The sequence below is a fragment of the Chlamydotis macqueenii genome, chromosome 6 (assembly GCF_036417535.1).
Source record: "Chlamydotis macqueenii isolate bChlMac1 chromosome 6, bChlMac1.mat, whole genome shotgun sequence".
In the NCBI taxonomy this organism is placed as follows: domain Eukaryota; kingdom Metazoa; phylum Chordata; class Aves; order Otidiformes; family Otididae; genus Chlamydotis; species Chlamydotis macqueenii.
In genome coordinates, this window is record NC_141561.1 from 16,228,554 (window position 1) to 16,368,745 (window position 140,192).

The 140,192-nt window shown below is 50.0% G+C and overlaps 3 protein-coding genes and 1 long non-coding RNA gene across 4 annotated transcripts; 3 read left to right on the top strand and 1 right to left on the bottom strand.

Moving 5' to 3' along the window:
- Window positions 1–2,664: 2,664 nt before the first annotated feature.
- Window positions 2,665–5,993, top strand: RPL37A (ribosomal protein L37a). Its single transcript, XM_086751499.1, has 4 exons — window positions 2,665–2,774; window positions 3,403–3,531; window positions 4,688–4,770; window positions 5,845–5,993. The coding sequence occupies exons 1-4, from the start codon at window positions 2,772–2,774 to the stop codon at window positions 5,906–5,908; spliced, it is 279 nt and encodes a 92-aa protein (XP_086607625.1). The 5' UTR covers window positions 2,665–2,771; the 3' UTR covers window positions 5,909–5,993.
- A 32,482-nt stretch (window positions 5,994–38,475) lies between these two features.
- On the top strand, window positions 38,476–99,840 carry IGFBP2 (insulin like growth factor binding protein 2). Its single transcript, XM_086751425.1, has 4 exons — window positions 38,476–38,916; window positions 93,319–93,542; window positions 95,015–95,155; window positions 97,441–99,840. The coding sequence occupies exons 1-4, from the start codon at window positions 38,514–38,516 to the stop codon at window positions 97,606–97,608; spliced, it is 936 nt and encodes a 311-aa protein (XP_086607551.1). The 5' UTR covers window positions 38,476–38,513; the 3' UTR covers window positions 97,609–99,840.
- A 3,220-nt stretch (window positions 99,841–103,060) lies between these two features.
- Window positions 103,061–126,810, bottom strand: IGFBP5 (insulin like growth factor binding protein 5). The gene is made up of 4 exons (XM_010122716.2): window positions 125,929–126,810; window positions 108,173–108,399; window positions 107,876–107,995; window positions 103,061–107,466 (listed from the first exon to the last, which is right to left on the bottom strand). The coding sequence occupies exons 1-4, from the start codon at window positions 126,257–126,259 to the stop codon at window positions 107,335–107,337; spliced, it is 810 nt and encodes a 269-aa protein (XP_010121018.2). The 5' UTR covers window positions 126,260–126,810; the 3' UTR covers window positions 103,061–107,334.
- LOC147600188 (uncharacterized) lies at window positions 125,965–127,285 on the top strand. The gene is made up of 2 exons (XR_015258948.1): window positions 125,965–126,092; window positions 126,881–127,285. It is a non-coding gene; the product is annotated as an uncharacterized LOC147600188 (long non-coding RNA).
- The last annotated feature ends 12,907 nt before the right edge of the window (window positions 127,286–140,192 follow it).

Consider the following 140,192-nt stretch of genomic DNA (forward strand, 5'->3'; position numbering starts at 1 on the left):
CAGCCCTGTTAGAGGAATGCTAGGTATACTCTTTCTTTGTTAGGGCCCATAAAATCTCAGCTGGCTTGCTGCAGAGTTACAAAGGCTTTTCAAGTCCACTTGAGACTCACTTTATCCTTACTAGATGAAAAAAGGGGAGAAGAATCTTGCAGGAAAGTGCTTTTAGGCATTACATCAAGGGATTGGAAAGACTGTGCAGGCCTTAGCCCAATTATTAATTACACCATTAGTCTGTCATTAATATGATGAGGAGGTGGTTGGGCCGCTGCCAGCAGGCTCGGACAGGATCTCCAAGGCTTGCTGATGAGAACTTGTACAAGATGGTGTGCAGGTTGCCAGTGAGACCCGCATGCAGTGCTCTTGGGAACACTCACACATGCCCAGCGAAGATGGCATAACTAACTTTTTGGCATTATCTAAAGCCCAGTAAAGGGAAGGACCCATCTGACTGGATCTTGGAGCATCTTACTGTGAGTGGATGCCTGCTTGTACACCTGTATCTGTGCTGTCGCCCATGTTAGAGACAGGCATGTTTGCAGGAAGGATGCCAAAGCAGAAACAACAGGTAATACCTGAACAGTAAAACGGAGCAGTTCAAACTACGTCTTCAGCACACAAAGCTGGCCAGCCTGGAGCATGCGGAAGAGTTGAAGGTGGTGGACTGTCGAGGCAAGGCTTTTGAAGCTGTGCTGGCCTGTCTGCATCCACCCATCAGCTCAGTCACCTGGAAACGTGCATTTATTTTGGCAGTGCTGGGAATGGCTGCCGTCTGAGGGGGCTGCGTTTGGTTGCTGGCAGAGCTGTTGAATACTGTTAGATGAAGGGTATGACCATACGCTGCACTGTCACAGTGAACTTTAACTCTGTAGATACAGACTGGAGAATAGCAGTAGATCCTCTGTCCTAGATGTGTTGGTTGACAGTTTTGTTGGGTTTTATTTCACCAAATAGTCACAAAACAGCAAAAGGAACTTTTTATTTTCTTTTTTTTTCCCCTCCTTTTAATATTTTGGTATTGAAGATGTCTCCTGTGAGTCATCATTATGATGACTGGATCTTCAGATGAGGATCTGAAAAGGGCAAATATATTCCTAGGATGTATTGAGTGAGATCTTGATTCAACAGAGGGAGATATAAATCATAGAATAGAATAATAGTATCATATTTAAGATCATCAAGTCCAATCGCAAACCTAACACTGCTAAGTCCAGCACTAAGCCATGTCCCTAAGCATGACATCTGCACATCTTTTAAATACCTCCAGGGATGGTGACTCAACCACCTTCCTTTGCAGCCTGTTCCAGCGCTTGACAATGCTTTTGATGAGTAATTTTTTTTCCTAATATCCAATCTAAACCTCCCCTGGTGCAACTTGAGGGCATTTCCTCTCATCCTGTCACCTGTTAATTAGGAGAAGAGACCAACACCCACCTTGCTACAACCTCCTTTCAGGCAGTTGTAGAGAGCAATAAGGTCTCCCTTCAGCCTCCTTTTCTCCTGGCTGAACAACCCGTTTCCTCAGCTGCTCCTCATAAGACTTGTGCTCCAGACCCTTTTCCAGCTTTGTTGCCCTTCTCTGGATGTGCTCCAGCACCTCAATGTCTTTCTTGTAGTGAGGGGCCCAAAACTGAATACAGTTTTCAAGACCTAAAGCCCTGCTAAGCCCTCATCTGGAACAGCGCTCTGGCCCAGCAGCTTCCCAGGAGAACTCACTTGGATGAGGGGAGAGCTTGCGGGGATGATCGGGGAACAGGGAACCTAGCACGACAGAGTGGATTAAAAATGTGAGTGTTCAAACTCTCAGGGGAAGAGCCAAGAGGGGATGCAGCTCCCACCCGTAAGCATCTCTGAAAGTACAGACCCCTGTCAGAGAAAGACTAATGTAGTGGCAGGATATGCTCCAGTCATTAATTCCCCACTAATTAAATAGACTGCAGATGAGGAGGAGGGCTGTCATGGGGCAAGGCAGCCAGGGTGGGTATGGGGCTGTCACGGGAGGAGAAGCACCTGCAAGAAGTACCCAGGGATGGTTTCTCCAGGTGGGGGCTGGAGGGGATGAGCTGGAGCTGGCTCTGCGCGTTAGAAATCTCTGGGGCTAAGCGGATCCCGTTGAATGGCGGTTAACGGGATGCGAATGCCGTTAGCAGCACTGCAGCGCGGCAGCGTTGGCGCACGTTTCGCTCACCCGCGCCAGGTCCGAGCGGCACGGGAGCCCTGCTGGGCCCTGGCCCCGCGCGCCTCCGGGGTTGGGCTGGCGTGGTTTACAATTAGAGCTCATCCTCATCAATCCACCTATATTTTTAAAATTCTTATTATTTTTAATCCCTTCTGCCGCTCCGATCTGGTTTGCTGTTGTTTTTTTTTTTTTTTTTTTTTAATTCTGACATCTACCTTCTACGTATTTTGACAGAAGACGAGGTGAGTGAATGCCACCGCTTCTCCCGTCCTGGCGCGGCCCCGGCTGGCAGCCCCGGGGCCTGCGCTCCACCATCCTGCGCCTCCGGGGCTGCCGCACCGCCCGGGTTTCAGAAGAGCGGCGGCACCTTCCCGCACGGCGCTGCAGGCGCTAGGTAACGCCGCTGTCACGGCAGAAACGCGCCCAATTTAAAGCGCGACCACCCAGCTGCGCACCGCCGCGCTGCAGCCCCTCCCGCCGCCGGCCCCGTCCGCTCCGCGCGCCGTCGCCTCTCCCGTCACTTCCGGCGGCGACGGCTCATCCTGCGCCTGCGCAGGTGGGGTTTCCTCTCTCCGCGTCGGCGCCGGGCAGGAAGATGGTGAGTGGGGCTGGGGGGCCGGGGCTGATCCGCCGCCATCCGCCCCGGCGCCGCCGCGCTGGGACCGCGGGGCACGGCAGAGGGTAGCGCGGAGCCCGCTGAGAGTAGAGAATGGGACGGGGCGTGGACCGGGAGGGCCTGCGGGCCGGAGCCCTGTGTGGGCTCTGCCCCTGACCAGGCCCCGTCCCCGCGCTGGGCTGCGGGAGGGGGTCGCTCCCGCCTGGGTGGCCCGTGGGAGGTGGCCCGAGCGAGGGGAGTGTCAGGCCGGGCGAGGGTGGCGGGGAGACGCTGGAAGATCGAATAGAAGAGCTGGAAGAGGGCCAGGCCCGGGTTCAGAGCAGACTGCGGAGTGCACGGGTCTGCTGGCCGCTGCATTTCATGTGCGAGCGGCCTGGCCCTGAGGAAGGACGTGGCTTTGCTGGTGCTTGGCTGTCAGATCGTGGCCCTCCGCCCCAGCTGCGGGAGCCTCCCGCCGTGTCGTAACTAACGCTCTATTTGCAGCGTTGGTTGGCTGCAGCGCCGATTTTGAGTGCTGAATGCTTTGCTGTTGCGTGGCAGGAGAGGGAAGCTGCCAAGGAGATGGAGATCTCAGTAAAGTTGAAGCTTATTCTGGTTTGCCTCCCAACAGGCTAAGCGCACCAAGAAGGTTGGGATTGTGGGTAAATATGGTACCCGTTATGGTGCGTCTCTTAGGAAGATGGTGAAGAAGATTGAAATTAGCCAGCATGCCAAGTATACCTGCTCCTTCTGTGGCAAGGTGAGAGACCTCCTTCCCTAAAACAGCCTTTAAAAGTAAATTTGTTATTGATACTAGAAATGCAGTTTGATGGTTTGATTGTTTTTCCGCTGAAGAGATAAACTTGAGTAGTTTTGAGATAGTAATTAGTTTGTTGTGAGCTTTGAAACAACACGCTTATTATCCTAGTAATTAAGGCATGACTTGGGTGCTTTTTTTTTTTTTTTCTTCTTCACTAAGTTTTACAGCTTACTTGGGGGAGGAAGAGAGTTTGCTTTTCTCACAGCTTTTGGTTGCAGATGCTTACTTAGATTTATGTGCTGTATAACTCTGGATGAGGAAGAATTAGTGGTAAGAAGGTAGTCTTACCCGCTCATGTACGTAATCAACATTCACTCTTAAATCTGCTTTTTGACAGTTTGAGAGGCCCGTCAGCTTGTGCTTTGCCCAGAAAATTTTTATTGATACCTGTAAAGTCAGTATCTTTCACTGTTGGGAAATCTTTAGATTTCCATCTTCTCTCTTTTTGTTTGTTTTTTTTTTTTTTTTTTCCTCAGACTTAGTGTCTTTCTCATGTGATGTGAGAGTGTTGATAACCCATTTGTATGGCTGCCTGAATCCAGTATAGGTCTAGGCAAACCCATTGTCATCTTTCTGAGATGATGGAGACTTGCACAGGTGAAAGGAGCTCGGTACCCACCACTCGCTCTTCAGATACTATTCAAAGGGTTCTGTAGTTGTTTTTTTTTGTTTGTTTGTTTGTTTTTTTAAAAAGTTTAGAGCAATCTCAGGACATCCGGGGAGCACTAACAGCAGCAGTGTTACATTGGGTATCAAACCAGATGAGTATCTGTTACTCTGAGCAACCTAACTCCTTACTATTTTTGTCCTTTTAAAAGAGCTGAATTTTTGATGCTGTGCTTAAAAATGACCCACTTTGTATCTGAATTAAAAACCATTTCAGAAGGACTTTCCTTGTTCTGAAGAATCTGAATAAACATAGTAACACTCTCTAATCCTTGCCTGTCTCAACTAGGGTTATAGGTAATGCTGTGGTGTGATGCTGGAGCCCTTGCCTGAAGCTTGTTGTTTGGACAATAGTACAAGTTCTCTTGATTGTCTCAGCTGATGGAGAGTGCAATTTTTTATTTTTTATTTTTTAACCTCTTAATTACAGACCAAAATGAAGAGGAAGGCTGTGGGTATCTGGCACTGTGGATCCTGCATGAAGACAGTTGCTGGTGGTGCCTGGACTTACAAGTAAGAAAATGAAGAAGCTTCTGTCAACATTTATTTGGATTTGGTTGCTATTCTTTCCAGTATCTGTTGTGCAGTTTCTGAGAATACTGCATTTTATCCATCATATTACTGCTGCTGATTTTGGTTGTCCCTCCAAAATTTCTTTTTGGGCTTTATCAGAGCAGTTGTTCTATTCTTTAAAAATGCAAGCTCCAGATCTTTTCCCAAACCAAATAAAGAGATTTAAACATCTGCAAATACTGAAAGAAATATTTTTATCTAAGTAGTTTCTAGTTTGGCTGTAGTGGCATTTCTTACTTGAGATGTAAGCTACAGTTATTGCTTGTACGAGGTATTGCGCTTGGGCCAGTTTTTTGGTGATGTTGGCAGAAAAGGAGCAGAGAGGATGGCTGGTTCATCCAGTCATCTCAGAGTGGAATCATCTGTATGGACAACATGTGACAGACGATTCTTTGACCTATTCTAAAAGGAGCTTCAACAGCTTCTAATAAATTATGCCTCTGACATGGGGATTATTTTTCCTTCCTTGATTCTTTTGACTGTATAAAAATCGTAATTTTGTAAAGGAACTCTTACCTCTTCTTTCAAAGCCTAAACAGCATTTTTTCTGTAGTTACTACCCTAGCCTTTTTAGTTCAGAAGCACAGATACAGTAGGCTCCAAGGAAAGTGATTTCCATGTTTTGCTTTTGTTTTAAAAGCATCAAATCTTTATAATCCTTACTGTGATGGTGCCCTTGGTTACTCCCTTCTTTACTCTCCTTCCCCTCTGAATTCTGGTAGAAGACAATATTGCCCTACGCATAACAGTGCCAGGAGTCTGAGCCCACACGCTTGTGCATGTAGTTGATGCGTGACTGGATAATTTGGGTTGAGATGTAGCTGGTGAAGTTGCACGTGCTTCTGTAGACAAAGGCCTACGCTTTGTTGTCATGAGAATCAAAGTGGAATTAGCCCCCTGTTGACTATACAATCAGGCGATAACTGTTTGAAATGATTAGTGCTGTCTCAAAAAAATAGCATTGGCATGGGTTGTTCTGCTGCCACATGCAAATGACTCTGCTTCTTCTTCCAGTACCACCTCTGCAGTGACAGTCAAATCTGCCATCAGAAGATTGAAGGAATTGAAAGACCAGTAGAAGCTACATCCTGTACTCCTTGTGAAACATCCTTTCTTTCCACTGTCAAGATCTGTCCTTTTAACAATAAAAAGGTGATAATGGAGTGGAATCATGTTTGTCTTTCTGCAAAAAGTCCTGTTTGTCTCGCGGTACTGTATTTAAAACTATGGAGATGTTAGTAGTGCTATCCAGTAGTTGTGTGGCTCTTGTTACTGGTGAAGCCATTAAAAACCACTTTTCCTTTCCAGTTAATTGCATATTTTGTCGCTTGAATGTGCTGAAGTGAATCTGAGGAAAACTTAAAATAGTTTGAAGAAGCCTCACTCAGCTTGATATATCCTTCATGTCTGGGCCTTGAGGGATAGCGTAGAGCTCCGTGACTGGAGGAATGGACAGATATAAGGAGGGAGAAACATCGCTCTGTTTCTTCCTGTTTGCCTTTGAGCAGAGCTGAGGGGAGCAGGGTGCGTGCTGCAAGATGGAGAGAAAGAGAGCATCGTGACTGGCTTAGGGGCAGAGATGGAAATGGGAAAAGAGCAGCTATCATCTTCTGTTGCTGACTGTTGCTGCTTTATTTTCTGATGCCAGCTACAGACGATAGCTTACTACAGCCCGTAGAGTGTTCTCTTGTCTGCAGATCTTGAGGTTAGTCCACCTGAACATGCTCTATGGCTTGCGCTTCCTAGGTCTGAGAGCAGGCTCCTGGGTCTGTGTGTTCAAGTTCCCTAATCCATACTGAGTTCAATAGCTTTTCATGTTGAGCCAACTTCTGGGACATTCAGTCTTGGAGGAAAAGCTGCTATTTGTGTTAATAATTGCCTCCAAATCATCCCTTTAGACTGTCAAGCTTAAGATGCTGGAACATTTTTTATGATCTGTTTGTCAGGTCAGTTTCAATTTGGTTTGAGATTTGTTTTTGTCTGGGTTTTTCAGTGACTGCAGCACCTCTCCCGTCCTTAACAATACAGGTCAGAAAACACGAGTCTGCCTAATAACCTTGATAGCTGCTGCAGGGAAAACAATAAGCAGGTAACAGTGGTTGCTTGCTCTTGTTCCAGCTTGAGCTTTAAATGGATCTGGGTGGTGATGAGCTATGGCAGTCATGTTATTAATGAGCCTGACATCTTTAACAGACAGCTTCAGAACTGGACCTAAGTAGGAACCTTTTCCCAAGCTGCAAAAAGTCTGTGGCTCAGAAGGTTGACTGCAGTGCCCCTGAACTTTTTGCCTACTTTTTTTTTTTTTTTTAATTCAGTGCTCTAAACTTCCCTTACTAAAGTAAATCCATGTATTTGGGTATCCAGTTCTGTTCCTACCAACCTGTATATCCTTCATCTCACCTCCCAACAGTGGTGAGGGTCATTCCCTGGGACTCGGGACGGCCGACTTTCTGGGAGAGAGATCACTGCACGTTTCTCTGTTGACAGACGCCCTGCCTGTAGTGCAGGGTGGAAGTTGTGTGACAGGCTTGAAGTGGAGGTGGCAGAGGGTGATGACTTTTAGAAGCAGTGGCTCATTTTTGTACATCTAGATGAACACCATCATGGCCTGCACGTGTGTCTTGTGTTACGTCACAGTTACGAAGGAAAGCTGTGGGTGCAAGAGACTCTTTAGCTGTCTCATATTTGCTGCTGCTTTTCTTACATGACCTGCCAACAGCAGTGTTTGCTAGGTTCTTTGTCAGACCTCCCAGCTTTGTCCTGGCTGCTGCTGTTGCCGATCCTGATTGGTGCTACCTAGTTTCTTGGGATGCCATCTCCAAGCTGCCTTGAACTTCATTTTCTGTTAAGATGCTTCCAGTCTCTTGCAGGGGTGGCTATCCACTGGTGTGTGGGCAGCTGAAATAGCTCAAGGAGTCAGTTTTTCTCCTGCTGACTGCTGCTCCCGCTGAGGATGGGGTACATGGTGTGTGAGGGTGGGTTACGCTGCTGTGAGAATGTCGCTGCTGTCTGAAAAACAGCTGCTGGCCTGCCAGAGTGAGTTCATAAAGAGGTGCTGCCCCTAACTTTGGGTTCCTTTCCTACACAGGCTTATCAAGTTCTGTGGTCCAGGAGCTGCTTTGCAAGTAGCTGAGCCATCCTTTAGGTAAACTCGGTGAGAAGAAAGGGTTGGGTATTTTGCACAAGGGGTGATGTCCAGAAACAGCTCTGTGTCCTGCTTGCACCTCCAGGAAAAGGGGTGAAGTGGATGGGGAGAGCCGTTTCAGTTGCCAGCTCATGTGGAGATGAGTGAGCTTGGGAGGTACTGGCCACACATCTACATCACCTTGGGAGAGGGCTTTCGAGAAGGTTTCTGGGCAAGGACAATGTTTCTTAAACAGCATTAAAATTAAGACAGCTTCCATTATGCTGAAGATGTCTTCATTTAAAATGTGAGCCCTTTTTTTTGGGAAATTGTGATGACACCACATGAGCACTGATGACTTTGCTCTTTCATCATGTCAAAGTCTGTTGGCAAAACACTTGATGTGCTTTGGGGGAGGTTCTTCGGGTGCTGTGGCTGTACAGCTCTGCCTCTAGAAAGTGCTATGAGGGGCTTGGGTTGCTCTGTGGAGCTCCGTGTTTCTGCAGGGAGGCCCTCTGTGGCCCATCAGGGCAGGAGAGGCTGACAGCTTGGAAACAGCAGCCCAGCTTCCAGTAGCGGGCTTGAGGATGGGAGGCAGAAATGCTGTTTTCAGTGAAGCTGCAGAAAAGGTCCAAAACTCCAGCAGCACCTGCATGAGGTGTTCCCACTGGAGCAAAACTTCACAGGGATCTGCACTGATACAAGAGCCGTGGATGTGGCTCACCTGCCACTGCTACACCCCAGTGATTGCCAAATGTACTGCTCAGTCCTTGGAACAGCTGCAGATGTCCCCTGCTTAAATACATCCTGCTGTCTTCTGGAGTTCCTGAACTGCTAACATCAGATGTAAATGGCAAGCTGGTGAGTGTGCTTCTGGCAAATTTGGATTTACCTGCTGCCTTGAAGGCTTGTAGCTGGCTGTGACAGCTGCTGCGTGGAGGCGTGTGTTACCAGCGCTCACTGCTCAGGAAATGAGGTGTCTTTACAAGCAGGATAGCATTTGTCTGTGTTTTGGTTTTTGTTCTTGACTCAGTGCTTGGGTCACATTTCCACATCCCTCTCCCCTCCCAGTTCTGCGTGCTCAGATATAGAACTGCACACCTCTGTGCTTTCTTCATTGATGCAGAGGTTGTAATTAAAGTACAAGTTTCTGATTAAAGCTCACTCAGCTGCTATGAAGTAGCCATTTGTGAACAGGTGCAGAGGATATGTTTTGTTATGCTGATATCCTACGGTGACTGCACAGATAATCTTATCCAAGGTGGCTTCTATTCTTGCTGAGGAAGCTATTAATTCCCTTTGGGATTAGTATTTGCAGAGGGTAGAAGCTGGGCAGGGTGGAAATCGAAAGAGAGGATGATGTGGGATGATTTTTTTTTTTTTCAATCTGGACTACATGGTCCTACTTGCATCCATCTTTGGGCTGCACCTACAGAGCTCCTGGACTTCTTGTTTTCTTCCAAGGGCGCAATGGTACCCTGGTCTGCTCCTGAGCAGGGGCATTTTGTGGTGGTGAACCTTCAGGGCGGCCCACTTAGCACGTTTCCTCGAAGTGAGATCAGGGAGGAAGGTGGACAGGGCAGGGAAGAGGAAGGATGCTGCGGTCAGAGCGCTGTCAGCTGGCAATGCTGCGAGCGGCCAGCGGGCGACACTGCCGCTCTGCTGCTCAGTGGTGCAAAGCTGCTGCTTGACTGCATCTTCTCGGCTCCCCTTCCCATCCAGGGGAAAGGCTCTGCTCACCTGTACGCCTGCTGTAGCTTCTTAGCTCAGCGTTTCATGCTTTCCCGCTAAAACAGACTGTGACGGTGATTTCAGACTGAAACAGGGGTCTCTGCCAAAAGAGATCAGGAGGTAGAAATTGGAGTGGAGGTGTTGGAGACAGGGGCTTGTGGTCACTTGTGGCCTCTAACGGAGCTGAATTTGTGTGGTTGCGCTCTCCAAACCCTGTAGATATCCTAGAAGAACCTGTTGTATCAATGACTATGTGATCTGGACAGATGATCCTCAAAATTTGTTGTTTCCTCTAGGAATCTAGTGTGAAAACAGGGATTCTTAGCAATTTTACCGCTTTCAGTATACTTGTTGATAAGCCTTAGCTGGGAACTTGGATAGAGTTGTCTTAGATGCTGTAGAAGCAGAAGGCAAAGTGGTGGCACCTGTCTTGGAGGATGTAAGCTTACGGCAGTGTCTGACCCATCCGGGTTGCTACAGCTATGGGAATTGGAGGAGGGTTTGGTGGAAGCGGAGACTTTGAATCTGACCGAATGTTCTGTAGATGTGGCTGAGCAGGTTGGTCGATCTTGGTTGTTTTTGAAAAGCAGGTGAGAAGGAGGCATTGGTTGTCCCTTCCGTGCATCCTGACTTAAAGGCAATGTGAACTCAGCCCATGTGGGGGTACTCGCTTTTGGCTTTGTGTCCTTCTTAGGGGTCTGACTATAATACAGCCTGACAATTATAAGCGATGGGCACCATTTTTTAAGGAGCATAACTCAGTGTGATTTCTAACTTCCATGAACAGCAAATGTCTTGGCCTTACTGTATGGTGAGCTGCACAATCCTTGTGCACAATCAAGGGCTGCCTGTTGCCTTCCCGAGCTCCTTCATGCCTCTTCCTCCATGCTGCATCCCAGGGTGATTCCCAATGGCACTTCAGAAACAAAAGTGACTGATGCAGATGAGTGAACTTCCTGGGACAATTTTCTAAGTCTCTTATTAGAAAGAAAGGAGCTTTAGTGATGAAGTCTATTGGTGGCTTTGCAGCTCAGAGTGTTGGACAACAAGCGAATCAGCCAGAGTTGGGGCATGATGCGAGCACCACTTTCACAGGCTGCAAGGCACCATCTGATTTTAAATATTGTCCTCACTTCCACCTGCTGCTCATCATGTTCAGCAGTTCTGCTTGGGGAAACAGCATCACAGAGCTGGTGGTCCAGCTCCCATGAAAGTAGTGGGCAGGCAACACCTCTCTGCTTCCCATCTATGCAGCGTGGCTCATAGCTTTTCTTGGATAAATGATTCCTAAAAGGATGCTACAAAGTGATGTGCAGTGGCATAAGACTGTATTTCCAGTGGCTCAGTGTGACAAGGAATCGCCTGCTTGAAACTGGCCCCAGTGCTCTGGAAGTGGGCAGTTGCCATCGGTAACATATCCTTTCTTCGAGTATTTGATCCTTAGCGGATGTCTTTTGTGGCATGGAGTGTGGCGGAGTTGTGGATATGCCTCAGGTGCCCTTATTAGATGCCTGGATGCATTTTGAAAATGGCTGCTTAGAAAATGTCTAATTGCTATTCCACATATTCAAAGTGTTTTTTTTTTTTTCTCTTGACAAGACTTTGGCATGCATTGGATTGCTAAATATACTTGCCTCTTGCAAATTCTTGGCAGGAATCTGTGTAAGGAATCACGCCAAGCAGTCTCTTCAAATGTTAACAAGCTCATCGGTGTGGCTTTCCCAGTGCAGGTTTTGTGCTTTTTTTTTTTTTTTTTCTTTCCACCTCCCTTCCCAAAAAACCCCAAACCTTCTCCTTTCTGTACACTGTTGCTCTAAGCATATGAACTATGGAAGCTCTGCAATAAAGGGTTTTTCTACCCAGAGCTGAAAAAAGTGCTCGTTTGGTGTTCAGCAGTTTGCTGTCACTGCCCCACTCAGCCTCCTGGGGCTCCTGTTGAGTTGGAAGTGTGGGTTTTGGGGTGCTTCTGGAAAACCTAATCCATTTCCTCTCCTCCCTTGCCCTGTCTTGCTTTTTCCTCTGTTTTTAGCAAGTTGGACCTTATCCTTGCAGGGCAATCATAGATTTGATTATCTTTCAGTAGCCTATTAGTAAGTGAATGAGGCCGTTGTGCTCCCTTTCTGTTTCCCCAACAGTGCTTATACTGGTGTAGAAGCATCCCTGGAGCTGATGCCTACAGCCAGGCAGGGAGGGACCCCCAGACCAGAGCTTCAGGCCTGGGCTGCTTCTCTCCCTCTGCCCCAAGCAAAGGGCAGCACTGCTTTGGCATCCGAAACTGCCCAAGCAAAGAAAGGTGAGAGAAGCTAGTGCAGCATTGATGAAACCCCAATGTCTGCCTAAAAGAAACCTTCTCCTGGGACTCTGGCTTCCATCAATACGTCAGGCTACAAACCTCCCTTGAGCTCCACCAGAGCCAATCTTGCATAAGCATTTGGAGAGCCCAAGGACTGGCTTTCCCTCGACCTTTGCCCACCTCTTGTTTCTTCTCTTGTCCTCTCTTACTCACCTCCTGACCCAGAGCGTGAGCGGTGTCACGGTGGGAAGCTGTCCGAGCTGCCCGGTGCGCAGCCAGGGGAAGAGCACGGTCAGCCCTGTGGGGCCGCACGTCTGGGGCTTTGCTGGCAGCACTCCTCCACCTGGTTTCTCAGGAGGGAAAATGGGTTGGAGTTGCCCTCACCAGCTCTGAGGGCATGGTCACGGCTGCCCCTTGCCCCTTTGGCAGCAGAAGGAGAGCTGGCCAGGGTTTCTTATTTTTGTGCAATTACAAGAACAATATTGCTAGGTTACACCAGCTGAGGCTGTGCTTTTAAAATGTGAATTCTGTAAAAGATTCCCTGGGCTTTGTTCTGCCTCTCACCTACTCTCCTGGCCTCAGTCATCTGACGGACACACCTTGGGAGCATGCGTTTGTGTTCAGGTTGGGGATGTTAGATCCCCTCCCTCGTGCTCAGAGTCCTACCAGCTCTTTGTGGAAAGAGCTCAGCAGGGGATGCAGGGAAGCTGCTGCAGAGGAAATTCTGTTGTGGGGCTACAGAGCCTGTGTTCACCATGCTTCAGACTGGGATGAGTGGAGGACTGGAAAGTCAAGGGCAGACCTTGGCACAGAAGAGGCCATACTTGAGATGGAAGGGTAGTCCAGGCCATGTGATAACTCCCCACTTTTCCACTAAGATGCTTCTTGTTCACACTCTCTCCGCTCAAAACGCGGTGACTTTGGCCCACTCGTGTGAAATGGGCCCATTAACCTGGAGAGTGGAGAACTACTCCTTATCGATCTTGTAGCTCTCCTGTTAGTGACAACTTCTTTTTTTTTTTTTTTGTATTTTGTTCACCAAAATGGAATATTTTCAGCCTTGATTCAGTGGGCTTTTCTAAGGGGACCTCTGTCCACACCGGGGAATATTTATTTATAACTCATGAGTTTGGTCTCAGGAGATTGCTCTGTGACCCCTCTCCTTTTCTTTGCTTAAATCTCATGTTGTAAAAGGAACATTTTATTCTGCAGCCTTTTCCCACCCTGAAACAAATGTCCTGCAAGTCACTGCTTTGCTTTCGCCTTCAGGCAGTTCTGGAATGTCTCCAGGTCTTTGAAAGTGTGGAGAAGAGGACGTGATTCCTCCAAATAAATATTACTCCATGGGAGGTGCTAAGTGGTGGACCAAGATGGCACTTGCTTTTTTCACTGACTATAGTTCTTCCATGTCACCACGTACTACTGGGCCTCAACTTGGAAGGGAGAAGATTTGAGGCAGAATAAGATTGTCTCCAATATCCCAGCTGCGAGGCCAAATTGATTGTTTGAAGATTGAATCTTGGTCTCTATCAATCATGTCTGTTTCCATTCAAGCTGTTGGATTTGAAACTCTTTTTACTGTAGTTGATTAGATTTGAGATGAAAAGGCAAATCCGTAAATGCAACATTTGAGAAACCCTTAAATGTAGAGTAGACCCAAGTCATGCAAGGGAAGAAGGGGAACAAGTAAATAATCCAGGCATTAAACAACTAATTTTTAACCTTAGTCAGCTGAAGATGTGTTCTTCTTTGTGCATGAAGAATAAGAAAGAATTATTCCAAAGTTAGATCCACCTCTGACAAAAATGTGTATGCTGTGACAGTCCTTATGGACCTGAGATGAAGACTATGCTGGTACCTATCAAAGTGAAGAAGAAAACGGTCAAAGGAAAAGACAGAAGATGAGAATAAATCAGACAGGTATGGAAGCCTAAAGAAACTGGTTTGCATACAGAAATATGAATTGTTACAGGTGGTAGAGAGAGAGGACAACCAAGCCTGAGATGAGCAGGCTGCAGCTGAGGTCTGCCTTCAAATGACATTCCTGAGCAAACCGGCAGCCTGGCCATTGCCAAGAGCTTTGGTGATGATTATTATTATCAAATCAGTGTTTAGCAGGTTAAGACAGTGATGGTTTTTACAACATGGACCTTAAGCACTGATAGGTCATTTCACATAGCTCAGTTGGAGAATCCAAGGAATTAGATGTGGCAGTAGAGCTGCCGGTTGCGTTACTTCTTTTGTTTCCAAAAGGTGGAGATCAGTGCTCAGAGTGGTTGTACGTGGGGATCAGGCTACTTCATATGGCCAATGTGCTGTCCTCCCTTTTGCTACTATTTCCTTTTTTTTTTTTTGGTGTGTTCTGATGTTACATGCACCTTCTTGGAGGATGTGAGGTCCTCAAGGCATGGAGTATCTTCTGGTTTTGCCCATCTGTGGAGACTTGAGCACAGAGGACCCTGCCTGCTGCCTTTTACCTCTGTTGTTCATCTGTAGGATGGAGATCACCCAAGCCTTTGAGAATACATTTCAGGAGCATTCCCTGCCCGCGCTGCAGGAAGATGGTACCTTTGTCAAAGAGAGAACTTGCCATCACTTGCAGAAAAAGGGGTTGCATGGAAATGAGTGAGACTATGGCTTGTGGTCTTGCTCTAAATCAGCTGCATTTTTAACATTCAGAAGCCAACAAAGATGAAAGACTTCTGGTCAACCTCTCTACTCCCTTGGAAAAAAAAATACAAAGACTTGATAAATATTTTGCATTAATAAATTCCATTTGTCTTATAAAACAAAGTTTGCCAACTACCAAAGCAGGGAAAATATTTTACATAACTCTGAGTGCGACGTCTAAAAGGTTGCTATGAGCCTAGTTTGAACAACTCTTTCCACAGCCCAGAATGTGAAGGAATGCTAAGGTTCACCCAGGCTAGGACCAAGCTTACCGTGTGTGCTTATGTGTGCTTTTCTGCTGGCTGGTTGGTTTTATTGCAGTGGATGTATCACTCTGGCTAACTTCTGGTGAGTGGAGTCCAGCCAGGTAAGAGGTAGGCCACAGAAAAAGAGATGAAGGCATAAATGTGGCCCAAAAGCTGTTTGTGAACCCAAAACAATGTCCCTCACTGTGGTGTGGGAACGTTGCTATAAAAGGCAGGAAAAGCACAACTGCTTACTATTACTGTTTTGTTATTAGATTTAAGGGTGATGGTGATTAACCAGTGGACCAGATTCCCCAGGGATGTTTCTCAGTTTGGACTACTGAGACTTTCTGATTTGCAAGGCCAGGACTGAGCACTGGCTGTTCCTGCTGACCCTGACAGGGTCTATGTGATGATTTGCATCATCTCACTCTGGTTTCGCATCAGGCTGCAGAGCGGTGGCAATCAGCCACAGCATCTAGGGGAGCTGCAGAAGGTTTTTCTTGCCACTTGCACCCTTGATCTTGGTTAGCACTTCCTGGCATGCAGAAACATGAATTGTTACAGGTGGTAGAGGGAGAGGACAATCAAGCCTGAGAGGAGCAGGGTGCAGCTGAGGTCTGTCTTCAAATGACATTCCCAAGACCACTCAGGATTTGGCACTTGGAGAACTCCAAGCCAAGCGTGCTCTTCTGGCTTTGAAGGATGCACCAACCTCCCTCCACCCTTCTTGTCAGGCCTCTGCCAACCTTCTCCTAGGGTATTATCTTGGTTTTCAGGAGCTGGCGTTGTTTCTCTACTCAGTTTAATTCCATCTCCTGGTCATCTCTGCCTACCCCCTTGAAGATGAGCTGGCTGCAGCTTTTTACATGCTTACACTTGTCCTTTGCCCTCTGCCACCAGCCAACCTCTCCTGGAGGAGAAGAGGCAACCAAAGGCTCCCAAGTCTCTGTCAGTGCCAAGGCCAGGCAATGTTATGAGTTAAGACAAGCAGAAAGTGAGGGATGCAGCAACTCTGGGTGCAGAAGCACAACTTGGAGCTCAGCTCCTACAAGCATTGAAGCCCCCCCCCCCCCCATCCTGCTGCCTAGGATATGCATGTCAGGAAGATGTGCCATGGCTAGAGCCACGTGGGAAGTGTCTGCTCCCTCTTGGGGAAAGCATCCGAAGCAGTCGAATAAGGATTTATCCTGAATTGGGGTGAAAATTTATTTGTGAATCCCAAACAATGTCTCTTGTGGAGCTGTGGGAATGTTGCTATAAAAGGCACGGAAGGCCCAGCTGTCTACAATTATTGTTTTGTTGTTAATTTTTAACAATGATGGTAATTACTCACTGGAACAGATCCCCCCTGGGATGTTTGTTGGTCTTGAGTATTTAAACTATGAGGTCCTCTGAGCAGAGACGTGTCTAGGGCAAAGTGTACGTACAGCACCGCAAACCGCAGCGCCTTCAGCCACGGCTTGTGCAAACCTACTTTCAGTTGGGCTGCAGCAGTCTGGGAGGACGCGTGTGGCCAGACACGCTGTCTCACCAGAGGGGTGTCAGCTCCCGCTGGGGTGGCAGTCAGTCTTAGGAAAACCTGGAGAGCTGGGTAGCTCAGAGTGCCTGACGTCTTTCTCAGTTTCATCAGATTGGTATTTTACAGCAGAACATCTTCAGTCAGGCTATTTCTAGCCAGCCCCTAGCTAAGAACAATTAGTGTTTGTTTGAGGCTCTTGGGAAAGAGTTTCAACAGCTAAAGAATCAGCCCTTGGTCACCAAGGGTGGGGTGTTTTTTTTTTTTTTTTTTTTTTCTCTCTCCCTCTCAACAGACAGTGCTAGCACCTTCTCTTTTAGGAATCGGTTCTGGAGCAAATGGAGACTCGCCACTAAATTACATCTCTGGGCAGAAACGCAATGCCAAGCTGGTCCGTTGGTTTTGTAATGTAGGACACAGCTCCCCTTGCCCTGCGTGCAGTCAGGCACAGACTCCCTGGCATCTAATTAATAATTTTCAGTTAAGCAGCAGCTACTTCCTTGCATCATTTCAATGTGACTGCCAAGTGGAAAATTGAAAAGCAAGAGAGAGCCAAAGAAACGACGACAACAACAACAACAACAAAGGTTTAAAGTTCTAGGAAATTTCACTATGTGAGGTCAAAATTCCTTGCGTGCTGAGGGGCTGGGCTGTTGGCTGACAAGCGTCTCCAGTTAACATGGCACGGTTCTTTCTCTTCCAAGCCCTGCTCTCCTAAAGCACCTCCTGTTTGACTGGAGTTTTGCAGCCCTAAAATGCACGTCTGTTTGGGGAGGGGGAGGATATGGGGAGAATGTGGGACAAGGACAAGTTGAAGAAAAGTCAAACGAAGGTTTTTCTTGTGGTTGGGGAGGTGACAAATGCTCTGGGGGATGGGGGTAAGCAGGGAAGGGTGGTGAAGCTGAGCTCTGAGGACAGGGCTAGGAAGAGGATGGGGTGATGCAGCTGAGGGATTTGCAGAGCAGAGGACACCCAAGAGTGGGCTTACAGCCAAGGGAGACATCCTTCTAGCTTTTCTGGATCTTGAAGAGCACAACTTACCGTAAGCCTCTCCTCCTAGTCTGCTGGTCAGCAGTTGGACTGTGTTTGGCGTGTTCATGGCACAAAAGGTCTTTCCTATGGGTGAAAGGGTTTGTTTTTTTTTGCATGGCCCTGTTAGAAAACAATAACAGTAACGTCTCGTGAGTTAGATTTTCTACGCTTCTAAGCTGCTAGCCCTGAGGAAGAGCTGGATTGTGCAGCATTGTTGGCACAGCAGAAAGTACCACAGCTATCAACAGCTAAACTGAGCACTTGGGGATTTTATGCATCTTCATGCTTGAGGTTGTCAGAGACGTGAGGAGAACAGGCCCAAGGGAAGGCTGCTGTTCAGAGCATCTCATGAGCTGTTACTGCTTTGCCTGCTTTTTTTCCATCTTTTCCTCTCCATGGAAGAAGCCTATGGAGGCACGTGCTTCTAACTCTTCCCATTTACAGACACAGTAGTCTTCACTACTCCAGGATCTGTGTGGCTGGAGACTAGCCACTGTCTGTGGGAGGCAGGCATAAAAGATCAGCAGTCTCAAAAACACGACCTATGAGGAAAGGCTCTGCAGAAGGAAAGGCTTTTTGAAAAGAGTTTTTTAAATACACAAAAGATTTTGCTGTAGGGTAGAAGGATCTTATCAGTTCTCTATATCCATAGCAGACCTGACAAGAAGTGATGGTTGAAACTGCAGCAAGAGAGATACACCTTAGGTGTTGGTTGGACAACACCTGGCCGAGTAGATCTGGTTGGCCTTACTTTGAGTTGGAGCTGGAGCAGTGACCTCCAGAGCTCCTCTCCAGCTACAGAATTCCACAATTCTATGATAGGAACAACTTCCCTGCAATAAGGATGGCCACACAGTGATGAAGTGAGGTGGTAGTAATGTCATCTCTGGAAGTTACAAGTTGGAGATCAGGCAAACATTTGTCAGAAGTGGCTCGGGTAGAGCCGTTTCAAGGAGTGAAAGCAGACCGTCCTCGTGATGTCCTTTCTGTCTTTGGCTTTAAAAATCAGCAGGCCTGCCTTTCAAGCACTGATATCTGAGGGCATCAGGCTATGCATCTTCCATTTCTGCTTGAAGGAGCTTGATGCTTAGAGATACCTCACATGAGAAAAGATAAGGGAACCTGGGAAGTTGAATAGTTTCATCAAGAAAAATGCTGTTTCCCCATGTTCACCCTCCTGGGTTGGGGGTTTTCTAGAGAGGAAAGCTACCAATGGTGTGGATGACTCACAGCCTGTTTCCAAAAGACCAAATAATGTTGGGTTGAATCACTGAGCAAACATGGGCAGAGCCGCAAACAATACCCAGAAGTCTTGGCCTCCTTCCTCTGCTCCCATTTCATGATTTTTTATTACTAAATCTAAACCTGGGGCTCGCAGTCCTTTCCAGGGAGGTATGTTTAACAGTGCGCACGTATCGTCAGCCAGATCTCTTCCTCTTTGCCCTGAGCCTTTGTACATGGAGCAATGATGGCGGGGTGGGGGGCTTGTAGCTTCTTGCAGTTTCTTGCTTCTGTGGGATTCCCATGGGCTGAGCGTGACTGAATGACTGAGATCCTGTGGATGAGAAATGCCTCACACCCTGCTGACATCGAAAAAGGATTAGTGTTCCTCAGCTTAATGCGTTTGTTTAATGCCCATTCCATGAGACTGTTTCTCAGGCTGTTTTCCTTGCAGCATCTGTTTCTGTGTGTGCAATTAGCCAAGAGACATTAGCTTAATGACTTGTGCGTGTCTAAATTACGGCTGGCCCCATCTCGGATCGCTGCCTTTTCCCTCACCTTTCTCCTGTCTGGAGACTTCTAATTCTCTGCAGCACAAACTGCTCTGTCATGCTCATCCCGGGGGTTGGATGCAGACAGTGTCTCTTGCTGATCCTCAGCCAAAGAAACCCTGCTATCACATAATTAGCTCCTTGACTCATCATGACTTTTATTGCCCCCCTTCCCTTTTTTTTTTTTTTTGTTTTATAAGTTTGATCTGCTCTTTCGAAGCTATTGTTCCCAGCCCTGTATTCCCACTGGCTCTGGAGGACTGCAGAGTATTCACGCAGGAATTACTGGGGCAGGCTCTGCGGTCTGTTTTGTGCAAGAGTTCAGACTGAATGATCATTTTGGTCTCTTCTGGCTGGTTTCTGAGCTGATGGGTTACAGGGAGAGAAATATCTGGCCAGCAGGCTGCATTGTTCAGGAGCCTGGTGCTAAAGCAGAGTCCCCTTCACTGCAATGTAGGTCATCAATTCGTTTGGATGAACTGATTGTCTTGGTCATCTCAAGTGATCCACAACAGGCAGCTGAGCAGTGGCTCAGGTAAGATGAAGGGGACACTAATCATCTGGTCTCCTGAATAGTCCTAGAAGTTTTCAGGACTGCAAGAGCAGATCTTGTAGGGAAATGTGCACCTGCTGTTCTTAACAGTCAGTGATAGACAAGCCATCACAGCTGTCAATGAGTTGTACCAGTGGGCTTTTCCTTCTACCAAGCTTATTTCTAGGCTGAATTTGGCCACTTTTGCTCCTATACCGTGGATGGCTTTATGCTTCTGTCTGCAAGGCTGAAGAGTCCCTGTCGTATCAGTTCTCTTCTCCATGTGCAGAATTATTGCCTCAACCAAGTCCCCCTGGGGTTGTGTCATTCACAGGCTGAATGGTTCCTGTCACACTTTCAGATTTGAAGTTACATCTCTGAACCTGTCCTCCCCCTCCATCTTTTGTTCTCACTCATTTTCTTTCCTGTACACTTCAGCCTCAGCTCCAAAATTCAGCCCAAGGAATGTGTCTGTAGAGGGCACTGGTAAAAGACAGGCTCCTCTTTCTCTGTTCCGGGCTGGACTGAAGCTTGTGCTGGCTCAGCTGGCCAGCTTCTCCTCTGGGCACAAATGGATGAAGTTTCCAGAGCCACCAGTGTGGAACTGTTTGCAGTGACCAGACCTGCACAACAACGTTTATGGAAAGAAAACCAAGCAGATCTGGGTATCTTGTGGGCTTGCTGATAGCTAAAAGCATGATCAGATAGTTCATTTGAACGAGCAGTAAGTCATTTCATCTGCATTTCTCGCCTTGTGAAAGGTTTCGTTTGGCCAGTAGAAGCCTTAATATCCATTCCAGTTCCTCCTTTCCTCGCTCTCCTACCCATAGGTAAGGTCCTTGAAGTCATCATCTGCAGCTCACACTGAGGAGAGACCTGTACTCACTCCCTTGAAGGTAGCTGAGGAAAAAAAGGGATGTTTGGGTGGGCCATGGTGGAAGGCTTTCTTCAAGGATTTCTCTTTGGGGAGGATGTGTGTGCCATGGAGACAGCTGTTTGGAGAAGGTGGTTTGAGATCCAGTCTGGAGCAACAGGAAAGTAAGTGACAAGTTCATATTTTTCATTGCTTTTCCTCACCAATTTGTACTTCTAAAGTAGATTTGGCAAGTCATCGTCTTCAGACTTGGCACCAGGAGGAACAATTTGAATTAATTTACCTTATCCTTCCTTTAAAAACTCCAAGATCTACCAATTTATTGTTATCCTGGAAAGCACTGTGACATTTCTCTTATTGTTGAATACATTGTTCCTATTAAAAAGCGTCACTCACAATGGTTTTTGATGTAAATGGATATAAATCAAATGCATTCCTTTCCTTGATGCAATTAATGAGCAGAATGCATGGGGAAATTGATAAGTTGTTGAATACTGCAAATTAAGGCCTTCAAGAACAACAACAAATCCCTGTCTATAATGAAAAGAGCGAAGATGTGTCAGTCTTGTTGAGTTACCTGGTTACAGGATGCAGGTTCCTTTACTGACAGGTTCAGAAAGAGTGTGATAGGGTAAGAATATAAGAGTACCAGATCACAGAATCACAGAATAGTTTGGGTTGGAAGGGACCTTTAAACATCATCTGGTCCAACCCCCCTGCAAGGAGCAGGGACATCTCCAACCAGATCAGGTTGCTCAGAGCCCCATCCAGCCTGACCTTGAATGTTTCCAGGGATGAGGCATCCACCACCTCTCTGAGCAAACTCTGCCAGTGTTTCACCACTCAAATTGTAAAAAATTTCTTCCTTATATCCAGTCTGAATCTACCCTCTTTTAGTTGGACAGCTTGTCCAGTAGCTCCTATTGCACCAAACCTGTATGAACTATCTCATCAGATATGTTTCTAATTTTCTTACAGGTATTGTTTATCTACAATGAAAACCAGTCCTTTCTGTGAAGCTGAGCAACACAGTTTCAACAGGGCACGTCTCTTTGAGGATTTTTTCCTAGATTTTTTTTTCATGGGAAACTGACCAAATAACCCCAGCTCTGAGGCTATTTTCTTTTAAAACAAATTTATGAGCCTTTGCTGAAAGCTTTGGAGGTTTTGTTTCTCCATCCTATACCTGAGAAACATGTTAAAAAGAGGTCAAGGATAATGACATTTTTCAGCAGGGAAAAAGCAATATTTTAACAACCTTTCCTCCTGACCAGCTTGGCTAATTGTTCATTAAACCACTGTTAAAAGCTTAGAGAGGAACAAAACCTCCATGCCTAGGTGGCAGCAAAGCCAGCTGCCTGGAAGGTCCCTCTCAAACAGCCTGGTGACCATGCCACAACCTTGCCGGTCCAGTGCCACAAGCTGACCAGCCTGACTCATTTAGTTGCTAACTCCCATGACCCAAGCCTTGGGGTTTTGGCCCCAGTGGGATTCACTTGCACAGAGGTGAGAAACCCCAGCTTGTGCGTGAGCTCTAGTTTTTCCACACCTTCAAAGGAAAAGAAGTGAAGAGGGCTCTACTGGGAGATGGGCAGGGAACCTATCAGGAGTGCATGGAGCAGGGACTGGACTCTGGTCCTCATCTGCTCTGTGCATCTTCCTCCTGCAGAAGGCATTGAAGGTCATCGCTGTGCCCACCTCTCAGGGCTTGGTTTTCATTGAGCACATGGGCTTGGGTTTGCTATCTCTGGCTTGGCTTGCAGGCTTTCCCTGACCCCTGGACCAAACTATTTTTAGAAAGAAAAATCCAGACAAAGCCCCTGAAAAGAACTCTTATGTCTTGCCCCTTTTCAGATCTTGATTGAAGACAAAGCTCCGTTTGTGCTTGTGGCCATCTTTAAATAATTAGAGTTGTGTCAAAAGCTGGGTTTATCCCTTCATTTATTGGACAAAACAGCCTGAGCTCTCTGCCTTTCAGGTCTTGCAGTAAAGCTTTGCAAGTATCGGACATGGCTGGCTGAGCCAGCATTGTGCCTGGCTTCACTGCTGCCATGATGCCTTCCATTATCGGTGAAGAAGTGAGAACATCAGATATACACCAATGTTCCCGTGCACAGGTAATTCCCTCTCCCGCAAACACCACGGGCCAGGTCACCCTGCTGCTGCCAGGTTCTCTCCATCAGGCTCAGAGGGATGGAAAGGGTGCCCGGGCTGCAGAGAGCCAGGGATGGAGGCCAGCCATCCCATGCACAGGCCTCCAGGGCTTTAACCTCCAGACCACAGTGCTCAGCTCCTTCTGAAAAAGGACAAATCTGTTCAGCAAAACTGTGGAACTCGGAGCCTTGTGGGCTGAAATGAGTCCAAAAGACATATTAACAGGCATGAGAGGCCTGTGATGAAATAGCTAAGGTATTAATGCAGCCAGAGGCTGGTAATGGATACAAGAAATGCCCACGTTTACCCAAGAGGTCCCAGAGGTCTCTTGGCCAGAACATTGTGATCCTTAAAGGAATCTTAAGAAAGTTAAACCACAGGGTTAGGGCTCCAGGAACAAAATGTTGGGTAGTGTGGTCTCTCAGCTGCTCTGACCTCTTGGCTGACAAGACCCTATTTACAAGCTTTGTGCTTTTTAAAGAGCATGGATGTTATCCTCTGGGGCTTGTCACCCAGAACCCTGTCAGATGCGGGTGCTCCCTTGCCCCTATGGATGCTTTGAGTCACCCACTGTGCCCTGTGGCTGTGATGGAGGCAACAAAGCTTAATTCTGGTTTTTCAGATGAGGCTCTGTCACCCAGTGGCAGGGGGAGTTCTGAACGCTCAGGTATTACCTGATGATGTACAAAATGCCCTGCTAGTACTTCACTGTCTCTTCCCATCTCTCAGCTCCTGGAGGAAACCTATGGGGTGCAGAGCATAGGCCAGTGCAGGCTAAACTGCCATCATCACAATGTGGCCTTCGCTTCTCCTTGTTGGCTTGTCCCATTACTTCTTTAATGCACGGAGGGCTTGGAGATGGTCCATCGGTGCTGAGCAGAGCTGGGCTGCAAGAAGGTAGGAGCTGGAGGCTGACAAAATCAGACAGTTGTTGGGGTCTGAGCATCTCTGGTACTGGGTATGATGCAAACACCATGGCAACGAGGAAATGAAAGCAGGTTTGATGCATCTTCCTCTGAAGTTAACTCCAAATCAGTGCTCATCTGGCCTGGTTTCTAGGGGGCCCAACTTGGCTTTTAGGAGTCTTTCACTACAGTTGTGCATCTTTTTGACCTATACAAGAGAGACAGTCCCACCATTGGTGTGGGCAGGTCCTGCCTGTCCCCAGGGCTGTACCTGCCTTGGAGTGTCCTTCAGCCTCTCTATCCCTGCAATTTTTTTTCTTTTTTTGTGTGTGTGTACTTTTTCCCATTCAGGATGCTCCAATGAGGAAGGGCTGGTGAGTGAAGGGCATGTTGCACAGTACCGGGACCCTTGGCATGAAAACACCATGCTGTTGTTATTTTGTGCACCTGATGGGATAGTCCTTGCAGCCATTCTGTGCTTCAACCATTTACAAGCCCTGATTTTAGTCCAAAACAAGCTTCCTTGAAATAAAATAGTAATTTTCCAGTCTTCCTGTAGAAGCCAAAAGTATTTTAAGTTGGATTGGACTGGCCTAAACACAGGGTGGGGAGGGAGTTGGTAGGTTGGGGACATTTTAATAATGAAAAGAAGAATGTGAAAGGAAGGATTAAACCTGGTGTTTTATGTGTATTTATTGAGTCAATTTATAAGGTGCCTTTGCAAAATATCTTGAGTGCTGCATGAAAAACCACAAAGCAAAATATTTGAAAAATTTGGACATGAAGCCAGCATGTCCCAGTGTACAGCCAGGGAGCGGAGGAGAACCTGGCACTGGGAGCAGCTCTCTAATCACTAGGCACCGGCAGAAGAAGATCTGTGTCTGTAGGGCAAGGTGAGCCACCAAGGGAAGGATCTCTTCCCTGCGCGCCAGCCAGCCACTGGTGGGCCTCTATGGGCAGCCTGGAGGATGGGGTGGCTCAGGCCATCAGGTCTTCTCCAACTGGAGAGTCCTGGGCTGAAGGACCTTGTCAGAGATGCGGTGACCCTGGCTGAGCTAGCAGGCCTGGAGGTGACCCGTTGCAAGTCTGGCTGGTGAACACACAGTCCCCAGGAGCAAGGCTGCCCAGACGGGGAGCACACTGGGGAATGCAACCACCGCTCCCCGTGTACTGCACAATGCCCAGCACTGCTGCCCCGGACCAGTTTCAGGGAGAGGCCAATTAGCAGTGCGTTACAGTAGTTCCACCTGGCCACGACGAGAGCACAGATGTCTGTGTCACGGTCTCTGTTACGGGATTTTCTTGCTTGCAGTTGAAGGTCAGCACAAGTATTGACTCTGGCATGCTGCTGCGCTAACGGCTTGTTCCCATGTGACATCCAGAGCCTTCCCTCCTGCTGTGGGGCTCTGCTCAGCCCTGCTGAGGGACTGCCACGTGTCGCCCCAGGGTGGCTGCCTCCCCAAAACCTGTGGGAAGTGTGTGGTACACCTCTGCGGTGAGGAGCACTATAAAGAAAGTGGTTAACGATAGCGCTTTGCTGTCACCGGTAGCAGGGTAAGCTCTTGAGTGGTGGACTGCTTTCAGACAGACATGTGAAAAACATGCCGTTGAGGATTTAGCTGAATTAAAGAGCAGCTAAAGACCTCAGGACAAAATTACAGGACTTCTATTATGCACCTTCCTCAATCTTTTTTAAGGGTTGCAAGGAACTGAAAACGAGTAGAGTAGAAAAATGACCATCCTGATTACTTTGAGCCATACAAGATAAATTTTTTAGCATCTGTAGCGTAGTTAATTTCCTGATGCAGTGTTTTTCTTGAAAACAGTTTACTATAACAAAATTGAAGGAACAACATGCCCAGGGGACAGTGATTAATTTGCTGTACACAAGGACATTTCTTCAGGGGATAAAGCACACCTACAAGAGGAGGTTTCATTGCAGGAAATACAGCTCACCAAAATGCCAAACGAAATGTATTTGAAGAGATAGCTTTGTCTTAGAAATCTAACTTGTGCAGTACTTGCTGTGGCTCAGGCTAGGAGAGACGAGTGAAATCACAAAAACATTGTGAGTGGAGTGGGCTTCATCACTTCCTTCCCTACAGTCAATCATTTGCCTCTCTTCCAATGAGAAGGAGGATAAAAAACCCAAGAAAACCAGCTCATAAAACTACATCTGTGGGCAGTGAAGGTCTTACTTTTGTCAAATGACTACAGCTCAATTCACAAAGTAGCTCTTTCGTTGGTTGTTTAGGACAACTGCTGCAAATAAAAACGTTTCGGGTAATCTCTGTTGAGGAGAGGTGGTTTGAATAGGTGTTCCTTGAAAGTGGTCCAGGTTCTTTTGAGCTGGTGTCCCAGTGGGAAGGAGACCATGGCAAAGAGTTAGAGGTGCTTTAAATGTGACCCATTTCAGTGGTGTATATCAGCTTCTCCGCCTGTCCATCCATCTGATCCAGTCTTGGCCGAGAGGTCATAACAGGAATTACAAAGTCCAAAGTTTCTGTTGGGATCGTGAATGAGAAGCATGGGCTGATGCACCCACATCTTGGTGTGAGAAAGACAGCATCGCCCGGCTTTCAGTCACATGGCTTTCAGGTATTATTTGGAGACTCTCCTTGCCTTTATGACTTTACCAGCTACACGTAGACCTGATTTACAGTCATTTTTTTCAGAAATACATGTGTGCCCAAAGCAGAGAAGACTTGTGTGGAAGACGTTAGAATAGGGGCTGATACTTGGCACTGCTGCAAAGCATTGCTGGAGGAGCTGGTTTGCATGCAGGAGGATTTGACCTTGAACTTTCTCCTGCAGTTCAAGCCAACATCCTCTACCCCCTAGGCCTGAAAAATGTTCCTCCCCCTTGTTTTAAAAATACATTTGTTATGTCTAATGTTTCTGGCCAGAGCAACACTACAGACTTTTACCCGCAGAGCTATGCGGGTCAGGGGTGGGGGGATGATGTGATTTGTGAGTGGCTTTAGCTGGGCTCACTGAGGTCCCCAGTGCAGCTACACTAGCAAAGCCATTCCTTTCTGGGAACAGTTTATTGCCGTCCCAGGGTGTCGTACAGCCCTGCTAGACTTTCTGGGCTCACACTAGACTGTGGCAGCCACAAGCTAGCTGTGACACCCATGCTGCCAGCCCAAGAGTAGGTTTGAAAGCAGATACCCAGAGCTCTGACCTGCTCATGCTCAAAGGACCTGCCAAAGGGTCCAGCCTCTGTCCAGGACTGGAGCAGCGTCTCCAATACACCTCAAGCACGTGAACCATGTGCGAGTAATGTGGCTAGCAGATGAGTCCCATTGTGGGGACAAGCTCAGGTACAGTAGCCATCTCCCCTGTGATCCCGTGAACAGGGCACGGACAGAAGCGGTGACGGAGCAGATTCATCTGCCTGTGCTCTCTGAGCTGGGCGCAGAGGCTGCAGCCAGGCTGCCTGGTCCCAGCCGCAGCATCTCGGCACCCAGGCCCAGCTGCAGGCCAGCTCTCCCCGGGATCGCGCGCACAACCTCCTTCACCCCAGCTGCCAGGTTTCACGGGGGAGAGTGGAGGCTGCTGCCACGCTGCCAGGTGCCTGGGGTGAGTCACAGAACGCAACCCCCCCCATCTCAAGTCAGTCTAGACGCAGGGGAAGTCCAACTGCCTGCAAAACGCCCCATCTCAGCGGCTTCCCAGCCAAGCTGCGCTGTCCGGGCTGGCTTGGGTAATTTGGAAGGACTCCAGCGGAGGATTTGGCAGGCTGATTTCTTGCAGCTCTTCCCAGTTCAAGACCAATGTGGTAAACTGGTTTACCGAGCTCTTCATACCGTTTGCTGCGCTTTTGCCCTTCTTTGAGGGATGACTGTGCTTATTGGCAAAATGGCAACGTGCATGCAGTGACGCCCTTTGTCCTTGTGTGAGAGGTTACCGCCATGCTGGAGTGGGAGCACCTACTTGCTTTTGCAGGAGAAAAGTGGATGTAGAGGCAACCGTGGTGATTTTGCCAGCACCGGTGTTGGGTATAGTAGGCTACATGGTTGTGTCCCATCTCTGCCACACCAGTGAATTTCCCGTGGGGGATCTGTAAGGTGTCCTGAGAAAGACTCTACCTGTCTGAGAGGATGCAGACGAAAGAGCAGATGTCATGGCGCCATGAGGATCATGCTGAGCTTGCTATCAAACCTCTCCAGGTGCTTACTGCTGCTGTAGATTTTTTTTTTTAATGTGAATAGTTTGTCTAGAGCTGACGTTTTCCCACAGACCATGATTTAAACCTCGTGGGATTCGTCTGCAGGCTGCTGGTGGTGCGTCTATACAGGAATCCTGGCTGGCTCCCATGCAGTTCCATGCCCTGACCTGTCCCATGAAATTAAGAGATGTAGAAGCTATTTCCTAGGACAACTTTCGCATTTATGCTCTGCTCAGTTGGGCTGGCCCACAAAAGCTGTTGGGCTGGGGGTTGTTTCCACAGTGGCTAAGTGGCTGGAGGAGTCTGAAAGGTGCACATCTTCCCTTAGCACCAGCCATACCCTTATCTTCTCTCCATGGGCCAGGGCAGTGCTGCACGGACAGATGGATGGTAGTGCGCTCCTGACATCCACCTCTTTGGTCTTCTCAGTATCTTAACGCAACACTTTTAGAAAACAGTGTTAATCTCCTTCAGGAAAACAGACACCCAAATCTCGAGATCCGTGGCTAGAAAAAGCTCATTTCATTGAGACATTGGGCAGTTCAGAGAAGTACAAGCCGCAAGAGGAAGATGTTATTTTTTGTAACTCACCCTCCATCACTTTCCATACCCACTGCAGCTTCTAGCTCTGCCATACCTTGTGTTCAGCTTTTCCCTACCCCCTCCCCTTGCAGCTCCCAGTGCACACAGCCCTGCAGTACTGCAGCACTAGACTGTGAAAGACCTGACTTTGGCCCTGGTGCTCTGGGTATCGATCTGGGCTGGGGGAGCTCCCGGCACCCAGCAGAGGAGCAAGTGAGCCCCAGGAGCGATCCTGTCCCTGACATCCCCCTGGCACTGCTCGCCTCTGGCCCTCTGTGGGCCCAGAGCACCACATCCAGCAAATTGCTCAGGAAAGATCCTTTTGGATTGTTTGGGGCTCTCAGCAGACCAGAATCACATTATCCAAGCCATTTTTTTTCTCTGTTCACCTGGCTGTATCTTGCCATTTCTCCTGTCCAGTAACACCGTATTTTATTCTGTGCTTACATTGGTATCCTGATTGGTACTGGCATGATCTTATATCAAAACTTTTTAGCCATTTTCCAGCTTCATTAACGTGGCCAGATAAAAGAAGCTTTTTTTTTTTTTTTTTGTATGGTTTTTGTTTCCTGTGTCTGTTTCCTGCTGCTTTGGAAGACATCTTCCTCTCTTTCTCGGTCCACTTTGGAGCATAAGCCCTGGGGTCCTGAAAGCCGATTCCCCGGAACAGCTGCTCTTTCCCCAGCCTGCCTGCTACAAGCAAGGAGCAGTTCTGCCCCAGGTGTGCATAAATGTTGCTCAAATTGTGCCTGCTGCTCCTTTACAGCTATAGTGCATCCGTACATTCACATTTTTAACTTTTACTGCTCCAGCTGGAAGGTATACAGTCCCACGTGCTGCAGGACAGGAGAGTTTTCCTAATCAGGTCCCCTTCTTTCTGGGGATGTACACTGTTCACCCTTAGACTTGGCTGAGGTTTAAGATTTAACCAGCAAATTAAAAAAAGAAAAAAAGAAAAAAAGCAAGTTTGAAGTGAAACAGATATTTCTGCCTTTTGTTTGGGGATGCTCTCTCTTTGTTCTCAGGACAAATTAGTGTGTGTGCATCATCAAAGTGATTTAAAGTGCGGTTCAACTCTCAAAAGACCCTGTGGAAAGCCAGCACCATTTGTTGTGCATTTGCTTCCTGGAAAGGGTCAGAATTGGGCTGTACTGGCTGCAGCCTGGGAGGGTCAAAAATGCTGGAGGAAATAAGGAACTCATTTGCCTTTAAATGCCTGTAGTGGACAGGCTCCTGGTTCTCTTAGGCTTCTCTGAAAAATCCCAGCAATCAAGGTAAGTAGGCTTTATTCCAGCTCACAGCTGTTCTGATAGGTGAAAAAGTGAGTAACTCATTTACTGCCTGAGGTAAAGGGCTGTGCCTGCTCTTGACGGCTCCCCTGCAGCCAGACCAGCAGCGCCTGCAGGGACAGTGATCCATGGGAGAGGTGAATGCTGGAGGAGAAGGATGGATCCAGCACAGAGCAAGCAAATGGATTAGCAGGTTCAGGTTGGGTAGATATCCCAAAAGTCAGGGGGACTGCCATAGTGTCTGAGGAGGTAGGTTTGGACCCTTTGTTTTAGAGCTGGTGGGTGAGGGAGGAGAACCTGCATTTGCAGAAGGCTCATTAGAAAACAGCTCTTTTTAGGAGGACGGGTTTCATCTGGAGTCTGTGAGAGACAATAAACAGAAAGTCCCACAATGACATTTTTATAGAGCTGCTTTGCAGAGAGGGGCTATGCTTAAAATCCAAATTTAGTTTATTTGAGTGGGAGCATCCTTGGCTTTAATGACTGCTTGCCTTCAAAGCAACGTGATAGAGCTAGGCTCATGCAGCTCTGATGTCCAGGCAAACCCATGATCTGAATCCCTCCTGTTACCTTCCTCAAAGCCCTTTCATCTGGCTACGTTGGTGCTCGTGCTTAGCTGTAGTGTCTTTGTGAAGGGTTAATTAGCAAGCTGTATTCTGCAGCAGAGATGACTTCATTTTAAGGTTTAAGTAGCTTTGTACATTACACCAGTAAAATATTCTTGGAAATAGACACAGAGCTATAAACCTAAAATCACGCTTTAGTGCTGAGACATCAGAATCGTTAATAAAAGGTCTGGTTAATAACCAGCATGTGACAGCAAGTGATGACAAGGGGCTGCGGGCTGGGTTTGTTCAACCTGGTGAAGAGAGGGCAAGAGCTGATCATTGTATTTGACCCTCCAAATGGAAGGTTCAGAAAGGATGGAGCAGATGTCTTCTCAGAGGAGTGCCACGAAAGGATGAGAAGCAACAGGCACAAGTTGCTGTGAGGGAAGTTCTGACTCAAAAAAAAAAAAAAAAGAAAGGAAAAAAGTTCACAGGGCGAGTGGTTTAGCTCAGAGAGGCTGTGGGATCTCCATTCCTGGAGATATTGAAAATTGGACTGGACAAGGCCCTGAACAACCTTTTCCAGCTCTGAAGGGGACTTAAGGAGTTCTCTGGCCCAACTCTCTGCTATGGATAGCATCTGTTTGCTTGTGATGTGGGGCCCCAGGAGGTACTGGTTTGTGGGGTCACCAGGGTATATTTTCTTGGGGTGGAAGGAATATACAGCCTTGGGAAGTGGTGGCCCGTCCTTGTTACTTTTGTCATGTATTTTCTTTGGTAAAGTGTTCATGTCAGCAAGGAGAGGAAGAGCTTGTTAGTCCAGCTCCTTTTGTGTAACAGCAATCAGTGAGGGTCCAGAGGGGCAAGCCAGAAATGAGCAGTGATGCTGGGACAGAAGGTCCTGGAAGTGGAAGCCATACAAGTGGTATCTGCCTTTACCACTGAGCATGGACAGAGGTAGAACAGTTTGTCTGAGGCCAGGTGAGCTGGGGCGTGAGGATCTGTATCTGCAAGGTGCTCTATCCCCTCAGCTCTTGGCTCCATCTCCCTCTGCATCGGCCACATCTCAGGAATGAGTGAAACCCAAGAACGGTGCAGACACAGGACCAGGGAAACAGGACTGGGAAAATTCTTAGTTTAGGACTTGGTGGGGAGTCAAAGGCAGCACAGCCCTGCATGTTCCCGAGTCCCGGAGTAGCTCCTGTTTTCCACAGCCGGGAGATTGCAGGGGTCTGGGGTTTCCTTTACATTAGGGGTAAATACTGGTACACCTTGAAATACTTCTCTTGCCCTAGGAGAGCTCTGTGCTCTGGGTTAAGATCTAAACGGTCTGTCTTGTCCCCTGCCAACACAAGACTGTTCCCTATATTTTTTCCAGTACTTGTTTTATTTGTCCCTCGAGACGAATAAAGTTACTTCCCCAAGGAGGCTTTGACACAGGCAGCTAGAGACCAGCAGCTGGAGTCTTTTCTTGATATGTAGTCGCACCACACTTTCCTTTCCTTCACCCTGCTCCGTCCAAGCACTTTCCGTGAGCTCGTGTAAGCAAGCCCTGCTCCTCCTGGGCCTGCAGCCCCTTTCCACTCCGTTCCTGCATGCAATGTTGTTACTCAAAGCAGTATCACAGCGTGGTGCCTGGGAAAGAGCTGTTTTCTCTCCTGAGTAGGTTCTCCAAAGCTGTTATTGCTTTTCCAACAGCAAATACAAAGCAAGTGGAAACGTTGGCTGATGCTGCTAATAAAATTCTTAAGCACCTACGTGTGCTTTGAAATGCTTTCATCCCACTGCCCTGCTCAAGGGGTACCAGACACCGAGGGAAAGCCAAATGTCACAGGGATCTTTGGGTTCTCATGTTTGTCAGAAAGATCCCGCCTGTTTCCTATTCCCACCGTGTCACAGGGCTGGGAGGCTGTTCCAGCCCGCTCCAAGGAGCTGGACCCTCTAGCATCTGGGCTCACTGAGACAGGGGGATTTTGAATCTAGCTTTTATCTGGGGAGCTAAATCCCCATGGAAACCAAGGAGCACATTGGAAGATTCAGTAGGTGTAAGCAATGTCGTGGCTCTTACGCCCAGGCCCATGAGTTTATGGGAGCGCTCCTACTACTGAAAGGAAATCAGGGCTGAGTGGCCTGGAGAGGGAAGGTCTCTGGTAAGAGAGGTCCTGAGCAGGTCCTCGGGTGAGGAGCTAGGGCTGTTAGCCACCAAACGCAGAGAATATTAACACCCATTCTCTGTAGGCTAGGGCTGTGATTTTGTGATGTCTGAAGAGGTACTGATGTTTTAAGGTCTTTGCAAAGAGGTCACCTTCTGCTGATATCCTGAGGACTGCAACAGGGAAACAAATACAGAAGCTGTGGGTAGTACTATGTTCTTCAGCCACCCAAAGCCCACTTCAAACAGAGATTTGTTTGAAGTAGGAATATCTCTGCAATTATGCGCTGCTACCTTGGACTGAGATAAAGACTCTTCCTTCCCCTTCCTCAGCTACATCTCCTTCATCCTCACTGGGTCCTCTTCCAGCAACAATTAACCCTGGTACCTGCTGAAGTAAAGGACCGTCTCCACAGAAATCCTCTCTGCTCTTGTTTTATCATCCCTGTAAGCCAAGTCACTGTGTCTGACCAGCCTAGGTCAATATTTAACCCTTTTTGTACCACCACTTCCCGGTCAGCTGCTTGGTTTCAAACTGCTTTGTACACCTGAGACTAATGAAGGCATCTCTGAGAGATGGCTAGGGATGAGTGAGGAGCTGGACTACTGGGGCATCGAAATCCACAAGCCTCTGCTATGTATGGCAACTGCAGATCAGACAAACTCATGGCACCCTGCACTCTCACCAGAGAGTGGCCGTGCCTGGAAGATGGGCAGGCACGAAGCACGGGGCCCCTGAGCCTGAAAGCCACCGCTGCTTCATGCCTTCCAGCTAATGGGTGGTTTAGGCTCTGCTAATCTCTAATCAGTGCTGGAGAAACCTAAACAAACTAGCCTGGACCACTCCAAGGCATTCATAATTACTGGATCAGGCTCACAGATAATGCATTTAGGGCTGCTCTAAAAACATCCCAGATAGGGCAAATGTAAAGAAAGTGGCCTATAATTGACCCTTCTGCTGACATCTGAACTCTGGCTGGGCTGATGCACCTGGGGAAAACAATTTGAGGAAGGAGAGGGGGGACCTGGGTTGTCAGGCAGGTTCAGAGCTACCCAGGAGCGTGACCTGTGGAGCAGCAGAGCCAAGGGTGCGGATCAGAGCCGCAGGAGCTGGTGGGGTACCCGTGCTCCTCACGCCGCAGCCAGCTCAGCTCCAGAGAGCAAGTGCCGAGGGAGGCAGGAAATGTGCTGGATGAGTTTTGGTGGGGGAGAAGGACAAGAGGCTGAGGTGTAACCACAGGGCAAACAAAAGCGTGTCACCGCCAGGAGGGAAGGCTGGAGATGTGCAAAAACCCAGGTGGTGCAGCTCTGTCCCTGCCTCGCGTGGGAGCAGGGGGAGCGCTCGGAGCCCGCTGATTCTTCCAAGTAAGAAAACATGAGCTTTGTTTTGGATGAGACCCATTCCTGCTTCCATGTTCAACCGCTTCTGCTGACTGACCCTGGTGGGTGGGCAAAATCTGGTCTTGTACCACTTGAAACTTTGCTCCCTCCTCCGTGCCCTGGCAGTGCCAGGTAAGGTTTGCCGCAAACCTCTGGGCACCAAACGCTCAGGAGGAAGAAAAGGTGATGCTGGCATGGTGCCAACAGAAACAACAGCTTATTTCTGGGCTGCTATTCTACTTCCCTGAAAGCCTGCCATTTTCAGCGTGATTGCCTTGGGGAGCAGCTAGCGCTGCGGGCAGGCTGGCTCTAGCAGTGCCTCCCTGCAGTGCCCTGCTCAGCTCACTGCCACCACCTGGATCCAATGGGCGATGCTGCTGAACTGGAATGTCTGGGGACAGGTTAAGTTCCACCCTGGCAGCTCCTGTGGCTGAGGCAGGCATGGCGGTATGGGGGTGGAGCATCGGGGACTTACGGGAGCATGTCGGGAGGGGACAGGGAGCCATTCCCCAAGTGCCAGTGTAGGCAAGGGGAGGTGGACTTGTGGGTGAGGAGGGATTTCCCTCCAAGAGTGTGTGCAGTGGGGATTTGGCCCCCAAAGCTCCAGCAGCATGCTTGACCTGCTGCTGAGGGGAAAAACCTGCTGACCAGCAAGGGCAGGGCATCACCAGAGACTATGAATGCATACGCGTCCTATGAAGAGATTTGGCATCTCTAATTGGATTTTAAGGCTACTTTGTGCCCTTTGAGGAGGAGATGGGGTCCCCCCTGCAGAGGACAGAGATCGGGGCAGAGCTCCTTTTGTCCCCACTACCCACTCACCCTGACCTTGAGCATGTTCCCCTGCCACCCTCTGGGGAAGGACAGGGGTGAGGGAGGGCAGACCCCTCACTGTCCCACCCTGATGCGCTTTGCTGTGAGTCTGTGGCAATTCCCAGGTCTCGGCCTCTCAGCAAACCTTCTGAAGTTTGCTGAATCTCCAGAAAGAGAGATGGATGGTGGCCACCAAAAACTCACCTCAGGCCCAGCGCGCCTCCTCACAGCCTTCCCCTCCTCATCACCTGCCCCTCACCATGCCAGCTCTGGGACACGGAAGGCTTTCTTCAGCACTGGCCATAAAGCACTTTGTGTCAGTTCATTGAAAAGGAGGCCTTTAAAAATAATAAGATTGTTTTATTCTTCTTTCCTCTTTTTTTTTTTCTTTCTTCCCATCCCCCCATTACCCACTGAGCTAAAAATGAGGGAAAGAAAACCAGAGGAAAACGCATTGTTTTCTGCCCCTCCCCAACCCGGAGCTGTAAAACACTTCTTAATCATTGGGACCAAGAGGATCTCCATGCTGGGCCTCCACTTTTTGTTTGTGAGTTTATTTTTCCTAATTCATCCTTGACAAAGGACAGAGCCATAAAAGAATCGACCAGCACGTCTGTGGGAAAAAACTGCCCTGAAAAGGGTCGGAGGAATACTGTAGCATTTCCAAACAATTCCAAGGGTTCAAGCCTCTCTGAGATGCAGCTTCAGCTGTAACTTCCCTTTCTAGGAACAAACCTACATCTGTTTGGCAATGCCATATTTTGTAGGGTAAAATAAACCCTTGAGAACAAACAGGCCAGCTTATCCAGAGGGGTAAATGCCTGGGAACAGAGCTCACTTGTTAATCCTAAAACTGTCAGCAAAGACCCACTGGAGAAATTATAGCTGGCCATGGGCACTCAAGCTGTTTCCCCTCTGCCTCCCCGCCTCCCCCCATCCCCACAACAGCTGTAAAATCTTCTTTATTGTTCTGCTCGAGGAGCTGGAGAGCGGCATGGAGAGGTGTCCCAGCCGAGGGCTGCGGCAGCCGAGGCAGGGGGAACATCTGATCCGTTGTATCCGCACCACCGTTATTGCTGCGGTGGCGGACAAAGAAAACGATGGCGATAAAAAGGAGAACGGCCCGAGCACCTACTAAAGAGGCATATGAACAGGAAATCCTGGCTCATTCCCACATCTGAGCTGCGTAGGGTTTCTTTCTCCCCAGGATCATTATGTTTAATGTCCTCCTGCAATTCAGGCAGCAGAGATGATGGAGCCCCTTCCCTCCCCCTCCTCTCTCCCTTCCCTTCTCTCACTAGATTTTGAGCCCTCCCTGTGGATTTGTGCACAAGCAGCCTACACAACAGCTCTCGTAAGGAATTTGCCCCCACCAGGAGTTACTAATGGCACCCCAGTAAATGCCCCCAGCAAAACAGGCCGCTGCAAGCATCAAGTGTGTGTTGAAAAATCGGGTTTAAATCGCCCCTCGGGGAATGACCTATTGGCCACCTAAAAAAATGCGGGATTGGTTTGCCGTATAATTAAGTTCAGGCCATCTCTCGTGCTTACACTCGCAGAAACCCAGATGTCAGCTTGGTACGAGTTGAAGTGCTGGGCTGCTTTTAAAGCACCAGAAGACAGACCGTGGGGGCATAACATTTGCCACTGGAAGAAAACCTACTCTGAATGCTTGGAATATTTAACTGACTGCAACAGATAATTAGCCAAACCCTCTTGTGCTGCCAAATATAGATTCATTAGTCATATGAAAATATCTCATTGGAACCAAATGTGAGTCATTAGTGAAGTCAACGGCAGATCATAAAAAAGGTACCGAGAGCCTCCTTCCCCCCCATCCCTGAGAAGTCGTGAGTGTGCAGTGAAAATAATTCGCTCCATTTTCCATTGAACATCTGCTGGCAAATCTGTTTTAAAGGGAGGCTTTTGAGGGGCTGCTTGTGTGCAGGGCTGCGCATCCCGTTTTCCCACTTTGCAATTTGTGGGAGTAACGAATGCAAAGTCTGTGCTGGGCTTTTTTCTATTTCTATTTATCTTTTTTTTTTTTTTTTTTTGTCTTCTTGAAGAGGCTTCCTTGAGTCATTTAGGCTAAAATTCAGGTTCGGTAATACAAAAAGGGATTTCGTATTGTGAAGTAGAATAAAAATATCCTCATTATTTGCTTCAAATTTCAGGGGAACATTTTTGTTGGCTTGGAGTTTCGCAGTCCCCTACACCCGGAGCAATGAGTGCTGCAAGCAGCAACGAGCGCTACTGCCACAGGGACCCCAGAACTTACTGGATTCCTCCAGAAGTGAAGTGGGGATGGTTAAAATCACCGCCTAGCTTGAGCAAGGTGCAAACAAGCAGTGGTACGTTTTAAAAAGTAAAGCAAACGGGCAGCTCTTCCACGACGAGGTATCCACAGCATGATGGGCAGCCAGAGAGAGGGACCGTGCTTGGTTAAACTCTTCTAAAACCCAAGTTACTGCATGGAAAACCCAGGGACCGGGATGGGACCGCATGCTTGGTCCCAGGACGTAGCACAGGGATTTCACGGAGCGCGCTGAACTCTGCAGACTGTCGTCCCACCCTGCGCTCGTCGATCCCACAAACAAACATGTTGTTGTATAACGCCAGGGCCATGAGTAATCCTGTGCCGAAAGTTGTGCCGCACGAGTCATCAACAGCAGCATTTTGCATTTTTTCTTAATTTGAAAATAACAAACCCAAAACAACAAAAAAACTACGGCAACAAATGTTAACTTTAAATGCCCCAAAGCTGACATTCCCGCAGTGGAGGGAGGTCAGGCTGCCTCCACAACGATATTAACCGAGTTTTCCAGCTCCATTAGCTGCCTTCCCTTGGCTGTGTTGTTACCATCTTTTATCAGTGAAAAAAGCCACCTCTGTGTAATACTCCTTGTAGTTAAAACCCTCCGTGCAGCCTGTGACAGTTGGGCAGCACGGAGTGTGAGAGGGTTGGAAACGGGTATTTCACACCACAACCCCAAAGCCCGGAGAGCTCTGCCTCTGCACTCCCGGTTGTACCCCGGCTTTTGGGCACCTTGCAGGGGAGGCGCTGAGCCTGAGGTGGCTTCAGTCTGGGGCTGTGAACGCCCTGTGGGGAGCCAGGCTGGGGATGCAGGTGGCCCTGTGGGCATGCAGCCCTGCATCTCCAAGGGGGCTCACTCGGCCTCGGGGTCCTCCTCCCACGCAGCCACCCCATGCAAGGTGGCTCCCAGGCCCAGCGTTTGGTGGAGGCTGGATGGCAGGACTGTCCCTGAGCCTAAGTTTTGCCTCACGTCCCCATGGTTGGGACCTGGCCTGAAATGCGGCGGCTGGTGCTCAGCCTGGAACCTCTGGGGCAGTGGGGTGAGAGTGCGCCCCCGCCTGCCCTCCGGCCCCCTTCTTGGCTCTCTCTGGGGGTGTGGAGACCACCCAGTTCGCCCCCCAGCACTGGGTACCCCTGTGGTGGGGGGAAGGATCTCCATCCCTCCCTGTACTGGGTGCCTCTGTGGGGGCAGACCCCAATCCCCCCTGTGGGGGCAGGCCTCGATTCCCTCTGGGTTTGGCCCACTTTCCCCAGCAGGATGGACCCCATCCCTGGTGCGCCAGACCCGACTCCCATCGCTGCACGCCCACGCGCTGTGTTGGTGAGACCCCTCCCATCTTTGGGGCACCCCCACCCTCCTCTGGGGTAGCCCCGACCCTCACGAGGAGGGGTGTGTGTGTGGGGGGCGGGCGCGGGGGAGGCTCTAGGACCCGGCGGCGCCGCGGCGCGCCCGGCCCCGCTCCGCTCCGTTCCGTTCCGTTCCGCGCCGCGCCGCTCGGCTCCGCTCCGTTCCGCGCCCTGCCGCGCCGCCGGGGGGCCGAGCGCGCGTCCACCTGCCGGCCCCGCCGCCCGTCAGTCCCGCCATGGCGCTCGGCGGGGTCGGTCGCGGCGGCGCGGCGCGGGCCGCCTGGCCGCGGCTGCTGGTGGCGGCGGCGGCGGCGGCGCTGGCGCTGGCGGGGCCGGCGCTGCCCGAGGTGCTGTTCCGCTGCCCGCCCTGCACGGCGGAGCGCCTGGCCGCCTGTCCCCCGGCCGCCCGGCCGCCCTGCCCGGAGCTGGTGCGGGAGCCGGGCTGCGGTTGCTGCCCGGTGTGCGCCCGCCTGGAGGCCGAGGCGTGCGGCGTCTACACGCCGCGCTGCGCCGCCGGTTTGCGCTGCTACCCCGACCCCGGCGCCGAGCTGCCCCTGCAAGCCCTGGTGCAGGGGCAGGGCACCTGCGCCCGCCGCCGCGACACGGCTGAGTACGGCGCCAGCGCCGAGCGCCCCGCAGGTGAGCAGCGCCCGGCACCGGGGACGGCGGGTCAGGCCAGGGCGCGCCGAGATCCGCGCGCACCGAGTGCCCTGCGCGGCGCGCTGCCTGCTCGGGACCGGGCACCGCGCACCCGGGCACCGCGCACCCGGGCACCGCGCACCCGGCACCGCACACCTGGCACGGCGCGCTGGGTACCGGGCAGCGGCGGGGCAGAGGGGCGCGGGCGCCTCCAGGGGACAAAGGGATCCTCAATGGGGACCCCTCGGGAGGGCAGGGAAGGGGAGATCCCTGCGGCGGAGGGAGAGTCCAGTGAGGGACAAAGGGGGCAGGAATGAGAGGAGCGCTGGAGGGGAGGGGGGTAAGGAGCGGGAGTGCATCCCTGGGGTGTGGGGAAAATTAAGTATTTGGGGTGCAGCTACCCCGGGGGAGAGAGAGGGGGGTTTCCTTGGCGCGGGGCAGGAACCTGAGGGTCGGGGTATAACGAGGTGAGGAGGAGGGGAAATGCAGGGATCGCCCCGGGGAGCAGGGTGGATGTTGGGGTCTTCTGGAGAAGGAAACCCATGGGGACAGAGAAGGGTGAAGTTTGGGGAGATGCAGCTGGCGGGAGGGAGTCCTTTGGGGCGTAGAGGGAGGTGAAGGTTCAGGTTTGGGTTTGGTCGGGGAGTAAAAGGACCCTGGAAGGTGGCTGGGCGCCTGGCGGGGGCCCTGCTGTGTGGGGAGCCCCTTCCCTACAGCCACCTTCCCAGCAAAGCCCACCTTGGAGCTGGGGTGGCCACTGCCGGCTCCCGTGAGGGTCCTGGCCCCCTCTGCCTGCCCTGGTCCGGGCACTGGGTGCTGGGGGAAGCAAAGCGTCCCTCAAGGACACAGCCCACGGGATGGGGATGCCAGCAGGCTCCTGACCTGTTGCTGCGATCACTGTGGGAGGGAGCGCTCCTGGGGATGCCGATGCGGCAGAACTTGGCTTTATTAATGCCTCCTCTCCCTCGCGATCGGCCGCAAGCTCTTTCCCTCACCATGGGATGTTGCAAATTGCCGAATCGGCTCTGGGAGTAGAAAACAGCACTTTTCTCCTTTGAAATAGCCCTTCGTTGACTTCTGCCTCCTTGCTGGTTTTGTTCTCCTGGCTACGACTGGGGCTGTGACCCTGTTTTCATAACTAGTTTAGCAGCACGACTTTGAATTCCCTCCCTTCCCTCTTGGAGAGGCTTTATTTAAAAGTGCTCTGACTCGGGCTGTTCCTCTTGGCTTTGTTCCCGGGGAGGATGGGAGTGCGGCCGGGTACCTGCGCATGCCGTTCGGGGTACCTGCGCATGCTGCTCCGCTCGAGGGGGAGAGATGGAGGGAGATGGGAGTGAAGACAAACCAGCATCAGAGAAAACTTTTGTACGTTGCAAGCTGCTGCTTCCCTGCACCCAGTCTGCGACTGCTGCGGTCCCTGCTCCTGTCCCCGCTCCTGTCCCTCCACTCCTGTCCCTCCACTCCTGTCCCCACTCCTGTTCCCACTCCTATCCCCACTCCTATCCCCCCTCCTTTGCCAGGCTGCGAAGGGCTGTTGAGAGCCAGGAGTCTGGAGAACACGTCGATGTGAAACCTTGCTTGACTACAGCGTATGGGCGTCAAGGGAGTGAATTTTACACTCTCCAGAAGAAGCCAAGGGCATTTAGATTTAAGGAATCTGGCGCTGACTTCCAGGCTTATGTTTTTACAAGAAGTTGGGGGGGAGGCGGAGAGCATTGCAGTGATGGGTTGAGAGGTGATTTTCTGAGTTAATGCTGCTTTTTTTTTGCTTTTATGGACTTTATTTCAGAATTACGTTACTGCACTGGGTATTTTGCTTGGTTTTATTATCTTTATTCCTTCACAATGGATGTGAATTATTTGACCGTATCTCTGTGTGTAATACACACACACATAAATAGCACAGTTTAAAAACACTTTAATGTATGCGGTGCTCTGCGATGTCCATAGGGGGTGAATCATAAAAATACTGGCACATCCTTAACCAGCGTGATGTGAAACATGCAGCTGGAATATTCACAGTCGAGCATGTCTTGGCAAAGGAGCCTGGACATCCAGAAAAGGGTTTGCTCTCTTCAGATTACAAAACTTTTAACAGGTTGTTGTAGCCATTAGGGAAAAAAAAAAATCCCCAAAACAACCAAACCCACAAGAAAAACATTACCCGAATCTGCCAGCTCCACTTGATGCTCTTCTGTTCAGACTCACATCGTGCTTCCATCTGCACTGTGCCTGCAAAACAGACACAGGGAGAGTTTGCTTTTTGTGTAAGGCGGTGACAGGGAAAGCAGTCTGGCACCCGAAAGAGCAGGGACTGGAACTCCCTTTCAAATGCTGATGTCAAGCTAGTTTCAAGAGTGCCCCGAGAGCAGGTTTTTGCCTGCAAAAGGCAGGTGTTGAGGTTTTTTTTTTTTTTTTCAAATGTGCTTAAAGGTATTTGCCCTTTTTTCCCTTTCCAGCTTGAAAAGGCTCCTTTGGCTGATTCAGGACTGGAATGCGGAGCTCGTGCTATTCCTAAATTAAGAGGTTGGCAAGTTTTTTTGTCCCTGATGAGAGGCAGAAGGATTGCCCAGATGAAACAAGGAATAAAACTCTGCAAATTCTCCTGCTGTGGCTCCAGCATTGTTTAGTCTTCCACTTAGGTCTGCAAAGCCAATCCTGAAATGGTTGTAGGCGGAAAGTAACATAAACCACCACGCAGCTAGGAAGCAGGGGATGTTGCTCATTGCACAAGAGGCTTTGGGTATTTTGAAGATGTTGGGAATGTTGGAACTGAATAGCCTCAGTCTGTGGAAATCAGGCTGAGAACTTCTCCCCACCCCAGGGAGGCGAGTGCACAAATTCCCACCGATGGTGGGAGTGGGACGGAGGCTCAGCACCTCCAGGGATCAGGGCCTCTGAAATAGTTTCGATGCCACGGGACGACACTCTTACAGTTTATTTCAGGTCATCGCGTAACAAACTTTACGTAGTGCTGACTGGAACCGCCTGGGCTGGGGACAGAGGGTTGTTATTGTGCGCGTGAAGCTCGTGGAGTTCATGCCAGTCTCTTGAGTGTGTTTATTCTTTCAGCACCTCAGCGACGTCGGCATGCTGTTTTGCAGATGGGCTCGACGCTGTGCTGGAGGGCCGGCAGGACACAGGGAGCAGAGTGAGGGCTGTCTGTACGCCGTGTTAGCAGTTTGTGTCCCGGCAGGTGACGTCCCATAGCCATCTTCTCTCCACACAGGTCTAGGGTGGCTCAGGACTGAATGGGTCCTGCAGACACAACGTGCTTTGAGAGGTGTGTCAGGTATCGTGGTGGTCTCTCAACCTCTCCAATCTCAGACGGAGGATGAGGATGTTGCCTTCTGCTTTGGCCATTGTGAACTGGAATCAGGGGCTTGTGTGGTCTTGTCCAGCTCTCAGCTGCAGTGTCCTTCTCCCCTCCTTCTGCTGGGTTTAGCTCTCACCTTGTGTCAGAGTAGGCTGGTTCAGCAGCTGGTCCTGTGGAAAGCCAGTGCCAGGAAACAAATCAATGGTTTTCAGTCAGATCAATGACCTGAACTGGCTCAAGGAGCAGTAGGGTGCCAGTGCTGCTCCGAGGGGGGAACTTGTGCTAGGAGGTGGAGCAGGGCAGATCTTTTCAATGTCGGCAAATGTCCCTAATTGTCTTGCCCAAGTTATGAGAATAGCTGAAGAATATCTGTTTGCTCCTAATGGAGACAAGATCCTAGGAATAAAACTTGTTCATTCTGAAAAAGGGGTTCTTGAGACACTGTTCAAAGCTGACTGGTTATGGGATTTTTTTTTTCTCATTGGCAGTGCAGTTCAGTTGGGTTTGTAGTATTGTTTTATTTTGTTGCTGGGATATTTGTACTAGTTCAGTGGGATTTGCCTCAGAGCCCTTGCTGGCTATTGAGTGCCGCTTTGGAATCTCACTTCTTCCTTAAAACAAATGTGGTTTTTTTTTAGTCCATGCTGGTGCAAAGTAACCTTTCCAAATGGGAAGAGAGCTGTGCAAAGAATGCAGCCCCAGGCAAACTTGAACCTGCAGGGCTGGGGTTGCCTCATTCACCTGGTCAGGGAACTTTGAACTCCCATGGTACAAAAGCAGTGTCAAAACAGTTAACTGTTAAAAACACAGCTTGTTGTAGCATCCAGCTAAAATCCTTATTTGGGTAGCCCCAAATGCCACACATCCTTCCTTATGGGTCAAGTGTCAAAACCTCCATTTCCCCTTGGCAGGCAGCTGCTAGAAGACAGTTTAATGTATTGCTCCAAAACACAGAAGATTCTGAGGTTGGAGGTAGCATAATGTAAGTGGAATTTTAACGGCAACTTGAAAACCATGCCAGTGATGCTACGAGTGCATTTTTCACATCCACTGAATTGCCAGGAAGACTTCTGCTTTTCTCCTGCTTTTATAAGGAAATGAAGCATCCATCATGATCTGCGTGTGCATGCGTGTATCTGTCCTTCTGCCCCCACCACTTCTGACCCCATTGGTCAAGCTGGCCAGGTCTAATGCAGCAGTGGACGTCCTGAAGGCACTGTGTTGCTAAAAAGTGGGCGAGGGGTAGAGGAGAGCCAGGCTCCGAGTGTCCCCTCATCCTGTGCTAGACGCCTCTTGAGGCAGCAGCACACGAGCAAGAGGGAGGTTAGTTACAAATGCTGCAACTGGGTGTTCAGCCTGGCCTACGTGAGCTTGGACATTACTAGACACCAGAAAAGCTAACTGCAAGAACCAGATCCACAGGAGTGTGGTAACAGGTCCACAGCTGCTACAGTGGCTCTGTCCGGGTTAAACCCAACATCTGCAGAGCTCCTTGCCTTGGAGGAAATTATTAAAAGTGAAATGCAATTAATAACAGCTCTAAGGATGATATGTGAATGAAGGAACCACACAGCTCATCTGTCCTCACTGCCTCTGGGACTTTGCCAGGTGGTGGACCAGGTCTCCAAGCTCCTTCACAGCAGCTGTGTCTTGTCAAGAGCTAACCTGGTTGGGCACTGGCCTGGCTGTCATCTTTAAGTATTAAGACAATAAATAACACCTGGTGGAGCAGCTTCTTGAAAATAATGCTACCCCCTGCCCCAGTCCCACTAGAGTTTGTTGTGGTGAGGGTGATGGTGGTGTGAAAATGGTGGCTTGGAGGGAGGGGCAGCCTGGGAAGATTTCGCGGCTCTGGCCCAAAGGAGAAATGTGTTTTCATGCTGTCCCTTGGCAAATGATCCGTTTCCTTCTTGCCCTTTGCAGTTGTTTCCTTTCCTCTAGGTTTCAGGCTCATACTCGCTGAGCGTGGTATTTGTCAAGGGAACAGCGAGAAGCTCCGTCTGTGAGAAAGTCCATGTCGTTTGTTTTATCCACATCCAGGAATTGAGCCGAGATAAACAGTTTGGGAGGCAAAACAGTGAAAACTGGAATGCGAGAGGTGCGTTTGTGTATGGCTCTGCTCTAGACCTGGCTGCAGTGTTTGCTGGGGCTGACTTCTCAGCCCGAGGGGCAGCGGTCGCTGTTACCCACAAACACGACTGGATTTGTGATGGCAGCATTCCTGTACCTGCTTTTCCTGGTTGCATGTTCAACACTAAGGAGCTAGGAGGAACAGCCATTTCCCTGGAAGATTTTTTTGTGTTTTCTGCTTGAATTGGGCAGTTCCAGCTTTCTGAGCATGGTCACATCTGCTTTCTCTGCTAGGGCTGTGGTTCCTTCAGGTAGGATCTTTTGCTCCAGGCAGAGTAAGAGGAAGGCCAAGGTAAAATGTAAAGATGCTTTTAAAGCATTTCTGTTATGGGCTTGGTGGTGTACTGAGTTTCCAGATGTAAGAATCCCCGGTTCCTTTCCTTGAATCAGGGTGAAATATGTAACTTCCATCCCGTGGCTGCTTAGCAGACCCCTTCCGTGCCAGGGGGATACAAAGCCATTGCCATTGCAGACGCTTCCACCATCGCTTCCACCCTGTCTCTTCCTTGGGGATGTGCAGCCTGAATCAGTGCCTGTGTGACCGCTTTTGAGGGTGTCCTTTAGCTCCGTCATACAGGTCTTGGTCTTTGTCTGGACCCCAGGTGAGCCATGATAGGGAGTTAACCCAGCTGAATCTTCACTTTTCTGGAATGGTGAGGTTTTGTGCCGGTTTAGCAAATTGCGAATCCAGTCGTCTCGTTATTTCTACAAACTACCTTCAACAGGCTGAGTCTGATGGGAACATCTTTGCCTACCTTCAGCTGCTGGCAAGCTGGAGGTATTTCTCATTCACGAGCTGGCCAAGCGTGACCTCGTTAAGTGCGCGGGTTGCCATCTAATTACATGTGAATGTGAGGTGGTGGCTGTCCTAGGGAAAGGCTTAAGAGAAAGGGGTTGGCGCGCAGTTACCGGAGCTGTGCTGCAGCCCAGCATTTGTCTGCTTCTTGTAAGCGCGGTGTTGATTGTCTTCTGTTTGGTGTTTTGCCCCACACGTAATTTAGCTTGGTAACAGTGGGAAGATAAAGTCTCTTGCTGCATCAGCTTATGGCAGAAATAAATTGGTTTAGAAAGGAAAGGGTCAGTAATAATGTGCCTTTCTTACAGACCAAAACGTCAGGTCACTTTTATAAGCCTGAAACCATCCTTTGAGATTGCAGCTTTTGTTCTGAAGAAAGCTGCACTGTGCCTCTTGGCTGGTGAGGGAACAAGTTCACTGCCTGGTGCTCTCTTAGTCAAAGATCCCATTAATTCTGCCGGCAGCAAGGAACGATTTCTTGGTATTTCATTCTGGACTGTAATTGAGAGTGACACAAAGCACTGGTGGGAATTGGACCGTGTTGAAATCCCTGCGTTTCCTTACAGTTTTCTGCAGATAAAACAGTTCAGGTGGGATGAGGGGATTTCTTATGCTCTGCCCTTGAAATTCGTAACTTCTCCAACACCTTGCTTGCTGGAGGCAATTTCAGAGGGGAGTTTTTGTGCCTCCTTGCAGATTGTCCTTGTAGCCAAGTGATGCAGGATACCTACAACACCGACACGCTGTTGCTGTCACTTGCATGGTGTTGTCCATGGGAGACTCCCATAGTCCTGCAATGTAGGGAAAATGCATTAAGCCTTGCCCAGTACTTCTACTTGAGACCACAGCAAGATTTCCCTGTAAGATCTTGCTTTTCAGACTTCAGCCAGGGCAGTCTGTTCTCAGCTCTTCTGACGAGTTGTAGAAGACCCAGTCCATGCTAATGGACTTCTCCTGGCTTGGTGAGGAGGTGTCTGACAACTTTACGATGAGAGTTATAGAACACTGGAACAGGTTGCCCAGAAAGGTGGTTGAGGCCCCATCCCTGGAAACGTTCAAGGCCAGGCTGGATGAGGCTCTGAGCAACCTGATCTAGTTAGGGATGTCCCTGTTCCTTGCAGGGGGGTTGGACTAGATGACCTTTGAAGGTCCCTTCCAACCCTAACCATTCTATCATTCTATGATTCTATGATTCCTGTATTTTCCTCTTGCTGTTTGAAAATTAGAGAAGGGTGGGCACCCGATGTCCACGTCCCAAGAGTGCTTGCTGTTCAGTCTGGGGGACTGGTGGGTGCAGTGAGTTGTTGAAGATGTTTCTGTGGTTTTGGGTGCCCGTCAAGACCTTTTTGGTACCTCCAAAGATCAGGTGTGTTTCTCCCAGTGTGACCCGTCTGCTGTAGGGTAGGGAGTACCCTGTGTTTTAGAAGTCCCAAATTTTGCTCTCGAGGGGAGCAGGACAGATCCTGAGGAGCCTCAGTGAAGGCAGAAGAGCAGAAGCAGTGAAACTAGCCAGAATCTGACCTTTTTTTTTGCATCTGGGAAGTTGTTTGGGGGTCATTTTCTATTTGAATCCAGGAGATCTTGTCTGCGGTGCTCAGCGTGCCGTTTGACTGCAAGGTGAGCTGGAGGGAGACGCTGGATTTGCGACCAGCGCGATGGCAGCCCTCCCACACGGCCCATGTGGAAATGCTCGTCTCCCGTTGCTTTCTCTGGGCGAGTGGCTCGCCTCCATCTGGTGCTGTTTCATCTGGCACTTCAAAAGCGAGCAGAAACGGGGAAAGGAACGCAGGTTTAGCAGAGAGGAATGGCACGAGGAGGAAGAGTGGGAGGGGTGGCCAGTGTGGGTCTCCATCTTCCCGCAGCATTAGAGCCCAGGGCTGGTGCTGGGGCTCTGCTCCATAGCCCCAGGAAGGATGTGGAGCTTCTGAGGCTGTAGATAATCTGGGGTGCCTGGCTTGGGGACTCCCCAAGGGTGCCTGGTTTGTGTCCTCTGGGTCCTGGCCAGCGGGAGAGTTTGGTGCAGGGGTCAGAATGGCTGGCCACTGTGGTGTTTCTGTTAGCAGTGAGGCTGACCCAACAGCCCCACGGCTTTCTGTGGCTGTTTTCTGTTCCTCCTCATCCTCCTTGCTCACCCTGCAGTGCCTTTGCTAAAGACAAATGCCAGTTGCAGTGGTGAATTATGTCTTGCTTCTTCAGGACACTTGTCAGAGGTGCTGCAATCCACGCTCCACCTAGTTGCTTTGCTCTTCTAAGTTTGCAGCTGTACCACTGCAAGGAAAGTGCTTTCTGAATGTTGGAAGAACTGCTCCAGGCTCCATCCCAGGCTCTAGCAAGGCATCTCTTAGCCCAGCTGGTAAAGGACAATGTTCCTGCGGTGGAACATGCTCCCTGTCGACACTACTGGGTTCCAACAGCTGTTCTTTTTCTAGCATAGTACCCATCACTAACCAAGGGCCGGGAGCTTGATACGATCCCTGACGTGTAGAGGGCCCTTTCCTTTCTTCTGAACATTGTATGAACTGTATTGGCGTAATGGCAGGGAAATCACTGCTGCACCATCTTGATTTGACTGTGCTGTGAATGGACAGGTAAATCCACCATCAGCCATGGTGGAAAGTGGGATGAGGAGGCCAAAGGCAATGGTTGGGCATGGTGGGGGACCTCTTTGGCCATAGTAAACAGTGCTGCCTCCACAGCTTGTGCAGAGGTGCTTTTGGGGGGATTTTTGTTTAGACTGTTAGAAATCCAGCTTGTTACAGATAGTCCATTACATGAGACATTTGGGGCAGAAGGTCTGAATTTCTAGTGGTGTTCAAGGGCATATGTCTATTCCTGGGACTGGGTGGTGGAACAGCACTAGAGGTGCTAGTTAGAGATTAACCTTCTAGCCCATCACTGAATTTAAAGAGCAGTCCAGAACTGGGAGAGAAAAACAAGACTGTGGCAAAATGGTGCCTTCTTACACAACGGGTCAGCTCCCTGTGGGTATTCTAAGTCATTTTGTTGTTGTTGATATTAGTGACTAAAATAAGTTTATTCCATGCTTTTTCTCCCTGCCAGACCCCACAGATCCTGTCACCCCCAGCTTGCAGGGAGTGAGACAGATTCCATTAATTCTTGTGCATTATTGAGGGATTTCGGTCGATGAGATTCTTGCCTGGAATCTCTCTGTGGAGGAGCCCAGCTTCCTTGCTGGGAGATGGGACCAAAAAGCTGGGCCTCCTAGCACACCCAGCTGGGTGGTGGGAATACAACTTCTGATGTCTCCAGGACAAATTCGGTACCCTGCTCCCTTCAGGGTGCCGGTCACTGAGAGCATCGCCAAGGCTGGGCAGGTGGAAACGGCTGGTCTGCAGAGCTTTGGATAACGCTGAACGGCCTGATTTAGGCTGATGTTGGAGGTCTAGACCTCTGTGCACATGACTGGGGAGTGCTTGGTCTGGGGGCACTGGGAGGAATTTGGCATGGAGCCCTCTGAGGCAACTGTCTTGTTTAGTAAAACTTGGGCTGTGGGAGTTGGTGTGAGGAAATAACAACATCCACTTTGGTTTCTGCAGCCTCTGTCCCGGGGGCCGGCCGGGTGTTGCAGGAGGCCACAGGAATCCTGCTTGTGACCACAGCCAGATTAATGGCCATTTTGGCAGCTTTTCAGGAGTGAGGAATTTGGCCACTTTCACAATAATGGCTTGAAATTCCACATGAATTAATTAGTTTTATTACAGGACATGTCCTTCCTGCTCCTCCAGGGCTGCCTGAAACGCTGAGCTCATTACATGCAGAAATGAAAATAGTACTAAAAATAAGAACTGGTATCCCAAGCCTTTGTGAGGAAACACGCAGAGCATACCGACATCCTTGACAAGACGTGCTTCCCAAGCTGTGGCTTTTGGCCAGATGAGATCTAAACCCGCGTTTTAGATGAATTGCAGCCACTAAAACACTCCAGCCTGCTCCACAAGGGTCTTCTCTCAGCCTCTTGGCCTCTGCTCAGCCTAAGCCATCCATCTCGGTTTCTTAATTACTCTGGCAGTTTCCATTTCATGCAGCATTCAGGTCTGACCCTTGGATGTTGCACAGTGGAGACTGCACACCTTCAGCCTCCTCTCCCCCATAGCACTGTTCCTACCTGGCAAGGACACTGTTTGCTTCTATGGGAGTAAAGTGCCTGGAAATACCCTTGGGAGAGGGTGCTCTGCGTCTGAGTTTTGGTCAAGGGTATGCCATAAAAATGATAGCGTGGGACTTTGGAAAGGTCTACTTGAGAGCAGCCAGAACAGCATTAGGCTGAGTAAATATTTTGGGAGCCCAGAGCTGATAACTTTCACTTGCTTACCTTTGTGGGGAGTCAGCCTGTAGAAATGTATCGCCTCTCATGTGGCTTTTTAAACAAAGATTGTCCATGGACTCAGTGTGTTTTTATTTTAATCCCTTTTTAGAAGCGCTGACGTTGTCTTGAGGTTTGCCTGCTTGTAAGGGGCAGGTGTGCAAAATATGTCCTGCTCCCCGGTCCTTACAGTGTTTGCTTTAGGAATATTGCTTCAGATAGTTGTGTTTGGACAGGGGGTTCTCCTTTTGAATCTAACCCCACCTTTCTGCTCAGCCCCACCTTTGTGAGCCAGGGCTTGACTTGTTTGCTTTTTTTTAACCTCTGTTTTGGATGAAGTGAGTTCAGCTTGGCAAAGCTTACCAGGGAGGTGGTAAAGTTCCTGCAGGTCCCACTGCCCAGAGCATGGTTTGTTTGGTGCTCAGCCCTCTTGAGACCCGTGACTCTCGTCCCGCAGGGACTAACGCCAGCTGAGCTGACAAAGAGCTGAAACATAAAATTTTCAGCATTAACAAAATGTGTCCGGTGAAAAAGAGTAAAAAATGATAACAGATCTTCTAATCTCAGACAGCTGAAAAGCTTCTGTCTTTCTAGTAATGTTTATTATTGATTTCCGTCATTGCTTTCCTCCATTTTTCTGTTTATTCTTTTTATCAGGCTGGTTTCAAGGATTTGTTACCTTAACCCCTAGCCATTAGTCTGGTCCTGCGCATGCTGGAACCAACCTTTGCAAATTCAGACCATGCTGAAAGCGCTTAGGCAGTGCAGATGTGACCGGGCAGCAGACCAGTGTGGGCAAAGGTCCATCACGCCCATAAGGCTGCCTTAGGTGGTAGCCAGCAGTGCACAAATTGGGAATTTATGAAAAGAGTATAGAGTGAGACTTGCAAGGTGGGAACAGCACTACGGACACTCATCATGCCGCCGACACTGCTCAGCCTGTGATTTCAGGGATTTCCAAAGCACAGCCCTGTCTGCCAGCTGCTGAGAGATCCCTTCTTCGTTACGTGAGCTGCCCTTCTGACTTGTAGCAGCGGGGCTCCAAGCGCTGGGGGAGGCAAGCAAACCTTTGGCTGTGTGCATCACTGTGGTGTCTTGAGGCTTCGGGATGGGAAGATCTCTATCTACAAGACCAATTTGAGGTTGCTGTTACAAATATGGTTTGTTACCTGTTCCCATCTTGTTGAGGCACCTTGTGCATCCAGGAGCCGCGGCGAGAAGGGAGGTCCCATCACTTAGGCTGTGCCCAGTGGAAGTACAACCCAGCCCAGGTCTGGTTTTTCCCTGAGTTAAGAGCTAGGAGAGTTCAGTCTCTGCGTTGTGGTTTTCAGCAGTGTCCTGTCCCCTGGAATTCATCTGCCCTGGTAGAGCTGCCATGTCCCAGCTGACCTAAAAGACTGCTTGTGATTGAAATGCAGTGGCCCCCCATAAATATTTAACTGAGTCTGTGCTTGGTTGTTTGTTTTTTTTTTCCAGTTCTTCTATTACCCCTGCCTATGTGGGGAGAGTGAACTGAAGGCATATCCCCTCTGTGGCATGCTGTGATGAAGCTGCAATTTTTGGCAGTTAAATTATACATCCTGCATGTGTCCCATCATCATTAGCCATGTTCAAGACTGACACTGAGCTCAGTATTAAGTGTGTGAATGCTGCTGTGGGAGAGTTTGCAACCCACTGCGGGCTGCCCACTGCCATATAAATTACATCCTGGTAAACTCTGCAGGGTCTGCAGTAAGTTTTTGCAGCTTTTCTCTTGAAGCCGTGGACTCCCATCAGATCTACAAAAATTTTTAATGGGGGAGATTCCAAAAATTTTGTCCAAGAAAGAGCTGTGAATGGGTGGGACTTCAGGCTGTGTGGCAGAAAGTGTCTGCGATGCAAGACTGCAATTAGTGTGGTAACACAACGAAGGCGGCAGACCGGGCTGTGCTTTGGGAATCCCTGGATTTGGAAGTTGTGGGCTGAACTGTGTCAGCAGCGTGACCTGAGCTGAGCTGACTGCCTGACGCCAGTACCTGGGGCTGGTTGTGCAAGGTGTGCGGTCTGCCCTGTACTGGAGTAACCCCAGGATGGGTTGCGCTCTTCTCTCTCCAACTGTGGAAGCACGCACGGTGCCTGGCGGGCACGCAGCACCGCCTGGCAGGGACTGGGACCTGGGGGATCAGATACTGGCCCCGAGATGGAGCTGGGAGTTCGGCTAGGGCTGCTAGCTTTATTCAGGAGCAATGCCGTGAGGTAGGGTCACTCACCACTGCAGCTCAACGTGGAGCAAATGCAATTTCCCCATTGTGACGGTGGTGAACGGCTGCATTCCAGAGCCGGAGACACGGCGTTGGTTCCCCTCCGCTCCGAACTCGGCCCCACGCAGCGCCGGGGCTGGTGCAGTGACGTGCTGCCGTCGTGTCCTGGCTTGCACGTCGTGGGGAGAGCGGGGCTTTGCTGTTTTCAGCTGGTGAGTCAGACTCTGAGCGGCCTTAAGCCAGGGTTGCAGGTTTGCTCTGTTTCCAGCTAGACACATGCATCTGTTCTAAGGCAGCCGAGGCGCAGAGCAAGCAAGACTGAACCTCCCTGAGCACCCCACAGCTCCCCGAGGAGCCGGTGCGGGGACCTCTGAGTGGGTTTAGACACCAAAGTTCGGGCAAACACATGTTCCAATGCTGCCTGGAGAGACTTCTGTCCAGGGGCTTTCCTGTAGAGAGACATATCCGGGAAGCAGAAATAGCAAGTGACTAAACGTCATGGTTACATTCCTGCCATCTGAAAAGAACTCCCTATTTTCTTTTGGCTGTGAAAATTAACTTCCCTTTTCTCCTCCCCGAGCGGGCGAGCTGGCTGCCGGTGGCCGTGCCCTCACGGTGGATACACGGGACGGTCCAGGTCAGGCTGAAAGGAAAACTCTCCTACTGGGGGCTTTTCACTGCTGTGTTCCTTTCTAAAGAAAATGTGCAGGACTTTTCCTGGCCCTCGTGGTCCGTAGCTGGAATAGGGTAAGACTGGCCTCATTTGGGAACTTGTCTGGGTTTTGAGTTGCTCGCTTCCCTCCCACATCCCCTGTGCTGCCAGCTGAGCTGCGTGGGGTGGGGGCTAGCATCCAGCTTTTTGGTATTTATTTGTGTAATCAATCTTGTCCCTCCCCGACTGTGGGTCTGCAGCCCCCAGGCACAGACTGGCCATAGGCACCGGTGTTTGGCCTCTGCTGCACCCTGGGAAGCCCCACATGGAAGTCAAGGAAGCTGAAGCAGGTACTGCTGAGTGTGTTGTTCTTGGGGATATGTATCCTTTGGTCCTGGAAGACCCGGTGGTGGGATTATATCTCAGGAGAGTCAGTTTCTTAGGCTGAAAAACCTGCTTATTGCTCCAGTGATGAACCCTAGAGAAACCACGATAGTGCCACATGTTGTCTAGTTTGAAGATGCCAGGGTGAGGAAAACACTGAAAAGGGTCCAATGCAAAATCTCCTGGGATTTTTTTGAGTTTATTTTAATACTCTTTCCAATAGCAGAAGCCTGGACTTTTGTGGGATGAGAGCCTGATGGATAAGGCATGATCCAGCAGCTGCTGAACCCAGAACTGAAGAGCTTGGTCCTGATTTGCAAAAGGTTTTTGTGGGCCCTCCGCGATCTCCTTGGTGAGGAGAAGAAAATATGCACCGTTATACCCTTGCTGACCATGTGCATTCAGGCCAGGGTGTTCATCCCAGACCCTCTTGCCTCCCTCCTTTGCTACTGTTTTTTTCCTAGAGCTCTGTACATTTTTCCTATTGCCTTTTTTTTTTTTTTTTGTTAGCAGGTTTATTTTTTTGCCTGCTATGAAGTATAATGCTCTCTTTCCTCCCCTTGTATTATCTTGCTGCATTTCTGCCAGCCTCACCTTCTCTTCCCTCTCAGATTTACTTTGCACACATTCCGCGGGGTGCTAACAGGCTCATTTTGACCCGTCTCGCTCGGTGAAGACCTGCTGAAACCTGCCCTTGCTCCAGAGACAGCTGCCGTCCGGGGCCATCCTGGGAGGGTCAGGTGCAGAGCTCTGTGGGAGCACGTCTGGGAGCTGTGGAGGTGACACGCTCAGGGTTTGGGGTACGATGGAGTCCACGTGTTGGTTCCTGCTTGGGGCTGATCATTTTGGTTTGGCTGCCAAACCGTTAAAAACAAAACCAAACCAACCCCCCTTTGAAATATTGGCATTTCTTCTTGGGAGCACAAAGTAATCTCAAAACAAGCTTGCAAAGATGTTGAGGGAGACTAGCAGCAAAAAAGTTTACCATTTGAGCATCTTTAAAGAAAGCAAAGGGAATGAGCAGCCTTACTCTCAAAAGTGGCCCCAAAGAGCATGCCAACAGTTTACCTGGTGACCCAGGATGTGTGAGAATTGGCCCCAGACTGTTCCTTTGCCAAGACATGAACACAAGCTGTCTGGGCCCCTGCACTCTAACACTTGGGTCTCGGGAAACGATGACATTTCAGTTGACGTAAGCAGCTGGTGGTGTTTGGGGCAGAGCCTGGAGGAGCACAGCAATCCTGCTTGGCTTGCTGAGCCTCCTGAGCAGCAGCTGCAGGAGCCCCCGGATCTCTGCTTCAGTGGGTGTGGAAGAGTTCAGTCCCAAATGGCCAGGCTCTTGGTGGCTTGTGTTTTCATTGCTCTTCCAGTTCTTGCTGAAATTGTGCCATAAGCGTACCTCCTTGGTGGAGTTGCTGGTACACAGGCTCCCCTCTGCCCAGCTGGCCCCAGTACTGACCGCAATCTTCGATTTCTTTTCCTTCTAAAAGGACCAAAAGGAAGCCTTGGCCTTGACCATAAGCAGACCTTTTTGACTTGGTTGCTGTTGTTATGATTCAACCCAAACAAAACCAAAACCTGGAACATTTTCTGTATGTCCTGTTGTATTTCCTTTTTTCCAGGTCATTAGCCAAACCAAAGGCCCCAAGCATACCCCAGGTGTTTGCACAGTGCAGATGCACAGTTGCTTTATAAAAATGTGAACATGACTTTGAACTACTTTGGGGTTTTCCTACTCATTCTCTTTCTCAAGGACATTTGGAGAGAGCTTCTCTTCTCTGTTGCAGCTGTGCTGAGGTGTTTTAGACCTGGCTCAAGAAGCCATCAAGAAGCTATGGAGAGCGCAGCGTGACTGTGAAGCAAAGTGGCCCTTGGAGGGAATGGAGCAAAGCCCTACAATGAGGTTTTCCTGGTGGTGTCATTGTCTTTCTGGATGGGTTAAATGTCTGCATCTGTATTCACCCCTTTTCCTCCCTCCTGCAAACTGAATGGGGCTTTCCTGGAAGCCCATCCCAAAGCTGGGGCTGATGGCTAGCTGTCACGTAGAGCGATGCAGATCCAGCGCCTGGACTGCACGTGGACCAGTGCCTGTCCAGTTTCCAGAGGGTGGGGGGACAACTGCGCAAAGAAAGTTTTCTCAGGTTTCGGCGAGTCGAGTGGCCATCAGGACATATGGGCTGACACGTATACAGACCTTCATCTCTTGGCTCTTTTTTTCCGGTTACCTGAGGCACTATCTGTCTCCTCAGCATGCAAATTCCTCTCTGCTTTGCATCGCTCGTAATTCAAGCCGGTGCAAATTGCTTTCGTCCGCTGCTGATATCCGTTTTCTGACTTAGAGTTTCTGCTGTCGTTGAGTTTTGGCCTTCACCCTTTGGGGGCTGGCACCCACTGAACCCAGCTGAATATGTGGCTCTTTGTGCCGGAGCTGCTTGCGGGAGCCGGGGAGCTTTGCCTTCCCCGCTGCGAGCCTTTTTGGCTGGCGAACGAGTGCCCTTTTCTGGTGGGGAGGGATTTAGGGGTGAGGGGGAGGTGAGAGCGCTCCTTGTGCTGGAAGAAAAATGATGAATGACTCTCTTGTGCTTCTGAACAAAACCAGGAAATCGGGGGGGGGGAAAGAAAGCAAAAAAGGAGGAAATGAGAAACAGTAAAGAGGCCTCCCCCGCCTTCATATAAGCAATCACTCCACAGCATCTGGAGCCCAGTAAAAGGGCCGTTCCCAGGAGATCTTGCACTCGCCAGCCACACAGATCTCCTTTATTGCAAACTCCCGGGGCTTGCACCCTAACCTCCCCTGCGCTGGCTCAGAGGGCAGCCCCGCACCCAAAAATGGCTTAATGGGGGCAAACCGAAGCTTGGTTCCCGTAGCTGCCGGCACTGGAGATGCGTGTATCCAGCTCAGCTGCCAGGCCATGGTCTGAATCCGACCTGAGGACATGGTTGCGTTGCTGTTGAACCAGCTGGAGCACCCGACGCGGTGTTTGTGCTGGCGCACTGCCTTGCAGCGGCAGGGCTGATGGTACCTTGTCAGCGTCACGTTTCAGTGGCCCAGGCGATGCGATACTCTATCCGGCATGAAATCTGCTGGAGCAGAGTCGCCCCTCCTGCCCACTCCCCTGAAATTGTTTTGGACGCATTAGATGCAGTAGGGATCAATGTGGAGTGGGTCACTGGCCGTTGTGGTTTGAGTCTGATTTTAAGGACCCTCAGGATGGAGTTAGCACCTTGAGAAACCCTGACATAAGCTAGTTATTTAAAATGATGTGGGGCTGGAGGTGATGGCACTCCAGCACAAGCCATGGCGGATGAGATCTCCACGCAGAGAGCAGTCCATCAAAGCTCTGCTGCGGTTTGTTCTGGTGTAGCCACGTCCATCTCTGTCCCTGTGAGGCGTCCAAAGCATGCTGCGGTTTGGTGGCTCAGTTTGAAGAAGGGCCTTTGCTGTTTGTCAAAAAACGTAAGGGACCTTAACAGGCCAAACTCAAACACCTCACTGGTGTTACTGGTTTACTTGTTGTGGAATGGGCTTGTTGGCAGTGGGAAAGCTGTTCCTGAGCATAGCTTTAAAACCATAATGCTGGTTTCAGAAATAGAGACCCTGCGAGGGGAGCAGCTCTCACCCATTTCCAGCTGGAGATAATCACAGCTGAAGTGGTTGAGCAACCTCATCATCCCAGCCCAAGCACCATTTGTTGGTAGCTCTTATCTCTTCCTTGCCTCCATCAAGTCCCACCTGAATTTAAATGTTAGGTGGGGGTAGGCAGGAGGGGCTGGCTGTTTGTTTCTCCTTCCTAGGCTCAGAGGAGTTCTTCCCCTTTATGGAAGTCTGGTAGGTGTGGTTTTACCAGTTGTTGCCCACACTGGTGAGTGCTCCTGACTTGGCATTTGGGTTCAGCTTGGGGGTTTTCAGTGTTCAAGGCTCTTCAGGAGAATTGTTAGTAACAGCAGGAATGTAGATACTGTGGGTCCTCTGTGCTGATGGATGCTTTTATTTTTTATATCCAGAGATTATATTTTCCACCAGGATTCAGCACGATGCTTGCTCACCTGCTTGTCTGACCCTGCTTTCATTCTTAGAAATCTAGAGGATGTGGTGTGTGTCTGAAAAACACAGCCGCTGTCCTGTGCAGGCATGGGGAGAGAAAGTTTCCTCTTGTGAAAAGGTCAGTCTAAACCATGGCCTTGGGTATTGGCAGCTGCTTTTGAAGTCACCTCTTACCACCTTGTGAGCAGAAGGGGATCCTACAAATGAAGTGTTCTCAGTAGCTCTGCTTGGTATGTTCCCAAAGGAGCTTCCCCTTGAGGGGCTGGAGAGAGGGACAGCTGGGCTGCTGGAAGGGATTGTGAGTGCTCACATAGAGAAAAGACAGAAACACCCTAATTGCAGACATTCTGCTGTTGTTGGGAAGGACTGTGAATGAAATCAGGTTGCATCCTTGCAAAGTAGTATCTTCGGGTTTTCCCTGACTAGTTAACAGTGGGGTTGGAGGTGATGCTAGGGGTTTGGGCTATTGAGCTGGGCTCAAGAGGAAAAGCAACGTTACTTTTGAGTTTAGAGCAGCTCCCAGCGTTGCTCAGTCTCTGGAGGTGGCGTGCTAAGAGGGACGGTATTGGGAAAACGCTCAGCTCTTCTGCCTGCAACCCACAGAGCAGTGCCTTCCCAGACTTACTCTATCCTTCCCCCTGCATCCTTGGCTCTGTGTGCTCGAGGAGGGTTGTGGGGAGCCAGGCAGTGCCTCCCCTCTTTCCCCTTCCTGTGTCAACCCCCAGGTCAGCTTCAGAGTGACCCCTGAATTGCAGAAATTCGGGGGCAGTGATCAGAAGAGGCACTCTGTGCCCTGTGTGTAAGGTCTGCGCTGTGCTGCTGACGCTCTCTTAGCTGGAGAGCAATGGTGTTGCGTGACAGGTGGCGAGGCTGAGTTTTGTGTTTCATTTGGTCTGGGACTGGGCTGGGAGCTGGGTATTTTTTTACAGCAGTTATATTGGAATGGATGGGGAAAATGTCAGTCTTTCTCCTTGCGCCAGCAGTACCCATAGGAATATGGTGAGGAGTTCGGGTCCCTAAAGGAGGGCAGCTCGTGCCCCTTTTTGTGTTTATACCCTGCTTTAAAAGCATCACCGGTCCTTGGGTGGCCAGGGAGGGGTTGTGCTGAGTCAGCACTCATTGCTGCCGCTGCGTCAGACCCTAGGCAGGGGTGGGCAGTTTCAGGGAAGCTCTGGAGCATCTCATCCGGCTCTGCTGGCTGCCCCTGTGTGAAGGGAACCTTGCGCTCTCATTAGCGCTGGCACAAACCAGCAGTGTTTGAGCCTGATGAGTTTGCTTTCTCTGGAAGTCATTTGATCGGAAACCCTGGGCTGGTTGGCTGGGTGACTGCTGTATTTTGGTCCTGAGCCTTTCAAATTAGCTGGGCCCACTCAAAGGGAGAGAAATCTCTGAGCTCGTCTTCCCTGGGAAAAGCTCCCAAGGGAAGTCTGACTCCTCTGTGGTTTCCATAACACCACACTGAGGTGTCTGCGCGTCCTGCTGTCTTACTAATTTGCCAGTGATGATTTTTTTTGAAGTTATTTTTAACAGAAGCATTGTGCAACTAATGGGCTTTTTATTGGTGGTAAACAAGCCGAGCTAGGCAGGAATGGTGCCGAAGCTGGACCGGCAGACTGGCCTCTCAGTGCTGTAGAAATAACTTATTCATCTTTTTTCCCTTTTTTTAAAAAAGAGGGAAAATCTGTGGCTGTCCTGCAGCCTGACTTTACTGCATCCCCACCATCCTCCCCCACGCAAGTGGCAGCAGAGCAGCTGAGGTACATGTGCTGTACCTCGGGGCCTGATTTTTGAGTGTAAAACTACACTCTTGTCTTGTTTAAAGGGCTGTAACCACTAGCAGGGGAGTAATAGCTTTGCCCACCATAGCTGGATGGGGGCCGTGGAAACCCCTATGTCTCTTATTCGTGCTTCTGTCTTGATAAGCTCAAAACTGGCTGCAGACACGTAGCATTTCAAAACCCCCCTGGTTTGGGAATGAGGTTGTACTGGAAGCGCGGGTACTGCTGTGAAGTATCTGGCTGTTGCCTCAAGTGTGCCTGGTGATGCTGGGTGTGCGAGCCCCGACCCATCACCGCGGGGCACGGGGGCTCGCACCGAGCTTGGAGCTGCCTGTGGACTCAGCCTCTGTCCCTGCAGCCCGTGTGCCACCACCGTCCAGGCCAGCCTCAAGTGAAAAGGATCAAACTTCAGTGGCCAAGAAAAGAGTGCTGACCTATTTTGGACACTTATTTATATTCAAGTTGCTTCTCTCTGTCTCTGTGAAAAAGCTCTTGTGACTCCAATACTTTTAAAAAGTTTTTCCCCTCCCATAGCTTTTGTTTTTAACAGGATGTAATCGTAAGACTAACATCTGTATTTTCCAGTAGTTGGAATAAATGTCTTTTTATCTTTTTCTTTTAGTTTTCTTGCTGAAACAACACTGTTACAGCGGAAAGCCAGCTCTGTAATACAGCTAAGCCTCTGGTTACATAGTGTCTCAATTTTTACAGGTTTTCTTTTTATTTTAAGTCTTTGCTACAGTAATTCTAAGTTTTCAGACCAAAATGGATAAAAAGGTGAAAATATGTCACTGCTGTCTGTGATGATGAGCCACAACAAAAAGTTATCTAATGTAAGGTAACAAAAATTATGGAAAGCTGTTGTTTTTAGTTTTTGGGGTTTTTTTTAAGTACACTTACTGGCTGTATCACTTTGCTGAAATCTTGATCTTCTCCTGAAAGCTCTAATTGGTGAAAAAAGTTTTGATTTCTTTTGTCTTGTTTTGACAACTAGCTATTCTCTAGCTTTATATGCTGCAGTTCACAGTTAATTTCTGATGGCTTTTAAATTGAAACTGTAGTGTCTATGACAAAATGGTATCATTGGGATAATCATAAAATTTGAACAGCTCAGTCAGGGCAGGTGTGTGCACCTAGCTAGTGTGTGTGCACCTAGCAGGTGTGTGCACCTAGTATCCTAGCTGGATACTTGTCATCTTGCATATTTCAGGATTTATTGCGTTTATTACTGTCAGCAGTGGGAATGTAAGTTAGATGCTTAACCAGGAAGAAAAACAAAGGCAAATGCTACGGACGTCATCCATGTGAATGAGTGACGGTTGTTCCAGTGCATTGTACTCTATGATTTTTTTCCTACTTTAATGTAAGAGTTCTTGTGTGTATCTGCTTTCTCTTCTCTTTTTTATCTTTAAGACTTGAAACAGCAAGAGTGGCTTGATTTATGGAAATTGCAGACCCTTTGGCTTCACTGGCCAAGCTTGCAAATTCACTGAACGTACCTAACTTAGGTTTAACTAGCTGTGCCCTGCGTGCCTGCATCTACATGAAGATCATAACCAGCTCTCAGGAGGTCAGTGGGAGCCTTTCCATCATGTTTGCCTGCAGCTGGACTTCAGTCCTTTGTACTTTTGCTTAGTTGTCTTCATGGTGCTGGTAGTGTTGTGCACACGTGTTGGCTCCACGCCTTACACACCAGAATGTCAACAGGATAAATGTTTTATAAAGTTACCGGGGAAAACTTCTGATGTTCTGGAATGTCAGTTTCTTGGAGAGGTTTGGATCCAAATCTGAGGCTTGAGTGTTCTTTCCCTGTATTGCTGCCACCGTATTTGTCTCTGAGCAGGACGACTGATTAAATTACAGTGCACCTCTGTTAACGTGCAAGTATGGCAGCTCCCTCAAGTTTCATATTAGTTTTATTTTTCGTGTGGTGAGTAATCATGCTCACACATCCAGAGGGTTGAGGAAAGAGCAGTGCACAGCAATTGCTGGATATGCGTTTCAAAATTCCCTGTGGAAGACTGTCTAATTAGATTTAATGAGCTGGCTGGTGAGCATGCACGTGCGTGTGTGCTTTCACCACCTCTCTCTGGCTAACAGGATCAGAAGTGCTCGTGTGTGTCCAAGGTAAATCGGATGAGTACGTGGAAGAGATGTTTTTGCACTTGTGGAGTGCAGGTTTGAAGCAGACTTTTACCTGCATTTCTCATGTCTGTGCTGTAAGGAGAGATGTCCATCATGGAGGTGAAGCAGGTGGTAAATTGGAAGAGAGGTTTGTGGTGGCTGCAGCTGCTTAGGTGAGGAGGGATGGGAGCATCTTTTATAGCTGATATCCTAAACTCTGTCATGCGCTCCCAAGAGCCGTTGGTGCAGGGGGGTAGCAGAGTTGCAGCAGGTCACAGGACGCATGCCACCCAGCTACCAGGGCAAGGCTTTCATTTAACTGGAGACAAACAGTCAGTGAGGCTGGGATTTCACTGGGTGAGCTGGGTAACAACCGTTGGGTTTGCACCTTGCTGCGTCTCGGGTCTGGTCCCCTGGCTGGTTTCCCACCCCTCCGTTGCCAAAGATGGCCCTGCGTTGGCTATGTGTAATTTGACTTTTTTGCAGGGGTCACAGCCATGGGTCAGTGCTCTGTTTCCAGGAGGGACCAGTGTGGGTAGAGAGCCATGCTGAGAGGGTGGCCATTTTTATGAGGAGGTTCTCTTTGTGCTTTTTCTTTTTTTTTTTAATTAATTAACCTTTGTTTTCTGTCAAGAAAGCTGTCCTGAGGCATGACTTACTGAGATGAACATGCCTGGACAAAGGGAGCATTAAGCCTGCACAGAGGGAGGGGAGAGGGTTACACCTCTAATTACTTTGTGTGCATGTAATTTTTTTTTTTTTCCCCCTCTGGTGACTGATGGGTCTTGAAAGGACTTGCCGGGGTTGGTGCGTGATTCACTGGGGCAGAGCGTGTTCTGGGCTGAAGCTGCGAGCTGTCTGGGCCCCGGGTGCCAAGGGCAGGCAGTGCCCTCGTGCCGGTGTTGCTCATGCCTGAGTCAGCGCTTGTGCGGCACGGCTGCTCCCAGGCTGGGGGTGAGGCGGTGGGTTTCGCTGCGTGTACCCCAGCCACGCTGGACGGGAGGATGGAGAGGCTCGGTTCTGCCACGTGAGCGCTGTCTTCAGTGGGGTGGTTTGGGAATGTGTGGAGTGGTATCTCCTGGTAGCAATGTACCTTCTGCAACAATGAGCTGCAAAACCGCTTCTGCCAACAAAGCGGTAAGAGGAGACAGTCCTGAACTTCTTTCCTGTATCTCTAACCCCCAAAAAGGCACACAAGCAGGGGAAAAAGGGGTTAGTGCTCTCCCACCCTCCCCGTGAGCAGCAGCCTCCACACCACCCATCCTGTCCCTTTCGCTGGTCTTCATGCCTGGCCCTGGAGCTTGCAATAGACACCCCAGGCTCTCCTGAACAAAATGGGACCTGGGTTTGGCTGGGAGGGGAGTTAGGGCTCATGATGTTCATGTGGGAAGAAAGAGAGAGGAAGGGGAACTACCGTGGAGGTGGAAAATGGTGAGTAAGCAGCTGTGGGGCTGGTGTTCAGGGAAGAGGAGGAGAAGCTGGGGCTACCCAGGAGAGGGGAGGAGGAGCTTTCAGAGTGGGCTGCAGGCCTGGCCTTGAAGCCGATGGGTTAGGAGGGCTTGGCAGGGAGTTGCGGACCTGGTATTCAGCAGACAGTGTAAACTAAGATGTGGAATTCAAGGAGGGAGCTCCAAAGCCAGGACTTGGCTCCTAAAGATCCCACTGGAGGGAATGCATTTTAGCATCCCTTTCCCACTAGTTTTTGGATCCATTGACCAGCTCCCTGCTGGTGGGGTGGTGCAGAGGTCTGACGGATGATTTCCTTCCAGAAAGTTTGGTGACAATTACTGGCCAGATAGAAGAGGGAAGGCCCTGCTAGTGCCTGCTTGGAGAGGAAGTAGTGTAGGTTCACCTACCATGTTAGACATCAGGGCATCTATGTGGGTGCTAGTGCCCTGAGGTATGCTCGTGGCTAGCACTGCTCCTGAGATGGCTGGCTTTCCGCTTGGGAAACAATGTAGTGTCTGCACCAAAATTATAGAATCTTTTAGGTTGGAAAAGACCCTTGAGATCATAGAGTCCAACTGTTAGCCTAGCCCTGCCAAGTCCACTACTAAACCATGTCCCTAAGCACCACATCTACATATCTTTTAAATACCTCCAGGGATGGTGACTGAGCCACCTCCCTGCGCAGGCTGTTCCAGCGCTTGACAAACCTTTTGGTGAAGAAATTTTTCCTAATATCCAATCTTAACCTCCCCTGGAGCAACTTCAGGGAGAAGAGACGAACACCAACCTTGCTACAACCTCCTTTCAGGTAGTTGTAGAGAGCGATAAGGTCTCCTCTCAGTTCAGGAATGGCCTCTACTCACTTCTTCTACCTCCCAATTTCCTATTCTTACCGGGTGAAATGCTTTGGACACCCCTTCCTCCCCTCTTGGGAGTGCTGCCTTTGAGGAAGGGTCATTTTGTCCATTGCTGAGAGGATACTGTCAGCCCCAGGGGTTTGGGGTGGCTGTTGGTCCTGCAGAGTATGGACACCCTGAGGTGCTTCTCAGTCTGCCCTGATAGGAGACAGGATGCAGAGCAAAAATGGGCCTTCGGTTGGGTGAGTTTGGCTGCTTTTAGAATTGTATGGATATACAGTGAGACCAGTATCTCTTAGGGGTGATGTGGCCAGAAGAGATTCTTGTAGGGTTAGATTTTTCATATGGAAAAAGTCTAACCCTGCTGTGGCAGCTGGGAGGCGCAGGAGAGGAGGCCTTTCCTTGTGCTGGGTGGTTCCAGGTTTGCATCCTATAGCTTGGGAGATGGGGCTTCCTCACTTCTGGGCATGCTGCTCAATAACTTGAGTGGATCTTACTGTTGGAGCATTTTTTTTTTTTTTTTTTTTTTTTTTTCCCCCCCTGCCTTTCCAGCCTTCCCTTCTTCATTTCATCAATTCCTCTTTCCTGCTGGGAGGCGATCCCATGCTGTAATAAATCTCAGTGTTTTAGAGAAAATACTTGTCAGCAGAGTTCCCCCTCCATTAATATCTCTTACATTGGTTTCATTAATGAATAACCATCTCCAGCAAAAGGGAATGTGCGTCTTTGCCATCTCAAGCAAATTTCTAATCCAGCCAAGGTGGGGAAATCTGTCTCCAGTGTCGCTTGTTTGGTTCTCCCAGCTCTTCTCTGCCGTTGGAAGATCAGTTGTGTCTTACAGTTTACAACAGGGTTATAAGCATTTTTGTTTTCTGGTGGCGGGGGGAACAACAAGCATTCAACTGTCTGGGGGTTCTTTCATTAAGAAACTACCTCTTTTGCAGGAATCCCTTTTGGCTTGAAAGGAATAATTGACGCAGTAACACAATCCATGTTGAATTTTCAATTTGTCACAGTTTTCCCCTGCCCCCTCTCTTTTGTTCACCAGCCCAGCGAGGCTCCTGCTGAGTCTCTTCATTGACTGACATGCTTTAGGAGTCCTAACGTGTAGGTGCTGTCCTGACCCGGCAGCCCTCCATGCTCTGAGATCTCCGCTTGGAGCAAGCGGCTGTGGAGCAGAATGTGAGTCTAGAGTCTCTCCTCGTTCAAGGTTACCCCCGCTGGGAGGGAAAGCCATAATTTTTCATCACAAATTCTTTTCTGAGAGGCTGCGGTTGCCTGGTGTCTCTGCTTCCCTCCCTACATCCGTGTGGGAAAGCTGCTAGTGTTTCCAAGTGGTTCACATTCCTTGCAGGAAGAAATCTCAGAAGCGGAGGACTGTGTGATCCTCTGCAGCTGTAATCTGAACGTGGTCCTGGTGCAAAGGTATTGGGAGAAGCTCAGGAGCCTTCACTTCAGTAATGTTGGCTCAGGTGGACGGTGGCTGAGCGCAGTGTTTTATTTTGCTCAAACAAATGCATGTGCACCCTGATGTGATGGCGAGGATGCCTCCTCCTGCACCCTTCCTCTTGCTGCAGGGCCCAGTGGTTGCAGTGTAGCTGCAAAAGGAATATGGGGATGGGGTGGTCCTGAGAAAATGGTGATCACCTTTCCTTCCACATGTTTCCCTGCCCTGGGGGAGAGGGGGTCTGAGCTGTGGGGTGAAGGGGCCATGCAGTGGGCGATGCCTGGGCAGCACCCACACACGCGTTGGCTCTGGTTCACAACGGTGGTGCAGATGTCTGTGGGATGTGGGCTGGAGCTGAACTGCTGTGAGATGGGGTAATGTAGATTTTTTTTTTTTTTAATTTACTTTGCAAGAATCAGTGGAAGGGACTACAGATAACAAAGCTAGCTGGTGCCATTCACAGAAGTGCTTTCTTTTGACTCCCTGAAGCTCCAGCAGAGAAAATAATAAAAATTCACTTGCTGTGCTTGTTCCAGGGTGTTCATGCCTTGGAGATGCACTGAGATGGTGGAACAGGAAGATCTAAGGGAGGGTGTGCATCTCCTGGAGCTGTGGTCAGGAGCCTGAAGAGCTGTTTTAAAAAAAATATATATATATAAACCAAAGCAGAGCAAAGCCAATCAACCCTCCCCTAAAGACCACTTTTGCTGCTCTCCCTTGGTGCAGCACAGGCCTTGAACTGGACACCCCTGTCATTCCCTGTGCTGATTTCTGTTACTAATTTCTCTTGCTGCAACAAGTGTTAAAATCCCAACTGCTAAGCAGCAGGTCTGGGCTGTGTTTCAACCCCCCCGGCCCCCCCTTTCGCAGGGCCTGTCGACGTGCCTGTGCTTGCGTCCTTTGTGCTGTGTCCTCCATCCTGACACAGCTTTTTCTTTTCTCGCTCCTCTCCCTCTGCCTCTCTCATTTTTGAAGGGTTCAGGCTGGGGATGTGATGTGTGGCGGGGTTTTTTAGGGGTATGTCAGCTGTGACAATGTTCCTTTAAAACTGTCCCAGCCTGAGGAGAGCAGAAAACTTGTGAAAATATTTTAATTGATGACCAGATTGATGGGTGATGCAGCAAACACTGCTCCTTGCAGACGCTGGAGTTGGTAGGTCTCTTGCCTGCAGAAGGTGCCCCTGAATTCCTCAGTTGCAGTGTGGCTGGCCCAGCCAGCTGGCAGAGCCCCCCTGACCTGCTGCATTTTGCTTGGGTCCTAAAGTTGCTTTGAGTGAATTAAAACTTAATTCCTCCTGCTTGATCCAGCCCTGTCCCTGGGTTTCCTCTGCACAGGCTGTGCTGGAGTCACAGAGACGTGGGAACACCTCCAGGCCTGGATGGTATTTGGGGTAAAACATCCCATTCCTCCATGTGGGGCTGCCCATCTCTGCCCCTTCCCTGGAGTGCTGCCCCGCTGGCATCGTGCGCATGGGGACCACGTCTCCTCGCCACGGCAGCTGGGGCCGGCGGTGAGCAAGCCTTGCCCGCAGGCTTTGCGAGGTGAGCAACTGGCTTTCTGCTTCCCCGCGGGCTGCTCTGTAACATGTCTGTCCCTGCCCGTTCGTGCCACCGCCTGAGCCCCAGGGATGGGGAGGGCAGGCAGGATCCCCTGTGCTGCTCTGGGGACTGACACTGAAGCGCTTGACATCTTCACTTGGTGCAGGCAAGTGCGTACATGTGTTTTGTGAGGCTGGGTTCGCTGTGCCTATTCTTTGCCTCTCTCCTACCCTTTAAAATTCCCAAATCTTACATTTTTGATTCCACTCATGTGCATGCACACTTCATGTATCCAGAGCACTCTAAGCATCCACAGTCGAAGCGCAGATCCCCATTAGCATCTCTGCGGTGTGCCATGCCATATTAACTCTTGTTGGGAGGGCATCTGGGAGATACAGTGCAAACATGGTCCTTGTTTAGCTCTTGCACTTGGTAAAGACTTCTCTTTCTTGTTTCAAAGCGACGTACTGGCTGTCCCATTTTGAGCCTGGCTTTCTTCCAAACCAGCCTTGTGTGTAGGCACGTGTGGATTATCTTTGTCTCTATGGCTACCCTCAAAACTTTTGAGCCAGAAAATTCATGGGAGGGATTGAGCTCTAAGATACTGGTTTCCTACAGCTCTTACAAAAGTGGTTGCTGGGTGGTGAGGCTGTACATTGTTCATGTTTCCTGACGGGTTGTAGCAAAAACTCAGCCAGTATTAGACATTAGAGAACCAACAACCAAGCTCTCAAGTACAGTCTCAGGAAAGAGCTACATAAAAAAAAAAAACCCTTAAAAATCAAGCTTTGTTAGTTCTATAACCCCAGTGTATTAATATTAATTAGGTCATTTTACTAATTACTTGTTCATCTGTATGTTAGGGGCAATTGATAGCTTGCTGATAGGTCCCAGCTGGAAACTGTAGAGCATGAGAAACAGACCTTGAGAGTCACGTGTGGGCAAGAGGGGGTTGATTATCACCTCCAAGAGCTGCTCTTTGCTAAGGTTTTAAATCATTTTGGCAATCCCTAAGGTTGCATGTGGGATGGAGAAGAGCTCTCTCTGATGAGGGTTAAACATGTGCTTTTTAAGAGAGAATTAGTGCATGTAAGCTATTCACTGGTGTGTGCTTGCTAAGAGCTGCTGTCAACATTTTGAGAAGATAACAAGTAACAGCAGTTGCAAATATCATCATCATCTTCATTATTATTATGTTTTGGCTTTTTTCAGGCATCTCCCCAGTTGGGGATTTAAAGATGTTTCTAATTAGTCAGTGTTTCTGTCTCTGGGAGATGACTTGCTGAGACTCCAGCTCGCAGAGAGGTCTATCTTCTGGGCTTCTCTGGAGCTTATCCTGGGGTGTGCATCGTCTCTGCTCCCCTTGTGAAGGGCGCACACTCCGCAGCATGAGGAGCGAAAGCAGCAGACTGGAAGGGGAACCTCGCAGACCACCTTGTATTGTCACATTTCCGTCTAGTGTTAGGCCTCTTAAATGGGAGACATTCATTGGAGACTCATTGGCTTATCTTGAACCATCAGCTGGGTGTGCCATGTCCTTTTTCTTTCTCTGCCTTGTCCAGCCACAGTGGCACACAGCTACTGTCTGTCATCAGGAGTTTTTCCAGCTGCACTTTGACTCTGGGTGCTTTCATGCTTGGCTGGACTTTGGGGGTGGGCAGTGCTCAGGGAGGAAAGATTTGGTAGTAAGCAAACTTTGTAGTCTCTTCTCTTTCTAGACTGACTACAGGAGTCGGGTCCTATGGGTGACTTTTCAGCCTGTTTTTAAACAAACATAAGTGGTGACATTCCCTATGTTTCAGTTGTTCCATTGCATGCCCAGTGTAATCATCTTTGAAGCCACTTAAGCTATTTGTTTTTCATTTTGTGAAAATTGGCAGAGATGAGACCCTTTTAATACTTTGAATTTGACGTCAGAGCACTGCATGGAAACATTCATCCATGCCGGTCCCCTGGACAGCCGGCCTCCTTGGCTCTACTCCCTGGAGGACCCACCAGTTCATTGTCATTTTGGGCAGAAGAGATGCTGAAACTGGCCTCATCCTCTCACAGCCCAAGAGTATTCTGGTAGAAATTTGGCCATTTTAAGGCAATTGTTCCTTTCTGGCTTGTCAAACTTTTTCTTTTTTCTTTTTTTTTTTTTACTTTCCCCCCTGCATTCTCCTGAGAGCTGCTGCTGCTTCCACCCCTGCTGATGGCAGGTTGACACCTATCAGACCTTCCTGGTTCCTCCTTCAGCTCCTTGAGCCCAATTCCCTTTTTCCAAGTGTTTCTTGATCCTGCAGCACAGCACATCACTCAAGTTCAGTATAAGATGCTACAGAAATTACTGTAGTTCCCAGAGGTTTGCGCAGATGGGAGTCCTCACTATGAAATGGGCTTGAACCAGTGCTTATTTGGCATTGGAGCAGAAGGAAGGTCAGGGTCACAAACTGGTGTTGCTCTCAGAAAAAAGACAGTGAAGGCTTGGTCCGAGGTGGAAAGATGGAGGGGAAGCAGAAGAGGGAAGAGTGTCCTTCCCTGAAACAAGGGCTGTTATTGCTCAAAGCACGGAGTGAAATAACATTAGATATAATTGATGTTGTGGCATAAGTGGTAGAGACCAGGCAACAGAAACATGGAGGTAGCTGCCTCTGGACATCTATATGTGAATGAACAGCTGTCTCAGGAATAAATTCATTTGCCCTGGGAAGAAATTACTCTGGATGGGAACTGGTTAGGGCAGGCTTACTTCAGCACAAGGTTGCATCATGCAGCCTTTTTTTCCTCCCCTTAGGCCATCTGGAGATTTCCTGGCCCATCCTATTCATGCTGCTTTCTCTGGGTGCTTGAGATATCTTGGTGCTCATGAACAGCTGTAGTGGAAGGGAATAGAGCTGGTGTAGCTCATTAAGGGAAGATAGGTTCAGAGCAGCTAAGGTGATTTGGGGTCAGTAGAAGACAAGAGTTGGGTTTTTTCTTTTCATTGCAGTAGCCTACTGAAGGCACGGTGGGATCTGATGAGATAGGTAAATGGCTGCTCCATTCATGGAAGCAGTGAAATAAGATTCTCCACTGCCCTTGGCAAGGGTCCTTTGCCCCGCTGTGAAGTTTCAGCAAGGCACTCTCATCTTCCAGTCATTAGTCACCCTCTTGTTATTTCATTTCGTGGAAGAGATTATAACCAGCTGAGGACATAGGATGACATGAGAGACCAGGCTGCTGTTTTACACCATTGTATTGTTCCTTTGTCTTTGCCTTGTCCTCCTTCCAAGCCCATAGCCATTGAGACCATACAATGGAGAGCAGGCAAGAGCGTTCTTTATGGTGGTAGGAGCAACCAGTCCAGACTTGCGCAAGTCAAGTTGCCTAACCCTGGAATTACGCTATCCATTGTGGAAAAAACAAGGGCTGGATTCTGGTGCCTGGGACTCTGTTCCCAATTCTGCCACTGATGCCTGCATGATCTTGAGCAGGTGACCTTCAGTTGCTCCAGCTTGCTTGTCTGCTCTGTGTAAGCATTGCAAGATAATGTAATGCAAGAGAACTTTTAAACCTCAATGCATTCAGGGAGAGTAAAGGGCTGGAAGATTTCTCCATAATGTGGCTGGTTACTGCAGTCTTTGAGTCAGCCAGGCCCCAGGAGGTTCAGCAGGAGCATGTAGATTTGAGGGAGCTCAGCTTTGGGACCTGAATGTTAAGATCTGTATTAGCTAATCCAGTCACGAAGCAATGAGATTAGAGATGCTCAGCTCTTGCCATAAAGCCTAACTGTTTTTCTTTGAAGAAGTCTTTAGGAGACAAGATTATCTCTAAATGGTTTGTTCAGCAAATTGTATGCTGGGACTCTGTTGTCCTGAAGGGACCTCTGGCCAACATGTTCATCCTAAGTGATAACAGTAACATTTGATGAAGTGGCTCAGGTGTAGAATTAGATTTATCACTTCTAGGAGGCAAAGACTGACCTTTGCTCTGAGGGTCTTATGGTTCTTTTGGGACCAAACCTTAGCCCCTCTGAAGATGTTCACTGACAGGGTGCAACTTTCTTTCTATGAGCAAACAGCTCATTAGTGCCTGACTTTTCTCAAGGGCAAGTTGGAGACTACTGTTGTCTCTTACATGCCTAGGTTCACATGTGTTTTGGCACGTACACCTCTTTGATATGAAAAATGACTAGGTTGAGAAAATGCAAATCACTTCTGCAAAATTGCTGATTCTTGTTTTGCGGGGGGCGGGGAGAGAAGACGCACTCACATCTTTCCTGAAAGTCCTGAGTTTGAGGAGAGTCCACCCTCTGCCACACTTGGTGATCACAGTTTCCGGTGCCAAGCAAGTGTAAGTTTGGGTTTTTTGGTGGTTTGGTTTGGTTTTTTTTTTAATTTTTTTTTTTTTTCCCCAGCAGGTAACAAGGTGATATGGTTAGGTGGATTGTGTTTGGTGTTGTGGGGAAACAGCTGCGTTTCCCCCGCCCTGCTGGGTAGTTTGGGGTGCAAGCCATGTCAGGGTAAGCATCCAGAGGCAGCTGTCTCTCCTGGGTTTCTGCATGGGTCAGCTTTGATTAATCTGCATAGCCTGAGATAAAAAGCAAGTCAGATGCACAGCTCAGGGTTAATGCCTGGGGTTTTCTTGGTTTGGGCAGCTGCAGTGCATGAGGTTTTTTTTTGTGAAGAGGCAATCTTTCGAGTGAGGCAGGTGAGGTAATTGAGGTAATTACCACAATCCTTTTCCTCTCAGATTTCACTAAACAGCTCCAGCCTTTGCAGGACTGAAGAGAGAAGCATGACTACTATTTTTTTTTTTTTTTTTCTTTCCCCCCTTTTCACTTTAACCTGTATGTGCAGAGATAATAGCGTGCCAAAATAAAGTGGCATTATTTATGTGGCACTAAAAGCACAGTCAGTGTCAGAGCAAAGGGCTTACACCTCCATAACTATTCAGGGTGGCTGCATGGCTGTCCTTGCCATAGTTACAAGGACTTCCTTCTCTCTGCTGGCTTGATCCTAATAGTCATTCTGTCAAGGATGGAATTTTTATGATCCCTTTTTAATAGATATATACTGCTGGATAGAGAGACAAAATTACTTCCTCAAGGTCTCTTAAGGAGAGGGGAGTAGGGTAGGAGGGCTTGAATCCAATTCTCTTGAACCTCAGTTCATGAACTTGGCCCTGAGACTGTTTATGGGACCTTCCTGGTGTCAGGATTGACTTCCCTGAAGTCAGCTATATTGCACCAGCGTAAACTGTCTTAAGCAGATTATGGCCAGGGCCACATTAGTTGCTTTCAAGGACTTTGCTGGGATACACAGTGCACAAAAATTGGAGTGGGAGCAGGAACAAAGACAGTACTGAAAGCAAAGGTCTTTGGCTTCACGCTCAGTAACAGAATGGGCACTGGGACATTCTTAGTCTACCAGAATCCATTTTTGTCTTAGTCTAATTCATCCTACTTCATTTGCATTTCCCCTTTTTTGAATAACGTTGGTATTGATGAAGAAACATGTCAGAGCCTGTGACTTCGATGACAAGTCCATTCACCGTTTCTCACATTGAGACAACGCTCCTGACTCCATCTCAAACAGACCAACGATGAGGACACCAGTAGCAAAGACTTACATGATCTTCAGTGAAGGGTTTTCGTGGTGGTATTTTTGTGTAGTAGTGTGTTTTGTGTTCTTTAATAGTCTCCTCAGAAAGGAGGATGGTCTGGGTGGCTGTGATCAGAGGTCAAGGGCCCCAGAGCTGGTGACACGACAAGCACTAGCATGTAGACTCTGTGGACTGGTAGTGGTCTTATCCCATCTATAGTAGCCTAAAAACATAGGCAAGGTGTGTGGGGAATGTGTATTAGGCTGATGGCCAAGCTTTTACACGAGTTGAAATCTGGAACAGACACAACAACCTTCAAAGCTACTGTTTGAGAGCAAATACTCCAAGCTTAATGAGGTAGGTTGATCAGGTAGGTTGTTGGAGAGAAAGGTAATTCATACCTGCGTATAAGAGGAGTGTTAGCAAAAAAAAAAGTGCAAATTAAGTGCGATTAAAAAAGTGTAATTAAGGAAATTGTCTTCTGTGGGGAAGGGAGAGAGAACTCACCATCTGTTGAATGTGGGATTAGCTGGGAGGATGCGGGACAGAACTACAGCAGGCAATAAAGCCCATCTTCCTGTTGAAACCAGGATTTCTAGTATCTAGCAGAGTTTATACGTGCTTGTTTCCAAGCTCACCTTTTGAAGGTGTTTTAGGGGTCTCTCTTGAGGACCACGGCTGAGAGGTCAGAGGCTCCCTGAATAAAGAGATGTGCCTTTTCATAGCATCAGTAGCTGTGTTGTGGGACTACTTTCCAGAGGATGCTGTGAATGCTCGAAATTTCCGAGTGCTCGAGAGGAGACTGGGGAAGTTAATGGGGGTTAAAATCACCTCAGACAGTCTTTGATCTCCACCCACTTTTGTCTACTGTAGGAGATGCGGCTATGTGGACCTGTGGTCTGAGCTGGTACAGTTGTTCCTGTGATGGGCTGGTTGTTTTGAGACATCCTGGTGATAGGACCACTTGAAGGTATTAACAAAATACTTTAGGAGACTGCAGTTCATCTTAGTACCTTGGGAAATAGCCATGGGAGGATAGATAGAGCTGCAGATTGTGACATGAGGGGTGGTAGGGGTTGTGTGGATAGATCTCTCTGTAATGTTATTAGAAAGATAAATGTTACCAAAATAATAATACTGAGGGAATTTAGGAATGTATCTTAATATCTAGGAATACACATTGGCAAGCACATTGTATTAATAAGGTAAAACATAGATATTCCTGGATGTGATATCCCAGATTTTTTTTCATTAAATAGTAACAGCACCAGCAAATGGAGGTGCTATTTTAGGTTTTGTTTTGGTAACTAGTGTTGATGTTACAGGAGGGCCTGGTTGTACAGAGGAATCTTGGACTTAGTGCTCATAAAACGGATTCCTTTTAAATTAAATGGAAGCCTAAACAAAAGTAGGCCTGGAACTAGGATACTTGTCTTTGAAAGGGCAAACTTTGAAAAATGAAAAAACCTGGTGGGTGAAGTCATCTGGGCAGAGAAGCATGAGAACTTGAATGCAGAGCCTCTCGCTAATTCAGAGGCACAGAAACTATCTGTACTAGGGATCCCAAGCAAAGAGGGAAAACACTGCAGGAAAGGGCTCCAGGCTGAAGCTGGTGAACAGCCACCTTAAGAAGGATAGTTGGGATTAAACAGAGTCTGTAAGGAATGGAAAAAAAAGACTAATTGGCAAAAAAGCAATGTCTTAGAAGTCAGGAGGGATAGGGATAAAATGAGAATTGCCAAAAGTCAAGCTGCGTTAGGCCTGGCAAAGGAAATTAAAACAAACAGCAACAGGTCTCTCAGCTATATAAATAAAAAGAGACTTGAAGCTGCTGTGCAGTGAGGGTTGACTGGAGATTAAAGATGATCTAGGTATGGCTCCAATATTAACCGAACTTTGCTTCAGTGTTTGGTACAGTTGGAGGGGATGAGGCTGTGGAAACCTTAAACTGAGGGGAAAAAGCAAAAGTCAAATAAACAAATTGATTGAAATTGTTTGGAGAGCAGAGGCCTGGAAGACCAGCCGCACTTTCTGAAGGGACCAGGACAGAAGACAAAAAAAAAAAATTACTGTCATGTATATAGATTTCTAGGTCATGGTGGTATATAGGAGACAAAGACTCACTATTTCAGATCACCAAAGGTGGGAGAGTGATTCAAACAAATACTGATCCATTAATCCAACCCCAGCTGTGGATGACACTGGCAGATCTGGAGGACTGAGTAATAATAAAGGACTTGAAGGTACAAGCAGATTAAGCAAAGGTGGATCATGCCGGGCTGAGACGATACTTATGTCTGATACACTGCACGTTTTCTGAAAAATCAGTTACCTGGTCTGTGTGGTCTCCCGTGGAGCAGTAGATACAAATGCACGTGAGAAAATACTCCTCATAACAGGGACAAGGTGAATCCATTTGAGAAGTGGTGAGGGAGTGACAGAGGGTTGTGCAGGGGTGGTGGGATTTGGCTGCAGAGGACCCTAGGGGTGAGAAGTGAGGTATACCTGGCTGTGGGCTTGCAGTGGTGGTCCTGGTGGAAACCATAGGTGTTGAAGATTTGCAATTGCACTGAGTTAGGTTCATTGTCATGGAGAAAGTTGATGAAAACTCTTTCGAATAAGTGATGTGGAGGGGTCAGGAATGGGATAAAACTGAACAGCACAGAGTGCTGGGATGGGCAGGGTTGAAGACTTTGAATGGGACTACTTCTAGCAAAATCTGTAAGTGGACAACTAGGACGTGTATGTTTTAATCAATCCCAGGGTGAGGGTGGACTGCCCCTCAGATCCTGCTTTGCAAAATCCACCCAGGCTCACCCTATATCCAGAGGGAAGTGTCCCACAGTGGGGAGGGAAGTGTTAACCCCTCTGACAGCAGCTGGCAAGCCCTTGGCCGAAGTCATGAGCTTGAAAAAATGGATGTGGGCAGGCGCAGGTGCAGGGACGAGCTCCAGGGGAGCGGGAGCATGTGCCACGGGGAGGGCTTGGCAGGGGAGGACTTGGCTGCTCCCTCGGGATATGAGAGGGAAACAAAGACCGGGAGGGGAAAGAGCGCTGTGAGCTAGAGAAGAGTGTTGGCATGAGAACAGCATACCATAACTCGGCCCTAATAATATCCCGTCTAGAAAACACGGCATCTTCTGCTGGCTGCAGCACTGTCCTTCTAGGACATCTTCTCCAGGTGAAACCTCGAGGTCAGGGCAGATGCTTTGCTGTTCCCAAGGAGGGTGGTGCGATGTGGCTGATGGCAAGTCCTGCATCCAGTGGCTCAGGAGGCCCTTGCACTAGTCCCAGGGAGGATTTTGTTTTTCCCTTAAACAAGATATTGTTTTAATTATTTTTGAGTTTTTTTTAGTTCTGTTTGTGAGACCAGCAGGTTTTGTCAGTGCACAGTGAAACACAGGGCCGACCTTGCCATAACAATGTTTCTTTGGCTTGACAAAAGGGAAGTTTTGTCATGGGAGAGTGGTTGTTAAAGATCAGTATTTCTCAACCAAATTCAAAATAAAATTGTGCTCTCAGAATTTGAAGTCTGGTTCAAGGTGTAGTTGGATCTAGGCTAAAGCAGCGTTCCTCTCTCACAATGAGTTACTGTACTGAATTTTCAAAGGGAATGGAGGCATAGAGATTTTTTTTTGCTGTCTTTATTAGTACTGTTTTCTAGGTGCAGGACCCCAGTCTGCCTGTCTGTTTTCTTTTTTAAAATAGATTTTAATTGTAGCAAACTGAGCAGCATGACGTACTCTGACCTGAGGTGAGTTTCCATGTATTTATTTACTGAGATTTTATTGCTCAGCATTTCAGGGTAACAGGAGTGTCCTATGTGTTTGTTTTCTGTAGGCTTTAGAGTTTGCCCTGCAGCCAAGCCAAATTACTCCAGCTTTGGGGGGAACTGAAATGAGGAAATTTGTACTTTGTGACCTTAAACTTTCAATGAAAGGGAATATGGGGAATGGAGAAATGGCAAGTGCTCCGAAAGTGAGTATTTGCAATGGGGAAATGGGGGAAGATTTTAAAACAAAGCCCTTGTACAATGCCAATAACTAGATAATGTGGTAAAATCAGGAAGTCCCTGATGGAGAATCAGTTGCTCAAGAGGTAGTATTGGTCCCTGCTCCTTGCAGGGGGGTTGGACTAGATGACCCTTGAAGGTCCCTTCCACCCCTAACCATTCTATGATTCTATTAGGTATGGAAACAGGGAAAAGGATAGCTGGCATCTCTGATATTTTAATTGCAAATTGAAACAGAAGCTGCTAGGAGAGAAACTGAGAAGTGTCACATGCCTTTAAGGTCTCCAGAAAGCTCTTCCCCAGCTTCCAGTGGTCCTTTGTAGGTTGCTGTAGAGTGATTTATTCCTGTGACTCAGTGAGGGTTGGATTTTAGGCTTCACCTCACCTTCAAGCTCCCCCAGCGTGGCCGTGCTCTCTTTGGGGCAAAGGAGCAAGATGCGCTTCAGACTATTTATGGCTCGTTATACAGTTTCATTCTGGGAACATCCCAGGGAGGCTGATGGCTGTTTCAGCGCCAAATATCCATCAGCCTTCTGCTATTTTCCAGTTAATTTGTCTGGATGACTTCTCCAATGACTTATCACATTTTCCACCACCTGATGCTCCATTAAGAGTTTGTTCCTTTGTCTGTCTCCGGGGCTGTTTCATTTGTATTGACGCTGTCTCATTTCCTGTCTGATTTAGGGATTTATGCTAACCTCATCAGTTGTGGCAACTGATCAAGGTTGCTTTTGTAAGGAATCATAATCTGGAGACCTCCATCTCACGCTCACCAGCTCCGCAGTAGCAGGTCTGATCTGAGCACTGCCCTTTTCTTTAGCACAGATGCTCCGTTTAGGGGTCAGCCCATGAGATGTCAGGGCTTCTCCTGGGTGCATCTATCTCTGGTACTTTTGGGTTAATTTTTGACAGCTTTAAGACCATAATGAGGGTGTCTCATCCTTAAGTCTGACTCTTAGTCCAGCTTGGACCACAGACTTTTGCTGCGTGAATTGCTATTTTGACTGGAGCGTTATAAGAGGCATTCAATTTTGAGTTCAAAATCACCCACAACAGGAGATGCCATCACAACCCTTTTGTAAACTGTGCCAGTGACTAATTAGTTGGATCGTCCATGTCTGTCTCATCCTGTGAAGTCTTCATCTCAGTAACAGTTGACTCCTTGCAAGTGTCATTAATTCCTTTCTGATCTTCATATGCTTAACTATAGGTGAAGTTAAATTTTCCCTCATTGCTCTTTTTCCTTTTTACTATCTTATCTGACTAATTCATCCTGCTTTTGTCTGCGGTGCTCCATTACAGATGTGTTTTAGGAATGAATAAGAAGCTTATGGGGAATTTTCTCTGGAGGTTTTATTCACTTTTGCTTTTCATTATTGATTAGACATTTCCATTCTCCTCTTCTCTTACACTCCCTTAATAATAAATATTTGTGCTGCCCCATCAGTTGACATAGTATTCTGCAGACATCAAAAGAGGCAGAATCCTGCCCCACAGATCTCTGGTCTTTCCATGCATCTTCTGTGCTGCTGTGGGGACATTAGGAGCAGAGATGATACAGCTTTGCTGGGGAGGACCCAAATACTGGAGGTGCTGAGTGCATTTTGGAGGTCCCTGGAAACAGAAGATCTTCCTGCTCCTTCAAGGAGAGGGGAGATGGTATTTCAAGGAGAGGTGTGGTATTATTTCATGCAGAGTGTGGAAGTACTTTGATAATTCACTTGACGTGCCTAAAAGAGGTGGTCCATGTGGTGTGTTATGCTGTCTGGTCTGTGTATGGAAATGGCAATTGCTGTTAAAAACCCACTGATCTTTTGTTCTCTGCCTTTTGGGCTGTTGCATGATGACCCCCACTGACAAACTCTCAGTCCGCTCCCCGGGGGTCCTCCTTCGCTGAGGCAGAGGAGCAGCCTGCTTCCAGTGACACTGGACCTGCCAACGCTGCTATCTTGGCTGCTGTAACAAATCCTGTGGTGGAATGCTCTCTCCCTGCAGAATTTGCATTGCCGCTCCTGTTAAATGCCACCAGGAACTCTTCACTGCTGACTACAAACCCTTCCCTCCAGGGTTACCTGTTTGCTGCTCCTCCAGGCACACTTTCTAAGTGATATAGGAGAGCGAGATGGTGAAACAAGTCTAACTTGGCTATTGCAGCTTTAGGGATGTCTCTGGTGTGGAAGAACTTGATGATGAACAGATCTGTGGCTGTGTAGGGACCAACCCAGTGAAGCCAGTAGAAATGAGAATAGCCCAAGGATTTTCTTACTCTGGTATTCAATAGGAAGAGTCAAATGCAAACATGATGATTGCAAGCGCATGTGGCTGTCCATCTTGAGGCCTGTTCACTGAAAACCAGGTTTATCTGTTTGCCAAGAGCAACATACTTTTTTCCCTTTAACCCTCAGCAAGCCTTCCAGCTTTAGCCCAGCTGACACCATCACAGTTTATTTAGCATGGCAAAGCATGACGAGGCTGAGGGAGTGGTATGAGAGGGGCCATGGCTGGGCTTAGAGAAAAACAGGGATGGGGCAAGGGAGAAAACAATTAGGAAAAAGCAAGTGTTTTGGTGCAGAGTTTTAAAGTGGGACTTCTGATGTTTGGTGGTAAATAGCCAGTTAATCAATGCCAGATTGTCTGTTGGATGTCCTCTTAATTACTTCAGCCTGTGCCAGACACTGATATCCTTGAAACCTGAAAAATCCCATTAGAAGGTGCTTTCATTGGGGCCCAGCCAACATGCTTTGCAGGCTTTTGAGAAAGAGCAGCCTGCGACGAAAGTGAGTGCCGATGGGCTGGGGCCGTCGGGGCAGCAGCGGGGGTGGCACTGGAGCGGTCTCTCCCAGTGTCAGGGTGCCATGTGCAGCTTGTCAGGAGCTAGTGATGAATCCCTCGTTCTGGGGTGGTGTCCCAGCTCTCCGGTTAAACAGGCAGCAGTAAGAACTGCTGCTGCTGCTGTTTTCCATGTGCTTTGGCTTTGTTCCTGTGCCCTTGGCTTGTGCCAAGACCTTCTGTATTTGTGAAAAGGCCGGGCATTTTTCCTTTCTCTTTAAAGAAGAGGTATCCTGGCTCCCAGCCCCACGTGAGGGCTGTGGTTGATTTTGGAGGCATGATGGAGGTGTGTGTGGCACACAGCAGGTGCACATTGCTTTCTGAAGGCCACTGCTTGATTAAGGGGTCTTCAAAACCGGTCTCAACAGAGTATGAAGACCTGCACTTTGGTGGTTAGGTCTTTCCGGTGTCTTGTTCCTGTGGGCTGAGATGGAGAGCTATGAGATTGTGAATAGGGGGTGGAATGAGATGATCACTGTTTTTCAGTTTCATTTGACATCCCATGAAAAGATCAAGCAGCATATCCTGGGGAGCAGGGCACACAATTAAACCATGGAAGTCATTGCTATAGGAAGCTGGAAATGTCCTTGATATAAATGGCTTCTAAAAGGAAGTACAGAAATTCATAGAGGGGTGGCTGGCTATGAAATACAAAGATTCATGTGCAGCCTCTGGCTCAGAAAGTCCCTACGCCATTGGTTTCTAGAAGCAGAGGAAAAAATTGGTCCTTGCACTCCTCCTGACAGCTGTAACTGCTGGTGGATCGCGGAGATCGCAGCCTGGAGCTGGGAGAGCACTCTGGTGCCTTGGCACGGAGACACAAAGAAGAGTCATCTGCTGGGGCCTCAAACAAGCTGCGTGCAGCTGGATGGGTCTGCTCTGCTCCTCCCTGAGCCTCTGCGTGGATAAGCATCTGCATCAAGGTCAGCTTATGTTTTGGACTCCTGACAGGTTTGGTTTCCGCACAAGGAACCACCACAGCCTGCTCCCTTTCTCACTGGCGAGCATTGCTGCAGATGTCCTCTGCTGTCCCCTCTCCATGGCTCTCAGCTGAAGGAGGGTTAACATGGGTTGCACATAAGCCATACTCAGCTCATGGGGCACGTGGACCTTGAGCAGAGAACACGCAGTCAAAGACTCTGGTTTGCTTTTTATGTACTTCAGTACCTAAATTCTCTGCTTTCCCCAACTTCAGAAGATGGGGTGTCCTTGTGAGGATGACTTGGATTGGTCTTGCCATGGATAGAGCCCAGCTGCTGGAAGCCTAAAGAGGGGATTTTTGATAGGGAAGATGTCTCTGCTTTGGGCATATGAGCCTTGCTGAAGGAAGGGAAAAGGACAGGGAGAGGTTTAGAAATTGTAATTTGCTTACTGCCTTCCTCCCAAGGAATCCAGAAGAGCTTGTCTGTTTTTCCTCTCCACTGAAACGAGTGCCTGAGTAACCCTCAAACCCACAGAAACACCCACTAACAGCTTGGGATAGGAAGTGCAGATCTTAATTACATTTTCACTCCTATTCACTTCACTATTTAGATGTTTCTTCTCCTGGGCTTGAAGTCTTGTTGGAGTGAGGCAGGAAGGACCAGGGGAGCTCATTCAGCTGCTGCTAGTACGCCTTGCTTTTTGCTCACTTCAGAGGTGGCTTTTGTGTTTAGACATCTGAGAAAAGATACCCAGCAGCAGGGATAAAAGATGGTTGGCTTCAGCTGCTGCAGCATGAAATTAAACTGAACACGGCATTGGGAAAGCTGACAGTACTTTGAATATCTTACTCTCGTAGGAAAGGGGACAGGCGGGACATCGACACTTGCTTCCACTGGAAGAGTTGAAAGCCAGAGCTTACAAGGTGGCTGAACAGGACTCCCTTGTGGGTGGGGGGCAGGAGAACAAGTAGCTGATGGTCAAGGCAGCACATTTGGGGAGAAGACTGGTGGGGGTGAGGAACGTACCTGAAGGGCACGAAAAGCAAGTGATGTCACTGAGGAGCTCGCTTCTGAGTGTCCGAAGCAGATTGTGGGGATCGCTTTGTACAGCCATGATGTGTGGTGGTGTGATGAGGCATCACTTTTCATCTAGCCACTTACCCTGAGGCTGCAATAGTCCCAGTTTCAGCAGGTTGTCCTGCTTTTAGCAGGTACAAGGTTCCTGGGCCACATGTGTGGGTTGCGTCCTGTGTTAATAGCAACAAGTGTAATGGATCTGCTGTGCATTTGGTGCTCGGTGAAAGCCAGGCTGCCCACTGAGTGGCCCCAGCCTCAGGCTGCAGCAAGAAATACTATCTGGGGCAGTGTCTTAAAGCCAGGCTTCAGAGACGCTGCTAGTACCTGCCCATGCCAGATCATGGCCTGAAAGCTGTGGAAAGATGCTGGGCGTGGGTGCCCGGGAGGATGCTGCAGCCCAGCGATGCTGCCCCAACTCCTTCCTGCAGGCTGGACCAGTCCTGTTGTTCTCCCAGTGGCTGGGAAGCACTTGGGGTGGCTTAGTAGGAAAACAGCCAACTTTGCAGCCAGTACTCCTCTCAGTTCCCAGCTACGGCGTGCCTGGCTTCTCCTTTCACAGGGAAACACAAGCATCTTCCAGCGTAGGAACTGGCCAAGAGGCTTGCGGGTAACCTTTCCTCTGTCTGGGGGCACGAAGGACCTCTGCGCTTCCTGGAAGGCATTTCAAGCGCCCCATGCATCGGATGCAGGCTTCCTGAGCTGGGCTTTTCTGTTGTTCAGGCCACCTGGAAGGATGTGGCAGAGGAGGCTCGCAGGGTGATTGTTTATGAGCGGTAGCTGGCACTGGCGCAGCCTGTGCTGGGTGGATGGAGGGGGACGTGGGAGCTGTGTTTTGATTCTGCTTTTCCTGTTTGTTGTAACTTGGCAGAGGCAAAGTTTCAGAGACTGCAGGGGCAGCAAGATCCTTTTTCTTTCCTTTCTTTTCTCCCTGGCATGTACTGTGACACCTTCCATCAGTAACTCTGATTTTTTTTCCAGGGGGGACAGAGGGAGAGTGGGGGAGGAGGATTGGTATGTCATGGTTTTGGAGCTTTGGAGAGTGTAAACCAGAACCTTGAGGACGGAATTCCTTGTCCAGAGGGGAGACTTTCCTAAAAGCAGCCCCCAGTGCATGAACAACTGTCAGAGGGGCTTTTGTTCCTGCTTCAGGTGGGATTTCAGTGGAAAAAAAAAACTTAAAAGGAAGAAGGAAAAAAGAAACCAAACACAAAATGCACAAAACCCTCTTCCCAAGGCCTGTTCAGAAAATGGAGATAAAGCAGCAATAAAGTCAAGTGCTCAATTAAGCCAGATGTATGTGCTTTAAAGCACGAACAGATGTGGCGACAGTGGCTCTAATCAAGTGGAGTTTTATGGACCGAGTGCGATGGAGGCGGGTGCGTGTGCCCGATAGGGAATGGTGCAGCAGTGCTTTTGTTCTGGGGGCTGATGAAGGCTCTCAGAGGGTCTATGGGTGCTTGAGGCTGATGTTTCCCAGTGGCCTCTCAGCTCCTGAGTCCTTGTCCCCGGGATGGCTGAGGTTATGGCACTTTTCGATTGCTGTGGTCTGCCTGAGAGCAGTGAGGGTAGGTTAATCATAGCACTCCAGGGCAATTTATCTAGTGACAGCTTGCCACCTTAGTGCTCCCAGGAGGCTGCAGTGACCCCCTTGATGTGCTCCTTCTCCAGACCCTATGCCTGGGGAATTACATGCCCTTAAATGACTGCCACATTTTGTTTTGCAAATTTGGGGGTTCAGAAATGCAGCAGAAGGCTATGAGGTGCTTTCAGCTGTAAGAAGATTGATAAAGGCCAGGTGAAAGCTGTTATTCACATGCTGTGCAACACCTGCGATGTACAGGGTGAGTGATACCTGCTGCAGAGGAGCTGGTTGGGTTTTGGCTGGGGAGGCTCACCTGGGCGATGCTTAGACCATGTGCAGGGTTAGTTTGGAGAGGAACTTAAACTTACCAGTATGCCACAAGCCAGCTGAAACTGTCCAGTGTTTTGTGGTGAACTCCGTGTAAACACCTATCCTTCTTGAAGCCAGGGGATTTCCTGGCATTTTCTTGCAGAAGCTCAGTGTTTTAACTATTTGGCTTGTTAACACAAGCATGGGTGGTTTGCTGTAATTTGGGGACCACCCCACCACCACATACCAGCAGTTCCCTCCCTTAAAGGGCTCTTTGCCACAAGCCTGGGTATCTTCCAAGCCTTTAGGTGGTAGCCAGATCTTCCCACCGGGAAAGGGGTGCTGTGTAGATCAGGTGCACAGCAGGCACACCAGAGTCCAGCATGCTGGCTGGATGTAGAAGAAATGCTTTCTGGAGCTGTGTGAGCGGAAAGCTGACTGTTGCACATCCGAGCTTCCCTTCCAGTGGTTCAGCTGGCTTATCACATCTGTCTCCATCACTCTGTTTTGTGGTGGTTTGTTTTTTTTGTTTTTTTTGTTAAGCTTTGTAATGCCTCCCTCCTCCTTGGGAATGCAGCTGACTGATCTTCCCCTTTCTTTTCTTCCTTCCTCTACCACAGTTTTATTACTCTCTCTTCCTGCCTTTTGCTCAGTGGGAGTCTGTGTACTCCTGAGGTTGGAGCTTGGGCAGCTTCATGGGTGGCCCAAAAATACAGAGTCTTTTGGAAACAAAGTGAGATCCAGCCCCTTTTTCTCTGAAGGCAAGAGACCAAAGCAATGACACAGCAGCGTGAAGCAGCAGGCTGCCTTGCACTGCTTCCCTCCCACCTGTGTGGGACGAAACTTCCCCTTGCAAAGGCCAAGAGACATTGATCCGGCCATGCTGTAGGCTCTGGGGGTTGAAAGTCACTGAAGGACCATAAAGGTAACTTGCATTGCTTGCATGCGCATGGCTGTTATATGCCACAAACAGTTGTTACAGATCAGCCCATCTGCAGTAAATTGCAGCCTTCTGGTAGCCTGTCTATGAGTCTGAGCCCTTTGTGGCGTTACTGCATGTGTATGTCTGTCGCTCAGCAGTGGGACAAATCTGCAGATCTTCATTTAGGCAAAACTCTGGTTTATTTCAGTAGCAATGTTGTATCAATAAAGACTTCATGCCTAGAGAGTGACAGTTGCCTTATTTCCAATAAATGCACATAGTAAGAGAAATACTAAATGTGCATAATAAATGCACATGCAAGACTGGGTTCGGTCCCTTCTCATGGTGCACTCTAACATGAGGGTTCAAATTCAGCTCTGCCCCTGCCTGGCAGAAGGATAAAGTGAGAGTTAAGAAATCGAGGAAAGTGACTGCAAAACTGAGTGAAATATTTCCCTAAGAGCAGCTGAATAGAGTGTTTTGACATAACCTGAAAAAATTGGTTTGGCAACTCCCTGGTAGCCCCTGTGAGGAGGGAAGGACAATGCCTGTGAGTGCTGGAGGCACCTGGGAGATGCTGGTGGGCAGAAGAGACTCACAACTTAATTACAGCAGAAAACCACCTCTTTCCACCTACAATTCAGTGCTCTGATTTTATTTGGAGGCACTTGTGCTTTGTCCCTGGGGAATGCAGATTCCTAGGGAAAAATTGGACATGGGGTTGGCTTTGAGGGCTGGTGCTTGGCTATGAAGCTGCACGGGGACCGCAGGTCCAGCAGACCTCGAGGCGACACTGGTGGTAATTGCAGTTGGGATCTGGCAGGGTTTCTGAGGAGAAGGTAGAAAGGAATTACTGTGATAATAGCACATGTTTAAAAGGCAGACTTGGAGGAAATGCGCAGCGATATTTGGGTGGGTGGTGAGGGGAGCCCTGGACTGAGCTGCTGTCTGGAAAATCGACTGTGGAAAAGTGAGATGTTATTTAAAAACTGGTAATACAAATGGCTGAAGTTCATTCCATTTGCATGCAATAGTCATAATAACTGGAGAAGCCAATGTGGCTGAGAAGGGAGTGGAGCAATAGCGGAGATAGGTGAGAGATGGCTCTCGCAGGCAGGGTGGGGCACTGCTCTGACCTTTTGGAGATTTTAAAGTCTTTCTCGCTTTACTTGTAGTATTTTTTTTTTTCCTCCTGTCTTTGAAGATTTTCCTCTTTTCTGCAGGGTGGAAGGTCAGACTGCTGGCCGCTCTGCACGCAGCCTTCCCAGAAGGTGTGCAGAAATACTCTGCTGTGGGCTCCTCTGGTCATGCCCTGTCCAGAGCCGCTTCCCCACCAGCTGCTGATCTCCATGGGGGTTGTGATCAGGCACCAAAGGGCACAGCTGGGCTTCCAGAGCCAGAGGACAACTTTCTGGTGAGCTAAGCTGTCCATGAGGAGCCAGAACAGGCAGAGGGCATTGCCAGAAACAACCCCTGGACTATCTCTCCTAGCTTCTCATATGATAAAGACAACAAAATTTCCTTCAGCTGCCTCTCCATGGAATGAGATGTCTTGTATTTGGCTAAAGCATCCTATCCAATAGACACATTATGTGGGTTTGAAGACCCTGATGGGCAGATTTGAGCAATTCCTCTGGTAGCACAGCTTTCCTTGGTGCAGGTTCAAATTGATTTTTGACAGTCTTGTCTTCAGCTAACTTGGTGTTTGCTTGTCACTGCCTGCACCTAGAAATGTAATCATCTTAAAATAGGAGAAGAGTCTGAACAGGTCCTGTATATAACATTTTTTTCCAAGGACATGTGAGGGAGGCAGAAATGTGTAGTGTGAATTTGGAGCTTCTTGTTTGTGATTATGTGTTCCTCAGATCATCAATCCTCCTCAGCCCTTTCTGGCGGGCTGCAGAGTGTCGTACCTGGGAATCAGCCTTGTTAAGATTCACAGCTCATGTAATTCTGCCAGCCTCTGCTCTCCTGCAGGAAAGAGAGGTGCAGCATCCCCATGCCAAACAGGGATCATCTAGATAATAATTAACATGCAGGCACCCTCGTGAAGTCTGCGGTAAGGAAAGCTCTTCTGTGCTTGTATAGTCTGGACTGTGGGATGCAAAAGCCCCGATGGGCTTGGCCTCAGAGGCAGAGATGAGCCTGTGCTTCTTAAAACAAACTGGGGAAATAAAGCTAATTCAAACACAGCAGTAAAACCTGTAGGAAATGAATGAGGTGGTTTTGTGGTCTGGTTTCATTCCGGAAATTCATAGGAACTGAGGATTTAGGAGCCGAGCTTATGTTATAAGTCGGTGCAGGCTTTTTGGGGCGGCTGGGGCGCCGAAGACCACACGGATGCACACGAGTGACTGGGGAAGAAGAGCAGAGACTTGGCGTGGTAAGGTTAACGGCTCGTTTCATTCAGGCAGGAGCCCATAATGACTAAGTAGCAGCTACTCTGGGGATTTTACAGATGGGGTCAAGGTCAAATTGGGAAGCTGCAGTGCAATTAATTTAAGTTTGGAAGTGTTTCCAAGTTAATTCATCTGGTTCTGCTGGGAAGGTTGCAGCTTTGTGGAAGGCTAATCGGAGAAGTGTGTTGAAAGGGCTGAGATACGGTTCACTAGCAAGGGGGAATGCTTTTATGGTGGCAGGGAGCTCGGAGAGCCTCACTCAGCAAAGCCTTCCAAACATGTTAAGGTCTTTCCCCCGAGCAAGCTGCCTTCACACATGTTGAAGTTAAGCACATGCTCAGAACCACTGTCATCAGCCACAAGATGAGACCCTTTGGCTCCTCAGCCTTTAGGTGGGTCCAGAGGGTCTCTGCTGTAGGTGTACATTGGGATGCTCAGCAGCCCCATGCTCAAGGGAAGAAGTAGGTGAAAGAAGAGCAGTGGAAAAGCGGAAGTTGGGTAAATGAGGGGACTTGAAGTATTCCCCTGCATTTTTGAGGGACCTGAACAGTTTTTTCCCTTATCGTTCTTGGCACGCAGCAGACGGCTGGCATGGGAGGGAACAGGATGTTGCAAACACTTGCAGGCTCGCTGTTGGCAGGAGGAGGGCTGGAGCAGACCTTCCCCAGCGGTGGTTTGTGCTCTGCTGGGCCCACACAGAGTGGGCTGGTGATGTGCTACACAGCCCATCAGTCGAATCGTTTGGAAAGAAAGAGAACAAAACAAACCCTGCTATTTTATTTTTCTTCAGCCTGGCTGCACGTTTCCATGAAATGGTGAAAACTTACTATTTTTGAGAATTCTGTTCCTGTTTGAGAGGTAGTTGGCATTTGCTGACGTGTTTGTAGATATATTGGGAGGTGGAGGGGGAGGAACACTAATAGGGAGACAGGCAGTCATGCAAACACATGCACATGCAGAAACACATAGAGGCAGGCTGTGTTATTGCACAAGTCCTGTATTCTTGGGAAACCAGTCTACAAACATGATTTAAAAAAAAAAAAAAAAAAAACTAAAGAAAAAAACCCAAAATGTTTGAAGTAAAGCCCAGGGGAAGGGACATCTCGATCCCCTTTCTTTCCTCAGCTGACATCAGCTCCATTTCGGTATCCCTTCTGTGCTTGCTCCAGGGTGCCAGAGGAGTGTTTGTGCGATGAGGCACAGGTGTGCTATAGGGCACTGTGCGGTGGGTAAGAGGTTTTTCCCTGGCTCTGGACCTAGGCGGACAGAGGAGGGAAAGTTGCTCTCTCCAGCCACCAGGAATGGGCAGAGCAAAGAGAGCGAAGCAGGCTGCTGAAAGCAGCACTGCCCCGAGTCAATGTCCCCGGCACTTTGGAGGAGCATAAAGCACTTCCTGCAGGACGCCTGAGCCAAAGGAAGGCACTGGGTGCCCCTTGGATCACCCCTCGATGCCAGCCGCCCAGGGCAGGGAGAGGATCTTGCTAAGCAACCCCAGGCCAGAACATGCCGTTCCCTCCCCAGTCCTGCCCTCCCTGCTGGTAGAGATGGGCTGAAAAGATCTCACAGCAAAAATAAAGGGTGTTTGCAGAGCCCCGGGGCTCTCGGCCCCAGGGGATCTCTGAGTGCTTTGTGGACAGCTTATCACAGAGGTAAAAGAAGCTCTTGGAGATTGATGCAGGAATTTTCTGGCTGTGGTGTGTGATTGCCTTGCTGTTACTGAGCAAGTTGGCATGATGGGATAACCCTGGGGAGTGCAGGCAGGCGGAAGATCCTGGGATCCCACCCTCAGGAGCTCCTTGGCAGGTGGAGAGGTGCTCCGAGCTGATCTCTGTCTCTTGGTCTCACGGGAGCCCACAGTTCTGAGAGATTTGGGAGACCAGCCTTCCTGCCAGCCCTCCGCCCGTGGGCTGCCCAGGAATGCTGGCTGTGTGACCCCTGCAGCCAAATCAAGTGCTTAAACACCCACGTGTCGCCTGTGCAGATCCAAATGAGGCTAAGCAGAACAGGCTGCTGGCTGGGGAGAGGGGACTATGAGGAGGTATGGAGGGGGTGGTCCCTGTAGTTGAATCCAGAAAGGGATGCATGAGTCCTCCCCAGTTAGGCCTATCAACGGCTGTTAAACCCAGCCTAGGTGCAACCTTTGGCTCCCGAACTGCTGCTTGCCTAGAGAAGAGCTGGAGAGGGATTGCTCTGTAATTGTGTCCCTTCTTCTGCTCCTCCCCGAGCATCCATGGTTGGCCTCTATGAGAGATGTTGTCCTGTTGCAGGGGGGCTGCTTCTCTGCTCTACATCCCTTCTTCATCCCTTCTGCTCCCATTGCCTCCTCTCCTACACGGCCCATTGCTCATATTCCCTCCGTGGCATTTCCCAGTCAAGCTTTTTTTCTTGTGTGAAGTGAAGAGTGAAACTTGAGTGGCTGCTTTGGTTTCGTCTGCCTCTGGAGAGCTGCATCCAGCCCAGCTTGATTATGCCTGCGGCCAGGCCACGTACCGGTGCCCCTGCGTTTCCCCTCTGCTGTCGGATGCTGTGCCGTGGCTCAACCCTTTACAGTTTGGCAGTGGTGATCAGCAAACCCTGGGTCCTTTTTTGGGGTAGGATGGGCCAGAGGGCCTGGGGGGGACTTTGTTCTTGGCAGGTCTTGCTGCGAGGAAATTGCAACGCCGGTATAATCCCTGCTGGCAAACGTTTTCTGAGGTATCCGAGCTCCAGGTCAACAACACCCACACCAGAGCTATTGCACAGGAACCTTTGCCCAGGGCTCTCCTAGAAATACTTTGCAGACTGATGAGACAGAGGTCATCAGGGCTGTGGTTGGGGTTTGTCTGCTCCTTCCACACCTTCCTGCAAGTAATTCTCTGACCATGGCTGTTGTGCATGTTGGCAGATAGGGCCTTTAAAACTGACCTTTGTCAGGCTGCAAAGGACAAGTGCTGGGCTCCTGGCAGCCTAGGACAGGCAGCTCTGCTCATTGAAGTAAAACGTGGCAAGCAAAACCCAGATCAGGCACTTAAATTATCCTGAAATGGTAGAACTCATGGCCACGAGAGGCTAAAAGTGTTGGATGAAAAAGAAAAAAAGCTAGGTGAGACACACAACACTGTTCAGGGTGGAAAATCACTCTGGATGCTGCATACCCACAGCCCCATGTGCTCGGTGCGGTGCCAGGGCAGGAGCGCAGGCTCCTGTGTTCGCTCATTGATTCCCTGCGTGGCTTTCAGCAACGCTCTCAAATTTTTCCGTGCTTTTGTTTTTTACCATGTGCAACCCAGGATGAACGCCTCTCTCTCCAGGGTAATTAATGAACTGCAAAGTGCTTTGATGTCTTCAGAGGGAGAGTTCTGGCCAACCGAGGCTGCGAGTGCTGCGGGAGGGAGATGTAAGCCCTGTCCAGCCCGGGACACAGCAGGGACCGGAGTCTAGCAGAGCTCCAGGCAGGTTGTTGAAGGCTACTTGGGTGAAACTTTCTGTGGGTCTGGGACCTTAATCAGCACTTAAACGCTATGCAAACACCCTGGGCAGATAAGCAAATGCATGTGAAACCCTGTGGGCAAGCTGTCCTCGAAGGAGAGCAAGTGCAGAGAGAGCAGCGCAGGAGAGGGTGGCTGTGGTCCTTGGCATGGTGCGTGCTCCCCGTGATACAGGCTGGCCCTCTCCTGCTACTGGCTCGATCCCGTCCTGCAGCCCAGATACACTTTAGAGCTCTTCAAAAGGATAAAGATGTATTTTTAACTTCAGGCAGCTGCTTTTTTTTTTTTTTTTTTTTTTTTTTTTTTTTTTGTACGTGGTGCTTTTTTCTTCTTGTAACTCTGGAAGTGGCAGGTTGTTTTTAAGCCCTTCTGCTTCTTGGCCGTCTCGGCCGAGGTGCCTAGAGGTCTCAAATCAGATTCCTGAAAATTTCAGCGCTGGAAATGGGTAGCCGCTTTTGAAAATGTTGGCGAGACTGTGCAGCTCCCTACAGACATTAGCTGATGGCCATCTGAACGGTTTCACCTCAGCCAAGTCCTCGCCCCATTGAAGCCAATGGGAATTTTCCTTGAAATAGGCCATAAAGAAATTATTTTCTTGGCATGGAGAGAAGTGTTTCATGGGCTTCACATCAGTGTTCAGGAGAACTTCAGCTATCTGCTTTGATTCTTGCCATGCTTATCCCGCCCTGCACAAAGCTCTCTACCTTTTGATCCAAAATAGCACAGGAGATGTTTTCCACATGCCATAGGAAAATGGAAGAACTATAAAACATAATTGTTTCGGAGTTTGGCACCACTCTGTTCACAGATATATTTAGTGTGAAGTGAAATTGGTCAGTGAAAGGGCGTTTGCCAAGATGACAAACGGATTAGGGTTGTATATCTGAGGCAATTGCATACCTGCCCATCCCATGCCGGTAGGGTTGGTGGGTGACTTAATTGGTTCACGGATAGTCATAAGCAAGCACGCACAACTCGCTACTTTTGGGCAGCGCTGAAAAGCATTATCTGGCTGTAAAAGGCGTTTGGCTCAAGGCATGCTCTGTGTTCTCATGACCTTGAGTCTTGATGCCTCCACTCTTGTCGTTGCTGCCCAGCCCATTTGCTCTTCAAAATGTGGTCCATCACACCTCACACTCAGCCTCCTGCCAGGCATGCAGTTCATCTGTGAAGGAAACACTGGTGCTTTGCATGTGGGGTCAACCTCTTCTGTCCCATCTCCCTTCCCCAGTGACTGCAAGTCCCAGGTCAGGAGAGCTCCTCCTAAGAGCAGCACCGGATTTGGGAGAAGGAAAAGCTGTGATGGGGCTCTGGCATCAGCCCCAGAAGGATCAGTCCAGCTTGACAGCAGGGCGAAAGTATGGCTCACCATGGCTGGCTTGGCTTTGGAGAGGAAAGTTTGCAGTCAATAGCAGCTGGACTTTCCTGGTCTCTGCTCCTGTGGTGGTGCCCAGGGAGCCAAGGCCAATCTCTCCTGTCCCTGGGTGTGTTCATGCACATGGGCTTGCACACTCTGCTCCGATCAGTGGTTTTCTTTGGGCTGACATTTGTTAGCATTGGAAAGTGAGAAAAATGAGCGAAAATATTATCAGAAGCAGGTTTTGTGAATGAATCAGCCGACAAGAGGCTTACCAGCTCGCCTTCATTTACTAGTGCAGTGCTTATTTGGGCAGATGTCTATATATTTTAGTTGGAGGCAGGAAGGAGCGAGAATCGATGGGGGAAGGCACTGCTTCCAGTTTGCTGCCTTTCTGTCAGTTTGTACCACCGGTTTTCTCAATGAAGCAGGGGACTGCAGCATGTCTGAGATGCTGCCCTGCTGCTGTGCTTGTTCCTCTGCTGTTGTTGACAGCTTGGTGGAACACCAAGGAGAAGAGACAAAAAGACAAAAGACATCGGAAGGCTAAAACCCTCCTAAAGCAGCTTGTTGAGGATCAGAGCTCAGCCTTGCCCGTCTCTTGCACCGTACTTTTTCATTTGATCCTGTCTGAAGGGCGGCCTCATGGCCTTCTCTCGTCTCACTATGTGTTTCTAATTAACGGGGAGACTGGTGTATAAACAGAAGATTCCTGCTCAAAATATTCTTTGTCCAGCTCCTAGGATGATGGCCAGACGACAATCGCAGGCGGCAGCCCAGACTTTGAACTCGCCCATCTGGCTATCAAACCTGGTCCCAGTTCTCATCTGGAACCAGTATTGAGGAAAGTCATGGACTTTGCCAGACTGGTTTTGCCCCATGTTTGCTTTTCAGTTGCTACCTAAGCAGCTAAAAACCTGCAGACCAAATGCATTTAATATTTCTGGGAAGTGGGACGATCCCAGTATTAGCAGATCTGAGGCCAAAGTGGTGAAGAAGTTCAAGAGGATATTGCACAAATCCATTGAGGAGTGAGTCTGGTGGCTTTTAAAATCTGTGGGTCAGATGCAGTCTCCAGCCATCAAAGTGCTTTTACTGCTGGTCTGTAGCACAGATTGGGAATGGTCCTTCTGATGCATGTCCCCAAGCAGCTGCTGATGGTCTCTTGTGGATGGCATGCTGGGCTGGGGTGGCTCTTTGAGGCAGCCACACATTTGTTGAGTAAGTTCAGACAAAACTCTTCTTGCAGTTTCCCCTGTGTGAACCTGGAGTTATAACACCTGAAAAGAGCTTGGAAAGCTGTGGCAGAAATAAAACACTTGCTATCATGATTTTTCACACTCTGTCGTGACAGTAGAGCTATGCCCTGACAAAACATCACAGTGCAGCTTCTGAAAAAAAAGGAAATGTTAAAATCTGTAAATGCTCTGTGTGCTTGGTCTTCCAAGAAGCAGGAGAGATCCATAAATTAATCATTGTTACATGAGCTAAAGTGTTGCTTGCCCTCTGTCATGCACAGTTTGATGTGGTTTCTTTACTTCTCTATAAGTGCCTGGGTTCCGGAGTGCTGGAAAGCTGAAAATGGAGGTGCCAGAGAGAATGCTGATGTTGGGAGACTGGGTGCTACAGTTCCTCCTTGGCATATGCTAAAAGACACCTTGTTTGTCACCACTGTAGGACCAGAACAGCCTGGTCTGTCAGTGGTGTGGGACCTGTGGAGCTGCTGAAGAGCTCCTATGTACAGAGCTATGTATGTACTTAGCCTGGGTTATTGTGGTGAGAGGTGACATGTGTGCATGGGCTGAGTCATAATCTGGGCTGGAAAGGACCTATGGAGGTCTTGGTCCAAGCCCCGGCTTAAAGCAGGGCCAGCTTCAATGTTAGATCCAGCTACAGTGTGAGATGTCCTTGCTCAGCCAGGTCAGACCAGGCACCAAGGAGGGGAGTCAGCTGTCACCTTCTGGGCTTCTGGAGCAAGCAGGAGGAATTGAGATCTGTCCTCATTGCCTCTGCAAAGCCCAAAGAGACTGGTGTCTGCAGCATCATGACCATCGTGTCCTGCTTTGGCAGGGATTGCTTTCAGAAATGGCACCAAGTGAACTGGGAAAATGCACAAAGCAGAGAGTGGAGGGGGTGGAAAAAGTCCAGTGTTTATCCCTAGATTTCTGCTAACTGATTTGGAAATGGCTGAATTAACTGGGGGTCTTGTGGCTTGCAGCAGTGGCAGAGTTGGGCCCAGGACACGTGGGCCTGTTCCATGGTCAGAAGTGGCCAAATGCAGAAGTAGGCAGAAGCTAAATGAGTAATGCGCTGTATGACAAACGATGTGAAAGGCGATACGGCAAGGACGATCACTGAAATGGCAGGATCTCCAAGGGAAATCAGCGTGGCCATAAAACAGAGGCAAGGTATTTTTGAAAGCAGGCCTGAGAATTTATTTTAGCACATTAATATTGAGTAAGTATTCCTGGAGATATTCTAGGAGATGATAGATGGACTTAAGGTATTGTTACTAATCACTGTGGTTTTGAGTTTTGGAGCTGAAGTACACTTGGCATCCCCAACCCAACTGGACTTCTGATGGGAAAATTACATTCTTTAGGAAGTAATTTAGAAGGTCAAAGAAAAACCAGAAAGAACTTCTCCAGCAGCGATTTCCCCTGCTCTCTAAACTGTCTTTTAGTGTGGTAATAACTCCAGAATGAAAGGATCTATTCTCACCTTCCAGATGAAAGGGCTAATGCAATTTAAAATTTTTGCATGCAAAGATTTTATGGCTTGGTAACCAGCCACACTTGAAAGCCATCCAGGACGGGATGAACACGTGAGAGAGTGCCTGGCTGAGCTTGACCCTTTCCTTGTCTGCCCTGTCTCCTGCAGATAATGGTGATGACCGGTCTGAGAGCATCCTTGCTGAGAACCACGTGGATGGTACCCCGGGAATCCTAAGTGGAGCGGGCGGGAGGAAGCCCATGAAGACAGGCATGAAGGAGCTGGCGGTTATGAGGGAGAAGGTGAACGAGCAGCAGCGGCAGATGGGCAAAGTCGGCAAGCCCCATCACAACCATGAGGACTCAAAGAAGTCGCGGCTGTCGACGGGCAGGGTGAGAGGGCAGGGGGCATGGGGAGCTAGTGGAGGCAGCTGTGGGCTTACTGGGAAATGCTGAATGCAAAGGCCTCAGTGACACCTACAACAAACTGTCTTAAAAGGAGGAAAAAAAAAAAAGAAAGAAAAAAGTGGGAAAAGGGGAGACAAAAAAAGGAAAAGCAAATGTTTGTTTTGGCCTGAAGCTGAGGCTGAACACACCATCTGATGAACTTTGATGTGCTGGTGAGGAGGCGTTATTTTCATTGCAGCTTTACCTCCTGACAGCAGAGCTGGGGAAGGGGGGGTCCCGCTGGCTCCATACCTACCTCCGCAGGGGTGCCAGCGTGCCCTTTGCCTGCGGACCCGCATTCTCAGACCCTTTTTCCCTAAGCAAGTGCCAGGGATGGCCCAAGGGGATTTGGGAGGTGGAAAGGTGTCTGCCTGCCGCAGAGCAGTCCCAGTCCAGGTTAGGGGTGGGGAGAGGCCGGCAGAGCCTCCGAGGGTGGGCTGTGGGGCTGTCACATAGCAGGGAGTGTCCGGAGTCCTCCCTGTGCCCCTCTTCCCTGTCCCGGTCTCTCTGCCCTCCAGTCCTTGGCTGTGGTTTCCCTCTAGTGGGCAGCTTGGTCAAGGCAGCCAGGTTGGATGGAGATGGAAAGCCACCCTGAAAGGTCCATAATACATAGCTCTGTAAACATATAGGGTGTTTATATCCGGGGAGCGCAGGGACAGAAAGGGGCTTTAAGAGAGCCCTCATCCCCTCCAAGGAACAGGGAAAGCAGAGGATCAAAATAAGGTGCAGGCACCATCAGCTTAGAGAGCTCCCACGCTGCTGCTGCTCCTTTGGATAAAAACCAGCAACTGCAAAAGCAGAGAGGTGTGGACTCACTTTGGCTCACATCAGGCATAATTCAACCAGGCTGCCTTGGCTGGGAGCACTGGCTTGGGGCTGCTGTGGAGCAAGAGAGATGCCTCCAGAGGCTGGCTTTGCTGGGTGCTCTCTGTCCCGGGACCTCCCCTCCACTCCCGTGGGGTCTCACATGCTTTGAGTTGCTCTTTGGGTCAAAACTGCATCGCAGAGGTGGGATGTGGGCTATGCTCATGGAAACCCTCCTGGTTTGTCAGGATTAGTCCTACTTCACATCACTTGTCACCACCAGCGGGACCCATCGGAGCATCTCTGAGGCTTCTTGTCCTCTGTGCTTCAAGGGCCTGTGGCCTGGTGTCATATGTTGGCTCTTGGCCACATGACGCACGTGGGAGAGATGTGTGTTTCTCCCTGTGTAAGCTTGTGTGGACATGCAGCACACCGATTTTGGGTGCCTGCAGGTGAAGTCTGCAGCAGGGCCCAATGGCAAACCTGTGTCATAAGGAGGTGCACACAGGTGTTCATCCTTACTGGTGTTTCTGTTGTCCAGAGTGTTGACATTGAATGGTCACATTGCCCTGATTTTTGGGGGGTTTATTTTTTCCTTTCTGGGCTCTTTTCAGACCCCTTGTCAGCAGGAGCTGGATCAGGTCCTGGAACGCATCTCCACTATGCGGCTGCCAGATGAGCGAGGTCCCCTGGAGCACCTCTACTCCCTTCACATCCCCAACTGCGACAAGCACGGCTTGTACAATCTCAAACAGGTAAGTGGGGAGACCCAGAGCCCTGGGGCTGGCCGCATTTGCAGCAGCAGCCCTTGGCTTAACATGTGTACCCACTGTGTGCAGCCATGGGGTCACACACAGCTCTGGGCTGGGCTGATGTCATGCACATGGTGCAACGTGTGGAGTAAATGGCAAACATCGCGCGTGGCACGAACAGGTTAGTAACACCCAGGTGCATCTGTAGCCATGGGCTAGCAAGTGGAGATGAGACCTACATCCGTGCTTGGCTGCGGGCAGCCCAGGGATAGAGTATCTGTTTAGTGCAGACCCCTTCTTCCCTGCAAGAGCTGCTTATCTGTCCAGGTCTATTTTCATGTGCTTTGAGCCAAGTCTTGTCCTGGCTGGGCCTCGCTACAAGGGAAAAACAGAGAGGGACTGAATGCTGGCCAGTCCTGCAGACAAAGCAGAAAGTACTTTTCGTGAGGTCAGGAAGGTTTCTAGCACACTTACTGTTTTTTTCTCTGCAAATTGAGGCTGATCCCATAGCTCCAGGAGGGATTCCTTCGAGATGAGGTGAGATTTGGGGTGCAGTATCCTTCTGAAAGTATTTATGAGGCCCAAAAGCACTCAAATGACTTAATGTGTGTCTGAATTTTAACTTCTTGGCTTCATTAATGCAAAACCAGCAGCTGTCAGTGGCTGAGGCATGGGGAAAAAAAAATGCCAGGAAAAACCTCTTGGGCAGCAAAACACCAGCTTGTCCAGGGTTCATCAGCAGCCACGTGTGAATAGTACCTGGATATGAGCACCCTTTGCAGCTATGTGTAACTGAGCCTTCGGATGGAACTCCAGAAAACCTGCTGTTTTCGTGGCTGAGACTTATTCACAGGGCTACTTCTACCCCTTGATCAGGAGCATTAAAAAAAAAAAAAAAGCATTAAAAGTAGGATGCTCTGAGATAATCTCCCTCCATCCCTTCTCTCTTCCCTGTCCTGCCTGGACCCTCACCTTCTGCCTCCCCCTGAAAAGCCCCATGGGCTGACTGGATCCCCCAGCATGAGCGCATTTGGAAGGGGTGCATGGAGCAGAGCTTGGCAAATTCCCCGTAAGGAGATGAGCCATGTCTGGGGAATGAGCCTGGGCAATACAGTGTGCACTGTAAAAGGAAACACAGTTTCTGCTCCTCCTTGTACCTGGGAAACAAGTCAGGCTGCACTGAAGGGTGCAGATGGGTTACACATTGGCCACTGCTGCAGAAAAAGAGAGGGGACAAAAATTGCTTTCTCTTCTTGCCACCCTCACTCCTTGGCCTGGTTAAGGGCAAACAAGGCAGATGTGAAGTGATACCCATTTCCATCAATGTAGGTTTTCAGAGCTGAGCATCAGCTCCTTTTCGTTTGCTGGAAAGCGGATGCCAACAAAAGCATTCCCAGTTGCTCCCACCTCCTGTGGGCCATTGCTCGGGTGGAGGGTGCCTAGATGCGCTCTCCTGCTGGGGAGGCTTTTTCTTCCTCTCTTTTTATGCTTTTTATTCCCATGAACAAGGCTTTATTTTGACATCAGTCCAGCTGCAGAAAATGGCTTGAATTCAGCTTTGCAGAGTGCACGCAGAGGCTGACCTGCTGGAATAACCTCTGCGTCTCCTGCTACGCCCTGTTTGGTGATATATCTGCTGGGGATGGAGGGATGAGCATCAGGTTCAAAGTGGCTGCAGCCCTTCCAGGGCAAGAGGTGGATAATATCCACTAGGGCAAGAAACTTCTCTCTAAACAAACCAGGCTAGGAGGGGTAGAGTCCAGGTCCAGGTGCACCACGGTTCCTACCTCTCTTCTGGGACAGAGTGAAAATCTGTTTGGAAACCCTGTTTGTGTCTTGGTCTTGGGATCTTGCTCTCATGTTTCAGTCTGTTTAGCCCAATTTGCAGGTGAGAAGCAGCTCACACAGCTCCTCTGTCAGTCTGTCTCATCCCTCTTCTCCCAGGGATTTTTTGATTCCATGGATGCTTTCATCCACAGTTGACAGAGAGCGATCATCTCAGGGGCAGTTGTCCCTGTGGTTCATTAAAATTGGCTTCTTTGTCCCTGGCACAGCCCCTGGGGGAAGAGGTCCAGCCCTCAGCCTGGAGCAGTGGTGCTGGTGCAGCACAGTCTCTGGCATGTCTGAGTGCAGCATCCATGAATTTTGCCTAAATCCAAACTCGTGTCAAATCGCTGGAGAAACCACAGCTCTGCTTGTGTTCAGGCTTTGGGCTGGTGGAGCTGGGAAGGGGGTTGTTTTGTCCCTTGTTTCCTCCTCTGACACTTGCCCTGTCTCTCTCCGTGCAGTGCAAGATGTCAGTGAACGGGCAGCGAGGTGAGTGCTGGTGTGTGGACCCCATCCATGGGAAGGTGATCCAGGGCGCACCCACCATCCGCGGGGACCCCGAGTGCCACCTCTTCTACACAGCCCACGAGCAGGAGGACCGGGGAGCACATGCCCTGCGGAGCCAGTAGACGGACGTGATCCTGCTTGCTGGAGGCGGCTCGCCATGGCTCCAGTATTGGATTTTACATGGGTTTCAGCGTGTCTCTTTAGGCTCTGGAAGAGACTGGGGATAGGTCCTGCGTGCTGCCCTCCTTCCCCTGCTGCCCGGCTCCTGGGGACGGGAGGGATGACGGGAGGGGAAGGGTGGTGGGGGGGTTGCAAGGAGAAGGGACTGCTTTCCTATAGTCTTTCACCCAACATAAGCCAGAGAACCAGTCTTTTGTGCTCCTCACCCTGTGGCCCTGCCCTCCCTGCTGCTTCGCAGCATCTTCCTGCACCCTCCAGCATGGAGCGCCGTATGCTCCCTGACACCTCCCAGGGGGCAAAACCCCTCACCATGGGCAGGAGGGGGACAAAAAACAAAGGAAAAACCCCCACCCTTTCCCCCTCTTTCCCTCCCTTCCCCGAGACCAAAGACTGTAAATACTGTGTCGCCTGCCTCTTGTGTCCTGCCGGTCCCTTGTGCCCCAGCTTGGCCGTCGATCCTGGCATGGGATGTGGCATTGGGAGGGGGAGAGAAGGAAGAAAGCTCCCGGCTTCCCAGCTGGACCATGCCAGCATGGTCGGGATGCATCCCTCAAGGAGGTGTCAGTGAGGTAAAGGGCTAAGGATGAGACAGCCCATCCCAAAACACCTCATGGTGCTCCCCTTCCTAGCGCTGGGGCACAGTCAGCCCCATATGGACCCAATTCTAGCCACTGGTCCAGGAGGATGGGGCCTTTGAGTGACGGCGAAGCTAAACACTTGGTTTTCCAGGGAATTTGAAGGGCTGTTGCCCAATGTTTCTTAGGATCAGCTTATGCTGAGGGAGCTATAGTGAACTTGCTGGGGCTGGGTGGAAGGATGCCTGTCTAGATTTAGGATAATAAGCCAGGGAGTGTCTCTCTCTCTTTCTCTCTCATTCATTTTCTTTGTTTCTAGATAGGACAAGAACCTCTAAAACCTGCACTCCCAAGCAGCTGCACTTGTCCCTCCATTTTTGCTTGGGACTGGAGTGAGCATCTGCTATTCAGCACACACTTTTTCTTTTTTTGTAAGTAAATTACAGTATATATCTTGCTTTGTAAAGGCCCTGACACACACGCACCCCTCTGCCTGCACACGCATTTGTATAGATTAAGTCCAAGTGATTCCAGGCGTTCTGAGAGGTTTTGTGCTGGGCATGCCGCTCCAAGGAGGGATGTGTCTCTGCTGTTATTTCACCTGTTGATTTCTTTCTGTACAGAACACACCGACGCTGAGAATAAATAACTTCCCCATTGCCTAAGCAAGGAGATTTTATTATTCTCTTCCCTTTTTTTTTTTCTTTCTTTTTAATATGGATGCCACTTGCAGAGCAATTGCAAAAATCCTTTCCTTACAGTAAAAGTCTTAGGCTTTCTTAAATGAAATCAAGGGGCAGGGAGAAATAAAGCATCTCCTAATTTTTGGCAAATGCTTCTGAGTAGCAGCAGCTTCCAGATCCCAGGTCCTCCATGGGGTTAGGTGGAATAGGGTGGCAAGCGTGGGGTCTGGCTGGGAGCACCCTGTGCCTGCTCCCCACATGCCAGGCAGCAGAACTGCCTGACCACGACCCGCAGGCATGGGACCAGCCCCTGGTAATGGCTGGCACACCCCAGAAATACCAAGTGATGCTGGAAAAACACCGCATTGGCGTTCCCACTGCTGATATCCCCTCATCTGGGGTCTTCAATCTGGATAAGCAAAAGCAAAAAGCTCAACGGGCTCTGGAGGAAGGGGAGCACTGGGGTTTGTTGCTTTTTCCCCCGCCCCGCCTTCTTGGCTGCACATTTTGGATCCTGAATGCGAAGGGCACAGGTGGTCTCTGCGAATTAATCCCCTCGTGACTTTGCAGGAGTTTGGATGTGGCAGTGGGGGAGACAGGGGAAGGACCCCCTTTGGAAAGTCAGGGCTGGGGTATGTGGATGTATATGAGAGGGAGTGAGAGCGCATGAGAGAGAGGGGAAACATCTGTATGCAAAGCCAAGTAACTGTAAAAATGCTACCTGTTTTCTGTTAACATCCGAGGGTGTTCTGCTTTTTCATGTAAACTTTGCACATGCTGGCTCTCATCTGCAGTTTGTACTTTTTGTTTTGTTTAGGAATCAGGAAGTTTTCTTTTCTGTTTTTCTTTTTCTCTTTTGGAAAAGCTGAGCTGCATAAAGTTGGAATAAATTAAATGGGATGCCAGAAAACTGTTATCTTTCCCCTCCCCGCTCCCCTGTGTTCACAGGACACATTTCCTGATGAGTCACATGCAAATTTGGGCCTGTTCAGCTTTTGTCCTGGGAATGTTTAAACAGTGGGCCAGACAAGTGACAATGAGATTTGGGCCTTTTATCGCTGGGTCCCAGTTGGATGAGTGCGGTGAAACTGGTGTTGCTTGTCAACTTGCCTGCTACGTTTCTGCTCCATGTCTTCCTGCTCATGACCTTGTGAGTCTGCCAAACACAACCATGCCCTCGAGTCCTCTCAAGTCGGTGTCTGGCCAGCACGTGTGTGGAGACCATCTCCCAGCCTGACAGCAGCTGTATTTGGTGGAAAAGGGAGGTTATGTCCCACTTTGCTGGGCAGAGAGGTGGGCAAGGTGAATGCCCTGTCCAGCATGATGCTCATGGAGCTTCCTGCACTGCCGTGAGGCTGTGTAAGGGCAGTGGTTTCCTCCTCCTTGAGCAGGGGAGCAGCTTTGCAAGAGAAGATCCCTCCTACCCAGCACAGGGACCTCGGGGACCTTGGCAGATGCTTGGGCTATAAGGAAAAGGGAGCTCTGTTCTTTCCGGCTTCCGAACCCTGGTATTTCAGGGGCTTCTTGAGTTGTCAGTTGCATCCAACTGTGCTGCTTATTAGCTGGCAGATGGACCTGTTCTCCATGAATCATCCAAGCTCCTTTAAGCATTTCACTATGGTTTTGGTCTCCTCTGCATCCCATGCAAAGAGTTCCTTGGCTAAGTGGGGTGCTGCAGGGAGAAACCCTCCATGGGACCCTTCAAGGGCTCTCCCCTTTGCTTGCTCAAGGAGAGCACAATTTGAGCCAGGCGAAAAGCCAGCCTTGCTGTTTCTGTGTGAAGTCTTTGCCCAGAATGGGCTGCTGGGAAGGTGCAGGGAGGCTGCCTGTGGGATCGGGGCTTGGCCGAACTGTTCCACTCATCGGGCCGTGGAGACAGGTCCCTTGAACGTCCTGCACCTTTTCCCAGTGTGAGAGGTGCTGCCTAAGGGACCATGACAGCACAACTCAGAGCTTGGGACACCACAGGAAGACAAAGAATAACAATAATAATAAAATAATAATAATAAAAACCCCATGCTACTTTAAATTAAAATTGCAGCATTGAAGGAGAGGCCTTGTGTGGCCCTGACAACCAGCAAAAAGGTGACTTGTGGTTTCCCTATGGCCTCCTTAAAGGAAGAGAAAAGCACTGGGCTACTTCCCCATCTGTTTTTTCCTACCCCATGCCAGTACTTTCAGTGGGACCAACGCTGGCTGAGGAACTGGGCAGTGGCGGGGAGCACCAGGAAAATATGTGGGCACAGGATGCAGTGAGCACATAGGGCAGCAGGGGAGGACAGCCGGGATGGAGGGTGGGAAGTGAGCTGGAGAGCATGGGAACAGGAGCAAAGGTAACATTTAGTGCCATCCTGTTCCGTGGCTCAGGAGATGCGGTGGGGGTGATGCCAAGCAGCACCACAGGCCATGAGGGTGCTCATGGCAGGTGCTGCCCAGGGAGGGCTGGGGGCGGCAGAGGGGACCGAGCCCAGAGCCCAGCCATGCCTGGGGACGCCCTCCGGTTGAAGGGCTGGAGGGGACCAGGAGCCCTCGGCCCAGCAAAGGGAGCTTGCAGCTGGCCAGGCTCCTTGCAGAGGGGCAGAGGCACAGCAGTGAGGCAAGGGGAGCAAAGAGCTGCTGGTTAGGTTTCCCCCGGGTTGCAATGTGGCCTTGGGGGTTCTGTGTGTGCATGCGGGGGTTTGATGGGTGTCACTGCTTGCATCCTGGCTCTGGGGGTTTGTCTGTGCTGGCTTTGTGCCTCCTGGGCTCTGGGTAATGGAGCGTGCGGACTGGCATAGGGTCCCGGCCAGCTGCGCAGAGGGTGCTAGCCAAAACCCCAGCTGCTCTGCTGTACAGGCACAAAACAACCTGCACTGAGAAACTACAATTTTAATATAGCATAAAAATTATGCACTAGTATGATATAAACAATAATAACTAATATAAAGAAGATAATTAGTGTAAGACTGTATCTGTGTACAGTGATAGCTATCTATAGACATGCATATACCTATAGCCCGTGGATAGGAGCATGGTTTACTAGCCCACTGTCTTGGGGAAAAGAGCGCTAACTTTTTGGGTGCAAAGCCCGTTTTCAGTGCCTGTGTGGCTGAAAGCAGCACTAGTGCCTCCCTGTCCAGCAGCGCAGGTAGCGCAGGCAGCGCAGTTGGCGCAGGCAGCGCAGTTGGCGCAGTTACCGCGGGCCGGCTCAGGGCGCCCCCTGGTGTCGGCAGCGGCGCCGAGCGGTCCAGCCTTGCGGGGCGGTGTCGGGAGGGGGGAGCGGAGTGCAGCCCGCCCCGCCTCGCTCGCTCGGGGTGCCAGGTTTGGCCCCATCTGTGCTGTGGGGTGAGAAGGCCGTCGGGGAACAGGTGGCTGAGACATCCCTGGGCGATGCAAACAGGATGGCGGCGGGGCGGCTATGTTTTAGTAGGGGCTATGTTCCCAGTAGGGGCCAAAGATGACATTTTTGTGTCCCACTCTGCTCTGGGCACATGGGGTGATGCTGACAGCCAGGGTGGACGGAGGGCACGGGGAGCACAGGAGGTGGGAAACAAGGGGGTGCGTGGGAGGATGAAGGCTGATGGGGGCCGGGGCGGGGGGGGGTGGTGGTGGTGGGGGGGTGGGGGGGTGTCCAGATCCACGGGGCAGTGGGAACGGCCACCGAGGGCCACCATGCCCAAGGATGGCACAGGGATGCGCCTGCACACTGAGGCAAACCACCCCACTGCCCAGAGAGGCCTGAGGCTCAAGCACCATGTCTGATCCCAAACTATGGGGCTGGGTTTGGGATGGCAGCTGGGCGCTCAGCATCACCAGCAGCCAGGCACTCTCCCCTCATAATCCAGCTGAACATGGGTGTTGTGCCCCACTGCCATATCCATGCAAAGAAATTGCTAAAAATAATAGGGCAGCTCCGCTTTAAGGATGCTCTACACTCAAGCTTGCCATTCTATGCCTTAGCATATCCCTCCAGTATCAAAAGTTCTCCTAAATCATTGCCACCATGTTACTCCGTGCCCTGTATCTCCCCCAGCACCCCTATGGATCTGGCTGAGCCCCCCAGGGGCACAGTGCGACTGGCCGGGGATGCTCGGGGCCGGAGCAGCTCACCGGCCGTTCCCCGGCAGGCAGGCACTCTACGAGGGTCAGGCACAAGCTAACTGAATGCATAACTTTATTAAATAAATGCTTTGTCATGAGAAAAGACAAAGATCAGAGAGTAACATAAATTATAAGTTGAATAAATAGTATACAGCAATCTTCACTTTTTAATAAAATGTGAGATTTTTTTTTTTAAGTACAAAATGCTAAACAGAGCATTAAGCTCTTCTTCCATTGTCAGTTTTTCACAAACTGCTTTTTTTTTTTCCCCACCAGTAAGATTATGAGTATTTTTTGTTTACTGGAAAAAAAAAAAACACAACAAAAACAAAACGAAACGAAACAACAGAGCTACCGTATGTATGTAAAGCTATAAAAAGCTACCGTAAAATGTGTAGTGAGTATTGCTTAAAGATAAAACCAGGCAAGAAACTCGGAATCTGTGTGTGTTTCAACAACTGTGTTACAATGGTGGGTAACGTGCGCGGTGACGTCTGTCCCGGTGGCAGTGGCGGGGGGCTGGGGGGACTGGGGAGGGGGGCGCAGTAGGCAGGGCTCCTAGCCAGGGCCAGGACAGTGCTCTGGAAGCGAAGTGAACTGTCAGTCATTAAATATACAATGCTCCGTTCGGGGAAAAAAAAAATCATCAACAAAAGGAAAAAAAACAACAACAAAAATAAAGTTTTCATGGGGAACGGGAAGAAAAAGAGAAGGGAGGAGAGAGCAGAGAAATAGTGCAAAATGCTCTTGTACTAGTGGTTTTCAAAGTCCACTGCAGTACAGACAAGGGGTAGCCCAGCCGCTGAGTGCTGCGCCCCAGGGAGATGTCGTGGAAGGGCTGTCCTTGACCCCGTGCCATCCTTGTCCTCTCCTTCCCAGCCAGCATCCCAGGTACCAGTGTGGGCTCGGTGCAAACACCATGGCCAAAGACCCCCGAGCCTCGAGCCTTCTCCCCGATGCACAAATTGCCAACACTTCCCCACATCCCTTGATTCCCCCCGCCGCTCGCCCAGCCCTCCCCAGCTCCCAAATCTGTCCCTTTTGGTTTTCGCATCCCAAATGCAAATGGGTGCTGCTGGGTGCTGAGAACGGGAGCATCTCATCATTGCTGCCCCTTGGTGGGGGGAAAAAAAAACCCCTCCTGAAGCTGCTTTTGCCCCCACGCTCCAACCCCGGTCCTAAACATTAGTGCAGCCTGGAAACAGCCTCGTCCTGCCGGGGAGCCTCGAGGGAGCGGGCGGCCTGGGGGTCACTTGGTGCCATGTCCCGGGAGTCGAAATGGCTTGGGGAGGTGGGGAGTGAAGGTGGCGCAGCCCCCTCCTTGCATCCTCCTCCCTCCAGGTTGGTGGGGACAGGACAGGCAGTGCTGTCCCAGCGCTGGGTGTATAAGAGGGAGGGAGGCTGTGTGGGATAGATTTTGGTACTCTGGACTCCCAGGGCCATGGCTGAGACTCAGGGAGAGGTCAGAAAGGCTCCCTGCATCCCCCTCCCAGTGTCACCATGGTGGCCGTGTCATGAGACCACCAGCGGGCCCCCTGAGCTCACCCTCGCCCTGCAAGGTCCATGGGGAGCTGCGGTCCCTCTGCCCACTCCCATCTCACCCCGGCGGCACATCTCCTTTCTCTGCAGCCAAAGGCTTTCAAGTTTTGGGAACTCACACAACAAAACAAACAAACAAATGAACAAAAAAGCAAGAAAGAGGGACACAGAAGGAGGGAAGGGTCCTGGGGAAGGTGGTACTGGCCTATAACAGTCAGGAGGTTTTGCAGGGGGATTGGAGAGCGGAGGAGACAGGGACAGCATCCAGGATGGTGACCAGTGGCCCTTGGGGTTAGCATGGGCTCCTCCTCCTCCTGCTGCTGCTGTATTCACCTCATTCTCCACCCCACCTTCACCACACCATTAACCCACCACCCTGGTCAAACCGACCCTGCTCCATCAGCTCTGCAGAGCCCAGAGGGGTCCGTCCCTCACCCCCAGCACCCATCATGCTCCCCTCCAGCAACACAGGGGTCACCCTGCTCTGGTAGGTTTTTGGGAGGGGCAGATCAAAACTTGGTGGCACCTTCCCTTCTTTTCAGTAAGGGAGGATGCCTTGCTCCCAGCTCCAAACATGCCCCACCAGATCTCTGTGGAAATCCATCGGCAAAACTCGCCCCTACCGAAACTCCGAGGGAAGTAACTGTGGGGCATCCAGTCCTACCCTCAATCAGGACAAGTGTCCTGGTGGGGGGCCCACGGGGTGCTCGGGGAGCAATGCCACGCCATCGGAAGCTATGAGGGAGCCCGACTGATGATGGAGAGGAGTTTCCACCCCTTGGCGTCAAATCACCCTTGGCGAGGACCCGGTGGCACTGTAGACCCCCTTTCCTCCCTGCCCAGGTCCGGGATGCTCAAAAGGCCTTTGGAGGTGCAAAAACCTTCCCCCTGAGATCAGCCGTGTCCTTCGGCCAGCGCCAGCTGCTGGCTCCAGCCATGGCAGTGGGATGTGGTCCCAGTGGGTGCGTGTTTGCCCACTGGGACCGCAGCACCCAGACCCCACGGCTCGCTTTCCTTTCCTTCCTTCCCTTCGCTGCAGGATCTCCTCCCAGCGCCAATGTTGTGGAGACCCTTGTCATGGGGAAGCAAGAGGCAACAGTCCCAAAATCGAACATAAAAATTAAAAACAACAAAAAAAAATCAAGAAGGCAGCCAAGGGCTGTCCCAGCACGTCTGAGGCAGTAGGTCTCCACGGCACGGTGGCTGCTGTCACTCAACAAGGAGCTGGGTCCCAGGTTAAATGCAAGGGCCCGTTGCAGGATCTTACTGCAGGGTGGCAGGAATCAGTCATGGCAACATGAGCAGTATCCTCAATGTGAAAGGATGGAGAGCGGCGTTTTCCAATCCATGGGGAAGGCTATAAACCAGCCTTATCAAAAATCCAAGACAAAACAAAGTGTAGTTTTTTTTTTTTTTTTCCCCTGGAGCAAACCACTTTTTGGCTGTGAAAATAAAAATAAAATAAAAATAAAAATCTCCATAGTTGGTCTGTTGGTCTTCCTCGTGATGGTGAAGGGTGGTGAAGAGTCTTGGCCCTGATCCCCCTGTCCCCATATAGGGATGCTTCAGTCTGGACAGCGATGGACTGTCTGCGGGGTCGGCTCGGATGCAGCCTTCGGCGTCAGCGGGGCCCTGATCCCGCAGGCACAGATACTCCTCCATAACTCCTCCTGTGCTTAGTCTGGCAGGTTATTATTTTTTCGGGCGGGGGCAACATCTCTCCTCTTGCTTACAGGTGAGCCCTCCAGATTGCAGGTTTTGAGGTGAAGTTCTGCAAGGAGGAAAAGCCACGTCTGTGCACACGCATGCTCACACACAGAGGTGACAAATGCTTCCACACCTGGACGGACAACAGCCAGAGTCCTGCTTGTCCAGGAAGATTTCTGACCTTATGCTCGAGGGGAACCGGATAGAGAAGGGTATCTTTCCTTTTTGGATGATTTCTTTTTGATGTCCACGAATAATTCTGGGGGTAGTATTCATGTCGTTGCAGGAGCTGTGTTTCCCTCCCTGGCACATCTCCAGACATGAAGACAGCAGTCCCACGCCTCCTCCCAACACATCAAAATCTGCCTGGATGCGGGGTGGTCGTTCGAGACTGAAGTCAAATGAAATCGACTGGAGTGAGTCCCAGTGACGTGGGGAGGAGACTCTGGAGGGCTGCAGCGAGGAGGGGTAATGCTGGTGGCTGCAAGGTTTTCTCTCAAGACCCTTTATAAAATGACTGGCTAACCCCATCAAAAAAAAGAAAAAAAAAATTAACCTGCCTGAAACCCCTACTGGAAAATCACCAACTCGGAGAGCTTCCTACATCAGGATGGCCTCTGCTTGCGGCAGGGGGGCACGGGTGGCACTGGGGAGAGGCACGGGGAGGCAGCGCGGCCGCGCTGGTTTGTTTCTGGCTCTGTCCTTTCCTTGCTGAGTCCTTGTTGTCAAGAGGCTGCTGTAGATTCCGAGTCCTCAGTTTCTTCAGGGTTTGTTTTTCTCTTTTCTTTTCTTTTCTCTCTTCTTTCTCTTCTTTTTTCTCTTCTTTTATTTTCTCTTTTCTTTTCCTTTTCTCTTTTCTTTTTCCTTTCTCTTATCTCTTTTTGCTTTTCCTTTCTTTACCTTTCTTCTTTCTTTCCCTTTATCTTTTTTCCTTTTCCTTCCTTTCTCTTTTTTCTTTTCCTTTCTTTTTTTCTTCTTACATGAGATGAAAGGAATCGGAGTCCCGGGGCACAGGGAGGTGCGGAGGGGAGGGTGGAAGGGAGCCTGGGTAGGTAGTGATGGGACGGAGGGAGGGGATGCAACTTCACTCCACGTTGCTGCTGTCAAACGCGTGGCACTGCAGGTCTCCGCTCAGGTAGTCAGTCCCTGGCAGCTTCATGCCGTATTTGTCCACGCACCAACACAACCCACGCTTCCGGCCTCGGGAGGGCTTGCACTGGGGAGACAGCCAAGAGCACAGATCAGGAGATGGCCACCAGCCTCCACGTGGCTCCCTCGAGCTGGGGATCAGGATCAGCCCTCCGCTTTGCCATTTTCACCCCAGCGATGCAATCCCCTAATTAGGACCTAGCTCCTGCTCTCTGCCTTCAGCACACCTCCATCTCCACTGCTACTCCAGCCCAGGGTTCTCTGACTTTTCCTCCTCCCTCACCAACTCCTTCAGGATGCTCACCTCAGGCTGGATGGTACTCAGAGCCATCAGCAAGGCCACCCACCAACCGTGCCTGAAGATGCTCGCAGCAATCTTCCCACCAGCCCAGCAGAGAAAAAACCTCCATCCTTTCCACCCAGGGCAGCAGATCCTCCCTGGGTGGGAAGTATCCCTGCACGGGGCTCTTTCTTACCTGCTTCCTCTTGTAGAAGCCCTTTCGGTCGCAGTTGGGGAGGTGGACAGCACGGGGGACCATCCGCTGGCTGCTCTTGAGCTCCTGCAGGGATGCCTCCATGTGCCTGCGGCAGGGGCCCTGCAAGCGGGGAGAAGATGGAGTGTGAGAAGGGGAGCACCTTGCAGCAAGCTTCCAGCTGCAAATGCCCTCAGGTCCCCTGTCCCCCGCCACCAGCATCCACTCCCCAGGGGGGCAAATCCTTCCCGCAGCCCCCTGCCTGTGGGACCCCTGCGGAGTGAAGGCAAAGGCACCCACCAGCTCAAACTCTTGCCGGAGCTCAGGGATGACGACGCGGGGGTGTGCTGTGTTCTCAGCCATGCCCACAAACTTGGCCAGGGTCAGCTTCTTCCGGCGGTCCTTCTTCAGGGCCTCAGCCTTGAGCTCAGAAAGGCGCCCGTGCTTGGGCCGATAGGCCTTGGGTGGGTAGGTCTCCTCTGTCATCTCTGACGTGGTTGGCTCCTCATGCTCTCGGGACTCCCGTTCTGGAAGAGAAGAGGTACCAAACCATCAGGTCTCCATGAGCTGACTGGGGCTTGCTTTTGCACAGAGCCTCCTGCTTGACCTCAGAAGACATCTCTGCACCAGGCAGGATGGGAACGAATGACCAAAGAAATCTCTTTCCCAGCTGCTGCCTACAGCTCTGGCTTTAACCTGCTGTGTAGGACCTGGCATGGCTTTCATGTGACCCCCGAGCTCAGGACAGGAAGGTGTCTGAGGGCATGGAGAATTTGGGGGTCAGAATGAGGCCCTACGTACAAGGCCACCATCATCTGCTATGTTTCAGTGGAGAAGAACTGGTGAGAGGGTTATCCCGCACCCAGAAAAGACCAGATGGCATACCAGGGGCAGAGAAGCCCCTCTTTAGCCATGGTGAGAGGATTAAGTGACAAATTCACATTCCATCCTGCCTTGCAGATGCAAGAGCAAAAGCCAGGGATGCTTGAAGATGAGACAACTCAAAGCCAAGGTAAATCACACAGCAAAGCCACTGTGCAGTTGGGCAGACACTTTGGCAGTGACGTCGAAGACACGACTGACAAGTGCTGGGATCTCCAGGGTCCTCAGCCCACAGTCCCCTGCTCACAGGACCGAACCAGCCCCTGTCCGCTGGCAGCCACCGAACAGCCAACAAAGCCTGGGGTAACACTGCCAAGTCGTGCTGCCTGACTGTATCTGTCATCGTTGGTACCGATGGCACAGGAGGAGGCTCTGCCCACAGCAGTCACCTTCCCGTACACCCCCCGGATCGCTCCAGCGTGACCTGTGCCGGCAGGATGCAGCCAGGAGCCCTGTGTGGTTATATATAGGAGAGAGCTGGTGAGAGTCTAAACTTAGATGACTTGTGACATTTAGTACAGCCACTGGAGTCAAAAAGAGTTATTTCTGGAATAAATTTGAACAGAGTTTAAGGCTCCTGAGGCTCCCGCTCTCCCAGCCCCTGGTTCCCAGCAGCCCTGCGCTGACGCCAGGTTTGTGCTGGGGCTGGCAAGCAAGCACAAGGGAACCCACTGTGTCAGGGGCAAAAAGCATCAGAGCAGCTGAAATCCCTCACCCCACGGTGTTTCCCGCGACTTTGATACCAGTGAACCTGGCTCATTCCCTCCTGCAACCCTATGGTGAAGATAGCAGGGCACCAATTTTGCCCCTCCTTGCAACATAACTATTGAGACCAAAGCAAAAGGCTCAGGATGAAAATAAAAGCAGATAAACCACCTCCCAACAAGGCAAACAGGAGTTTCCCTGCAGACCAGCTGCTTCCTGGAGCCCAGATGCACCCCAGAGCAAAGCAGGATGGCTCTGCCCCACCAGGCTGCCCGGGGACACCTGGTGAGGGGGGACGGATGGGGTGCTCAGCGGCACGTGGCAGCACTGGCCTGTCACACACCCCCTCAGCGGGATGGCCTTGGAGGAGGCAGAGGGAACAGGTTGGTCTCTGGACCCCCAAGTACCACAGCTGCCAGTCTCTCTTCCCTCCTTGCCAAGGCAGACCTGCGCTTTCCCAGGAAAACTGGAAAGTTTAACACAGCCACTTATTTATTAAAGTAGCACTTTTTTTTTTTTGTCTTTCCACAAGAACAGAGCTGGGTCAGCATCCCAGACTCAGCACCCTCCTAACTGCCCACAGCAATGTAAATAACTCCGTGCACCATCAGCGGGACTCACACGTACTCCCAGGACAGGACCTTCTTGCCATTTTGCCCCATGATGCTCTTATGCTTGGGGTTTTTTTCCTGCTGCAGGACTCAAAGTCCCACCAGGGTCAGGGCTCTTCTATTACAGGGGGATGACAGACAAGGGATAGGGAAGAAATGGATTTAATTGGGAATGATCTTGTCCCTGAGGAAATGACACAGTAGAAGCGCATTCTTTGCCACAAAGATACTGCAACTGAAGTCTGAAAGAAGACCGGAGACACCGGCAGTGACTAAGCCCTTCCAGGGCAATGAAATAGGCTGTGATCTGTCCCGGGAATCCCCTCTGGCACCGACTGCCAGGGCTGGGCAAGGCAGAGCCAGGGCATCTCCCTGGGCTGCCCTGCAGTAATTAAGGGGAGGGGAGGATTCACACCAGTGCAGGCAACCCTACAGAAACACCAGAAGGGCACAGCTCATTACCTCTGCAACAACAAATAAGAGAGGCACAGCTACCTGGGCAAACCTAAAATAACAAACAAACCAGACAAGGCGGCAAGGATTCAGTCAGAAAAACAGCACGGGATGTCCAGTCCCCAGGACTCGCGGCGCAGTGGGTGTTTGCAGGGGCTCAGCCCACTCCTACGGTCAGCATCCTGACCCTCTGCAAACACCTTATTTCTCTGCTTCCTGCAAGCTGTCAGCAAGCCAGAGCGGGCTGGGAGCTGGGGACTAATATGGAGCCCTTTCGGCAAGGGGAGGTGGGAGCCACAGCAGCCCAGCACTCTGCAGAGGGAGCCAAGGGTGGGTGCACACCGAAAACTGCCCAGCTCCCAGCCCGAGCCCAGTGCTTCCCGCAGGGCCGAGAAAGCTCCTAGAACTGACCCCCTTTGATATGAACAAGACAATTTTGACAAACGGAAGGGCTGAGGTCTCTGACACACAAACTCCTGACAAGCTCTGAGAAGCTGGTGAGGGACCTTCCCGCTGCCAACAGAAGATGGAAAGGCAGAGCCCAGGCAGGCAGCACCCACACAGTCCCCTCTCTTCGCCTCCTGGCCAGCTCATCCACATCAACCTGCAGCTGCCCGCTGCAACCGGGACCAGACACCCACGTCAGCATCTTCAGAGCCTGTGCACCCGCCTGTCTATCCTCACCCACCAGTTCATTCATTAACCTCTGCCACCCTGGGCTGGCTCGTGGCAGGCAGCACTGGCACCACTCTGCATCTGCTCCAGACGAGACACCCAGTTTCCCTGAATGAGCCCTAATTGTGCCTGTCTGAGACTCAGGAAGGAGGTTGGAGTTCCTCCTCCGTTGCTGTCAGGATCTGGCCCGCCACACAGCCCCTTCCCACCTACGCCCATCCACCTTGCCAACCTGGTGACTGGGTTTCAGGCAGGCGGCTGTTTGCAGAGGCAGAGCACGCTACATCTCTGTATTTTGGCTATGGGCACAAGGGATGGGCAGGAAGGCCCTCCTCACCTTGTCCCCAGCTGGGGGACAGTGGGAAGCAGGAGGTGGGTGGCTCTCACATCTCCATCCCTTCTCCCCATTCCGCTGGAGGAGGTGACCTCTCAGCAGAAGTGTCAGGCTCACTGGCCACACAGAAGAATGACACTGCTGGCCAAGCTGAGGATGCCTGGATAGCCTGGAGGTGAGACCTGAGCTGTAGCCAGCTCAAGGAGATGTTGACCCTAGAGCCAAGGCAGGAGATTGAATTCAACTCAGAGCCACTCCATGGCTTTGTGTCTGGTCTGATACTGCAGTGCCCATGGAAGACCAAGGGAAAGAGAGGCGAGCGTATATGGAGATGCTCCTGACATCTATTTGGAGAAGCTCCTGACGCATGTCAGGCCAGAAGGACTGTGCTGTTGATGTCCTAATCTATTCAGGTTTCCATGAGCCCTGGCAGGCAGAAAATACCCACAGCAGAGCATGGGCTGTTCTCTGCACCAGGGTTGAGGGCTTAGTGCCTTCTCCCAGCTCCAGGCTGGCCAGTGGGAGCTCCCTAGCAGAAGCCACTTCCAGCCCTTTCACCCTGCCCCTACAGAAGGGACACAGAGCAGAAAAATACCAGGCACAGTTTCTGGGAAGCTGCAAATTGCTCCTGTCCAGCTGCCTGCTGTCCTTGACAGACATCACCCAGATGTGTGCACCTTCCTGTACCTGAGCCAAAACCCAGCCTGGGTGCTTCTGTGCTCCAGACGTTTGGGACACGTGTGAGGTCCCCACAGGGTGTGTGTGTGTGTACACAGGTGGGTGTGGGGTGTGTGGGAACACCGCCTCCCTGCTTGCTGACATTACAGAGCGCACCAGGAAGTTTTTTCCAAATGGCTAGGAGGCTTGAATTTTCCTAACACATTTTCACTGGTTTCTGGCAGGAAGGTAGGAAAAGTATCTATTGACTGCTGCTGCTAACGATCCGTGCTCGTTACATCCACAGTCCACTGCTAGAGGACTTGCTGTCCTGTTCACCCCCCCCCCCAAAAAAGCCACAAGCACCTAAGAAGGACAAGCACAACCACAGCACAACCTTGCTAAACAGCCCTCTTGATTACTATCATGTATATTATTATTTACAGCATGAGCACTAACACAATACATCACTTAAGCAGGAAGATGTTGGAGAAAGACATATCAGGGATCTCAGTTAAAGCTCTAGCATAGGAATGACAGTAAATACCACTGGTGGAGACCTTGAGAAGTTGCCCAGTCCTTCCTCTGATCCCAGACTGGGCCATCTCTGTTGAGAGGTGCCCACTGCAAGATGAGAATTCAGGCTGACACTACCCAGGGCTGAGACACTGCTGGTTATAAAGCAGCAAGTCTCTCCCACTGAACAGCACAGCGCAACAGTGCACAATGTCTCCGCTGTCCACCGGAGGTGGATTTACCCCCAGGATAAAGTGCCATCTCCCACTGTGCCCAGAAGGGAATATCTTCAGCTGCAGGACCTCACCTGCTTTTCCAATGGGCTCCTTGTGATTTTGGGCCTTGGCAGCAGCTTTCTTTGGAGAAACCCAGTTTCTGACCCATCGTTGCTTACAATGTGGTGTTTTCCAAACCTAGCTAGGTGATCTCTGACACCTTGGCTTTCTTTTTGGGGGTAGGGACAACATTTTGGAATCAGACACCTAGGCAGCTGATGCTCACGATGGAGAAGGGGAAAAAATTTATGGGAGAGGCTGGGGGAGAGAGGGTGGGATGTTTCTAAAGTTCCTATCGATCGGGACCCTGAAGTGCTAATCAGAGCCAGATCCAGACACTTCCTTCGAGCTTCACCCATAACAACAGCTCCTCGGCACAAACAGCTGCAGACTCCTGTCTACGGCCGCTCCATTATCTGCCCAGCCCCGCGCCAGCTTCTTACGTCTTCCTGCTGGACTTTACATGCACACGCAGGCAAAGGCAGTGATGCTGAAATCAGTGTTTGTCTTCTTCCCTGTACCTGCCAGAGGGACAAGATCCTCCCATTTCTCCTTCCTTCTCCATCCTTTATGGTACCGGTTCTTGCCAGGCAACGTAAAGCAGCTTCCCTGGGCTCCCTGTGGCTGGGAGAGGAGGAATGTTGGTGCTATGCCTGAAAACAGCCTTTGCACTTGCAAATCACGTTAGAGATGTACCTACTTTTCTTCAGATTGAGTCTTATACAGGAGGTCTGTGCTCAGGTCCCTGGCTGGTGAAAACCCCCATCATGAATTTCCCCCAGCTGCCCTCCCCACTTGTCCCCACTCCAGAGGAGGGGATGTGCCTGACCTATGCCGAAACCTCCTGGGATGGGCAGGCAAGATCCTCCCCAGCCTGGACTTGCACCTGTGACCATGATGGGAAAATAAAAATCCCCCTGTCCTGGTCAGCACACAGGGACAGCTGCTTTCCCAAAATGCAGACAGGGAAGGGATAAGGCAGGAGGGGAAGGGACGCAGAGCGAGCAGGGTCATCTCATCTCGCACCCTTTGGCAGCTGGAGAGCACAACTGAGCAAAAGCATTCCTGAGCTCCCTGGAGGTCATCGGGATCAGCCCAGACAGAAGGGAGCTTTCACCGCCCTAACGAAGAACAGCTCGTTTCTGTTCCCAGCGCCGGCACAACCCCACGGTGTGGCGGTGAATGACCCCCTGCCCCACGTCACAGCCCCGTGGAGTCGCCTCAGGCACAATGCCCAGGGCCAGGGTCACTGCTCCGGACCACCGCCCTGGTGAAGTCAGGCGGTGATCTCAGGTGGCCGCCCAGCCCCAGGCCGTCTGGCACACACCAGAGGAGAAGCAGCCAGGGCCGGGAACGCAGGCTCCAGCCAGTCCCTCTGCTAGCCCAGGGCGTTGGCTGCCAGAGAGCCAGCTGCAATGTGCCTTGGACCTTCGACGAACTTTTGTGCTTTGGTGGGGACTCAACGGCAGGCTGGACTGGCGAGGGAGCATGTTGGTGATGCTTGCAGGCGATGAGAGACTGGGAGGAGATACCACACACCGAGAGGGACAGAAAAACAGCAGCCCTGCTTGGACAGCCACCCCACCTCCCCCAAGTCCCAGCAATGCGCAACAGGCATTTACGACAGATCCGTGTCAACTAACGCCCGTCTGCTAACACAGAGGTGTCGGGACTTTGCTGGATGGCTCAACTCCATGTCTAAGTCATTGCGGAGATGCTGCACTCTCCAAATTTTGACTAGCCCCATCATTTGTCTTGGGCACCAAGTTTAGGGTGGAATGACAAATCTCTGGAGGCTCCAGTCTCTGCTTCCGTGACTCCAATGGTCTCACGTAGGCTTCCAAAGGTCTGAAGTTAAGAAAGATAAATACTCTGCAGTAGTGGTCCCCTTGCAGCCTGTGGTGCAGCTCTCATGGGTGGCAGTACCAAACGGTTTTATAGGTACAAAAGCAGTGCTAAGAAAACCCAGACCCTATTTCCTTCACTGGGAATCAAGTACTTCAATGACTGCTGAAGGCAGCAAATCACCTGTGTGACTTGCAGAGTGCAAGGAAGCCTTTAGCTGTCAAAGCATCGTGGAGCACCACAAAAACACCCACTTCGCCCCACCATGCCCAGTCCCCTACCAAAGACATATGATCAGAGCCCAAATGGTCCACAGCCCAAAAGCCACACAAGCTTTTGGAAGAGAGCTCTGGGGTATCCCAGTGCCTTAAATCCCTGTGACAGCATGGTGAAAGTTGCTGGGACCTCATTCTCTTGTCCCACAGAGACACCTTTAAAGAGAAGGATACGGATCAGTAGGACCAAGCTCAGAGAAGAGATGGAAAAGCAGCCAGAGGGCTGGAAGGACTCAACCCTAGGTTAAGACTTATCTCCATTCTATTAAACCAAGGCCCAGTAGGATGCTTGTGAACTGCTAAGGAATACCTGAAGAGCCTTGTAGAGCAGGGATGGATGGCAGAGGGATGTGCTATACTGTGATATCTTTTTTTTAAAGTTTTGGTTTTGTTTTTTTTTTTTTTTTTGCTTTGCTCGACTAGCCTGGAACAGCAGCTCTTTCTCAGGAGATTTTTGTCTCCTCAGCAGAAACCTGCGGATGCAGATTCTGCTGCATCAGCCAGGGCTCACCTGCAGAGCGTGAATATCAGGTGCTTGGGCTGCCCCCAGGTTCACATAGGATTCATGGGAAAGGGAGATCATCGTCCTGATGACCTCGGTGTCCTCATACAGAGCTGGATGTGGGAGAGATGCAGCTCAGCATGTGGGAAAGGAGCTCTCAAGGGAACTAGCTCAGGTTTTGTTCTGCTCTGGAAGTGCAGGGCCTATCTGTAGGAACGGATCTCTGGGTCAGCACCACTTCTCCGCAGTGCCAGCCAGTGCCTCGGAGGTGGGAGAAGTACGGCTATGGGAACTTTAACTGCGTTGCTGTGTGCCAAGTGATACTTTCCTGAGCTGCCCTTCCTTGCTGCAGCCACAAAATAAAACTCCCCGGGAGCAGCTCTCTAGAGAAAGGAGAAAAGCAGGTTTAGAGATGGGGAGCTCCGTGATGCAAGCTCCTCCCTACATGTTGTTAGCTGCTAGGTCAGCAAGCTCCAAGCATCTATGCTGTGCTGGAAGAGCAAAGCTGAGATGCACAAGCAAGGACTGGGGCTCAGTGTTGTCTTTGACCTGCCTCTTTCTCTCCAGAGAGCTCCTAAATCTGGCTATGATCAGTTCTCAACAGAGGCTCGGGAGCTAGCAATGCAGATACAGGACACACCAAGTTCAGGTGAAGGTCTGGGCCTGTGGTGGACAGGCAGTGGCCAGAGACTTGCAGTTCCCAGCAACAACCATTTCAGTGCAAGAGGGAACCCAAAATGTCTAATCAGTAAAAGAGCTGGGAAACTTTCCAGAGTTTCTCCCTCCGGTAAGATGATGAACAAACATCCATCTATTACAATTAAATTATTCCAACATGTGCCATCTTGCAAAATTGCAGGCACTCTGTTTCCAGATAACTGCTTGTTATCGGCCTGACATTTCCTGAACAAAGTTATCTTCCAGGGAACTGAACTGGCAAGTGGAGGGGAAGGAAATATTTCAGGATTAGATTTACATCAAGGAGCTCCTGTTGCTGATGCACTGATGATAGGAAGATAAAACATATTTCCTTCACATCATTTGGAGACTACAGATGTTCCATATGCTGAAACTGCAGAAGAAACTGAGAGCTGAGTTGAAGAATGACCCAGAGAAATCTAAATAAATCATCTTTCAATATCATAGTGACCAACACATATTTTTTCTTCCTGGAAAGGATGAAATCATTCCGTCATTCTTAGTCTTGCATCTTTTCCAACAAAGCCACCCTAGCGGCAGATTCCATCGGTTGTAATAAAGGTGGCAAAAAAATGACCAAGCTGCCAAGGAACTAAGAGCAGAAAAGAGCAAAGGAGGAAAACTCAGGGAAGAAGACTGTATGACAGGCATGTGGAATAATGTGCAATTAAGAGGAAATCTCTATATTAAAGGAGATGATCCTGACAAGAGGATGTCCTACCAGAGGTGCAGCCATTACAGCTTATGCTAAGCTCTCTGGCCTGCTTATGGATGAAGGTGGCTTTTGCCTTTTTGCCAGCATTTAGAATCTGATTTAGTATCATACCGAGCAGAAGCTTTTAACAACTGGCCTACTGGAACTGAATCTGGGAGAGGTTGCTCCCACTGGAGGGTCGTGGTCTCCATCACAAGATCCATCCTCACTTACATTATTGAGGGTGTCTGTCAGCCTCAACAGAAGCCAGTAACTGGAAGAGCCAAGAAAGCCAAACCCTTTGCCTGCCCCAGAGAGAGGTGAAGGCACATCAGGTGGAGTCTGGAGATGCACCTGTGTCAGGTGCTGGACGAGAACTGGTGCAACACCACAAGTATTTCAGGCATGCAGCTGTGATTGCAACCTCCAGCCTAGCCTGGATTAATTTCTAGGCCTTCAGCCTGACTTTCACAGCTCTGCCTTAAACCAGATGGAAAAGATCTGTGAGATCATCCATTGCTCATCTCTGTGTCAGCAACAGATGACACATCATCACATGTACCCTCCGACCTGACTTTTACGAGCTCCGAGTGATGAGATTTCCACCTCTGCCCTCAGGACTCCCTTCTGCTTTCTTAATGGCTTCCTCTCTCAGAAAGCCTTCACCTGGAGTAGGCCTGGCCATTATTTAATCTCTCCGTCCACATAAGTAGTACCGCAAACAGTACCAGAAGTTTGATGTTCACACTCTAACAACACTGATAAGCAGATACTCGCCCAAGCTTGATCCTAACGGATGACTCTTGTCTCTCCCAGCCACTTCCCTCCTTGCACCGTACCACTGCACGCGCTAACCAATTCCCTTTGGTCCAACACGATGCAAAGATGCTTCTCAAAGTTAAAAAAGTATCACAGGTCCCTTGATGGAGAAAAGGGTGCAGACCTCCATTTTGGGTTCTGAAATTCCAAGAAAGTCAACTGATCACCCGTTGCCACAAGGCTGGAGCCTTTCTGGAATTACAAAGTCTCTGTTGCACTTTGCTTTTTTTTCCTGAAACCTCAAGCTGCTTCTGCTATTACAAAACCAAACAACCAAACACTGAAATGGTTATGAAATGATGTGGTAAAATTTCAGCCATTTCTGCTATTTCTTCAGAAAAGCAGGAGTCGCAAGTGAAAGCCAAGTGACTGTATGTCACTTTGTGTTTAGCCGTTATTAAGTCGTATTAAGACATACATGTGGCTGTGGCAGCACCATAATTGACTGCTGGACAGGTATTACACATGCAGTCCCTCCCTAATAAAAGTTTTTTTTCTTTTCCAGCATCTCCTTTAAATTAAAAAGTGAAAGCCAGGTTCCATAGTTGTTCACTGGCTTATTTAATTACTACATTTTCATTATTAGTCCAACACATAACATCTGATTTCTTAAGCATGAATAATAAATAGGCCTGTTGATTCAATTGTCTTCCGAGGATGAATCCCATCTGAATTTGAAAAAAGAAAACATTTCTACTGGTTTTCTACAAAAATAATTATGACTATTGGCCAACTCTGCCCCCAAAGTTACTTTTAAGACACATTCCCTCTCTTGTTTAGCTAGGGGATCATTTCCTTCAGTATCTGTTAGGATTACCTTCTTGCCCTTAAATAGCAACCAGACCAGTTATCTCCATCAACATAACAATTATCTCCATCAGTGAGCCAGCTGTGTCCATCCAACAAGCAAACAAACCAAACTGCAATAACAGCCCTCAAGGCAGGCTGCTGCTAAGAGCTTTCCAACCCTACTGAAGCCAACAGCCTGGCTTCAGCTTTGGCCTCACAGTCCTTCGAGGACTGCTGCGGTAGCTGGCTCCCACGAAGGGGATTAGGTGCCTGAAAGCCTAGGATGCTTTGGGCCTGGCGAAAAAGGTGCTCAGCAGCCTGCAGGATTAACCCCTACCAGGCTAATAGGGAGCGACTGCCAGTTTGCCTTGGGGGGGTATCGACAGCCCATTTCCACATCCTGCATGAAAGAGGCAGTGCCAAAGGGGAAAAATGATGGGAATATCAGAGGGGTCTGGAGAATGAGGGCAATACTGAGTGAAAGGCTTTATGCAAACATACACAAGAAGTGCCTGCTGACTCCATAACCATAAACTCAAGGTATCTTCTCAAGGTTTAGCCTGTTGACCAGAGTCTCTCTGCAGACAGGGAGGCTTGGAACTTCCTGCAGGCATCGCTTAAGGCAGTTGTGGTCTCCCAGCCTGAAGCTGATGGTTAAAAGACATGGACTGATGGGCAGTTGGTGCACTTGCCCTGGAAAATTCATAAACAGACAGGAGATCCACCAAAATGTGCTGAGAAATGGCTTCCTTGAGAGCAAACCTGCCCACATCAAACCACCAAGAGTCCCAAATTTCTGCAAACACATTACACCGGCTCCTGCTGGGATTAACTGTGAGGAGTGGATTGACATACATGCTAAGGGGACCTCAGATCACTAGCATCAAAGAGCCACCTCATACCCAATCTCTTGCTGAGAGTTGTCTTGGCTACACAGCTGAAGGAATAGAGGGTCTCATGGGGGGAGCAGATGGGGGATTTCACTCCTTCATCACCAGATGTGATGCAGCCCCTTCGGGATGGGAGGAGGCATCAAGCATGACTCGTGCCTGGAGATCTCAAACAGGCAGCCCTGGGGCCCATGTGCGCCGGCACAGCTGCCACCCCACTCCATGACCCATGGGCAGCCCTGCACTTCGCGCTGGGGAGACCTGGCATGGAGGCTCTCGCCAAATGCGCCTGGAGGGTCTGGGTCTTAGGAGATCCCAGCACAGCGGGCGGTAGGCTTCCCTCTCCTCCTTGCCAGCAGAGCCTCCTCGTGCTTTTGGCTCCAGCTGTCCTGAGGATAAACAGACAGTATCTATCTTTTTATTTGTTAAAAATCTCCTTACAAATGACTAGGTGCCTATTATACTGGCTGCCAGTGAGTTCACCCAGACCAAACTCCTTGGATCACCTCTGACCTCTGCAGGCACCATGTCTTCAAGGACCTGCTTCCTCCTCCTCAGTGTTGGAAGTTGTTTCTCCTGCCCTTAGCTTGCCACGTGTCAGCAACTTTGCCATATTTTCCCAATGCAGTTCTTCTTTCCCAAAGGTCAGTTGTTGCTGCCTGGGCAAAAAGAAGTTTGCAGGATCTCGGCGCACTCAGTGCTCTTGGTGCTATCTCCTCCAGGCATGTGTCCTCCAGCCCTGCCATGGCGCAGGAGGTGGATCTGCAAGCCACAACCCATCTGCACCTTTGCTGGGATATCTCTCAGGGTACTTCACTAACGTAGACTTAGTCCACCTGGAAAACACAACCCACCTCCAAACACGGGGGTGAGTTCAGATCTACACAGCTGGCTGAGAGGAATATCTTGCCTCTGTCTCCTCCCTTGCCTCCCCTTGTTTGATATGCTCACCTGCTGCATCCCATTTCCTCAGTGGGACGATAGGGTGGGCCGATCTGTGTACCAATATCTGATCCTGGTGCCAAAACACCGATGTGCCAGTCAACAGCAGAACCGCTGCACCTGAGAGAGGTTTCTGTGTGCTGCCTGGAAACCATTCTGCCCCCAGAGCCAAAAATGCTCCGCGTGTGTGTCTGCACACATTAAATGTTTGTGCAGGCGTGCGTGGGCGTGTGAACACGAGTACATGTGTGCGTACGTTCACATGCGTATCTTTCCTCTGCATATTAATCCTGCTGCTCTGCAGCCCACATCGAGGGGCAGGCGTGTTCCAGCCAAATTCTCCATTTATGTCTGACCTTGAATTTGCACTACCAAGTGCTTGGTACAAAAACAGGCAGGATTTGCTGTGCCATGGGCCCTTTTATCTCCCCTGTGATTTAGCACAGGTGAAACGAGCTGCAACTGTTCTTAGCGGCTCACCGGGCCAAGCAAAGGAGGAGGAACCCTGGAGGGGCTGAGGTTCCTGCCCCCATTCCCAGACTGCTCCTAGGCTTTCCAGTTTGGCTGAAGAGTGCTGGGAACCGCCACTGCTATAACAGCTCCCGCAGCTGCTCCTACATCTGCGACGCTTTTCAATCCAGCACGGGCAGAACTTTCAGCAGACGTTAGGAGGAAGCAGAGCACTGTGCTCAGCGCGAGGCAGCGCCTGCTCACTGGTTCTCCTCCTCTCCTTCCTCCCAGCTGCCCTGACACGCGTGTGCTAAACTATGCGACAAAAGAAACCGGGGGCTGTCTTGAAGCTGGCACAAAATGGACCTGAGCTCTCCTACCCCTCTCTTCTGAGCCTGGGGGACACCTCACGCTGTGATCATACAAACGCACATGACTCTGCTCAGGCCACCGACGTGCCAAAGCCGTGACGGTCATCTGGATGCAGGATGCTGGTGCTTTGATATTGACTCAAGGAAGCACACAGCTTTCCTCCAGCACCCCTCAGGTTGGCAGAGGCTCCCATTTAAGGCCAGCCCCCGTTCTCTGCTGCGGTGGTATCGGCTCCGGAGGGGCTCCCTTGGATCCCCTGGAGCGGGTCCAGGCTGACAGCAGCGTGTGGGAGCTCGGGACCTGCTCTATCCCTCATGCATGCAAGCACAGAGCCACGTCTTTTCTCCGATGAACTTTGCTGGCACCCGGCAGGAATTTCATTTGGATCAACTATTTAATATTCTTGCTCCTTCCTTCGAAACCAGGCTGCCGAAAAATCTTTCCAGCCAAGGCCCCTCCTTTCCTGTTTGAACCACCTCATCCCTCCCTCCCCCGTACACACGCACCGCAGAAACCCGGCTCTCTTGCTGGCACCTGATGGATTTCACCCTCTTTTTTTTTTTTCTTTAATATATCATTACTGTTGTTGAAACTTCAGATCAAAAGAAAAATGGAGATTGCCCTGTTCTGGATCTAAGGCTTTGCAGGCCTGTTGCTACTAGCTTTCGCCTTGACAGCTCGGGAGCTGCTTTGCACAAAGGACCTGCCACTCGGCACCAGCCGGGTCCCTTCCCCAGCCACACAGGGTCGCAAGCCGGCGCGTTCCAAGCGCCCCACTCCCACGACCCCTGCCCTAACCCTCGCCTTCGCTCCAGACCTCGGAGCGGGGCTGCCCACCTGCCCCGCCACATCCCCGATTGCTCACCCCTGAAGCCCTGCATCCCTGAACGGGGGAGCGGAAGAGCACGGGAAGGAGAAACAGGGTGGGGGGGAATATGTCGGATAAAGGACTGCACCGAACATGAGCTGCAGGAAACTTGGGCTCGGCACTCCTCCTCTGCCTACTTCCAGCTGACGCAGCAAAGACGATTTTCTTAGGGCTAATTCTGCAACCCCCCCCTTTTCCCCTCCTGGTTATCGTTGGCTCACGGTTTCGGGAGGAAACTTGCCAAGTCTTGCTCGTTTTCTAGAAAGAGAGCAGGAATGAGAAAAGAGAAGGAAATATTTGACAACCTTTGTTTTTCCACGAGCCTTTTTAGGGCAGCAGGCTCCAATCTGTGCCCTCCGCTCCCCGGCGCTCGGCCTGACCTTGCTGTCTCAGCAGGAGGAAGTCTGGCGGGAGCACGGAGGAGAAAAATGGAAAGACGTAGTGTATTTCAAAGGAAACCTAAACAAAACAGAGAAAAGCCAGAATCCTGCAGCCTGTGCCATAAATGAAGCTCATTCATGTTTTTTTACCAGGAACAGTCAATTACAGCCACGATGTTTGGCTTTCGGAAAAGGACAGTGTCTGACTGCTGTGCCAGGAAGGACTACAGGGACCGTCCCGTCAGTACCTACACATCCGTCTGCTTAAAACGAGCCTTACCAAAGCCCTTTAATCCCACACTTGCTTTCATTTCCAACTGCTCAACAAACCAGCAGCACATTCTGCCTGGTAGCTCCAGTGTTTCTCCGTACCACTGTGCCCAGTTTACAGATGAGGAAACTGAGGCATGGTACCCGGGAGCATCTTATCCCCAGGCGAGACATCTGCTCTAGAGCAGAGCCAAGCCCAGCCTCCCAGGCTCGCGTCTCCACCTTGACTATAAGGAGGAAAGCATCTGCGATTTTAAACTCAGCCAGCGCAAGAGCAGAAATAGATAGAAATGCAGTTTGATCTCATCCTCGCTGCTGTCACATAGTTTATTTTGCAGAGTGCTGATTCTTTCTCAGCGGTTTGCAGCTCAGGGCCAATTTTGGTCATTGATAGATCGGAGGGCCAGGCCAGCTTCCCCAGCGCACGGTCCCTGCGCTGCTGGCCAAACTGGCAGAGGCCAGAAAGTTCAAGTCAAACTTAATTTCTTTCCTTGCCCCGTTGCTTAGAAACACGCCTATGAAAATATACTTTGTTCTCACACGCTACCAGTTGAATGCCAAGAGAGTTTTTCCCCTCTCCCATCCTCAGGAATTCCTGATTTATTTTTTATTTCTTTTTTGCAACCGTGCAAATCTCAAGAGGAGCCTGCTGGTCTCCCGTGGCTCCTTCCAGCAGCCTTTCCTATCCAGGCTCATCTCCCGGCTGTGAACAAAACCCATCGAAAAGAGCTCCCTGCGGCGCTCAGGAAGTCCAAACTGGAAGTGCAGGTGGTGCTGAGGGGGTGGTTTTGCAACAAACCTGCAACCTCTTTCCTGTCCCTCTCCTTGTTCGTTCAGCAGGTGCTCCCCATCCCAAGGAAACCAAAAGTAGTGACCTTATGAGGAGACCGGCCAAAGTTTTCACGCAAAGCACCTGCTGAAGGACCAGTTTCCTTGGGAGGAGTGGGCAGGTGGAACAAAAGGAGATTCATACTGGGCGCCAAGCACCAAAGCTTTTCCAGGTGCCTTTGGTCTGCACCCTCAGCCCCACTCTCCCAGCCCACATAGCTTCGCCTTCCTGACCACACTGCATGCCCCCTGGCCGCGCGTGCACACGCGCAGAGTAAATAAACACCGGGGATGACGCGCTCCGGGATATTTCACATAGCTCTGCTGCCAGCGGGTTATTGCCCGGCTTCCTGGGCTCCGCGGCAGGAACGCGGCTCCTGGCTTCACCCTCCCCGCCCTGCGCAGGTCCCCTCCAGCCCTCGCCCCTTCCAGCTCCGCGTCAGAAAACCAAGCTCAGCTTTGCTGTTTCTGGCTGATTTTAGGGGAGTTTGGACCTGTGTTTTCATTTGGGGGTGAGGGGGAAGTTACGCAGAACTGGTTTTGCTCGTAAGGATGGAGCGTAGCAACACAACCACTGCCTGCAAGCAGCAAAGGGGAAAAAATAATAAAACCATCAAGATTTATTAGGTGCTAGAAAGGAGAAACGGATTCCCATTGCGCGGGTATAAGCAGAAGCTTGCTAACAAGCAAAAATGACTTTTTCATGGACCAAAAAAAAGTTTGAGGCTTGCTTCTGGGGTTTTTTTGGCAAGTGGTTCCCCGGTCCCCTGGACGTGCAGACGTCCTCCCTGCCTCCCCTTCACGCTGTGGCAGAAACACAGATGTACTTGGAAGAATACAGGGAAAGTGTCCTTGCACAAGCTACAGGATCCAGAACTGGGAGTTCAACACGCGCCAAAGTGAAGGAGCGCTTTCTTTCGTGCTTTTGTCACGTGCAAGGTGCAAACATTTCAGAAGCTTGGCTTCGCACCGCTGCTACCATGCCAGCCCTTATGCTTGCTTTTAATCTGTTCTTTCTGATTATTAGCAACACCGTCGTTATTTTTTGCCTTCACAGATTCCCTGTCCCTCATGCACCTGCACCTCCCTGGGCTAAAACCCACTGCCCAACAAAACAATGGGCAGCCAGGAGGAGAGGGCTGGCACGATCGCAAGGAGAAAGCTGGAGGCTGAGCAACAAACCTGGGAGAGGGCTGAGGAGTTTGGGGATGGGGTAGATGGTCGCAAGGAGGTGCCCTCCCCTATGTCTCAAGGTGCAGAGGCCAGCTCAGGCCCCAGGGCAAGGTGGAGGACATGGCGAGAGAAAGGGGTCAGGGGGAGGGTGAGGACAGGGATGCAAGAAAGATGTAAAGGATGCAATTGGGGAAGGAGTGGGATGCAGCTGTGACTAATAGGGTGCATCTGGGAGGTGTGGGAGGAAAAAGCTTTCAGTTGGGGATGGGACAGCCCAGAGGTGATGATGGAAGGTGGTGGGGGGGTGGGGTGGGTGAGTGAAGCTATGAGATGATGCAACAGGAGGTTTGACCAGGGCATGGATAGAAAGAAGGATGGGAAAAGCAGCAGGGAGCATGGAAGATCAGCTAGGGGGATGGAAAAGTACCCGCAGAGATGGAAAAGCAGCTGGGGGGGATGGAAGAGCAGTCAGAAAGATGGAAAAGCAACCGAGGGGGGTGGAAGAGCAGCCGGAAAGATGGAAAAGTAGCTGGGAAGGTGGAAAAGCAATAGGGGGATCGCAGAGCAGCCAGGGGAAGTTGTGGCTAGGGCTTGGAAAAGCTGCTGGTGGAGGGGATGGGGAGGGGAAGGAATGGGGAAATAGCTGGAAAGATGGGAAAACAGCCGGGGTGTGTATACGTGTGTGTGAGAGAGAAAAATCAGGCAGAAAGGTGGAAAAGCAGCCAGAAAGATGGAAAAGCAGCTGCTGCTGGTGGAGGGGAATGGAAGAGCAGCCGGGAAGGCAGAAAAGCACACGGCAGGGGAGGGGGGATGGAAGAGCAGTTGGGGAGGGTAAGGATGGAAAAGCAGGCGGAAAAAATGGAAAAGTAGCCGGGAAGGCAGAAAAGCAAACGAGAGCACGGAAGAACACCTGGGATGACGGAAAGGCAGCCGGAAGGATGGGAAAGCAGCCGGTGGGAGGGAGCAGAAAAGCACAAGGGAGGCGGAAAGGTGGAAAAGCAAGCGGAGGGGCATGGAAGAGCAGCCGGGAAGAGGGGAAAGAAGCGTCCGGTGGTGGCGGCGGGGTAGCAGAAAGCGGGCGGAAAGCTGGCAAAGGGGCCGGCGAGGCGGAAGAGCATCCGGGAAGGACGGGGGAGGGCGAGGGTGACTCACCGGCCTTGGCTTGCTCGCGGTAGCTCTTCTCGCTGAGGCAGACGGCGGTGCCGTGCAGCAGGGCGTGCAGCGGCTTCTCCTCGCCCTGGCGCGGGAGGCAGCGGAGCCCGCGGGCGCAGCGCTCGGTGTAGACGCCGCAGGGCTGCCCGGCGGGCAGGGCGCAGGTGAGGCAGCAGCCGCAGCCCGGCTCCTTCACCAGCTCGCAGCCCAGCGGCGGCGGCGGGCAGAGGGAGAGGGCTTTGCCGTCGCAGGGCTCGCACTGCACGAAGGAACCCAGGCACCGCGACAGCCCCGGGCAGGCGCCCAGCAGCACCAGCAGCCGCAGCAGCATCGCGGCGGGGATGCTGCGGGGGGTGGATGGGGGGGGGGGAGGCGGCGCTTGCTCTCCGCTTGCCCCCCTCGGGGGCCAAAAAAAAAATTAAAAAATTTTAAAAAGGGTCGGAAAGCCCAGCCCCTCTTGCAGGCGCCCCGCTCTGGGGTGTATTCTTGGGGTGCGAGGCCCTCCGGCTTTTCTTTTGGCGTTGGGAGAGATGGGGCGTCTACGTTTGCTTTTTGTCTTTCTTTTTCTTTTTCCTCCCTTTTTCTCCTTCTTTCAGCTTTTTCTCGCCTCGAAACGGGGGATCCGCGCCGCGATCCGCGGGAGCGCAAAAGGAGAGGGGGAGGGAAGAAAGGGGGAAAAGGGAGAAAAGCCTGCGGGGGTCGCGCAGGCTACAGGTTGCAGGGGGAGGCGGGGGGGAGCGGGGGGGTATGGGGAGGTGGGGCGGCGATTTCACACACTCACGCACACACACGCGCACGCTCTTCCTAAAGGGCTGGGAAAGGAGCAAAGTTCCTTGAAAACCAGTGTCCTGCTATTAATGCATCAAAGCAGTCGAGAGCGGGGGAAAAAAAAAAAACCCAGGAGAAGGAAGAGGGGATGCAAAGCTCCCCTTCCCTCTCTCTTCTTCTGCAGGAGGAGAAAAAGCCTCTCCCGACGCAGCGAGCTGCTGGGAAGCTTGGTATGAAGCAAAGATGTGTTTCGATCGGCTCTGTTCAACCCTCCCGCTTTCCTCTTCCAAGATTTGCAAAGGCAAAAAAACGCAGGGGGGAAAAAAAAGCCAAAAAAAGGCAAAAAGAAAAAAAAAAAGAAAAGTTTTCTGCAAAGTTGGAGTGTTTTGTTGCAAAGTCTGCAGAGGAGCGGTAAAAAACCGGGGGAAGGGGGGGAAAAAAAAGAAAAGAGAGGAGGAAAAAAAAAATCCACTTTGTAGATCTCCCAACACTTTTCCCCTGGAGAAGTTTCTAAAGAGACTGAATACTGCAGAACAGGCTGTCTTTTAAATAGACTGCCCCTGGCTGCCTGCCAGCCCCTAGCTGCAATTTGAGATCCCAATGACACCTCAGCTTGACTGGGTGCCAGCAGCGAGGGCCCTATCAGTGCACACTCGAGCCCGTGGGGGTGGGGTGCGCAGCTCCTGACTTCTGGGCTTCAAACCCCGGGCAGTGATCAAGGATAATATTATGAGGAGAGACAAGGGGAGGGGGAGGAAGAGGAGGGGGAAGGGGAAGCCGAGGATGGGGAGGGAGGGGAGAGAGAGGGTGTGGAAAAAAAAAAAAAGTTCAGATCTTCACGGTTTAAGCAAAAAAAAAAAAAAAAGAAAAAAAGAAAAGAAAAGAAAAAATTAAAAGTGGTTGCATTTGGATTGCACGGCAGCCTGGGGTGCGGGGAGTCTGGGAGGGAGAGGTGAGGGCTCTCAGTCTGGGGAGGAAGCACGGGAATTGAGTTAGCAGGGCCCGATCCTGCACACTGTACCCAATGCTGCTGAGGCAGGGACCCCCCCCACCCTCCAGTCCGCTGCCTGGGCAGCTAGGGGGCTGGGGACCCTCGGGGGAGGGGGGGGGGGGGGAGCCGGTGAGCACACCGTCCCACCAGCCCCAAAGGTGAGGGCTCAGGGCGATGGCTGGATGCATGCCCGGGAGCCACTCTCGCTTGCCCTGGCCCGGGAAGGAGCCTTTGCCTGTGCAGGGTGCCCAGCTCGCCTCTCCTGCCCTTCTGGCCCTAAGCGAGGGTAAACACCCAGTGGGGCTTTGCCCAGTGCTGGGGTGCACCCCTGACACCCCCAAACAGCAAGGGTTAACACAGCCGGACAGGGAGCAGGAGGGAGGGCTGGGCTGCTTGTAAGAACTGTGCTAGATTCCTCTTTGGAAAAGTTCGCTGTTGCTTAGGGCATGCCAGAAAACAAGGGGAATTTTGCCATGTGAAGTCCAATTTGCACGTTTTAGCTCATTCTTCTTCTGCCTCTTACCCAGCACAAAGTGGGGAGGGAGAAGGAGGGCAGAAAAGAAAAAAAAAAAGTGCTTTGCAATGCTCATCTAGTGCCCAGGACAGCTTGGGGTTTGTTGTCTTTTGTTCCACCGCTGCATTCCTAAGGGTTACAGCTCTCCGGGCCGTGGTCCTTCGCACTGGTCTCCCTCGGTGCTCATTCATTGCTAGGAGCGGGGAAGCTGGAAGCATGGCGAAGGGAATCTCCAAAATCGCAGCCTGCAGCCCCGTGGCCCGCCCAGGCAGCTGTGCAGCGGGATGTTCCACCTGGAGCAGAAGGACGGAGGAACGGCTGAGCCGAGGGGTAGGAGTCTGCTCGCAAGCAGAGGGTTATCTACCAGGGGAGTGGGAAATTCAAAGGGATCAGCCAAGGCTGGGTGAGGTGTACACGCGATTCGTCACCCCCCTCCCTTCCCCCTATGCACACACTCCTCCAAAGCCTCATATTCCCCAGGTTTCTTTTTAGATCAGTCATCTATGCAGCTGCATTGCATGGATTTTGCCACTAGAATGCACCCTTATCTATGGTAAGAGGACGGATGGTTGCTTAAAAGCATTAACTCTTTCTTGTCCAAAATTTCCGAGGTTAAGGCTTTTTTTTGCACCTCTCAGGTGTTCCTTGTTTTATTGCCTTCCTGCCCCATGTGGACCCTGTAGTAAAGATCAAGTCCCTCCTGTCTTCCACCCCTCTTTTCAAAAAAGAAATCCACATTTCCAAATTGTCTTTTTTTTTTTTTCTCTCTGCTTTTCTTTCTACGAAGAGGTTTTCCAGAGGTTTTATTTAAAACTGCCTGAATCCCTGCTTAGGTCACAGTTAACTGCCAAAAAATAGGCACCCTTAAGGTAAGAAAAGCCACCCCACAGGATTTTATCTAGAAGTGTTTTTAAATGGTTTCTCCAGTTGACACTTAGGACTTTTACAGCATATTAATTGCATCCTGCCACTCATTTTTATGAGACGCTGCCACTGGTCTGAATGGATGCTTTGCAGAAAATAGAAGTGGGCAGAGAGTGAGCGCGCTTCACTTGGAGATCTGGAAGCACTTTGTGAGAGGGCTGAGGGGGGGGGAGAGCTGGTTTTCCTCATTCTCTCCTCCACCCCCTAGGAAACGGTGTGCCCCGTGTATTAATACTTGGTATGGAGACAGCAAGAGTATCTAGAGGGATGGAGGGGAGGTTTCACTCCCATACCAACCTCTGAGACACAAAATGGCGAGGCGTGTCGAGAACTGCCTCCGTTGAGCCCAGCTGCCAGCCCTGGCATCGAAGGCTTGGGCACGGCTGGATTGCCATGGGGCAGAAATCCTGCGAGGGATCCCTGGGGAAACTGCTCTAATTTAGGTGTGCCTGGGAGCTTTCTCCTGGGCTTTCAGAGGAGGCCAAAATCCAGGTGGTGTGAAATTATCTGGCGGCCGCCCTCATTTTGCTCCTATGCCGTGCTGCAAGGACCTTTGTCCATGAAAGCGCGCCTGGAAACTGAGTCATATCCTCAAGCAGAAGATGACAAGGCTTTAGCCATGGGATGTGCCTGGATGGTGGGTTTTCTCCCACATTATGAAAGGAGCCTCAGCCGTGGGGATCTTGGGGCTACCGCGCTCCTCATGAGGGCTCTCTTTTGGCACCTTTTGCTGACACTCCAAAAAAACCTCACTACTCTGGGGAAGCAACAGGGCAGCGTACGGCTGGTCATGGGCTGTAGGAGAGCCTGCAGCTAACAGAGATCATATTTCTCCCGGCTTGTGCTCTTCCAAAGGAGATCACAGTCATGTTTTATGTTTATAAGACATGCTTTCTTATTTTGGGGAAGTGAACAGAGAGTGTTCAGAGGAAACCAAGGTTTCTATTAGTGTCTTCTAATATACTTCGTTGCTATAGGCTCCATGTGTTACATATGGCTCTCTTGAAAAAAAAAAAAAATTGTTATTTGGAAAGCTGTTACTGTCCTTTACATCTCAGATACATCACAGTTCATTATGATACTCTCTATAATATGCAAAACTACTGGTATGATAAAAAGGATGGAATATATGCTTTCATCAGTTTGGGCTAATCTGTGTGTTTTTGGAGGCACTTGGAACATCAAACAAGTTCAGGCAATCTAGAAAGATTAAAAGCTGAATCACAGATACAAGAGCAATATATTTTTTTTCTTCTACCTCCAAAACCACTGTCCACTTTGTGTAGATCTGGAACTCGTTAGCAGAATAATGCTTATACAAGAAAATGATTTTTTTTTTTTCACCACACCAACAGGTGGTGAAATCAGGTGCCTGAAGCATTGTTATGAAAAAAAAAGCCAACGTTTCATCCTTGAAGGGAAAAGTGATGGGTGACAAAAGCAGAACTGATGGGGCAAGTCTCAGACAGCAGTGCAGAAAGAGGGAAGATGGGGAACAGCAAGTGGTGCAGATATTGACACGATATTTCACTTTGCAGAGACCGAGTTGAGCGTCAGAAGTAAAATGTGATTTCTTCCCAAGATATTTGTCCTTCCCTTGGACAGTGCCCTCTTACTTGCCATGATAACCCCAACAAGTGTTGGCATCTTGGTGCTGGGAGCCCGTTTCCCCCAGGCGCCAGCAGCCCGTCCCGCAGCGGTGGGTGTAGTAGAGCTAGCGAGGGCTAGGTGGCATGCTGGATACGTTGGAGAGTCACCTCCAAGGACTTCCTTCCACATCCAGCGAGGGCTAGGCTGAATGAAATTATCTCTTTGTGAGCAGCTTTCTGTGTCATTAAAAAAAACAAAGCAACCGATGCTTCCCAGTGAAGACAGCATCAATGTTTTGCTTTCTAACATGCCTCACGGGGGGTATAAATTTTAAACTGCATGTAAAAATGGAGTGTCCCCTCACCAGATCAGCGCCTGGGTGTTCTGTGGGGCTGTGTTGGCTCTGTTTCACGTTATCAAGGCCGGGCTGCCAAGATTTCCAGCGGTGACTGGTGACTGGGGTGCCTCCATCTCCCCATGGCCCACCCGAGTCAGTTTGCAAGGTGGGGGGATTCAGTGAGGGACTCCCTGATCCTGAGCATCAGGAGGTCCTCCAAGTCTTTCACAAGGACCGAAACATAAAGGCCATACTGGATGTTTAAATGATAGAGGCAGAAATGGCTCAGGGGACAAATTCCTCTTGCCTGAGCACAGACAAAATTCATTTCTTCTGCTAACGGGGAAAAGACAGATGTTTTGTCGTGAGCAGACAACAGAGATTCCCCTTTGCACCTTCCCAGACGGAGCAGAGAGCAGAGGTCATCATGTCTGCTGATGGCTCTCGAAGGACCCGAGAGCGGTCCCCGGGTGCAGGGCAAGTGGCTTGTCATCCCTTCCAGTATACGTGCGTGGCCCAGCAATGAGCGGGTGCTGCGGCTCTCCCACGCTGCCCCGGCTGTGTGTGCCCTGGGCATGGGCCTGCGTATGGGATCCTGCTTCCCTGGGGCATTGGGAAAGCGCAGTCTGGCTCTGGGGAGGAGGCTGGCCCCCATCCAGAGGCTCTGGATGACTGGGGATGAATTGCAAAAGCAGCTTCGGTTTCCCCTATCTGCACAACGGGGCTGGTGAGGCTTCTGTATCTCGGAGGGGACTGGGTGGGTTTAAAGGACTGTCTTCGAAAGCTGTTGGAGATCGTGTTGAGGCGCTCTGCAAGCTGGAAATATCCCTGTGATTCGCTCGCTTTCCACCTCCACCTTCCCCTGCTTCGTGCTGCCCACATTCTTTTTTTGTTATTAATTGTTTTAGATTCAGACAATGCCTCTCCTTTGGCCTCAGGCAGACGCACTGGCTGAATCACTAAAACACACATCTGCTGAGGCAGCAAAAACCAGTATCTCTCTCTCTCTTTTTTTTTCTCTCTCTTTCTCTGCCTCTCCAGTATCACAGTCAAAAGGTGACCGAGACACAAAGTAGATCTGGAATTGGCTGAAAAGGGAAAGTGCTCCCAGCTGAAGTGCAGAAAACACCTGCATCTAATAAAAACAAATGAGAAACATCATCAATAACCAGAAGAAAAAATGGTAAAAATAAAAGGAAGAGTATAAATTCAGATGGTCTCTGGGAAACTTGAACAGATGCCCCATCCTGCTATCTTCTGGAGGTATTGTCTAATTATTTACCTTGTAGTGCAATAAAATACAGGGGGTTGCCGTCTCTCTCTGGCGTAGACTAAGGAGCTTTAGAAACCTTGCTGTGCAGATGGATGCCATGGTGATGGGTGACCCAGAAATACAATAGGTTGTTGCTGTAGTGGGAGAGGGGAAGAAGCAGTTGTCCTGAGAAGGATGCTTCTTTCTGCCCTGTAAGGTTTTGCAGGTTCTGCTGTGAGCATTAGGATAATGATTTAGTGTGGAAAATATGCTTGGAGTTGACCGAGAAGCCATAGGTCCCTTAGAGGCTGTGCTGGGTGTGACGTGGGACGCGCTTTGCCTCTGTGATCGCGTACCTGCTGCCTGGCCCTGTGAAATGGCAGTAAGCAGTGCTTTACCTGGAAGAGATGACTCCTGAGTGTGACCATCACCTCCCTCCAAGCCGCTGTGCACGTTCATTCCTGAACCTTTGCATAGCGCCTGAGGAGTTGGCGTGAAAATAACCTCTCGGTCTCTGCTGATTTTTTTTTTTTTCTTTTTTCATCTTTCAAACACTCTGGATTCCCTCCTGCTCTGTGCATGAGCCAAGATGGATTTTGAATTTTAATTTCCTTTTGTATTGCCACTTGTCAGGAAATGTTCTTGTCTGAACCGATATCACCACCAAGAACACAGCGAAACCCCTCTCTGAAGGGCACGGAGGTGTAATTGTCATGGAGAGGCCCCCAGGTGGGTGTCTGGCTGCAGCATTGACAGGAGAAAGCGTGGATGGTTTGGAGGCTTTCTAGGGATAAGGAGACATGACCTCTACAGCCTGTCTCTGAACAGTGCTCAGAAACCAGGCTGGCTGTTCTGCTGAGGTGCCACAGAAGTTCCCAGAGACATCCAAGCTACTCTGGGATGTGGGGAGGGGAAGAACTGGCTGTTCCCATTTGTAGCCCTTTTGACTAGGAAAAACTCTCCTTTCTCCTTCCTTTGACTACCAGACCTTGATTTCTTGCAGAGTTTTCTGCTGGTGGGATGCATGTATACAGCCTCCTTTATTAAATACCCACAATGGGTAGAGCAGTGGTGTCATTCAAAGGACAGTTAAGGTCCTCACTGAGCTAATGCAGGATACAGCTTAGATCCTCATCTTCCTTGATGTGAAAGGAAAATATCCTGCCTCCATCCCGTCCCAGACACACGCCTCATCCCTGAAGGTCTGCAGAGTGTGCCAGGTCAGGAATGCGGGTAGCATTTTGAGGTCCCGCTGAAACACTGTGGACAACAGCTTCTGTGAAGGGGATGCAGGCTCGTGCAAGACTGGGTGGAGACGGACCCAAACTGGTGGGGCCCTCAAACACTGCTTGGATACAACCTCTTCCCAGCCGCCAGTAACTGGCCTGGATGTGGGCTCATGATTATATCCCTGAAGTAATTCCCTGGACTTCCCCTTACCCCCACTCTATAATTATTCATAGTTATTTTCTAATGGCTGTCCTGCCACTTGTTTTCTTTCTGGCTTTCTTCTTCTTCTGAGTAATGAAAACACATCAATGGCCTTTCTCCAAGAACAGTTATTAAGGCGGTCACCCCTGCCTATCCCCCCTCCCCTCGTTTAAAGCCTATCAAGCTCCATTGGATTTGTGGCCAGAGTTTGCATCAAATTACTATTTCAGAGTTGCCAAAAAAAGCACAACCAGAAAGTTTGGAGGGGAGGTGGGAAGAAGAAGAGAGAGAGAAAGTTATAATCTTCCCAGATCACTATTAATTAAATTTACAATAATTACGCTGTTCCGGATGGTCGTGCTGCTGAAAAGCAGGAGGATTGGCTCTTGCAGGGGAACCTGTGTGCACATTTCAGCCTTTGTTTTTTTCTCTAGAACAAGTCCTTTGTAACTCACAGCTGCTGCTGGGACATCTCCATCCCCAGTGGGATGGAGGGGACAATCTGCATGTGCAGGGAGGGCGGATGGCTTCACCCCCTTGACGGCAGAGCTTGCTCCCGTAAATGGCTCCTAGCTTGGCTTGCCAACTTGCCACCTCCTCTGAGGCCAAATTTCAGTGCCGTGTTTTCTTAACCCGATCCCCTGACAGTCTGGAGCATGGAGGAAGCGGGGTGCAGGATGCAGGGCTTGGGGTGACTGTCTAAAGCTGTTCCTGAAGGCAGAGAAGAATTAAGGGATGCCATCTCCTGGGTCTGGGCTGAGCTGTGCCTCATTCAGATCTCCCGGGAACATGCCCTTGTGAGGAGGGTCTAATGGATGAACACAGCAATTCTGAGCAGCCCCTGTGTGTCAGACCGTTCCTGGTTTATCCAGAGGGGTGTAGCGATTAAGGAAGGGAGCAGAGATGTCAGAAGGCCCTTGGATCTGCTCCAGCCAGCCCCTTCTTCTGGGAATCTCTTTCTGAGGCCATGTCTTCCCCAGCCTCCTGTAGTGCCAAGATCCATGATGGGTTTCTCCCTTGGACCATGGCCCCTGTTGTTATCTCCTCTCGTTGCCTGTTCTTGACATTTGCTGCTTGAAAACTCCTCTCCTATCCTAAGACAGGGGTGTGGGGACCCAAATACTCATCAGAAGCAAAACCTCAAAGGCATTAAAATAGCACATTTTGTCACTGACCCAGTTATCTGCAATTTCAGGGCTGTCTCACTTCAGATTTATCAAAAGCTTTGGATCCCACATATTCTCACCTGTAATGTGATATATTTTATGCCTTATACCAAATGCCCTTCCTAAAACTGCATATCACGCAGACCCCTCAGTGAAGAGCAGAAACACCCACTTATTAGTGGGGAAACGTTTTTTTTTACAATATCCACTTCAGCTCCAGCCTGTGAATCCTCATCCTCAAGGATAACCTAAAATAATACCAACTCTTGAACTAAAATTCATAACTCTCCTGGCTGTGACAAATCATAGCCTCAACAACAGTTATTCGTTTTAAGGCGTATTGCAGCTTCCCTTACAATTTACCTGTCCCCTAGGATCCTAAAGGCAATAATGATCTGTGTGTCTGTCCATCCGGGACTGACAGCCTTCTTGCCTCCTCTTTTCCATCATCCCCCTCCGCTCTCCAGTTGCTGCTAGACAGGCATAGAGCCGCGGGTGGTATTTGTAAGCTCAGGGCAGATCTCCCTGGCACTCCTGACAGATGGCTTGAGGCCCCCTTGTTGTCCCAGTTGTGCAGTAGTAGCAAAAGTACATAGAGCAAGAGCTGTAGGGCCCCACTGCCAGTCTGCCAAACTAACTCCCTTGCCTTTTTGGTGAGGGGAGGCATTTTTACCCTGTGAACAAGAGATCCTTTCCCTTGCACTTTATTTTCCCTGACTCCTGTTTGTGCCCTGTCGTCCCTCCCAGCGGAGTGAAGCATCACTCATGCATGACCCAGCAAGAGTCCTTACCACCCTCTGATGAACTGCTCTGGGACACACTGGTTCATAGGGTTGAGACAGGCCCATAAAACCTATAATTGTTTCATGCAATGTTAAAAGAAATAATTAAAAAGTGGCATTAAAGCATATGCATAAAAAGATAGTTGAGGTAAGATCAGATGCAATCCAGGAGGTGGTGACGGAAAATGGAGTCTGTGCCCAGCACAGAAATAGTGGGGCATTAAATGTGCAACTGGCTCTGGGGCTCACAGATTCAGAGCACACATTAAAGGCCTTAACTTGGTCCAAACCATAATTTCTTTTTTCTTCCCTCCTTCCCTCCTTTTTTTTTTTTTTTTTTTTTTTTTTGAGGGGAGAATCTCCACAGCCTCACGTGAACCAAGTTTCACAGCCTGGGGCAGGTGCGTAGCTTTCTCTGGGCTCTTCCTATTTTCCTTTCCCAGCCATGCCATGGTAGGCTGAGGGAGAGGGAGAGGGAAAGGCAGACCTGCTTATGCCTTGCGTTGGTGCCTACTCCTTGGAAAAGTTGTTGGGAGGTTGAGAGGAGCATATGATCTCTTGGCAGGAGCCAGCACCCTCGTGGGGCAGTGCTGGGAAACACTTATGGTTCTTGTGCATTTGCAGCCTGGGGAAATGTTGTGACTCAACACGCTCATGCCAGTGGGTGACATCTTCGTGTTGTGATGCATGTAACAGCGTCAGGAATTAATTCAATATTCCCCCTGCATGTCAGGCTGACAGGAACTCACTCAGACTGGAGGCGTGCTCCGGCACACGTGACACCACGTTTTTGAAGGCACTTCTCGCAACGGTTTCGGGAAAATGCCAGCCAACTGGCTGCTGCTTGGCAAGAGGAGAATAACGGGAACAGGGCAAGGAAGCCAAGCCCTGCTGTGAACGGAAGTTCCAGGAGAGCTTCTCCATAGCTATGGGTCTCATGTTCCGCTGGCATCTGTGTAGCTTTGGTCCCCATCCCTTTGTCTGGAGCAAGCTGGGTGCAAATGATGCCTTAAAACATTTGGCTTCCTCTAGGACACTTAATTTTTACATTTCAGATGGGAGCCTATGATTGAACTGGTGTGTGCAAAATGGGCCACAGAAGGTTGAGTGCTCAAGAGAAATGTGGACCAACTTGACAGGGTAGACTTAGAGGATATAGTGCTGTGAAGAGCAGGAAATTTACAATGGAGTCAGGAAGAGGAGCAGGGATCTCCCTCTCCTGCAGTGTAAGAAAGCCGGAGAGCCCTTTCTTGGTGTTGAAATGTCACATTAGGAAGCAGCACAGTAAACAAGTGCCCTGGCAATGATGCCACCTCTGCTGATGTTCATATACCAGAGTGATAGATTCTTCCTTAGGACAAGAACTTCATGTGTGAACAAATGCCTGTGCACAAATTTAGACCAAAGGAAAAAAATCATGCCTCCCACTTGCCTTCATTTTTATGGCCTATTTGCACTCTTTTTCCGGAGTTTTCGGCAGCCTCTTCAATCTTCCTGCAGAAATCCCTCAGGGTAGCCTGATCCAATATAAACTTTACTGTAGCAGCTTTCCCAGGTGACTGGCTCCTGTAGCTATTCTCTTCGCTCTAGCTCTGCCTGAAGCCACTACTTGTTGCCAGATCCTTGATGCTTTCCTGAGATCTCCAAGTCTGTGAGTAGCACACTACCTGATTTACCATCTCTTCCTTGAAAACCTTCTTGTCTGGCTCTTAAAATCTCGTATTTTCAAAGAGTGGGCAGAATTTTCAGACCTTGTACTATATGTCTCACTGTCCACTGAAGCCTTCCTAAATCTGAACATATTTCAAGTGCAGTGGGGCAAGATGTTGGAGGGGTCACAGTGAGAGTCCTGTAAGACTTTCATTTCCATTCTTCCATCATCTCATCATCAACTTAACTCACACTCTTCCAAGTCAACGTAGTAGCTTGTACACCCTAACTAGCTATGCTTGCAGACTCCATCCCACCTCTCTTTACACATCTAAAAGTTGGTTGTCTGGTTGAAAGTAGTTGTTGAGCTCTTTCATGGTTAAAGTTAGGTGTGGGGGATCTGAGATGTCCCCAGATCTGAGAGTTTTGGTGGCCGTTGAGAAATCCTGTCCTGGAAAAGGTCACTTGACTGAGTGGTGACTGCTCCAGTGCTTGCAGGGCTAATGCCTTTGGTCCTTCCTACAAAACAGCCTGGCATTCATGCCTTGGACTCTGCTGCTTTTCCAGCAGGCTCAGGAGCCCTTTGGCTGACAGCCGCTCAGCTTCTAGGGCCAGGGGCAGGGGCGGACGGCTGCAGTCACCCTGGTACAGCTGCAGCCTGCACGGGATGTCTTAGGCTCAGTCATGCCTGCATCCGTTCCAGCTGGTGGACGAGCCAGAAAGACTACTCTTTTAGCTGAAAGGGTAGCTGGAGAGTGGCCTTAGACAAAGTTTGGACTCGGGACTTCTGTTCCTGGATCTGCCTGGATATGGTTTTAACGAGCATGATATATGTGGCTGCTGAGTTACCATCCCTGATCTTTTTCCCTTCTACCAAAACCAGTTTCCATAAGCATTTGAGGCCAGCTCTGAAAAAAAACCCAACCCCTCTACTGAGGGAAAAGATTAGCTAAGCGACTACATTTCCTGTACATCAAATGGCTGAAGACATACAGGTTTCCCAGTTTCCAGGGCACCGTAAAATGAAACACAATAGGAAGGGGAAATAAGATTAATGGGAAAAATGTCATGGTCTGCCCGCAGCCAGAGCACTCACACCAAAAGTGATGGGACCGCACCAGTGGAGGTACGAGCAGGATTTGGCCTTGAATCTGTTAAATGAGGACATTACCAGAGTACCAGATTACACAGCCTGGTTCTCTGATACAAATCCTGCTAAAGTAGAAAGGATTTGTTAGGAGGCTGCAAGGTCAGGAAAGCAAGATTATTGGTTTACAAGCCTTCTGCTGCACTGGGGACCCCAGGCGATGGCAAGTACAGCTCTGCCCAGCATTTCACATCCTTTGCTTTGTCATTTAAAAACTTGTAAAAAGGAGAATGAGATGTTCTCCTTTCTTTCTCTTCAATATTTGCACAGTTGGAGTCATTCTTACTCTGTGCTTTTTTTTTTTCTCCCTCAGAAAACAAGTGCTTCAATGCCCTTATTTTCTAAATAAACTGAACATGCCCACACAAGTGCACCCACGAATATTAGCAGCCCAGAGCGCATGACCACAACAACGAACCGTTTTGTAGCGCAGTCTTCATGAATATCCTGTTCAGACCAGCCGAGCCCCCTGTTCATAAACAGCTCTATAGTTTCTGTTAACCAGCAGCCCTCCAGTAATGATCTGCTCTGTTCAGCCCTGTACCCTTCGCTGACCTCCCAATAAAAGACCCCACTATCGCTGCGCAACTTGGCCACAATTAATCAATGTAGCTCAGGGCTTGCAAATTACTTTCACCCTTGCTAGCCATTACTTTCGAGTGACCCTACAATAACAAACTGAGATCCACTGCTGGCAAAATAGTCAGATGTTTTTATTTTTTTTTGCAAATACCTCGAAACAGCTCTCTAAATATATATATACATTTATTTTTTTTTTGCTATTTCAGAAATTAAAACTTATGGCCAGAACTTTGATTAACATGAGCACAAAGAAATGGTAATTTAGAGGAAAGGCAGAGATCACTTTTAATAGGTTACTTGTCTGATCAGGAAAAAGAAGGAACACCCAATATCAGTCGGGGGGATCCAAGTCCAGCAGCACAGCAAGATGACATGTATGGGACTTCATTCTGTTCCCCCCTCCAAGAGGAGGATGCCACCCATCTTATGCCTGGGAATGTCTCTTGCCTGTGTGATACCCATCCAAAGGCTTAGAAGATGTTATGAGAGCTGTGACGAGGAGTGTGCTAGCAGCTAAATAGCACAGACAGTCACATGCCAGTGCTTGAGCTCCTCTCCTCTTTAACTTGCTTGTGCAAGTGTGGCCATTGCCACTGGTTTGTGCCCCCCCCGCCACTTCTTGGGTGGATTTGCTGGCAACTAACGCTGTGGCTGAGTCACCTTGTCCTATAATGGGTACTTAATTTCCAGGTCTCTCCTTTATCTGGTTGCCAGTTTTCATGAAAACTGTAGAAAAGTTACATCTTGAAGCACCCCGCAGTGCTGTCAGATAGGGTTGAAATGGACCAGTGAGTTGAAAACCTATTGCAAAGTCATGGGGACACAGAAATGCCCATACCTCTAAGTGTAAATATGACTGAGCACCCTTCAGTCCACAGTGTCTGGTGTCACAGCGTTGTGGTGGCATTTTCACTGTGTCCTTCGTAAGCCTTCGCCAAAGTCGCAGTCTGGAATTTGTCCTGTTTCACCTTGTTTTAGCACCTGGGGTTGAAATGAATTTTAAAACCAGAGGGAAGCACAAAGCGCTGGCACGCAGTGGGGTCCTGGCTCTGATCTCTCCAGAGCCACTGACTCGCTCTGTGATCTTCGGCAAGGCTGTTGACCTGCCTGTGCTTTGTGCTACACAGCTG

What these genes read in the sequence shown, in the direction of transcription:
- RPL37A (XM_086751499.1), top strand. An exon ending in CCTGCTCCTTCTGTGGCAAG is followed by an intron (nt 3,532 to 4,687) that starts GTGAGAGACCTC and finishes TCTTAATTACAG; the next exon opens with ACCAAAATGAAGAGGAAGGC. An exon ending in GGTGGTGCCTGGACTTACAA is followed by an intron (nt 4,771 to 5,844) that starts GTAAGAAAATGA and finishes TTCTTCTTCCAG; the next exon opens with TACCACCTCTGCAGTGACAG.
- IGFBP2 (XM_086751425.1), top strand. Translation starts at nt 38,514, where the DNA reads ATGGCGCTCGGCGGGGTCGGTCGCGGCGGCGCGGCGCGGGCCGCCTGG. An exon ending in CAGCGCCGAGCGCCCCGCAG is followed by an intron (nt 38,917 to 93,318) that starts GTGAGCAGCGCC and finishes TGTCTCCTGCAG; the next exon opens with ATAATGGTGATGACCGGTCT. An exon ending in GCTTGTACAATCTCAAACAG is followed by an intron (nt 95,156 to 97,440) that starts GTAAGTGGGGAG and finishes CTCTCCGTGCAG; the next exon opens with TGCAAGATGTCAGTGAACGG.
- IGFBP5 (XM_010122716.2), bottom strand. Translation starts at nt 126,259, where the DNA reads ATGCTGCTGCGGCTGCTGGTGCTGCTGGGCGCCTGCCCGGGGCTGTCG. An exon ending in TCCGGCAAGAGTTTGAGCTG is followed by an intron (nt 107,996 to 108,172) that starts GTGGGTGCCTTT and finishes CCCCGCTTGCAG; the next exon opens with GGCCCCTGCCGCAGGCACAT. An exon ending in GCTTCTACAAGAGGAAGCAG is followed by an intron (nt 107,467 to 107,875) that starts GTAAGAAAGAGC and finishes CTGTCTCCCCAG; the next exon opens with TGCAAGCCCTCCCGAGGCCG.